A 144,179-nucleotide genomic window follows, 5' to 3' on the forward strand; every position below is an offset into this window, starting at 1 on the left:
AACATATACTGGGACAGGAGAAATTGTTGACGATCATCTGTACGGACAATCTACAACATTATGTGTTATGAACACTGGTATTCTATTATCTTCTGCTTTATTCTGTTCTATTCTACCTCATTCCATTCTGTTTTATTCTATTCTGTCATTTTTTACAATGATGATATTGATACAGGAAATTTACTTGATAACACTGCAATAGGTTTAACACGATTTGATAAACACTGTCCTAGAAACACCAGCACTTATGGACCAAAACACAGAAGAGTGCTATAACGTCCACTGAAGCGTTGTTTGTAAGAATAAATTTGAAAACATCTTAAATGTCCCTCAGGAGAGAATTGAATATGTAATATACTACTTATTCATATGATAGAATACTGTTCAGTTGTTTAAAATGAATGAATGATTGATAGATACATAGAGAGATAATAGATAGATAGCTGGATACATAGATTGATGGATAGATGTTGAAGACATAATGCCGAGTGAAAACATCACATTTTTTGATAAAATGCAGCATGATAGTATTTATCTTACTAAAAACACACAAGGTAATGCTACATGTTATTTATGGATATGAATATACACACATAGAAGATTTCATACCAAATTAATAAAAGTAGTTGCCCTCGGGGAGGAAGCGAGTAGAATGGAAATGAGTAGGGAAATAGATAGAACTTCAAGTTTTCTATATTCTTCCATTGTTTAAATTATTTAAAAATAATAAATTGTCAATATTTTAAAATTTGGGGATGTTCAGTAACTTCCTGTTCTTTTCAGTATTTTTAAGAACTTGATAAAAAAGATACAAAAGAAGTATTATAAAAATAGTAGAGATGCTTCTTTTTACAGATAATTATTTCCATTAAATATATTTTTACTCACTCTAGTGGGCCAGAAAATCTGGCTGGAGCACTGACCCTTGTCAAGAATTTAAGAACTTGGTCTGGTGGGTTTTTATCTAAAAAAGCCAGTTGCAGAAAGAACTAGGAAGACATTAGGTTTTGAGTTCTTAGAGAGGCAAGGGGTCAAAAGCCAGGAAGTCAATGTCAGCTATTAATCAGTGAATGAGTAAGGTGTCAGAAATGGGAGACAAAGCAATCACAGGCTTTGAAGTTGGGTAGGAAGTAGAGTAGGGTTCTGAGTCAGAGCACTGTCAGAAAGGACGGTATGCAGTTCAAGCCTCTCCCTCAGAACAGGGCTCAGCCGCACTATGAGCTTTGTGGCCTGGTTTAAAGACCCAGGGCTGGGGCAGGCAGAAACACCCAATCCAGTGTTGGGTCAAGTGATTTCTGTCAGAGCCTCTCAGAAATACTTTGTTCAGCGACCAACTTGCCATTCTTATGGGAATAATTAAGATGGGTGCTGAGGCATTCTCATATGTTCAGAGCTCTAAGAAAAAGTAGCAATGACATGATTTCCTGTCCAGATAAGACACAGGCCACTTGTTCTCAGAGACAGAATTGGCAATAGTGAGGCAGGGTAATTATATTAGCTCTTCAGCTGGCTCTTGTGGACTCTGAGACTCCACAGGTCTGCTTGTGGTTGCCTATGTTTTCCTGACATGTTTAGTCTTATTATTCCAAGGTAAGAGTGAGGTCATTTAGTGAGCAGAATCTGAGTGCAGGCTGGAGGCATGAAGGACGTTGTCCATTTTCTCTCTCTTTCTCTGAAGATTTCTGAGAAATATGTTGATCCCAAGAAGTGTGCCCAAGGGAACATGAATTACCGGTGAATTACCAATCAAGGTGAAGAGAGAGAAAATGTCAAGTAAATGTTATCTGTGTGTTGTTTACTAAGACTTTTCCCTGAGGGAAGAGGCTAAATCATTGGAATTGAGTGAGTGCTTTTGCAGGTCCGTAATTCCTCTCTGCTGACAACTGTCATTGTAACCTTGTATTTGACATTTTAAAAGCACAGTGTTGGAGAAACAGTGAAGGTTCTAGAATGACTAGTGCTGCCTGGCTTTCTTGACTGCCTCTACCTGAATTTATCATTAATGCACATTGCCTTCTTTTCTGCTATGAGCCAAGTTTTTCCCAATTTTCAATTTTCCCCTGTGATTTCTCACTAATGGTTTCTATTATTATTTTATTAAGACATGAAGCCTCAAGCATGTTTTGTGAAGCAAAGTTACCATGTCCTTAATTCTTGATATAATTTTGATGGTAGCAGGGAGAGAAAATTCCCTGTCAGCAGCATTCTCTTTCTTACGGCTTGGGAAAAATTAGTGGCTTAAATATCTGTGGGAAAAAGTGCTGTGATCTATTTGTGGGTTCATATATACAAGTTCTGGTTCATTAATATATTAATTTAGGTAAATATTTCTTCAAGATTTATTGAATACGTACCACAAATGAGAATTCCACTGTGGTGTGTGTAGATACTTGGTTTTTCATAAAAATAAACACATACATGAAAAAATTGCAGTATTTTTTACAAATCATGAAATCTGTGGAGGAAAAGTGTTTAATAACCCTAATGTGTGAGGCCTTTTATGGGATAGAATGTGCTTTCATAAAGAGCAGATGCCCAGGTTGACTGAAGCTTAGGAGAGAGATGTACGGTGTCTCCAGATCTGTGGCTTTGCCATGGAGGCTATCTTTATGAGTCTTTAAAAAATTCAACATAGGAAACTTCAGCTTCCAAGAAGATTAAGTAGATGTCCTTTCCCTTATTCTTCTCTCTCAGTACAACTAAAAACCTGGATATTATGTATAAAACAAAGATAAGGAGACTCTAGAAGGTGGTGAAAGGAAGGCTGACTGGCTAGGGACATGGGAACCCAAAGGACAACGTGGCGGTGAGATCTCTTGGATTTTTCTTTGTCTCCTATATCTTAGCTTAGCTGAAGAAGCTGGCACCCCGGAAACACCAAGGGCTGAAGACACAAAAAACCCTCACAAAAGCCTACTCTTAGCCAAAGGACCAGGAAAGGGACAGCTTAGCAAGACGGAAAACTCTTAGACAATAACCATTGTACTGCAGCCAAATACCACAGAACAAACTTTGTCCCCACCTTACCTGCACCAGCAAAGAGGAGCGGAGAACCTAGAATCCCACCCTCACCAGGCTGTAATGCTATTGCTAAAAAAATGACATGGGTCTTTCAAACTCCTTCTCAATACAACACTGCCAGGTAATAACGAACTCCCTCCCAAGCATGTTATGGAGATCATATCGGGAGCCTGGACTTTTTCCCCAACCTGGCAGTAAGATGAAGTGAGAAGTTTCTCTCCCTGCTGGGATGGTATCAGAAGAGACCTGGAGGAGAGTCAAGATTTTCACCAAGGCCCAGCAGTAACAAGGCATCAATGGAGGCCACAGGAGGGCACAGTAACAAGGCCCTCCCACCCCTCTGAGCCAGGGAGATATCAAGGGGGACCCAGAGGGCAGCGGGAACTCCCAATGCAGCCCAGCACATTTTACCAGTCAGTTTCCTGGTTTTGATTTTATATTATAATTATATAAGATGAATCCATTAAGGAAAAATGGGTGAAGAATATATAGGACTTCTCTGTACTGTTTCCCAACTTCTTGTGAATTTGTATTTACTTCAAAAGAAAAAGTTTTAAAAAAGAGGAATACATGTATCACGACTTTGAATTTTTCTCTCAAGTTGACTTCCAATAAATTTTTTCCCCTTTTAAATGAGAAATAAAGTTCTGACTGCATTATAAAACTTTGAGACACAAATATGTGCCTTCTTATATCTGTTTTCCTTTACTTCTTGAACCTGTATTAAATGACTAGTGTAAAATACACACACACGTGCACACAGCAACTAATTAGTGACCATGTCCTAGGAAAGGCTCTGCAAGATGATTGACTTTAGTGGCAAAGTTGGCCTTGTTGTTTACTTAAACCATATCTCCTTTCCTTCTGGATAACGTAGCTAGATCACTTTCTCAGCCTCTCTTGTAGTTACGTGTGGTTATGTGACCCAGGTCCTGGCAAATGGAATATTATTGAAAATGATTTGTGCTCCTTACAGACCCGGCCTTTGAAAATTTCCCCAGTGAACCTTTACTCTCCTTCTTGCAGCTGACTGGAGAGCACTCCATGTGTCCTAGAAGAGTCCTGAGCCTCAAGATGGAGGAGCCTGCATAGCCGAATGACTCTCTTTAGAGCATACTTCTTCCCCTGCAACCAATTGGACTTTTAAGTAAATGACTAATTCCAGTTCTAAAAGCCATTTAGACCTTAGGGTTTATCTGTTATTGCACTTTTAATGATATCAGAAATGAGGTGGTTGTGGTGTCTGGAATCTCCTTATCTGAGAACCAAAGAAGTGGAGATTCCAAATTATTTTTCAAACTGGGTGCCTGACAGCGCCTGAGAGTTCACAAGGAAGGGAAGGCAGGGGGTCAGGTTCTAGATTAATCTATGTTACTTTGTCTTCAAGATGAAATAATTGGACAAGGTAATTTCCAGGTTCCAATTCCAACAGTCGTGAACATATTAGTGTATATGGGATGCAGCAAACACTTGGCACTCTTGTACTTCCCCCTCCTTTACTCATGAGACACATTACTACAGAATGACATGAGTCTTTCCCTGAGTCCAGATGTAGTTTCAGACTCCTCAACACAAGGCTGCAGTTGGCTATTGCCCATTTATTTGTATTGACACAATCTCCTAATGGTTAGTGCTACTCCAGATATCGACCTGAAACCACCTGTTGGTTTTAGCACCTTTATGGGCAGCAGGCCATGTGGGGGGCAAATCTAGTCTCCTCTAGCACCTCTAGGACACATCCCCATACTGCACCTTCTTTGTCCATCTCTCACACCCGTACTCATTTGAAATGATAGTATTGTGAGAGAAGTTATATTTTTCAGGGAAACTTCAAGATTTTAACATACCAGTTTTGAGAATTCACGTCCTAGAGGCACCAAAGGAGGAAAACTCTTTAGCAAACATTAAAAATAGGTAAGTTTTTATTTTTATTTATACAAAGAGATATTTTATATTTTGTGTTTTAATGAGGACCTTATAGTCAGAAAAATAAATTTGTACATTGGTTCTTTGAAATCTGCCCTAGGCTGTTTTCTTTGTGTGGCTAACAGTACTGGTGTTTACAATGTCTATTTCTACCTTCTCTTTCTTACCAATGGAAATAAAATCTATTTGGGATGGTAAGGAATGAGTCAAACTAAAAATTCTTGCTATCTCAGTCTTGCTTGCATGCAGCTTGCAGGATAGTTATGAGACGCGGTCACCTCCAATGAGATGTAAAAGGGGTTACACTGTGATTTTCTGAGACAGATTGCTCTTCCTGATGCAGATGCTGTCCTTTCTTTCTCTTCTTCTTGCCTTGTATGCCGCCATGGTAGCTTCACCTGTAGCAGCCATTTAGAAATCGTGGTGAAAAGACCAAGAGAATCACAGAGACATATTTTCCCTAATGACTGAGATATTGAGCCAATACGAGCAGCCACTTACCTCCAGACTTTCATTTTATGAGAAAAACAAGCCCATATTTTTTTAAGGCAGTGTAGTCAGGTTTTTGTAGCTTGCAGCTAAATGATAGACTGGGTTTATCGTAAATATCCACAGAAGATTAAGTGTTTTTCAAAAGAAAGAAGGACATCTTACCTTAATAAGAATTTGGAAAAACTTTCACAAGGGAAATTTAAGAATATAATTATGGAACAGGAAAAAAATCTAAAATAATCCTAAATAGAAACTAGTAGACTGACTGAAAACGATGTAAATCACGTTATGCCTGTTTGTATATAACCCCTCCACCCTTCCAGAGAGATTCTAAAAATTTCGTCAGGCTTCACAAAGTTCTGGATCTCAAGAAAATTTAAGAACCACTATAGGAGTGTGTGGTATACACCACTGGAAATAACTGATAATTCATTCAATATTAAGTCCTATAAAATTAACATTCATTGAGTACTTACTACCTTAAGCACAGTGCTGAGTGATGCATGTACCCCTCTGTCATCTCACTTCCTCCTCACAACACTCCTGTGAGAAAAGAATATTTTTACCCTCATTTAATACATGAGGAAATTGAGATTTGAAGAGATTAAATAACCTGCCCTTTACCCACAAACATTGTCAATGTTGTCTTACTCGTTTTTGTCTCTTCAACATCTAGAATGGTATCTGACAAATAGCAGGTATTAAATAAATATTTTCAATGAATAATAAAGGCATACTACTTCTGTGTGTGTTATCCTGCTTATTGAGCACCTCCTATGCTACGGCTTTATTCTGAGGTCTGAGAACATAAAGTATTCATAAAAGATTTTCCTTGTCCTTAAGGAGATGACAATTTACGGAATAAAATTTCTCGTAAACAGGTAATTTCAACTCTATGAGTACTATTTTTTCTTTACTAAGATACTCAAGTATGAATTCAGAGTTGGTGGACTTTGAGCTATAGGCACAGAAAACAAAGCAAATAGTGACTGCAAAGGCCCTAGCCTATGAAAACACAGAGATGGATAAACAAGAATGTGAGCGGTTAATATATAAAATATGAGGAGGGTGGTGGCAGGAGATGAGTTAGGTTTAGAATCAGTTGTGAAGTATTACACAGCAAACTAAGTTTGGATTTTAGGATTTTGTTCTCTGGTTAATGAGGGATTCAGATGGATAGCTAAGCAGTGAAGTGAAAGCTCAGCTTAATTTTCAGCGAGATAATGCTGGAATTCGTGTGCAAGAAGGACTACATTCAGAAGAGACAGAAAACAGAAGGTTGCAGCACTTGTCTAGGCATAAAAGCTGAGGGCATTTGGCTTGGGACTCAGTTGGCTGAATAGGGAAAGGTCCTGAGGAGGGGCAGTATATGAAATTCCACGAAGAATATAAGGAAACAAAATAGGGTTTTGGGATGCAACGATTTGTGATAACTTTATATATAATTACAGTCAATTCTTGGTATTTGCAGATTCTGTATTTGCAAAGCTGCTTCCGTACTAAATTCATTGTAACCTCAAAGTTAAAACTTACAGCATTTTGGGGTCTTTTACAGACATGTGCTGAGCGGCAAAAAGTTTTAGTTGCCCAACTCACATGGTCCCAGCTGAGGTGCAGCAAAGTGATGCTCTGCCTTCTTGTTTCAACTCTCACAGTGCAAACAAGTTTCCTTTTCCCAGTCTATTTAGTGCCACATTTCTCACATTTTGTGCTTTTTGTTCTTTATTTTACTGTTTAAAATGATGGCTAAGCATAATGCTGCTGTCTGGTGCTCCTAAACACAAGAAGCCTGTGCCTAAGACGCGCCTCAGGGAAGACATGTGTGTTAGATAGACTTTGTTCAAATAGGAGTTTTAGTGCTTTTGGCCATGAATTCAGTGCTAACGAATCAATACTATTGACGAAAGTGTCTGTAAACAGGGACACACATAAAACAAGGTCATGTATTGATAGGTGGACAAAAATGTTGTGACCAGAGGCTCTCAGGAACCTAACCCTGTCTTCCCCTAGGAGCATTGATGCAGCATTTGCTAATTCGTTGTTCACAGCAATTTGATAGAACATAACTACTAAGAATAGTGAAAATAGTGAATAACACATGGAGTTTTTGATCTGGAAGAGATATTTGAAATGATCAACTTCAATGCCATTATTGCACAGAAGAAACTGAAGCTCGAAGATATAAATTGAAGTACCCAACACTGCATATTTATTTATCACTGAGATGGATAAGAGTTAGGACTCTTAATTTTTTCTTCAGTGGTTTTTCCACTTCACAAAAATATAAACCTTTAAACAGAGTACTCTCTGGATAGAATAGTTAAGTCAAAGTATTAGGTGATTAAATGCCCTCTTTTCAACTGGAAGGAGGGTCTATGATGGACATACATGGTGAATCACACATGTGATGCATAGTTTCTGCTCTGCTTCTCTGCCCTCATTAAGGCTAATCTTAAACTCATGTGACTCCAGTCTGAAACTAGATACACTGAGAACCCAAGAGCCTTTCAGAGATGCCTGGAATGATCGCTCATGCACATGCACCTGTACTGGGAGGAATACTTGCCTTCTCATACCAACCATCAGCTTTCTGAAAGGTCGTAATCTAGCACAGGGGTGAAGAAACCATATCTACAGGTCAGATTTGTCCCTCTGCTTGTAAATAAAGTTTTATTGGAACTTGCCCATATTTATTCATTAACGTATTGTCTATGACTACGTTCACGCTACAACTGCAGAGTTGAGTAATTGTGACAGAGATTATCTGGCCCTTTATATTTACTATCTTGCTCCTTATAGAAAATGTTTGCTGACCCCTGTCTAGCATATAGTATGAACTTTGATGCCATTTTTCCATGTAAATGGTCTGGGATGACAGTCTCTGAAAACATTTAATCAGTTGTCCTGCCCTTAACTTGTGGTTTAAGATATTACATTGAGGAGCCTTATCAAAGTGTCTAGATGACGTGGGAGGGTTAAGGTTATCTTTTGCTATTTGCTGTTATAAAAACTCTGAATCAATTTAGCAAAAGTGATCCATAACTCATTTTAGCACTCATTGAATTACATGTCAGTCACCTGAATTTCCGAACTCAAGGACTATAGTGGTAAGATTCTGAGTCAACAATGCATTGCCTGCTCTAGCCCATCCTCACCAGCTGTCAGCACTACCTGAACCAATTGTTATTGTGGCTGTCAAAGCTAACTGACTTTCGAAACGAGCAGCGGGACAGAAGTAACTTCCCAAGCATCTTTCCTGCTGCACAAGCATATGTAATAAATGCTTTTATTTAGCTTAGTGACATTTGCTACCCAAGTACTGACAAAACATCGTGTATAAACAAATGTTGATTGCAGAGATTTATCTCCTCATGATAATGAATGCTAAATGCATAGAGGTAATTATACAATAATCTCAAAACCATACACAGTGACTTTTGCTTAATGGAATTACTTAGGAAAGAGTGTTTTAATTTTATGATCTGACACTTCAGTGAAAAGAATGCTGTGGTAAACATCTTAGCAGAGCTTCTACAATATTTTTATTCGTGTTGAAATGGGCACTGTCTCTATGGAGGCTTCCTGAATTTTCAAAGATTTCTTTTCTAAATTAGCATATTATGGTTGAATTAACACATAATTTCAGTTTCTCGTTAGTCTCATAGAAATTTCTAATATAGAAGTTTTAATGCTTCAAATGGGTATTTTATGAGAAGTAAGAACTTTATAAAGTCTCTGTCTCAGAATTTGCTAGGTGTGGGTAGAGAGAAATAGAGCTTGGAAAATTAGAGAAAGTACTAATAGTTGTGAGTCCATTCTGGATATAGACCAGAGAATATTTTTTCACAGACTCTTTCTAAGGATTATAAGAATAATAGAGTAGAAATAAAAAGAAAATCATAACTATGGACGAGGAATGCAGAAAGATAGGATGCCTTGTGCTGAAATGCTCTATAGAGGAAAGAATGACAAGGGCATGGTCCAAGAATGAGGGTGAACATACACAAAAATCAAGTCAAAATGGATTCAAGACTTGAATGCAAGCCCTGAAACCATAAAACTCCTAGAAGAAAACATAGGAGGTAAGCTCCTTAACATTGATCTTGACAATGACTTTTTAGATTTGACACAAAAGCAAAGACAACAAAAGTAAAAATAAACAAGTGAGTCTACATCAAATTTAAATGCTTCTACACAGCAAAGGAAACCACTGACAAAATGAGAAGGCAACCTACAGAGTAGAAGAAAATATTTGCAGACCACATACCCGACAGGGGTTAATATCCTAAGTATGCAAGTAACTCATACAACAAAACAGCAAAAAAACACAAATTATCCAATTTAAAAATAGGCAAAGGGGGGCCAGCCTGGTGGCACAGCAGTTAAATTCACATGTTCCACTTCGGCAGCCTGGGGTTCACGAGTTTGGATCCCAGGTGTGGACATGGTAACACTTGGCAAACCATGCTATGGTAGGCGTCCCACATATAAAGTAGAGGAAGATGGACGTGGATGTTAGCTCAGGGCCAGTTTTCCTCAGCAAAAAGAGGAGGATTGGCAGCAGATATTAGCTAATCTTCCTCAAAATAAATAAATAAATAAAAATGAGCAAAGGATCTGAATAGACATTTGCTGCAAAGAAGGTATACAAATATCTAATGGGTACAGGAAAAGTGCTCAACAGCAGTAATTATCACGAAAATGCAAATCAAAACCACAATGAGCTATCACCTCACACCTATTAAGTCTTATCAAAAAGACAAAAGAGAACAAATGCTGATGAGGATGTGGAGAAAAGAGAACCCTTGTACACTGTTGTGTGAATGTAGACTGGTATAACTACCATGGAAAACAGTATGAAGCTTCTTGAAGAAATTAAAAATTGAGCTGCCACATGATCCAGCAATGCCATTTCTGGATAGATATATATGGGATATATATATATATATATGGGAAAGAAAATTATTATCTCAAAGAGAAATATGTATTCCCGTGTTCACTGCAGCATTATTCACAATAGCCAAGGTATGGAAACAACCTAATTAGCCATCAATCAATGAATGGAGAGAGAAAATGTGGTATATATATATATATATATATACACAATGGAATATTATTCAACCATAAAAAGAAGGAAATCCTGTCATCTGCTGCAACATGGATGAATCTGGAGAATATTACGCTAAGGGAAACAATCCAGACAAAGACAAATACCACATGGTAACACTTATACATGGAATCTAAAAAGAAAAAGTCAAACTCATAGAAACAGCAGAACAGTGGTTCTCAGGGGCTGGGGCATGGGGAAATAGGAAGAGGCTTTAAGGGGTACAAACTTTCAGCTATAAGATGAACAAGGTCTGAGAATCTAATGTATAACACGTTGACTATAGTTGATAACACTGTATTGTGTAACTGAAATTTGCTAAGAGAGTAGAATATAAATGTTCTCATCAAAAAAAATATCTGTGGTGATGAATGTGTTAATTAACTCAATGAGGAAATATTTTCACAACGTATGCGTATATCAAATCATCATGTTTATACTTTAAATAAAAATCTTACAGTTTTATTTGTCAATTAAACCTTAATCAAGCTGGAGAAAAAAGAACGAGCATGATGACATAGTATGGTTGTGCTGTATTTATGAGATAAATTGTAATGTGCAGAAACAATCTTATTATTATTATTCTTTTGGTGAGGAAGATTGGCCCTGAGCTAACATCTGTTACCAATCTTCCTCTTTTTGCTTGAGGAAGATTGTCACCGAGCTAACATCCGTGACAATCTACTTCTATTTTGTACATGGGATGCCACCACAGCATGACTTGCTGAGCAGTGTGTAGGTTTGTACTGGGGATCTGAACCCACGAACCCTGGGGTGCTGAAGCGGAGTATATGAACTTAACCACATACCATGGGACCGGCCCCAGAAATGATCATTCTTAAACATGACTTATATATTTAAGAAATATAAGAGAGTTTAAGAAAGGATATTGAAGACGTCTCAGCTTTGGGAACGGTGGGCTATTTGAGAAGAAACGCCAAATATAAAGATGGGGGTATCCAAATTATGAGCCTGTACATCTAGCTTCCACAATTTTATATTGGGTTTATTGAACTACAGTTCTAATTGTAGACCATCAACAGCAAAAATCACTATAAATTTGAAGGCGTGTGTAGTGGTGATCAAAAAGCACTCTCCACTCCAAAGCTACTCTTTGGTTTGTGGTCTCAGGTGACCTTAGCTGAGCCTAAACCTTTTCATCTATTCCTAGGCCAATTGTGAAACCAGTGGCGATCCTGACAGTGATCTGTGATTTGGGGGTCATTAGTATCAGGTATTTGACCATGCAAACCAACTAGCCTAGAGCACAAAGGCAAGAGAGCACTGATCTTCTGAGATCCATTGCTCAGTCCCTAACACCCTAACAGCGTGGACTTTACCGTCCCAAAGATATGAATATTACATCCAGCTTTGCCATTCGTTAGGTGTGTGACCTTGGACACTTGATTTAACTCTTTCCAAAATGCAACACTTTAATTATGTTAAAATGGAAATAATAATTCACAGGATTGGTATTTTGATTAAATGAAAAAAAAGACAAAACGTGTAAAGTACCTGGCATATGGTAAGCGTCAATAAGCAAGTTATTATGTAAACACATAGTTTTACCCATTGAATGGGATCATGGGCTATATTAAAGGCTAAGTATTTCATACTGTATGAGCAAATAATTGAGATAGGCAAAGAAGGGCAGGATGGCCAGAATCTACCAAAGTGCTGTTTGAAGCCAGAATCGAAAAAAACTTTATTTCTCAGATTCTAATATTAATTTGATCTTCTTCTGCCTTTAGCAGAGATGCATTTTTTACACACCATAGCATTTCATCAGATATAGTTTTTAAATCTGTGGGAAGACCTAAATGATGGCTTTGCAAAGTGCAGATTCACATGTTAATTATTATTTTGTGTTTTGCCAGGAAAGATTCACCCTGATCTAACATCTGTTGCCAATCTTCCTTTTTTTTTTTTTCTTCCCCAGAGGCCCAGTACATAGTTGTATATTCTGCTTCTTCTATGTGAGCTACTGCCACAGCATGGCTACTGACAGACAAGCGATGTGATTCTGCTCCTGGGAACTGAACCCAGGCCGCCAAAGTGGAGTGCACCAAACTTTCAACACTAGGCCTTCAGGGCTGGCTCTCAAATGTAATTCTTAAGTCTCTGCTCTAACTCTTTACAAAAAGAACCAGACAGCAGCGTCTGACATAGTGTTCTGCTCAAGTGAGCCCTAAAACCAGTGTTCATCACCCCTTAGATTAGTGCTACCTGATAGAGTAATAAATAAATTTTATGACTGTTCCATTTGAAAAAACAAAATCTGTAGATTAAAGTTCAGCTGGAAGATTGTGACTCCGTATCACAAGCATGATGTTTATGAAGTAGCTCCTTAGAAAAGCAAAGAAAAGAAAAAAGAAGATTTTACAGTCAAGCATAACCACCTGGCTTCCAGGGGATAAGTGGTATGTCTGGATCCCAAAGTGTTTTTTAGAAAATTCTCAAATCTATATCAAGTATATCTAAATCTATATCAAATCTTCACCAGTGCTTTGTGTACTTTATTCTTTCAGAGCTTCCTAATAATGCTGCCTTCCCTCTGGTGCCTTAAGAAGAATCTTCTCCAAATGTTCATGCTTGGGTGAAATAAAGATTTTGTGTATAAGTTTTTAAAAAAGAGAAATTTTAGGGGCCGACCCCGTGGCCGAGTGGTTAAGTTCGCGCGCTCCGCTGCAGGCGGCCCAGTGTTTCATTGGATCGAATCCTGGGCGCGGACATAGCACTGCTCATCAGACCACGCTGAGGCAGCATCCCACATGCCACAACCAGAAGGACCCACAACGAAGAACATACAACTATGTACCAGGGGGTTTTGGGGAGAAAAAGGAAAAAAATAAAATCTTTAAAAAAAAAAAAAAAAAGAGAAATTTTAGGTTTTGAGGAAGACGTCTTGTCAGCCCGTCTTCTATGGCAGAGAGTCAACTGCACCAGGCTTTTCAGAATTGACCTCTAAGAACCTTAGCTGCTCCTTAATATGCTCCATGAAAAAGAAGGTACCATCGTCAAATTTAAGTTAGAGATTATGTTAGAGGTTCCTACACAATCTCATGAAAATTTCAAGAAACTTCAAGATAAAAAAACTTTGTTTGCTATTGTTTAACCCAAAGTTTCCCCAAAATATATATGTAACATATCCTTTTTTCTCCTAGCTACAACTGCTCTGTGGAATGCACTCTGGGAAACATTAATATACCATCAATGACAAATGGTCACAGGAATACGAGAATGAATATTTAACTAATTACCTTATCATTTATGGAGTACCACCCTTAATTGATGATAATTTTCTATCTCCTTTTCATATCATTGAAATCCTTCTGTCCGTGCTGTGTGGTGCATTGTCTATTGAGGACCCAACAGAAAGGGTACAACTTGTGCTGATGCTCCTCATCATAACCCTTCTTATATATAAAGACAGAGATGAGTTCTCCCTTTAGGCTCTCTCTAGGCAATCGTCTGTAACTTTTCCATCCCCGAAAGATTTCCTTTTCATCTTATTTTTTCCTCCCGTGTTTTTCTGCCAATCCTTTTTAAGCAAGTTGTGAAGGACAGAACACGTTCTCTATTTTTTCAACATCTAGGCCTATCAAGGTTATTTTGCATATTGTTTTTAATTCTGTATTAGATGTCTGTTTTTAATTTCCAGACTATATCTTAGACTTTCAGCTATTGACTATTAGCATGTTTGACTAGATAATTGCTTTATCAAGTCCGCTTTGCATTTAGTTTCTTTTCTGGTTTAATTGCTTTTTTTAAATTGTCACCTTCTGCAAACTTAATGAAGGTATCCTTCATCTAAGACATTGATAAAATTTTCAAGCGTCTCAGATTCTGGACTCCTCTCTCCACCTCCACCCATGCTTCTAAAATATTTCCTCAAGATAACCCCACTTGCTCGCTAACCAATCTTTAGGGTCAAAGCAAATATTAAGATCCTTGAGCACAAGTTGTGAATGTTACTCCTCTTTGTACATTAGATCCATGCACAGTGTCTGTATATGGTAACTTTTCAATGAATGTCTGTGTAAGGAGAACATTGGACCATTCAAAAAACCCTATCAGAATAGTATTATCTGAACCATATCTTCTGAGCTTGCTAGTGAAAATATCATTTGGAAAATAAACAACTGTCTTATGAGATCCACAAATTGTATTTATTGCTTCTTCCTTATTTACAGAGTTTGTTTTATTATGAAAATAAGAAATTAAATTAGTCTATCGCATGCTTCTGTTTCCTAAGGTCATGTTATCTCCATGCTGAATGTGTTCTCAGCTAGATAACTGCTAGCTCACAGTTTTATAAAATTTATTTACTTTTTCATATTTTAACATTTCTGAAGTCAGGATGAATCTTACAAATGATGGCATCCTAGCATCGTGTCATAGTTTAATTGGAAGAAGTTTTTCTTTCTTAGTGAGGCATATAATAATGATGAATTAGATTCAATGAAGATTTGATGAAATGTGTATTTTAATACTCTCAGTATGTAGATGACAATGCTCTGTGACTGGGGATGGTGAGGTTCTTAGAGGAGAATTAGAATAATGTAATGTGTCAGTTCATGTTTATAAAGAGTTCCTATGTACATCGTGTCACTTGATTAATGTAATAGCAGTGGAGTTATTCTTAGCCTAAATTTATACCTGAAAAAAATAACACACTTAAGTGGCTTGCCCAAGGATATCGATTTACAAGGACAGGAACTCTGATTATTTTATTTACAGAGCATGATATAGTGCTTGGCATACAGTAGGAACTTAATACATATTTGCAGAATGAATGGAAGAATAAAGTTGTACTCAACCTTAAATTACTCTCATTTAAATACTTTTTCCTTCTTGTTATAACATTGGTCCCGCTCCCTCATCTCTCTTCAGTACTTCACTATCTTTCTTGGATGGTAAACTCATTAAGGAGTAAAACCAGGTAAAAACACATTAAAAAAAAAACATCATGACAATGGGGCCGTCCCATGACCGAGTGGTTAAGTTCACATGCTCTGCTTCGGTGGCCAGTTTCGGGTTTCACCAGTTCCCATCCTGGGCACGGACATGGCACCACTCCTCAGGCCATGCTGAGGTAGTGTCTCACATGCCACAACTAGAAGGGCCACAACTAAAATATGCAGCTATGTACTGGGGGGATTTGGGGAGCAAAAGCAGAAAAAAAAAAGAAGATTGGCAACAGCTGTTAGCTCAGGTGCCAATCTTTAAAAAACAAAATCATGACAATATATAGAACATTTAAAGCTGGAAAGGATTTTAAAGATCGTATATTCCTATCTTCTTCATCTTAAAAAAAAGAAAACTAAGGACTGGAGAGTTTAAATGATTTATTCAAGTTCATATGGCTGGTAAATGGCAGACCTTGGCCCTGAACCAGGTATTCTGGCACTTTGTGTTACACTACCACCATTTTCCTTATATGGTTGATCTGGTAGTTAAGGTCAGCTAATCTCTCATCTTCAGGATTAGTCTGGACTTCTAATACTGTGTCAAAATTGCTAGAACTGCCTACTTGAATTCTTTTTTTTTGGTGAGGAAAATTGTCCCTGAGATAACACCTGTTGCCAATCTTCCTCTTTTTACTTGAGGAAAAGTGGCCCTGAAATAACATCTGTGCTGCTCTTCCTCTATTTTGTATGTGGGACGGCTCCACAGCATGGTTTAGTGACTAGTGCAGGTCTGTGCTTGGGATCTGAACCTGTGAACCAGGGCCACCAAAGCAGAGCACTCTGAACTTAACCATTAGGGCCGGACTGCTCCCACTTGAATTCTTCACAGGGGCTTCAACCTCACATTTTGAAAAATAAAGCTTATTATGGCCTGCTCAACATTGTTCTGCCTCTTGTATTCTTATCTGAGCTAATGGTAGCCCCATTTTGTCAGCTAGTCTGGTGCAGACACTTAGGAATCAACCTAGATTTCTCTTTCCTTTTCACTCATATCAAAGTAACTGCTGAGTTGTGGTAATTTCACAACCTACCCACTTCTCACACCTGTCTCCTATCCCACCTACCACTGCCCTATTTCAGGCCATTGCCAGCTCTTTCCTAAAATATTGTAGTTACCCCTACTTGGTCCTCTCATCTTGGATTTTGTTCCCTGAAATGTATTATATAAATTGTAGTCTGAGTATAAAAATATATAAATATGAATCTGATCTTGATTCTCTTCCTTTTAAAAGCTTTACTGGTTTTTTATCTTTAGATTTAAATTCAAGTCCTTAGTATGACCTACAAGTTCTTGCAAAATCTGGCTTCTGCCTAACTCACCACTCTGTTTCCCAATTCAACACGTACGTTATGGTCATACCAGGCATTCAAGCCTAGTGATTAAGAGCTCAGGCCCTGATCTTCACAGATAGAACCAAATCCTGGCTCTAGTTTACTAAATGTTTAAGTTTATTTTAAATGACTTAATTTCCCTAAGCCTCAATTTCCTCTTGTGCAAAACAAGGCTAATATTAGTTTCTATGTTTTTGCATTGTTGTAAAGAACAAAGGAGATAATTCATATAAAGTGTTGATTGTGTACCTGACACATACATTGTAAGCACACAATAACTATTAGCTATTATTATATTTTGTAGTTCCATGCCTTTATTCATGTAGATTAGATTTTTAGGAATGTAATTTCCTTCTTTCATAGCTTAGATCATTTCTCCTCATCACTGAAGACTCAGTTCAGTCTTCACTCAACTTAAAAAACTTCCTTAATGTGCCTTTCCCAGCACGGTTCCCACACCCCTGCATGCATCTTTATCACAGCATTGTTCATGCTCTACTTGCTGACTTGTATGTCTTTCCAACTAGACTTACTTCCTTGAGGGTAGCAATTGTGACTTTTAACTGTGTCCCGAGAGTCTAGTATGGTGTCTGGCCCAGAGTAGGCACTTGATAAATATTTATTGAAGTGATCTAAAAACCATGAGGGTGGGATATCACTACTGTATGCCATCTCCTGACTTGTCTATAGTAGGCAGGTTGATAAATACCTGTTGAATGGATGAATTCGTGAATTTAAATATGAATGCTCCCTTTATCAGTTTTCTTCTTAGAGTCCCTAGGTGGGCCTGAAAATTAAACTGACAAAGACATTAACAGGAGAAAAGCATATAAATTTGTTTAATGTAAGTTTTACATGACACAGGAGCCTTCATAAGGAAGAAGCTGCTAAGCTTGAACATTTTTATACTAGGTTTGATGAAGAGTGGAAGGTCGTGGAAAAATGTGATAGGACAAAAGAACATGAGCTAAGAGTAGTAAACTGGGGGAAGCTTAGAAAGGCCTGTTGGTTCATGTTCCTCTCAGTGTCCTTCCATCTTTGTAGATAAAAGATGCTACTTTCCTCCAGAGTAAGGGGAAGGCATCTCTCACACGAGGGTCTCATGACCTGCTTCAGGGGAGAAGGGGGGAGATCAGACAGTCCTTCCTGCGCCTGTCATTTCTCAAATTCCTTCAGCTTAAAATATGCCATATGCCATGGTGCCATATTTTGGAGTAGGTTTTCTTAATCCCATCACATGACATCTCAAAAAAAAAAAAAAACTCACTCTGCTATCAATCTCTGACCATCAATACTCTTTACTTCATGCCAAGATTGTTGTACAAATGGTACCTGGGATCTTTGTTACTATTTTTATTTTAGGAAGTGACCAATACTTCTGTCTGTGGGTTTAAGGCAACAACCTGTGTCTAACCATAAAGATGTGGACTGCTGCATCAGGAACCTTTGGATGTGCCCATTAGACACTCCTTCTTACAGAACAGTTCCTCCTGTCATCGCAGTTGTGTTTCCTCCTAAATCTTTGTGTTTTCCTTGCAACCTCACCAAAAGAGTGTTCCACCTCTCAGATACTTTAGGGTTCATTGAACTGCTTCTGGGGCTCACCCAGATGTTGTTTTTGGTGTTACTCTGTGCATAGAAGTGGCTCCATCTGTCAGAATTTCTCCCGTGAAAACCTGCAAGTCAGATTATCTACATGAAAATATGTTAGAGTTACAACTGGGACATTCAATATCAAAGAGTAATTTCGTGCTGTAGCATGGCATTGTCTGTGATAGTGATCCAGGACAGATGACCTCCTCTGGTCCTTCAGGACTGTGTGTCAGCCTCTCTCTTGACCAAATCATTAGATCTCTTCACACCTGCCTGGTTTTTGCAGTCCATTTTTTTAATGACCATTTGTTTTTCTTCTTCATCTCTTTTTTGTTTCTCTGGCTCTATCTGACACTGTTTCTTTCCCTCTGCTTCTCACAGGGGATAATTGTCAGCAGGTTTTATATGCCATTGATGGTGTCCCAGGTGAAGTCTTACAGCTTGCATCCAGATTTAGATACTTTTATAAATGCAAGTATAGGAATTGGGACAAAAATTGTAAAATCACTAGAAACTTGGAAAGTCAGGTTATCTCAAAACATATGTTAAAATAGTAAACTTGCAAAATTAATTTCGTTTGCTCTGTAATTCTAAAGCATTTCTTTTTTACCTCCATTTGAGAACTTGCTAAGTTCTGCCTTGAATTATAGAAAACAACATGACAAACTACTGAGTATCAGGCATGGGGCCACACAGCTCAGCTCATGAATGTCACACGGAATTTTGCATTAATATTTGCAGATGATCGACTTTAGGGAATAACACCAGATGACGCATTCCATCTTTCCCAACATTCTGTCTTCTTTCAGCTACTCAAACACCAAGCTCTTCATTACCTAGTAGTATAGTATATACTACTATTGCCCTTGCCAAGAATGTTCTCTCCTCCATTCTCTGGTAATCATTCACTTTCTCGATCATTATCATCTCAGAGAAGATTTCCCTGACTGCTCTATCTAAACAAATTTCCCTTTATCATTTTCTATCACAACTCTGTTTCCTCTCTCCTTTACAAACTCCATTGTAACATGAAGTTATTTTATTTATTTGCCTGTGTTATTGGAGTTTCAGTCTGTCTCCTTAAACAGAGTATAAGCTTCATATATTCTACTGAGTATGGAATGGTGAAATAATAAGATATAGTGATATATAGATATTTGTCTCTGTCCTAGTTCCACCTAATATTTGGTGTTTGAACCTGATTCCTGACAAAGAGCTCCTAAAAAGTAATTTCCTGAGTGATAGGGGTATCTGACACAGGGTTCCTAAATCCTTTGGAATTTCCTGGGTGATAGGAGCATCTTTTGTTCTAAGAAAACAACTCTTGCTGGGCTCCTGGTTGGGGCTTGGTCACCAGCAAGGTCAAGCCATGATTAGAAACTTGGAACTTTTATCCCCACCCCTCATTCTCCAGAGAGGGGAGAAGGACTGAAAATTGAGTTAATAATAGATCATATGTGACAAAGCCTCCATAAAAATCCCAAAAGTACAGGACTGAGAGAACTTCTAGGTTGGTGAACACACTCATGTGGCAGGAGGGTGGCACACTCTAACTCCGCTGGGACAGAAGCTTCTGCACTCAGGACTCTTCTGGACCTTGCTCTATGTATCTCATCTGGCTATTCATTCGTATCTTTTATCAGGGCCTTTGTTATACAGTAAACTGGTAAATGTAAGTGCTTCACTGAGTTCTGTGAGCTGTTCTAGCAAATTATCAAACCAGAGAAGGGAGTTGTGGGTTTCCTGATTTATAGCTAATTAGTCAGAAGTACCAGAGGCAACCTGGGACTTGTGATTGGCATCTGAAATGGGGGTAGGTTTGTGAGAGTGGAGCCCTTTCACTTGAGGGATCTGTTACTAACTCCAGGTGGATAGCGTCAGAAGGGAATTGAATTGTAGGACACCTAGCTGATGTCAGAGAATTGTTTGGATGGGAATAAACCCCCTTACATTTGGTGGCCAGAAGTAATGATGAAAATAGTAGTAGTAGTAGTGTAAAGGAGAACAGTGCATTTTTCTCTTTACAGGATCCATATCTCTCTTGCTCTCCATTGTATTCCTAGTGCCTAGCCCATAGAATAAGCTCAATAAATAATACCTAATGTGTCATGCACTGTTCCAACTTCTTTACACGTGTTAACTCATTTACTCTTACAACAACCTTATCGGGGGAAGCTATTATTATCCTTATGTTGCAGTTAAGGAAACCAAGACACAGAAAAATAAGTAACTTGTCCAGAGTCACATGGCTAGTGTGTGGATGAGTTGGGATTCAAACCCAGGAAGACTGGCTCTGTAATCCATAGTTTTAATGAATACAATCACAAAGTTATATATAAGAAGTTAAATAATAAAAGAAAATATTCTAATGCAAAATCTGGTGATGCACTGGAGGAAGGGTGAAATGTCCTCAAATAACTTTGAAACACAGGTAACAATGTTGTCCCCTGAGTGTCCTCTGAAAGAAAAGAATGATTTCCAGGGCAGATAAACTATACTGTTGTAAGCATTAAGGTATTGTTAAAGTATTAGCATATCTAAAGAAAGAATGTGTCAATCATAACAAAGATTATTCTGCAATGGAAATAAACAACAGGAAAAGGAGAATTAAAGAGGTGTTACTAGGCTAAAAAACCCATCATCCTTCACCCTTCTCTCCTCAGTCTGAGAAGGAAGTGGGTGACTTGATCAATGCCTTGCAAGTGTCCTTTTTTATTGCGGTAAAATATGCATAGCATAAAGTCTACATTTTAACCAATTTTGAATGCCACTTTTAAAGGCTCAGATGAGATTTTGTGTAGCTAATGAGCAGCCATTAGGATGTATATGCCCCAGTCATATGCTTATTTCTTAATTTCTTGCTATATATAGATTACAGCAAGCATAATTTGAAAGATGCTGTGGGAGCAAGGGTTGGTTAGGGTGGTAGAAGAAAGAAAATAAGATTACTCTGCATTGCTCTGCACAGTAACCGTAAGAGTTAACTCCAATGTGGGCAGGGTGGTCTTGCAAATAACGGAAGAGTTAGCAAAATGTTTATCTTCCTTGAATGAATGAGCACTTTACTTTGGGAGGGGTCACATGTGTCCTATCTAACAGTAAACTTTTGCAAGAATCATAAGTCATTTTTGTGACCTTGCTGGTTGAGAGATCTTTAAAGTGAACGTCAAAAATGTGTTGTGTGTCTTAGAGTGTCATATCCTCACCTGACTGGCTTGCTTAATGTGTTTAAGGTAGAATAACAGACTTGAAGAAATACACTGCCATTGAGGGAGGTGGACAATGGATTCTGGACAAGAGCTGTGAGGTTTCCTATGCATCATCATGGGAGACCTGCACAGCTTTTGAAGAATAAGAGTGAACCCAAGGACAAGAAAGCAGAGTTAGGGGAAAATTGTTTGATACACCGCGCAATTTTAAATGATATAATTTTGCAACAATAAGTGAGAAACAAACCATAAAACTAAATGAGACCTGGCTCATCACCCCCTGCAAACCTCCAGGATCTTGAAGTACCACATTGAGAAGGAATTTTAGTTCTTGAACTCCAGTGTAGGGGAAAGCCCCTGGGAGGGACATTTAACTCGAAAGCCAAGGGAATGTCTTGAAGTGAATGGACTGAAAACAATCCGTAAATACTAGGGAGAGGTCTTTGAGGAGGAGGGGATAACTAGCAACTGGGGTTCTAGGCTTCCAAGCGTAGTTTAAGGAGAGGAGACATTTCCCAATATACCATCTGTCTGATTCCAGCGGAGGGTGGATCAGCTACCCCAGCCCGAGTTAATAAGCATTAAAACGGCAAACTGTCTCCTTTGTTTCAAGACCATGATATACAAGCAAACATCTGCTTATCAGTTTTCCATGTAACCTGCTTATGTGAAGAAAACATACTGCTAAAGAATTTTCATGCTTGGCCCACTTGGTAATTAAAATTCTCTATCAATTAATAAAATGGCATTTTGCTAGTAGCTTGGCTTGCTATATAACTGGACTATTAGGAGAGGCTATACTGGCCATAATCTCTATGTATCTCTTCTCTTTGGATATTGTAGTTCTCATTTTACACTAATTAACCATGATTTTATGTATTCATCCATATGATCTAATTAATAGGACTCATCTCCTGAAAGATGATTTCATTTCTAATATATTGAATAAATCTAGTTTCTGAGCCCAAGGGTGAGGGAAGACATGGGCTGTGGTTAATTTATCATTGCCCTTGCTTTGGTATCTTGGTAGCCAGTAAAACTGAGCTCCCCAGGTGAATTTCTTTCTGCATTACCATGAGTCGCCATTCCTATGAAACTTCTACCTCTTGTGTGTTAGAAATATGGTGTGCAGGTTTGTATGATGTATTTACACAAAGAGATTTCCTGAACTACAACAGCCTTTGAATACCTATTTTCTGACATTTACAAATAAAACCGTTGAGGAATATGCTGCTTCATAACTAAGCTCTTGTAATGTTTTCAGTGTCATGGACTAGCACTGAATGGGTTCAATGTGGTTTTCCCCATGGCCCACACTAAAGGCATCTTTATCACACAGGGTGTTCCAGATTTTGAACATAAGCAGAAAAACTTCCCTGATGTTAATTTTAAGCAGAGGAACTTTCTCACCACTGTCTCAAGCCAATCTTTTTGCTCTGCTCCTGCAAGCTATTGGAGTTGCCAGATGATGTGGCCCACGTACAAGACTTCCTGTTTTAAAACCTGTATTCTTGCCCCTGCTCTGCTCTAATGTCCATTTGAAATAGATCCAAAAATGTAGGACTCAGGGGCCTAGAGTCTCACTCAGCTTTAATCTCTTTAGTTATTTTTTGACTTTGGATAATTGATTCTTAAAACAGAATTTATAATTCACTATGAGGAATTTCTGTGGTGTATACTTTTCATGACTTTATATTTATAAATTCAGAGAAATAGTATATAAAAGAAAAATTGTGCCTATATTGTTTCAATACCTGCTGTTAAATTTGCTTTCGACATTTGTGGGACAGAATAATATAGCAATTTCACTGGAATCACTTATATATCTTCGTTACTGTTTATGCATCGATGCATTCAAGTTAACTGAAATTCCAATATCTCGTGGGCAGGCAGAACAGAGTCATTTAATCATTAGAGTATATCGTCAGTTCAGATTCCTTGAAAAATTAGTCTCTTTATTATTTTTTGCAAGAGATCCTTTATAGAACTTTTAAAAAATAAGTGGGAGACACAACTTGTGAAATTGCATTGCCCCATGGCTACATAGACATAAAACATTTTGTGCAAGTACGTAAATATCCATAAGTTAATGCTGTGAGGTCCTGGAGTGAGGTGGGAAAAGAGGCGTAAAAAAGGAATGCTATTAGTCTAACTATGAAGAGCTATTTTTTGGAAGGTATCTATTTACAGTTCATGGTACAAGGTCCTATTTTAAATGAAGAAAATCTTGAAATGAGGTCAAATAAAGTAATTTCTGGTACATTTTGATAAATGAGGTGTACATGAGGAGGTCACAGAAACATGTTAAAATAAGTTGGCTCCTATACAAGAGGGTCTAAGAACAGAAATGTCCCATCACATTTCTAGCTTGTGTTCCAGATATTTCTGTCCCTGCCTTATCTTTCTTATTAGTATTTTTGAGAGAAAATTGGCTCTACTTCATTTCTATATCTTCCATGGAGTCTTACACAGTGCCTTGCATAGATTTGGAATTGTTTTAGAATTGCCTTGCATTGATTTGGAATATATGGGTATATAAATGAAATTGTAAAGAACATAATTAATATGTTGGTGCCATCTTTAAGGCACAGCTAGAGACTAGACTCTGGGGATATTGTTACAGTGAGGTTACAGCTACTTTTCAAATAAAATACTTCTTGTTATTAGTAGTAATTAAAATGAGGGAATATTTTCATATTCAATATGTTACCACAATTGGAAAACCATAGATTGCTTTTTCATGTGATAAAAACTAATTCTGATGGCAGATAATGTATCGACCTGGATACTTGAATGAAATGATAAAAACTGCTCTTGATTAGGCTGTACTTCCAGACTGGATGGTGCTGCTGGCTGGACTGAGTGTTCAGGTGTGTCTGCAGGCAGGACTTTGCCGGTGGACAGGGCCTCAGGCTGTACTGTATGACCAGTCAGGGCCACAAGTGGTGCCCAAAGTTGAGCGGGGCTGCAGGTCATGCTATACGATCATGCAGGCCCCTGGCTGTTCTCTGCTGTTGGACAAGGTTGCTCTCTGGTCAGGAGGAGCCTCCAGCTGATCTGGCAATTGGGTGGGGCAAGAGACTCTGCTCTGTGGTTGGGCGGGGTGTCGGAGGTCCCTAGTCAGGTAGGGTTGCAGGCTATGCTCTGTGATTGGGCAGGGTCACTCGTTGCGCTCCCTTCCTGAGTGAGGCCACAAGTCATGTTCAGCAATTGACCAGGGCTACAGGCTGGGATCCACCGCCGGGTGAGGTTGTAGGCTGGACTCTGTGGCTGGGTTGGGCTGTAGGCTGGGCTCTGGAGCTCAGGGGTACTGTAGGCTGGGCTCTGAGCATGCCCAGGGTTACTGTTCAGGATCCCTGGTTAATGCGGGGCTGGAGGCTGTGCTCAGCAGTTGGGCAGGGCTGCTGGCTTGGCTCTCTGCCTGAACGGGGCTGTAGGATAGGTTCCATGACTGCCCAGGTTCTCTGGTCAAGTGGGACTGGAGGCTACATTCGGCAGTTGGACAAAGTTGTGAACTTGTTTCCTTTCCCAAGTGGGATTGGTAGAAAGGGCTCCATGGCCAGTACAGCCTGTTGACTGGGAATCCAAATCCAGCAGAACTGCCAGATAGCCAGATGGGGCCACCCTCCGCTGTGCAGATGGACAGATACTGGCTAGGATCTCTGTTTGGGCACTGCTGTAGCAGGAAAATGGTCCACTAAGATCTGAGCACTAGTTGTTGTAAGCCTCTATCCCCTTCTCCGTCCCTATCTGATCCCCAGTAGGTCGAGTTCCACAGATTCCCCCAGTGATCCCCCTGAGGCAAGATCCAAGTGGGCCTCTCAGGAAGCATCCCGCAACACTGGGGGAGCTGGATGTCCCCCTTGGGCTCTCTTTTCCTACTGGAGAAACCACAGACCCACAGGGCCCTTTTGCTATGGCGCTGTGCTGGCCTGAGGGAGGGGTGATGCGCTCAGAGTGTAGCTCCACCTCTTACCCTTCTAATGGGCTCCTTCTCAGTCTCTGTGATCTGGGGAGTGCTTCAACCTCACCCTTGGTTCTGGGGTTTTCACACCAGTGTCTTATCTACAGATATTTGCTTGTTGGCTCTTCTTGTGAGAGGAATGAAGTCAGCAACAAGCTATGTCCTCATCTTGATCAATAATATTTATCTTAAAAAGAGAAGCAGTATCTCCTGGGCTTTCTCTTATCTAATCTGCAGAAACCACATCTGCTCCTTCCACAAAATAATTCTGGCTGTGCCCAGACAGTGTTTATCAATGCTCGTGGACTAATCCTCTGAATTGTCTGTCATGTCCTCTTCTCTCATTTAACTGTGGAGCAGTCCTTTGCTTTACTCCTGATGGCAACTCAAAGAATAATGTTCCCTTTTGTTTCAGGTCATCTCCAGCTTCTGAGTGCCCAGATTGCTCTTCCGTCCCAGAAAGATCTTTAGTACCTCAAGTAAATAAATTCTTGGTGGCATTTCCCTGCTCCTTCTTTGGAAATGCCCAGGCACGTCTAAAGGTAATTACAGAAGTGTAATTATAGAACTTCGTCTTTTTTATAAAAATCTACTTTTTCTTAACAAAAATGTGTTAAATACCTGCTACACAGCTGAAATTATAATAGACCTTAGGGATACAAAAGGAAATATGATATGATCCCCACCTTAAAGGAATTCAGATTGTAGTGGGAGAGACAGGCATATTAACAACTTAAGATTTGTTTTATAAGTCCTAGTCTAGATGTATTCAAATTGTTTAGATGATGTATTATATGCTAGATATAAAAAGGTACTTAGCTTTCTCTCTCCAGTTCCCCATGGTAGCTGTTTCATTTCACTAATCTCTGTCACCTACCTCCTTACTGGCTCTTAGCAGATAACTTACTCCTTGAAGGTAAAATAGGAAACTCCAGTCAGGAAATCTCACAGTTTCTTCTTGTCTCTCCATCTCCTCACTCCCACTCCCTGCCCTGCCTTTGCACCTATCTTTAGTCTTCTTCACTTCTATTTTAGTGTAAGATGTACTCTTGCTTCAGGCAAGAACTTCTCTTCATGTCTCCTCCAGCCTTTGCTCCATCAAGTATTCCCTTTTTCTCTCCCAGTTTCAGCCTATCTCCATCTGTTAACTTTCTGCCATAGGCATTGCTTCATGGTGTCAGCTCCAAAAAAGACATCTCCCTTCACATAATTCCTTTCGCTGTCTACCACAGCTTCTAGAAAGTATGGGGACATTCAGGTCATACCACAACTAAATATTACTACACGACCGTCAAAATGGCTGCAATGATAAATGCGAACCATACTATGTATTGAATAGTATAGAGCAAAAGGGACTCTCAGATAGTGCTGGTGGTACATTCATTTTGGAAAAAAAGTTTAGCTTTCTAATACATTAAAGATAGAGATACTCTATGATGATGTAATTCCATTCCTGAGAATGAACACACACACAGAAATGTGTGGTTATATTCATGAAGAGACATGGAAAATGATGTTACGGAAGCACTATTTATAATAATCATAAAACTGAAAAAAATTAAAATTGCCACCAGTTTTAGAATAAACAAATTTTTATATACATATATCATGGAGTATTATATAGTGATGCAAATGAATGAACAGAATTATACCCACAGCAGGGGTAATTCTCACAAACATAATGGTGAGCAAGAAGGAAGACTCAAAAGAATACACGTGGCATAATTCCATTTATATAGTTAGGAAAACAAACAAAACTAAACTATTCTCTTTAGGTATGGATGATTTGGAGGTGAAACCACAAAGAAAAACAAAGAAGTGATTATCATAAAAATCAGGATAGTGGTTCCCTTTGGCACGTGGGTGAGAAAATTATTGGGACTGGGCATCAGGGGCCTAATTCTTAATAGCAACAAATTAAACGGCAGCTATAAAAATAATTTTCATGGGCTGGCTCTGTGATGTGGTGGTTAAGTTTGGGGTGCTCTGCTTCGGCAGCCCGGGTTCACAGGTTTGGATCCCGGGCATGGACCTACACCGCTTGTCAGCCATGTGGAGGCCACCCAGATATAAAGTGGAGGAAGATTGGTGTAGATGTTAGCTTAGGGCTAATCTTCCTCAGCAAAAAAATAATAATAATTTTCAAATAGTGAATAACAATTTCATAATAAACATAAGAATCTTGCTCATCTTAGCTATCATTGGAAGATCACAAGTTTAGTGGTTTTGCCTATCAGTAGCCACTCTTCTGAGCAGCAATCTTGGGACCTTCTAAGAGTACCAAGGATGGATCTCCAACCCATGCATGTCCAGGGCACCTAAAACTAAGCCAAGTTTTTTCTCCCCTGCTCCACAACCCAGAGTAAGTTTTACTTTTACTGATGAAAACTTTTCTTTGGCATTAGAGCAAAACCCACATAATATTCAGTTTTACTTATCTATTTAACACTTATGAAATGCTTTGATTTTCTTACTGTTTTACAAATATTAACTTATTGTAAGCTCATAACAATCTTTTGAGTCAGATATTACTGTTATTTCACTTTTTATTGATGAAGAAACTGAGGCAAAAAGAAGTTAAGAAACTTGCCCTATATTACATAGCTTGTATTGCTTAAGGCAGATTTCAAACCCAGATGTATCTAGTTCCAGAGTGGGAGCTGTTAAGTACTACATTATATTATGTCCCAATACTGTGTATAACTATTTGGATTAAAGAGATATCAAAGGTAAAAATACGCAAAGAAACAAACTTCAGGGGCCCAGAGATGGAGTACTGCTGTGAACAGACGACAACATTTCAAAATAGAAGGACTGATTTCCACACCCCCACTCCACTCCTCACTTCCCTCCCACACAATTTTACTTTTCCCCCAGATTTTCCCTGTCTCAGTAAATGGTACCCTATTGCATCCAATTGCTTAGGTAAAAAATTTGAGCCATTCTCTTTTTCTTTTTCCTTCATTTGCTTCATCCAATCCTTCACTGAGTTTTTTCTGCTTTACTTCCAAAATATATTCTAAAGAATCACACAGAAAACATACACTGGAATCTTTTATTCCAGGAGTCAGCAACATTTTCTGTAAATGGCCAGATTTTTGGCTTTGTGACCACATGATCTCTGTCACAATGACTCGAATCTGCTTTTGGGACACAAAAACCATGGATAATACATAAACAAATGGGCGTGGCAATGTTCTAATAAAACTTTATAAAAGCAGACAGTCGTTTGCTGATCCATATGTTATTTTAACAACTTTAAGTATCAAATTATGTACTCTATTAACTTACTTGCTACAGGATGCATTGTCCATAATTGGTGCTCAAAGCAAAATTTCTGAATAAATGGCTTAAATTATTGTATCACATTAATTCAATCAAACTACCTGTGGTTCAGGGAGAAGACAAACATTACTTCAGGTTAAATTGCTAACTATTGGGTTTCAAGATTTTTCCATGTTTTTTTCATTTTAATGAATATTTCCTAAGATTGAGTCTGAAAGCACAAAACTCTGATATTTCTTATTTGGGGTGATTAGAAACTGCTGTGCCCTCTCATCTCTACCATAAATTGTAGATGTTGTTATTTTCAAGATTGTGGATGATATAAAGGGAGAAAACCACTTTTTTGGGCTTATCTCTGTTTCATCTGGAAGCAAATGATTTCATTTTTCTCCAAAGGAAAATCGATTCTTGGTCAATCAGTGGTAGAAAGTTCTATTGTGTTCTGCCATAAACAAGTACTGATTTAATCATCATATTTGGATTATTATGTGACTGATTCATGCACTTATGTACGTGTGTGTGTGTGTTTGTGTGTGTGTGTGTGTGTATGTGTGTACATAGGTTGGAGTGGGGAGAGGTAGTGGTTGTTCATAATACAAGACCATGCTGGGTACCCAGTAGACATTTAATCAATCAATAGATTGATAACCTTAAAGGGAAAAAAATCCACTCCAATTCTCTCTTCTTTGAAATCTCTCATCACTTAACTTGTTCTGTACAATTTAACACTTTTATGGGCTCTCTGGTTTAAGTTCTGTGGTTGTTTTATGTGCAAAGTTTTATTTATTCAATATTTTTTCTAAAAGAGTTTTTAGTTATTGCCTTTAATTCCTTTAGTTTCCATATCCAAGCCGATTGCTGGCTTTGCCATTCCTTTGAAATTTCTCACTCACATGTACACACAAATGCAACAGTAGATAAGTCTCAAACTGCACTGGTGAAGAACGTAGTGAGAGATTAAGAAATGCTGGACGAAGATTCTGCAGCTCGGATGGCTGGTTTAGGCTTTTTGGGGTTGCTAATAGGGATAAGCAAAGAAGAAATGATTCAAGACTTAGTCCAGGGAAATTTGGGAGAGGAGACGAAGGGAATGAGTATTTAAGACTGTACGCCAACTGTCTCCTTCTCTCCCTCATGAGCTCTCTCGTCAATAAAATCGAAGTAGCTCTCTCTTTTCATGTGTATGGACTATTTCAGGACCCTGGGAGCTGTAACGAGCCTTGCTTTAACACTGACTTAAAGTAAGTAAGAAAGGACAAGACACAAGCTGGTACTGCTTACATCTGAGTTAGACAAATAGGGTCATCCAATAAAGTGGGCATAGCTTAAACCCCAGCATTATTAAAACATGCTTACCTAATTGATAAATTTTTTCTAGTAATGATATTCATGGTATTAGGATGTAAATTACAAAACCACGGACTAGAAAGAATATTTGTGAACAGAGAAATAAAGAAATTTGTGTAGGGGCTTGCCCGGTGGCGCAGTGGTTAAGTGCAAATGTTCTGCGTCGTTGGCCCAGGGTTCAGCGGTTTGGATCCTGGATGCGGACATGGAGCCGCTTGGCAAGCCATGCTGTGGTAGGCGTCCCACATATAAACTAGAGGAAGATGGGCACGGATCTTAGCTCAGGGCCAGTCTTCCTCAGCAAAAAGAGGAGAATTGGCAGCAGATGTTAGCTCAGGGCTAATCTTCCTCAAAAAGAAAGAAATTTGTTTAAAATCACAGTGAAGATCTATGGTGCAATGAGAACTTGCCCAGGTTGAAAACATCAACCTGGTTCCTATACTATCAAAAAAAATTGTGAATTTACATGCAGTAAAATTTAGCCTTTTGGTGTATAGTTACGCAAATTTTGAAAAGTGAATATAGTCATATAACTATCACCATAATCAAGGTATAGAATAGAATAGTGCCATCAATCCCCAAAATTCCCTCATCCTGTCCCTTTATAGGCAAGCCACCTCCCAGCCTCAAGCCCCTGGCAACCCCTGATCTGTTGTCTTTTAGTTTTGCTTCTCCCAAAATGTTATACATATATGGAATTGTACAATACATGCCCGTTGAGTCTGGCTTCTTTCCTTTAGCAAAACCTGTCTGAGATTCGTCCATATTGTTGCATGTATCAACAATTGATCGCATCCTCTTAATTGCTGAGTAGTGTTCTATGGATGGATGTCACATGATTTTTTTTTAATCCATTCATCAGTTGAAGGATTTTGGTTGCTTCTAGCTTCTGACAATTATAAAATGCCGTAAAGATGAATAAAGATGATGTAAACATTTGTATTCAGTTTTTGTGTGAACATAAATTGTCAGTTCTCTTGGGTAAGTACCTCAGCATGGAATTGCTGGGTCATGTGGTAGTTTAGAAGGAACTGCCAAACTGCTTTCTACAGTGGCTGTACTGTACTGTAGTCCCGTCAGCACTGGATGAGTGTTCTAATTGCTCAGCTTCCTCAGCAGCACTTGGTATTCTCCGTTGTTGATTTTCATTCTAGTATCTATGTAACGGAATTTCATTGTGGTTTTAATTTGCATTTCCCAAATGGTAATGACATTGATGATTTTCCTTAACTACTTGCCATCTGTATTAATTTTTATATATTTCTACATATTGTTGCTATAATAAATTACCACAAATTTAGTGGCCTATAAAACAACACAGATTTGTTATCTTATGGGTCTGGGGATCAGAAGTTTGAAATCCATTGCACTGGGATCAAATCAAGGTCTTGGCAGATCTGTGATCCTTCTGGAAATCTATGGGAAGATTAATTTTCTTGCCTTTACCAGCTTCTGTAGACTACTTACATCCCTTGACTTGTGACCCCTTCATCCATCATCAGAGCCAGCAATATAACATCTCTCTTCTAAGACCTCTGCTTCCATATTTATATCTTTGATCTCTGAATCTGATCCTTCCTCCTATAAGGATTATTGTGATCAGGTTAAACACACCTAGGTAATCCAAAATAATCTTCTCATCTCAAAATCTTTAATATAATCACATTGTCAAGGTCCTTTTTACCATAAGTAAGACAATGTATTCACAGGTTCTGGGGTTTAGGATGGAGACATCTTCGTGGGGAGGGGCATAGCACAGCTTTCCAAACCATCCATATACCTTCTTTGATGAAATTTCTTTTCAAATATTTTCATCACTTTTTATATTGGGTTGTTTGTTTTTATTGTTGAGTTTTGAGAATTCTTTATATATTCTAGATGCTAATACTTTGTCAGATATGCGATTTGCAAATATTTTCTCCCAGTCTGTGCCTTGTTTTTGCATTCTTATAACAGTGTCTTTCACAGAGCAAATAAATTTGTCTATTTCTTCTTTCAGTTCTATTAAAGTTTTTCCTTCACAATTTAACAGCTCAGTTTTCAAGTGCATATACATTTAGAATTTTATTTCTTGCTGAATAGACTTTTTTAAAATCACTAAGTAATATCCTTGGCAATTTTTCTTGTTTTGAAATCTAGTTTGGCCAATATTAATATAGCTCCTGCAGCTTTCTTTTGATTAGTATTTGCTTGGTAGATCTTTTTCCATTCCTGTAATATTTATATCACTACATTTAAAGCATGTTTCTTATAGACAACATATAGTTGGGTAGTGGGTTTTTTTCCTGTCCAATGTGACTATTATTTTGTTTAATTTGTGTTTTTAGATCATTACATTTAATGAAAGAGATTGATGTATTTATTGGATCAATAAATGATCCAATATGATTGGATTTGGGTCAATTATTTTTTTTTTCCTTCTGTTTGTTCCTATAATTTTGTTCCTCTGTCTCCCTTTTTCCCATCTTCTTTTAGATTATTTGAATATTTTAATACTCCTTTTCAATTTATGTATTGCCTTTTTGGCTATATCTGATTGTATTATTTTTCAGAGGTTATTCTAGAGATTAAAAAATATATGTCTTATTTTTCACCATCTACTTAGATTTTACCCCCTCAAAGAAACTATAAATGCCTTATAACCATACTCCTTTAATTTCTTTGTCTTATATTTTAATGTCATATGTGATATGTCCATGTTCTTGGAACTAACCACTAGACAACAGTATTATTTTTGCTTTCAATAGTGATTCGTATTTTAAAGAAATCAAAAGAGAAAAACAATTGCCTTACATTTGCCCACATCTTTACCGTTTCTGTTGCTCTCCCTTCATTCCTGAAGTTTCAAGTTTCCCTCTGTTGTTATTTCCCTCTTCCTGTAAAACTTCCTTTAGTATTTCATTCAGAATAATTCTCTAGCAACAAATTATCTTAATTTTCCTTCATTCAAAATATTTTCTGCCTTTATTGGTAAAATATATTAGAAGATAATTTTTTGAATATAGAATTCTAGGTTGACAGTTCTTTTCTTTTTATACTTTAAGGGTATTGTTCCACTGTCTTCTGGCCTCCATGGTTTCTGATGTGAAATCCACATATATTTGAATCATTGTTGCTATAATATAATGTATTGTTTTTCTGTTGTTACATTATATATATATATATAAAATCATTTATTTTCAGTAGTTAATTATCATGTATTTTGCTACAATTTTCTTTGAGTCTATCCTGTTTGGCATTTACTGACCTTTATTTATACCTTTCACCAAATCTGAGAAGTTTTCAGCCATTGTTTCTGCAAATATATATGTATATATACGTTTAATGCACCAATCTCTTTCTTCTTCATCATTGGAATTCCAGTGATATGAATATTAAACCTCTGATATTGTCCCACAGGTTCCCGAGGCTGTGTTCTTTTTATAAAAATATATTTTCTCATTGATTTTTATATTGGATTATTTCCATTATTCTATCTTCTAGTGCACTGATTCTTTTCTCTGACCTCTTCATTATTCTATTGATATCATTAGTGAATTTTTAAAGTTTCAGATATTACATTTCTCAGTTCTAAATTTTCTATTTGTTTCCTTTTTACAGTTTTTATTTCTCTATTGAGAACTTCTGTTTTTCAAATTTATTTCTAGAGTGTTTTTGTCTCAGAGAGTATGCTTAGAATAGCTGATTTAAAGTCTTATCTAGATCTCAGGTTTGGCATCTGTTAATTATCTTTTTTAATTGGTCACATATTCCTGGTTCTTTGTATACCAATTCATTTTGAATTATATCCTAAACATTTTGAACCTTACCTATTAAGTTCTGAACCCTGCCAAAATCCTCTGAAAAATGTGTTTTGTCTGTTTTAGCAGTCAATCGTTAAAGTTAGATTCAAACAGCAAGTTCTGTCCAACGTTCAACATTAGTTTACGGATCCCTTGCTACACGGCTTTAGGTCTGCTCTCTATGTGTGCCCCTCAGGTCGTAGTTTGGGAACTGACTGGTGGTTAACATCATTGTTTAGTTCTCATAGCCTTTGCTGTGCTTCTTTGTGTCGACTCCACGCACACACAGTTTGAGGATGAGTCTGGGACGTGTGTCAGTTCATTCGTAGAATTAAGAGGTCTTCTCTCCAGCTTCCTTCTTTGCAGAATCTACCCTCCACCTTCCAGCATATAGGGCATCTCTTTTCCCAATTTTACTGGTCAGAAAAGTAGGACCTTCCTGTAGTGTTAGCCTCCTGGTCTGTCACACAGCTCTATGTGACTGGCAGTCCTGAGAGAGAAAGGGCAAGAAAAGAGAGAGAAATAACAGATTTTATTCACACTCTTTATACATAGAGCCCATTTTCTGGGTTTCTCTTGACAAATATTTTCTTTTCCCTCTTTTGGGGTTTTAGATGCCCATCCCGATGCTGCCGCAGTGACGCTTGGTGACTGGGGCTGCCCATGGGCAGAACGTGGAGAGAAGAAAACAGAAACAAAATGTGTCTTCTCATACTCTTCAGCTCACAGTGGGGCCTTTTCTGGTCTTCTGGCCAGAAAGTAGGAGTTTCTCTCTGATATTTTGCTCTATGCAACTCCTGCGACTTTTCCAAATTGGAGCCTCATTCTGTTCAAGCTTATAGACAAAGGAGGGAAACAAGTTTGGAAATCATCGCCCTTATGAGTCCTTTTTCGTGTTCTGACTCCCCCCCTCCCCCCACTTCTCCTGCTAGTATTTAATTTTTAAGTTTCCTCAGGTAGGTAATTTTTTAACTCTGTCTGAGTTTTTAATTGTAATCACTTGGAAAAATAGGCCGTAGGGTGCTTAGTCCATCTTAGACAGCATTATTAAATCTTCTTGCTAATATTTTGATCCAGCTTTCCTCATTTTCTTCTTAGAGAGAGAGGTAACAGAGTGTGGTGGATACAAGTAAGTTCTAGGACCAGAAAGCCTTGCTTTGAATTATAGTTCCATTGCTTACTGTGTAAAATAGGACTTAGCATTATTTTAATTTGTAAAATGGGGACATAGTAGTCACTTCCTCATAGAGTTGCTTGAGGATTCAGTGAGTTAATATATACAAAGTCATTAGAACAGTAACTGACACTAGATCCATGATGTCGCACAATTCTAAAGGGTTCCATTTACTGTAGATGCTCACAGGGATTGGTGAGTTTGGAGTTGTGCAATGTGGTGGCAGCTCCTGAGACAGCTATTATTATTATTATTATTACTATTATTAATTATTATGTCTTCTCGATTCTTATGCTGTTTTACACGTCTAATTAAAAACTAAACCTATTCTTATTTATACTTTTAAACAATTGTCCTTTGAGATAGAAGTTGGAAGGACATGGTTGAAAAGATCATCTTCAATATGCCATCTACTCTTATCTTAAACAAAAAAATGCATAAACATTCTTTAGAGAGATTAATGCTTCTTACAGATTTACGCTCAACTGGCTCATCACCAGCAACGGAGGAGATGCTGATTCTCCTCTTGACCTGAGGCGTCCTGCCATGTTGGCAGAGAGGCATGGCATTCTTTGGAAAGACGCTTCTGCAGTGTGCTGCGTCTAGTCACCAATTCTTTTCTCTTCCTAATGTGACTTACCACCAATCATCCATAAGCTTGAGCTGAGTCTCTCAGGAGGATTTCCATGCAGTTTTCCCCTGGAGAATTTTATACCTAAAACATAATTACACATTGATCTGGTCACAAATCCTTATGTCAGTACTCATTTCCATCTCAGATTCTTTCAAAACTCAAGAGACTATTACAGAGTTATGAAATACAATGTTGATTTCTATTGGGAGTTTTTCTTAGATTCAAGAATGAAGGAATTTGAAATGCTTAATTCCTGAGTTATTTTAAATTTTTTGATCTTCAGAAAAAACTTATGTTCCCCTATGTATACCATGGTCGTTTGATGATTCCTTCTTTAATTCAAAATATAACATTGTGGGGCTGGCCTGGTGCCGAGTGGTTAAGTTCAAAGGCTCCACTTTAGCGGCCCGGGGTTTCACTAGTTCAAATCCTGGGCGCGGACATGGCAGTGCTCATCAAGCCATGCTGAGGCAGTGTCCCACATAGCACTACCAGAAGGACCAAGTGGAATATACAACTATGTACTGGGCGCTTTGGGGAGAAGAAGAAGAAGAAAAGAAAGAAGATTGGCAACAGATGGTAGCTCAGGTGCCAATCTTTAAAAAAAAAAAAAATAGCATTGTGGCTAAGAATGTTAAGTTTAAGAATCCTGGATTTGAATTCTGGCTCTGTCATTTCAAAAGCATGACTTTTCCTTTTTGTATGTCAGTTGCCTCATCTGTAAAATGGGGATGATAGCATTATTTTCCTCATAGAATAGTCATGTGAAGAAAATAACGTATTTGTAGGGCCCAGAGTAGCCTCTGATGTATAAATATGTGCTACTTTATTCTTACGATACAGATGAAAAAGCTGAGGTACAGAGAAGTTAACGAAACTGTTAATCTTGATGCTCTCTGGTCTCTCCCATCCTCCTCTTCAGCGATCTGAACTATAATGTTAATAAATTTTTTGCTTTCTTGTCTTAGTGATTGCACGTTGAGGGATGTGGTCTTTCAAGAAAATTAGGCATTGATCTTAGCAATTTTTGGTAGTGCAGAAAATGTAATAAAATACCACAATTTTAAGTACTAACTTACTATTGCCTCCTTTCCATGTGTCCTTAAAAAAACTACGAGACAAAGAAAAAACTAAAGGGGGGACCAAAACATGTAGGAAAGTACTGTTTGCAGCTACAACACCTTTTAAAATGCTATGCTTAGAAAATTGGACCTGAACTTCAGGAAGGCTTGTTTCATGAATTGTTCTTAAGTCACTAAAAACTTCTGAGATGTCTTTTGTTAGCAAAAAATGTAAAGTGCTGTTGTTAACAAAAGTTCTGTTTACTGAGATTTATTACTGTGATATTTGCAATTCTGGTTAGGATGCTTAGTTAGCCAGAGGATTCTGGGTAAAACAAATACTATAAGAAAGGAATTCACTGTTTCCTTGCTGGATCATGTTATTTAGGATCCTAGTTTCATCTCTTAAAGGCATCCTATAGATAGGTCTTATTTCTCCTTTCTTCTCTGGGGAGTCTTTGCTGGGAACCGTCGGGTGAATGAAAACCACTGGAAGAGCAGGACCACTTGAACTTCTGCACCTGAACTACTGCCCTTTCCCTCCCCCCAGGCCGGGGACTAACCAGACCTGAGTGAGGCCCCTAGAAGGAAATTGCTCTTTTACTTACCTTGAGATGTTTTTATGCTTATTACCATTTTCAAAGACATTCTTGAGATTCCTAGCCTTTACTACTCTTAATTTTAGTCATTTGTGTTAAGTAAAGCTGCCTGGTCTCTTACTGAGGCTGTATCGGAAAAAATAATTAAAAATCCATGCCATTTTTCAGATTGGCAAGACTTTTCCATTGTGATCAGGTGCTATTAACTTAATCAATTGAGTCATGTGGACTAGTAATTCTAGCCAACTAAATAGTATTATTTAGTATTTGGTGTGTGCCATGAACTCTGCTAAGTACTTTATGTCTTCATTTAATTCTCACAATGAAACTATGAGGTAGATATTATTATTATTATTATTCCCATTTACAGGTGAGGAAACAGCAGTAAGAGTGGCTGAGTAACTGAGGACACCCAGCTAATAAGCGCAGTGCTGGAGCTGAACTCTGATGTCTGCCTCTAAAGCCCATGCTTTTACTCACATGGCTCAATTCAGCTCTGCATCACCCCCACCCCTGCCTCGGTTTACCTTGTTAACTCTGGTGACATTATATGAGTCTCCATTTAGAGCATGTCTATCTGACGTAAGAACCTTGTGGTAGAGTTGGTATGTGAACATTGCTTTTTATTTTTTTCTCCGATGAAATTTTCCTATTTATATCTATAAATAACCTTGGAACAAACTCTTTCTGCATAAAACATTTCATGAATAATTGATATGATATGTAGGTAAATCCCAATGCTATCTGTGGGGTCAGAGTATTTTAGTTATTTTTGAGAGTCTGAAGAAGATTAAATTTTCAATGAAAATTCCTTGATCCAGGCACTTATGTCCCAGTCATTACATGGTCTTGGAGGCACATGCCTGTGTCTGACAATTGACCTAGCTTAGAGGTGCTATTATACTTTGCCTGATCTGAAGATTAAACAATTGGTACAACACACATGGATGTAATTCCAGTGGGTACCATTCAACATTCCCTTAAATTTGAAAGTCATGAGATTGTCAATGATCAGCTATGAGCTTGGCAGATTCTTCACTCTCTGGCATCCTCTGCAGGCAACATTCAAGGCTAATAGGACTGAGCCCAGAGAAGACAGAAGGCAGGTATTGATAGCCCAACAGGGCAGGTGTGTGTGTGTATGTGTATGTGTGTGTGTACATATAACTTATCATATTATTCAAGGACTTTGGAAACTATCTACTCACTTATATTCTAGAGGCCTTTTGAAAATCCAGTCAGTATTGTGGCTTATCAGGAACTCATTGTACCTAGCTTTATACCTGCTGAACAAAATAAAAGGGAAAGGAAAACGCTGGATGAGGCATTGAATTTCAGAAAGTATTTTTGAGCACAGGTTTTGCATGATATTGATTAATTGTCTTCTATTGTACCATTCTATGTCACAAAATACATAAAGTAACAGACACGGATACCATTCAGGGAAACGACTTTCTAAAGACATATTCATATTTGTTTGCTCTCTTATTCATTCACTCACTGCATTCTTCAACAATATGTTGAGCTCAAATTAGATAACAAGGTACTAGTTACTAGTGATAAAAAGTAAATAAGGTAAGATACCTGACTTTGAAGAGATTATGGTTTCATAAGAGACCAGACATGTAAGGAAACAATTGCAATGGGGGGGGGGGGGGGGTGTGTGGTGATTAGTTACAATGCCTGCCTGTGCAGGATGCATATGGCAGCATTTTTCCATGTCAGTATGAATATTTCATCAACATCATTTTCCATGGTGGCATAATATACTTTTAGGTAAGTATTCATTGTATACCTGACCATTTCTAAACTTTTGGAAAATTTATGTTTTTACCCTAATGTTTTACTATTATAAATGGTACTAGAGTGAATAATATAATATTTTTTCTGCATTTTCCCTTTGCATAGATAATTGGAATAGTTATTGCTCAGTCAATGGGTATCAAAATTTTAAGATTCATGATACATATTATAAATTGTCTTACATGTTATGAATTTATGCCCCTCTAGAAATATATGAATGTTCCCATTTCACTGAATCCTTGGCCAACATAATATGGTGTATTATATATACTATGCATTACATTATGATCTGGAAAAAATCCCTGTAAATTAGATAAATAAAAATGGCATTTCATATTATTTTCTATTTCTTGAGTTATTAGCATTTTCACATTTTTTTGTTATCCAGCTACATTTCCTTTTTGGTGAATTGCCTGTACATCCTTTTCTATAGTATCTGTTAAAATATTAGTAATTTCTTATTGATTGCATGAATTCTTTATGCATTAACAAAATTAACCTTTGACTTTCATATGTGCTTCAAATGTGTTATTTTCTATGAACCTCCACTAACAAAACCACACAAAGCGAAATATTTATTTCATCCCTAAAATGTGCCGAGAATACAAAGAAAGAATAAGGCGCCTACCAACACACTGTCTTGTTGGGGAAGGGCAGACTGCATCACTAACCACACTGAAATGTGAGAAAATTATGAATATATTGTTCTGAGGGAGCAAAAGAAGGATCACACTGCAATTTGTTGAAAATATGCTCTTGTACTTGACATTCCTTTGAATTTGGTCCAAACGCTTCACCATATCTGAATGGTGCTCATTGTGTAGGTAAGTGTGAGACTCTTGAGGTGGCGTCTTCATGTTTGAATAAGTCTCAATTTTTGTCTACCCAGCATGTGAACCCTCTTTTGTATTTGGAGAATCCCCTATCTTTAAGTTTGGGGTTGGGTGGGAAAGGAAGTAGACAATTCTCGTTCCATAACCTCCCCAACTTTATTTGCCGCAGGGCTGTGGCTTCTGACCCAGGCTGGGCCCCTCAGACTCCATCTCACAGGAGGTTGGGCAAGTGGACAAGCGCTTGTGGCATGGGAGCAGCCGTGGCCCCGTGGAGTCCTCAGAACCAGCAGCACTGTCCACTGAAGGCCATGTGGTAGCACAAGCTGTAGAAACCTAGAATCAATGGGAGCAGCAGGTTCTGTGGCATTATTTGGGCTATAGTGCAAGTGTCATGGCTTCTTCTTTTTTTGCCCTTTTTCTCATCCAGGTCTTCTTGGTGATTCTCTAAGGTGCCCAATAGCCGTTACATAAATTTCTCTCTGTTTTTTTTTTTTTTTTTTTGAGGAAGATTAGCCCTGAGCTAACTACTGCCAATACCCCTCTTTTTGCTGAGGAAGACTGGCCCTGAGCTCACATCTGTGCCCATCTTCCTCTACTTTATATGTGGGATGCCTACCACAGCATGTCCTGCCAAGCAGTGCCATGTCCGTACCCAGGATCTGAACTGGTGAACCCCACGCAGCCAAGAAGTGAAACGTGCGCACCTAATCGCTGCGCCACCCGACCGGCCCCTTCTTTTTTTTTTTTAGTTTGAATCATTGTGTTGAATTTTGTTGCTTACTGTGTTGCTTGCATCTTGACCAGTACAGTTATAGTTGCTAGCTAACCATAGATATAGAGCAGGTATGACTCAGAAAAACTTGCCAATTTAGAGGCTCACTAGCTGGCTCAGACCTGTTTTCCAGAAATGGTAAGTGAGGTCTAGAGAAAACCAGCTAGCGACCCAAAGCTCTCCTGAAGCTACTGGGTTGCAGAGCCAGGGCTGGAATCCTGTCTCCTAATGGCTGATATTCTCTTTGCACTTTTCCTCAGTCCTCGTACAATGATTTGTGTGTTTCTCTGTCTGGTCTCTGTGCTTGCCCAGGTCGCATCGATCAGCTCCTGTGCTTCTTAGGGCTAGATCCTTTGTCCTCTTCTAACTCCTGTTTTTTCCTCCACAGCACGGTTCTGCACGGGGTCAGAAACACAGAGGGCACCTGACTAAGCGTCTGTGGGCTTAAGTGAAGCCCAAGGGAGTATGTGAAGAATAGGCATAGTCAAAGTCAAGTCAGTTCAATTCAATTAGTCAAATATATCATAGGTTATACTAGATCACGAAGCTAAACAAGAGCATTCAAGGAGTCAGGAATATACATGTGTGTGTATACATATGTGTGTGTGTGTGTGTGTGTGTGTGTGTGTGTGTATACATATATTCTTGGCATTTCTCTCTCTTTCTTTGTATATATGTGGTCAGTCTATCTATCTACCTATCTACCATTTATCTATCTATATATTGTCTATCTATCCATAAGTCAGAGATAAGTAAGCCTTAATATAAAACATATGATAAATGAAACCATTTAACTTTTTTTCTCTGAATTAATACACTTCGTACTGGTTACTTTATTACAAGGTAGTGAGTTTGGCAAATTCCTTTATGTTCCCCTTTTAAAAAATCATTAAAAAATGATTTGTGATGCCTTTAAGAAAAAAATAAATTAGGTTTTTAATCATGCTATAGGATTGACATATTCAACATTTCTCTCTAAAAGTAACATTAGCTCAATCCGACTAACCATTTGGGTAATAACTCAAACTGAGAAAAAGAGTACTAAGGTTAATTATACACTTTTTCTAAGGCTCTGTAATTGCTTCATTCATTTTAATTTTGCATCCCTAGGTAAGCTTCTGGCACTTTGAATCCCATGGTCTCCAATGGTGTGGCAGGAATTGCTCATACTTCTTTGGCTTCTCTAGAGAAGCCAGCCCAGGATTCAAAACCAGTAGGCACACCAGGACACCAGGAGTACTTACCTGATTAATACCAAAGCATTCTTTGAGAGAATCCTTTCCGGGCATGGGTCCTTTTGTGGCTATGAAAATGCCTAGATCATTTTTATTACAGAGTTCACTATTCCTGTTATATGAAACCCCTAAATATGATTTGATGATTGGTTTGGGGTATATATGATAGGTTTAAGGTATATATTTCCTTATTCAGAGATTTAAATTTTAAATTTTTTTACCTTTCATAATTTTAATATATGGAGTATATTTATACAGAATTCTAATAATGTATGCCCTAGAATCTTCTTTACATTTATCCTGAGATTTACAATCTAAATATTTATTAGTCTAAGTTCTGGATCAGATGTGAATTCATTTGAATGAGCTAACTGAGTGTTGCTTCTTGATATGAAATTTCAGTATACAGAAGAAATACAAGACATAAATACTTATTAATGGTAATTAATGACCCCTAACTGCACAACCTTTAGAGGACTAATTACTGTCCTGTTTTGAGGTGTAACCACAATATTATCCTTTCATACTGAAATTGGTATGTTCTGCTCCAACATAGGTAGACATCGATTTGTGAACCTTCGACAGTCCTCCTGCTTCCTGGGTCATCACATTACAACTCAGTAGGCCAGCAGGCAGTGTGCAAATGAACCGACTTCAGCCTGCTTGTTTCCTGACCATGCATGTGGGGGTTCTTGTCCCCGTTCAGTTGATAAGTAGCAGCTAAAAGCCAAGGACAACAGCAGATTATCTCAATGGCTCTTTCACTCTTGTTTATTGTGTCAGAGAAAAGAGGTCTGTGTGTACAAATGAGCTGTGTTAAAAGAAAGGTGAAGAAGGGAGAAAGGCACCCAAAAGTATCAGTCCAAGAAAAGGTGACTGTATATAACCAGGAGACAGCGTGCAGCTATTAAAATGCCCAAACATATTGAACAATGGCAGTTTAATGAGATAAACACCTGGTTTCCAAAGATGGCCACCATGAAAAGAACAGTATGCACTTATCTGGTCGTATAAATTGAGCACAGAGTAGTCGTCCTGCGTATAAGTATTGGAGTCAGTCTACCTGGAATGGAATCCTTAGCTACATCATTTGCTTTCTGTGTGACCTTTGGGCAAGTTACTTAACCACTCTGTGTCGCAGCTTGCTCATTATGTGACTCTTTTAATTATTGTACCCAACTCATAGGCTGGTTTTAAAAATTAGAATCAGTCGAAAAATATCAATCCTCTGAAAAGAACCTGGTTCAAAAAATATTGGCTATTACTGTCTTTATTGCATATAATATAAAAATCATCTCTGAAAGTAACTGTATACATTCCTTAATATTCTTTTAAAATTGAAACTGAAGCCCAACTGAGATAGCATATCAAATGTTTACAGGCCAGAATGGCAACTTAACAGATGTTTGTTCTTTTCTTTCTGGATCAAAATCAATACAATTTGACTTTAGTTTGGCACAATAAATAACAAAGTTCTGCACCTTAAAAAAAGTAGTGTTATGTTTATTAAATAAAAATTCTTAATGCACATGCTCAATGTAAGAAAAATTGTAATAGAAATATAAAGATGTAGGAATTACCTAAAATTCTAATATTCAAAGAGAATAACTTCTGACATTTTGGAAAATAATATTTTTTCCAGATAGGGCTCTATCCAGCTATAAATACTTATATTTATATATAGACTACTGTAAAAATAGGGTCAGAAAATATATATTCTTCTGTATTTTATTTGTTCTGTAACTTGATTTTCTTTCCCCTCATGAATATATTGTGGTTATATTTCTGGTTCAATGGATACGAATATACGATATTATTTTCAATGACTGTATAGGATTGCATTTTAAATTTCTTACAGAATTTACTTAGTCAGCATAAAGTTGACATTTAGGTTATTCCCAACTTGTCACTATTAAAACAGTGCTACAACACTACTTGTATACGTAACACACGTGTACATATGTCTTTTTTGTGGTTGAGCTATTTTCCACATGTAAGTTCTGAACAGTGAGATTGCTGCATCACGGTGGACACACAGTTTATATTTTCATGCAGTTTCTTATTTTAATTGCTTATGTTCGTGGATAATTGGAGCAAACATCATATTTTCTGAAAACTTTTTTCTCTATGTCATGGAGAGGATTTAAAGGTGTTGGGGAGGGGTAAAGGACTGAGGCATCAGGGTCCTGTCCCACATTTACCGTTCATTGCCCCACGGAGGAGAAGCGAAGGTGCTGTCGTGCTAAGATAACTTCAGAGAGTATGTCTGTTCCACGGCAGTCAAAGGAATGATGTGCTCTCTCTACTAGAGGCTTCTACAAGGCACTATATAAAAAGAAAAAGAAGGCGACAACAAAGATAACCCAGAAAAATTTTTCAAAATGTTCCCAGATCTCCCTAAGTACCTTCAATCTTTTTCAAAGCCAACTTGAAAAAGCTCTCCAGAGAATTCCTTTTAGATTTTAATATTTTTATGAAGGTGCTTACTACATTCTAATTGATTTCATGAAACAATGTCAAAGATTATGAATAATACACAGTTTATCTCATATGCTAGAACTATATATGTATGTATTAAATAATAAAAGCTATTATTATTATTATTATTATTGGTGAGGAAGATTTGCTCTGAGCTAACATCTGTTGCCAATCTTCTTCTTTTTTCTTTTTGCTTGAGGAAGATTGACCCTAAGGTAACATCTGTGCCAATCTTCCTCTATTTTGTGTGTAGATCACTGCCACAGCATGGCTTGATGAGTCAGGTAGGTCTGTGGCCAGGATCTGAACCTGCAAACCTGGGCCGCCAAAGGGGAGCATGCTGGACTTAACCACTATGCCACAGGACCAGCCCCTAAAAGCTATTATTTATTGGGTTTTATGATATGGCAGCAGTGTACTTTAATTCTCTTAACAATCTTAAAACAAGTTTAAAGTTTTATTCTCATTTACAGATGAAAAATTTGAGGCTCCAGTGAGTTTGAGTGACTTGACCAAACTCAAAGTAAGTGACATAGCCAGTTTTTCATAGCATACAATACTTTCAATAAATTCCGTATAATAAGAGCACATTAAATTGTGTGATTGTATTTATTTGTCTATTTATTAAAGCTTTATATTATAGGAATAGCTGAATTGATTAAATGATATTTGTAATAATTTCTATTTGAAATTTTGCTATAGGGTTTTGATATGGAATGTAACCACTTCCATGCCACGTTTCAAGGCAAAAGCAGGTACAACTGAAATCATTAGAACTTATCCCTCGTTTTTCAGAAGTAGCCCACTGTATGTAAAAGGGTAAAAGGGCGTATAACTGCGCGTGCATGTGTCTAAGTGTGTGTGTTTTTGTGCATATACATGAATATGTATATGTTTGTATATACACACATGCACACACATAGACATAAATAAATGATGTCATTTAAGAAAATGACCTTATCTTACGTTTTTATTTGGCAGACTGTAACTAGTTTTCTAGCCTCTATGTTTGGTAAGGGTAGGAACACGAAATAGTTGCTTAATAAATATATTGAATTAAACTGTACTGCACCACCAATAAATGAGTTGTCTTCTGTTCCCTATTTAGCTAAAGTTTAACCTTCAGCTGTAACATATTGTCTTATTATTGCCCTTGTCCTGTCAAAAAACGTCTAATCTATAGTGTGTTGAAAATCCCAAATGAAGTATTTTGAGAAATAAATTTCTGTAAGCCATCTATAAGCAATTTAAAAACGAGTTTGATTACATGTACAAGCAAATATCAGACTAATATCTAAATTGTGATATTCATTTATTTCTTGTCATTGATGTTCCTATACTTACTGTGACATAGTCATATGAGAGGCAACATAGGGTTGTGTACAGTCATATGGGAGTCAATACAAGGCATCAAGTGTGCGTTCTGGAGCTAGACTGCCTGGGTTCAAATCCTAGTCCTGCAAAAGCGTTGTATGGGCAAATTACTTTCTCTCTGCGTGTCCCAAGTTATCTTTAAAAATGGTGATAACAATAGCAGCTATTTGATAGAGTTACCATAAGGATAAATGAGTTAATATAGTAATGTATTTAGAACAGTGCTTGGCCCAAAGGGCCAGTAAAACTTAATCTCTAAAAGACCTTCTTCCATTTTTCCTCCTTTCTACACCCTATAAACTTTCAAAATTTGATCTGTGAAACATTTCTCAGAGTTATATTTTTCCTTCTTCTGCACACTAGTAGAAATGTTTTTGAATCTTGTTGGTACAATTAAATCATTTTCTTTGTTTGATAGTTGCCGGGAGGCAATATAACACATAGCAAAGTCTAGGAGCATTAGAATAAGAAAGAGTTGGATTCAAAATCTGCTTGATCATTTATTTATTCTCTGACTTGGGAAAGTTACTAAGCACAGTGTCTAATAAGATGAAGATAATTAATTTAGACCTTTATTTGTACCTGTTCGGTGTCTAGGTATAGCAGCTAAAACATGATAGATGCTCACAGATAAAATTGTTTCCTTTAATAAATGTGAAATTCTTAATGGCAGGATCATGTCTTATTTATCCTGAGTTCAATTGGAGTTACCTCAGGACCACACATGTGTTCAATTTTCCTTAGTTATGTTATGATTTAATCACCCAGATTATCTGGCATCAGGCATTGCTGGATCCTGGGGCTTAAATGATATCACTGGTATACTGCCCTGCTTTGTCTTTGTCTGGATTGACTCTATTTTTGAAGCAGATACTCCTTTGTTTGTGGTAAAAGAATTGACAGTAAATTTAGGCTCCTATATTTTCCTGTCAACAATTACGATGTAAACAAAATGACTTTTTTTCGAGAATTCCAACAAATATGCAGACTTGAGTACCATTGGCTCTGGCTGCTTAAGTCTGTGCCTGTCCCTAGAGCTAGAAAGTTCTGAGCCACATTGAGGAAGTGGTTCCTCTCTAGGAAAATGATTATCCTCCAACCAGAAAAGCATGATAGGATGCTGACAGGGTCCTCTACACATGCTATTGGTCTCATCTGAGTGTCGACACCTACCATGTAATTAACCGCCTCTCCTACTAGTACTCCTATTCAATTCCATGTTTCATCTTAATGTCATCAGAGAAAATCTCCCCCATCCACCCCACCCCCACCCCCAGACACTGGCCTTTACTCTGAGAAGATCAGATTAGGTAGCTGAAGCTCTATTTGTGTTGTCAAGGGGCCATGGAAAGCAAGTCTAGAAGGACATTGGAGGAATGGCTGCCATAGCTGGAGTTGGTGTAAAGTTCAGAGGATATTCTGGGTGCGCCGCATTCACATAAGCTGAAAGAACGAAGAACAAGGTGGTTAAAAAGTGTTGAACGAAAAAGATCTTTATATTACATGCTGTTATAGTTAGTGGGTGATAGAAGATGGTTTATTCATTCAGCAAAAATTTGAGACCTGTCATCTGTTGGACCCTGTTCTTTTTTGTTGATGAGATGAACAACTAGTTCCAGTGTCACCTCTGTGTTCTACTAATTCTTGTTCTTTTCGTCAAAGCACTTTTGATAATATTTTGTTATACATTTCGTTGAATGTTTATTTAAGGCTGTCTCAAATAAATTCCATAAGGGCAAAAAGCATGTCTGCTTCTTCTTCAGTCTATGCCAAGCTTTCTCAACCTTGGCATTACTGACATTTTGGGCCAGATAATTCTTTGCTGTGTGAGCTTGTCCTGTGCACTGTAGGATGTTTAGTAGAATCCCTGGCCTTACTCACTAAATACCAAGTAGAACCCCACTCTCCTCACTGTCCCCAGTAGTCACAGGCAAAAATGTTTCCAGACATTGCCAAACGTCCCCTGAGAGGAAAAATTGCTCCTGGTCGAGAACCACTGGTCTATAGTCAGCACCCAGCACCAAGCATGGCACATAGTACGTAAAGACTATGATTTAATTAAAGAATGAGTCTCTTCTCCCAGCTCAAAACACTGTTGTATTAGGCATCTACGTCCTGCTCTTCAACCCCAACAAAGGCAGACATCCAGGGATGAAATACAAGAGTCATGATAGAATGAAACTTTCAGCAAGTTGTCTTTGGGGCATTTTATTGTATCTGTTGTTGATGTGTTTGCTTGTTTCTCTTTTTCTCATGATTGATTTTGTTGATCTTTAGACTATATTTAATATTTTACTCCCATCATGCTATGGTCTTGCTTGCATGCGTGGCATCTCAAGTTTTAATGTTCTCTAAAAGAGAATTCCAAACTTTCTTTGAGGATTGGACAGGGCAGGCTTTATTTCTGTAACTTAGCAAGAATTCATTATTGTGCTTTATTTTAGATGAGGCTAGTATGGACATACATATAGATGGGAAATAAAATAAACGTTGTTTTCGTGAACTGTAGCTCTTTTGCATTTTATATTTAGTGGGCAGCAGCAGTCGGCAGAGTTCTGGTGCTGGGCTGGTGCAAGGCTGGCTGCTTCAAAATCTTGGGATGCATTTTAAAAGCAAATTCTTGGATTCTGGTTTCAAAGTTTCCTATTCAGTGGTTCTAGGGTGAGACCTGGAAATTGGTGTTTGTAAAAAACCACCCAGGGGATTCAGGTGTATGTAGCCCCCTTTGGGAAATATTTCGCAGTAGAGGGATTCTTCATGTTAGTTCTCATCTGAGGTCTCTCACTAGGAGGTATTTTAATTCCTTCTGTGACCTTCAGCCAGTCAGTGGTCAAAATTGTGCTGTCAATTCATTGCCTGTGAGGAACAAAGTAAGGGCTGAAATGTATTTGTGGCCTGTTGAAAAATCTGTTTGTTTTTCCCTGTTTGCCGGTGTACTGAATGTTTAATTATGTTTTTATGACAATGACAGTCCACGCCCCTTGTTTCCTTTAATGGCTGCAGGAAGTCAATTGTGGTTCTTTGTGTCTTTAATTGGATCATGGACAGAACAATTACCTGCCTGCTGACTTAATTTCCCAGTGACCCCTTGGACTGCCTTCAGACCTGCTTCAGGCACCACGGTCACTAATGTTTGCAGGTGCAAACTGTTAGTGCGTGGAAGGACAAGCCTCTTTCACAATTTAACTTCCCATGGAGCCATTTTATGGAGACAAATATGAACTATGGAGACAAAAGTTTATCCTCATTTTTTCTAAGATCTCATCTGAATCACAGTCGTAAAGCTGTTTGTCTTCCCAGAATGTTAGTCCAGCTTTACTCAGATGCTGGCCTCTAAATCTGTACATGTGGCATTCTGAAGGAGAACATAGACTTGTACATTTGCCTGAGTATTGTAATTCCTAGTGGGTCTTTGGTCTATCCCAGTTCATCTGAAAGAGGCTGGCTGCTTCTTTGAGTACCGTGACTCACTTCTCACTACTTTTCTCATCAACTGTAATTTTATATTAGAACAACTTTTGTAAGTAATCTGCCTGTAGTGTTTATTTTTTCTTCTCCAGAAAAGCTTATGGAAGAAAGATGATCATATTCTCCATCCTCACCATGAACCTGCTTTTTCTCCTGCTCAGTCTGATGAAATGTAATATCCAGTTACTTTGAAGTCAACACACCTGGCAATGTCTATCTAGGAATGTTCTAGGAATAGCAGCTGATGTAACCACTCATTTCAGGCTCACATGTGGTGGTGTTAATACACCAGGGGACCTGTCTGCTTGAGGAAGGCTAACGAGTTCCCCCTGTTCGTGTTGCATGTGCAGTTTATGCTCAGGTCGTCACTTTGGATCATCTAGATCATTTTACAATAACCGTAATTGACTTTTTGGCTCAAGTGTCCCAAACCCTTTCTCCTCTAGATTTATCTAATACGTATTGTCTAACCCAGGAAATTCTGGCACTTACTAAATCTTGTTGCATGTTACATAAACGTTTGTATACTTTACCAATCCCACGTGATGGAATCATATAGTCTTCACACAGCAAGGTACCCTTAACAAATATTAATTCTACCACATTTGCGATATTAATATGGAAACTAACACCCAAGGAAGTTACTTAACCTGCCCCAGGTTACATTACCAGAGAGTGACAGACCCAGGGCTGTCATCTCCTGGTGCAGTCTTCTTTGGCTGATATTTAAAAACTAACCAACATTTATTCAGGGTAGGCTATGTGCCACCAGGGACTGTTTGTTCTGAAGCCCATGATTATGCTTCTTATCTTTCTCAAAGGTAGTGGAAGCTTTACTATAGATTTTGTGAAACTGGAGTTATGATCTCTGGAATACTGACTTACGGAGGTATGAATCTGCTCTGAGCTGCGCCCTGGGAATGCTGAAATTTATAAAAACATTTCCTGCACTTCAGACGTTTCATGTAGTGAAAGAGATATATAAGGGCCTATTTATAATTCATATGTATTGTTCAATATGACCAGTGGTAATAATAAACTGGTTTGAGAACACAGTTCATGAGAGAACATTAATTTAGCCTTCCCTAGGTTGGAGAACACTAAGAACAGGCTATGAAATGGAACCTTGAGGCCGTGTGGATGAATCGATGTGTCTTCCTGGTTGACTAGGTAGGCACTGTGGAGAACACAGTGTACTTCAGATACAGGGCACAGTACAAATAAAGCAATCAGAGGGGAGCTTAGGGCTTTCCTTGAAGACAGATTGAGTCTGAGGCTACCTTAGTTCTCCATAGCACTTAGCACAAGGCTAAAAACAAGCTCAGCACTTAATAGTGCTTATTAGATGAAGGAAATGCCGTTTCCTACTAAGTGTCCAAATTTAAAGAGGCAAGGAAGCCATTTTTCCTAATTGTCTTTTAAATAAAGACGAAGATCTACAATTAGGAGGGTAAAGGAGCACTTATTAGTAAATGAGTAAATCCATTGATTATAGGGAAGCAATTACTAACCCCGGATGCCAAGCCAAGAAAGCAAAAGGTCGTGCCAAATTAACAAATTTACTACCTAATAAAACTAAAAGAAGGTTAACTAAGTGCATTCAATAAAAGCCAGTAAACTACCACATAATTAGGCTCAACAGTTAACAAAAAAAAGCCAGTAGGCACTTTACCACAGCTAACGAAGAAACGGTTTATAAACTAAGACTTATGGGGCTCAAGTGTTTTAATGTGCCATATTAACAGAGCGGGTAGGCAAAAGGTGCTGGGTTCCAAATCCAGAAGAGGGTATATATGAAGAGAGAATGATGCAACTGGGAGATGGGGATGGAAATAAAGGAATAAAAGAAGGACGCTTTAAAGAATCTGCCAGGTCACAGGGCCGGCCCAGCAACTTAGTGGTTAAGTTCAGTGCGCTCCACTTTGGCAACCCGAGTTTGTGGGTTTGGATCCCAGGTGTGGACCTACATCACTCATCAAGCCATGCTGTGGTGGCATCCCACATACTAAATAGAGGAAGGTGGGCACAGATTTTAGCTCAGGGCCACTCTTCCTCAAGCAAAAACGGTAAGATTGGCAGCAGATGTTAGGTCAGGGCCAATCCTCCTCACAAAAAAAAACAAAAACAAAAACAAATTCTGCCAGAAACCATAAGCCCAGTCAGCAGCAACAGCTCCAGAGTGGTAGGAATTTCCTAACAGTTTTTCTATTGCCTCCTCAAGGAAGATGATGCTGCCTTTCAAGCTGAAGCATACAGCTTGGTGCATGGTGTTCTCTGAACAGATCAAGAGAATCAGAGTGGGGAATTTAAGAACTGCTGAGAACTTACCATTGCATAAATACGTAGGTGTTCTCCTAAGGATTCTGGGAATGACAGTTGTATAAAACAGACAAACTTTGTGATAGCAAACAAAGATTTGGGCATAAGAAAGAGTAAACCAATATTAATCTGAAGCTCCTAGGAGTTGGTTACTAAGGAACCAGTTCTTAGCTTTGCCTAGCTTTAACCATGACTCCAAAAAAAATTAAGTTGGTTATAAAAAAATGTTCCAGATTCCACTCACTTGACTATTTTGGTCAGCTATATAATTTCTTTCACAGTACAAACTACAGATTTGGTAGCTCAGAAGAAAGGGTTTGTAGGGTCTCTGCTAGATTATATTTAACACAACTGGTAAGAAGATCTTCGTGGATATCTACTCATAAACAAGATTGTTTTCTCAAGGGACTTTGGGGATTTTTTTTAAAGCTTATTTTTTCTGTTTCTTAACTCAATCCCCTATTGAGTCAGAGAGACTTAACTAGTAGGTTCCAGAGGGATCTCTCTCACTTGCTTAACAGAAGGCATCTTCTTACTTATAATCCAACAGAATGAAGGCGACACTTTAAAGCTGTACCACAATTATAGATTCCAGAGATAGTGATGTGTTGTGTTCAAACCATATAGGCATACCAAAAAAATCAAACATAAAAATCCACGTTTTTGTTTTTGTTTTTTTTGATGAATTTACTTTGGTAACTTTTCAGAATTATTTTAGAGCTAAGCTAAGTCACTTTCTTTTGGCTCCTCAGTCATTTTTGTGGCTAGACTATTGTCCCCTCATGCTACTGGGCCTGGTAGATTTCAATCTTCAGGCTGGATGTTTTAGCCCCTACATGGTCTTAAGAGAGAATGGTTTCAAAACAAGATTCCTGTGTTCAAATATAGAGGCTATTTTGGATTTCAGAACCAGATGGAGTATGTAAAAATGACTGTAAAAGATCTGGGGCTCACAGTTAAAAACAATCTGGACCTGAATTCTCATCATGTTGCCTCTGGTCAATGAAACTACATCAAGATGACTTGGCCATTCTTGATATTTCAACAAATAGAAACTTACATAAATGGCCTTTTGAACCAGAGAAGGAAATTCTTTCTGCGCTTTCTTACTGTGAGTCTGAATTACAATACTTGTTATGAATTTCTAATTTCTGTTAACATGGCTCTTGTGAGAAGATGGAAACGGACTGGAATTAAAAACAAAAGAAAACAGTGGAATGACTCTTGAACAGCTAGGACATGTCTTAGAATGTTTGCATTCTAACAGAAGAGTGTTAAGAACAAAACCATTAATACATGCGCATTTAACTAGAAATGTTTATTTTAAATCAAATAGGGTATCTACTTTAGCAGAAGAACGTTAAGTATGAAGGTATTATTATACAAACATTTAACGAGAAATAGAATAAGCTAACACTTGCCTTTAAAATTCATTGACAACAGAGTAATCTTCTTATACCTTGTAGTTTCAAGGTTTATGGGCTACGTAGTAGGAAAATCTGAAAAAGTGATTTTGACCACTGGAGGGCTCTGACTGTAGTCAGGAACACAACAGAAATCTGTTATTTGGCATAAAGACTTTTAATTTTAACTAAAGGTCTTCAGAATATAAAAATTTTGAGGTTTAATTAATCTACTCATTGAGAAATATTAATTAACTGCCCTCTGTGTATCATGCCCTGTGCTAGTGTAGATATGTACTTACAAATAGGAAGACAGGAAACATTCAAGTACTAAGTGAGGGCGTATGTTTGTAAAATACTCAGGTAGGTTGAAAAGTTCTTGCCAAATGTAAAGAATGATACTCCTAATCACCCAGAGAAGAACCGTTATATTGCTAATTTAAGTCACGCCACAATTATGCTTGAGCATTGGTTCTGAACCAATCAGAATGCCAGTTCCCTAGAGAACAATGGGGACCAAGACAGAAAAACTCCAAGCCTTCACAGAGACAGAGCCTGATGGTGAAGAGCAACAATTAAACCAACAAGTGAGATCATTTATGAGAGGGAGGTGATAGGGAAGCTCAATATTGTGTGAGAGGTCACAGCAGGGATGTCTACCTAGTCCAGGGATTGCCAGGGAAGACCTCCTGGTCCAGAAGGAGAAGATAACCTCCCAGATTAAGGAATTTGACATCAACTACTTTTACATCATGGTGTGTAGCCTGCTAGGCCCTCACGTTGATCTTTGTTGGTGTGCTATTGAATATGGCATAACAGAAAGAAATTAGCAGCTGCCTTGTCTCTTTAGAGTGAATCACAAATTTTCAGAGTTAATACTGGCAAGCAGAATCTGGCGTCAGTGAGGCAGGACCTGCATCAATCACAAGGTCTCTGAGGAAATGGTCGTCTGCAGTATGCTCCATGGACTGAGAAAGAGTGAAATAGATTGTGAAGTTATGCATCTTAGGTTTTATTTGCTGAGAGATGATAACCTAAGCATTCTATATTGATATGAAATAGAGAGATGGCTAACACCTAGCACTGAGTCCTCAACATGTAATGGTCAGCTGATGATGGGGAAGAGATTGATAATAATAGTAAAGAGGTGTATTATGAGGACAAACTACTGATATCTGTATGTACCTGTATCTTGTATGGATCCCAAAAGTAATGTGTAAGGCACTTCTTCAAGGGATTTTCAAGGAAGGGTTTATTAAGCAAATCTAAATCTTTATCTGCTCTGTCTCTATTCAGACTTGTTGCCTTTGCTACCGCTCCTAGAGAATTCTAATTTGGAAGGAAGGATAGTTGCTTGTTTTGGAAGTGTCTGGAATGTTGACATATCAAATGTAAACTCAAACTTGCAGTGGCTCTCAGGGTCCTTTAAACGAGGAGTCAAACCTGGCTCCTCATTTTGTGATGACATTGCCTCACTCTAAAGACGTAAAAAGAAACTAACATTTATTGCGCATATGCCAAATGCCAGCAATATTTACTTGTTACCAAATGTCTTCCTCAAAAATATCCTCTGAGGCAAGTTGTTGCCCTCATTTTCCACAGGACTTAATTGAGGCACAGAGAAGCTAAATCATAGGCCCAAGTTCATACGTTCATAGTGCCAACACATGAAGGCGTCTGGATGTGAAGGCAGGAAAACCTGAGTGCAAATTTCATTATTTTGCCTAAATTTGTAATGAAAGCTCATTTTATGTAGTCATTGTGAAGAGAATTGTCAGTAACGCTTGCATTACAAGGCATGGCATAGTTGATGATGTTTTATTTCACCTGGTTAAAAGTATTTATATGCCTACTGGATGCCATTGGTGCTCCTTTTTTCTATATTTGGTACGATTGCAGATTCCAGTTCATTCAAGTCCCTAGTGTGGTTTTTAAGCCGTTAAAGTAACTTAAATTATGAACCCTTCACATAAGTGAAATAAATCATCAGTTTTAATGGTATACTACTAGATGATGTTTATTATTGAAAATTCAAACATTTTGCTGCATTGCTTAATGTAATGCGTGGTTAGATACATATGAATACACTTACAAGGTTACATATATAGTTCAGTATTTTCTAATTATATTGTGATAGTTACTAGTTCTTTCTGTTCAGTGGCTAATGGGCTACCTTAAAAATAATCCTTTGGTTATAGACAAATAATTAATAGATATATTAATGTATGAATTACTCTTATTGTGCCAGTTATGATACCTATAATTTGATTATAAACCTACACCATTGGAAATATGTCCAAGCCCCATGATTACTGGTATTATCTAACTGGCTAGTTTTGACTGGATTTCCTAGGCAACAATGACTATCTCCCAAAGACATTAAGAGTATAATTTGAAAGGAGTGCGTGGGAAGTATTATATCCTCAGATATTCAGTTAAAAAAGAACAAGATTTCTGTATATCTTTTTAACTGCTGCTTTGAAGTTCGCTCTGTAATTTTTTTCTCCTTCTTTTGTATGATCGCATTTAAACATCTGATGATGAGAAAACTATGGAAAGAGGTAAATGGCATTTGATTAGTTGAGGCCAAATCTCCCTTTGACATTGTCCATTTCCCTCCCAGGTAAATTTGTTCCATAAAGATCAACCTTTGGAATTTGCGGCATAATTGGCAGTAGCTAGCCAAATGAAAACGACATTTATGTTTAGCTCAATAATATTCCTGAGATGAGCTGGTTATGCAAACAATAGTCCTAAAAAAAGAAAAACCGAAAGAATCCTTTTGAAAAATGTTTTTTTTAGAGTAAGCTATAAATACATGTTTTAAAAGGACACTATTTGCATGACTGAAAAACATGCCTTTGGCAGAGTATCCAAAGCTTGATTTCAGTTATAATAGCATCATGTTTATGACACTACGTCTAATGATAAAAACATGCATTTTGAACAGAAAGTTGATATATTGTTCCTCATCCCTGTGACTTTATTTTTATTTCAATTGAAATTGAACAAGCCTCTTTGTGTTTTGGTTTGAGAGAGCAAAAATAGTTTGGAATGGTTTTAAAAGCTTTTCTTCTCTCTCCATTCTGGGAAGGAAAGACTCATTTTCAAAACCTAAATTCCTCTAGCAATTAACACCATATAATAGCATATTTTATTTATTTATTTTTTCCTATGTGCTCTGTACTATGAGAAGATTATTCTTAAAAACCAGTAACTGTGTATCTGCAAAAGTAATTTAACTTTGAAACTATATAAAAGCATCTGGATTCTGGGGTTTATCTATTTTGAACAGAGTTGAGAAAGTACAATGGATTTAAAATTCTCTTGAATTAACTTTATGTGAGATCTGTCCTTCCAATTTTATTCAGAAACAGTTTAGGTTTCTTTAATGCAGATATTTGCTAAATCTCAGATGCTCTACATCAGAAAGGCTATCCTGATAGCTTTCCATGAGCTAGTAGGAGTCAGAAGACCAGATTCTGGCAGTCCTAGATTAGTTGGCCGTCCATACACTAACAACATTTGGTTACTTTTCTTTTCTTTTATTTGCTTCGTTTTAATTTTTCTCCAGATCTACCAACTTCAATCTCAGAAATGGATTAGAGAATGAAACTAGAAGAGGTGGAGAATAGGATAATTATTTTTCTTTTTTGTTTCTGCAACCCCCTGGAAGGCCCTGAGAATATAAAAGCCCAGGCATCAGGCAAACAGTCCCTTCATATTTGTTCTTGACTTCTTCCTTGTCTACGCAGCAGCTTAGAGAGGAAATGGATGCAGCCTTCCTCCGTATTCACCTCATTCTCTAACCAACTTTTATGAAACATATGCATTTTTCATCATCCTTCTCAAAGGGAAACTTTGCTAAATGTGTTTTGGATCTGAATAGTATCTAGAAGACTCAGTGGAAATTGGGTTGCTTATAAAATGGAAATAACGACAATAGTGATATAATAGCCGACATTTATTTTCTCTGTGTTTAGTATAATTTTTTTTCTCTTTTAATTCTTGCAGTAGCCTTAGATGGTAGGTATTGCTATTATTCAAAATTTAATAATGAAGAAGTAATGCTTTTAAAATTTGATAACTTGCTCACAGTTACCCAAACTATAAGAACTGGGATTTCAAACTCTGACAATCAGACTCAGTCATCGTTTTAAGCTCCGTCTAAATTCTGATGCCAGACATCAAATCCGAATCTACGGGGGCTGAATTCCCTCTTTCTTTTCTTCATTTGTTCAACAAATATTCAACTTATCTTCTATGAGATAGACAAGTTCCCTGACTTCATAAAAGAAAATTATGGTAGTAAAAGCAGTTAATAAAAATATGAACAAATAACATAAATAGGCAAACAAAAAGAGTTACTGCAATGTAATGGTAGTATAAACAGAATAAAGGGAGCAGGCTGATGTTATGTAAGGTGCTCGGGGGAGGCTTCTTTGAGAGGTGACATTTAAGTTGATACTTGAGTGATCAGAAGGAGCCAGGCATCAGAAAGACCAGGGAAAAATGTTATGGGCAGAGGGAGCAAAAAGTCCAGAAGCGCTGTGATGGGCATGAGCTTAGCATATGCTAGGAACTGTCAGAATGGTAGTATGAGTTGTGCATAGTGAATAAGGGGAAAAGTAATAGCAAACAAAGTTAGGAAGCCAGACAAAAGCTAGACTTTACTGGGCCTTATAACTAGGATTATCAGATAAAATGCAGGATGCTCAGTTAAATTTGAGTTTCAGATAAACACGTAGTGCCTTTTTTGTAAATCTCAAATACTGCATGGGACATACTTATACTAAAAGCAAAATTAATTTTTATCTGAAATCCAAATTTAACTGAGTGCCCTATATTATTATTTCCTAAATCTGGCAGCCCTAATTGTAATTCATGATAAACTAGGTAGACTTTCAACATAAGTGATATGGAAAGCCACAATTTTAAGAAAGAACTTTAAGAAAGAGAATATTATCTTATTTGCATTTTTTAAAGCTTCTGCTGGTCACTTGAAGAGAATAGACTAGAAGGAGGTAAAAGACTAAAAGGGGCCACTTGGGGTTATGGCAGTAGTTCAAGGGAAAGCTGATGGCAGCTTAGACAACAGTGATATAGGTAGTTAGGGGTTCAAAGTTTCTTTTGGTGTCAGAACCAACTGAACTTGCTGAAAGATTAGGTGCTGGGTTGAAGAAAAGGACTAAGCATCATCCCCAGGTTTCTATGGAGTGTGCTGCTACTTATTGAAATGTGAATCCAGGTTGGACAGGAGAGGTGAGTAGAAGGATCAAGCTTTTTTGAGGCATCTAATGAGATTTTCAAGTAGAGATGTCAGATAGACAGTACCTCACCCAAGAACATTTTTGCCTTAATGAGATAAATAGAAAGGATGACAAATAGAAGTGAATGACTTCCCTGTGCCAGGACTTACAGAGGGTCCTAGGGATACAGCAACGATTAGAACAAATTACTTTTGGAGAAGAACTCATGCTTTAGTGCAAAACAAATATGTAAATCAGGACAGTACCTGGTTAATTGCTATAAAAGAGGTAACTGCCAGATGCTGTGTGGATGTAGGAGGTGTGGAAGCAGAGAGGGGATCAATTTTGCTTAATAAAGAGTTATATTTGGGTTGGATCTTTAGGGAAAGTAAGGATTTGTACACAAAATTGGGTGGGAAAAGAATGTGGCAGAGGAAAGAAAAGAAAGGGAAAAAGAGGCATGGCTTGTAAGAACGACATAGAGAAGACTTGAGTAAGTGGAACTTAGTGATGCTGGGAAAGGACAGGATATCGGTCTAAAAAGGTGTGGGAGATATTAGGTGAAGCATGGTGTGATTGTATGTAAGCTAATTGGCCTATTCATTCAGAATTGTAAGTTTTGTTCAGATTAACTTTATACACTGATAAAATCTGCTGTTATAATAATAACAAGTGTATCTATACACTTTCTAATTCTTCCTTATGTAGTAAAAAAGATATATTTCATCTGAACTTTCCTTAATTTAGTATGCACTTCCTTCCCACTTCTAAGTGTGATATAAAGTCAGCCTATTTTACAGTTGATCCTATGGAGAAATATGGGGAGAGAATAATTAGGGTAGTGGAAGATGTGGTGTTTACTAGTTTGTGATACCATATAACTAATTACTAAGTTTTCTATACAGTGGCCCCAACCTTCTCTTTGGACTAAGGTGTGTATGGGGGGTAGAATACTGTTTCCACTTTTGGAAATTGGGCTGTCCTTCCTCTAGATATGTTTTCCTTACAAAAATACTGTGAGTCACAGGTTCTAAGAGGGTGTGATTGTACTTTTAACACTAACAGAGCAGGAAGAACTAAAGACACGAATTATGTTGCGAATGTCTCAAAGTTTTGAGTTTCCTTGTAGGCAATATTTCGTTTCTGTTTAAGAGGTCACGAAAGAGTTATGCTATGAAATTAAGTCACTTGTACATTTTGAGTGATCTTTAATAGTGATTAGGCATTATTTATTAAAATGCTACAATGCGTTGGATTTTAAAAATTAAACATTGAACTTCTAACAAATTAAATATAAATAATTAACCCAATATTGACAGAAATGGATTAAAGTGGGCAAAAGATGTTCCAAGATTTTTTTTTTTGACTAAAAGGGAATTGAGAAATTAAGCAAAATAGTACGCATGAATGCTTACCCGTGTGCCTTGGTGGACTTCCTGTTTAATCTGTCTTCCAGGGAGAATCCCTGGCTGCTGTTTGGTGTCTCTGTGCATACTGAATTCTCTGCTCACTCAGCAATCCGTTCCTGGGAGTACGGCTTTCACCTGTAATTGCCACATGACCTAGCTGTTCACCTGTTACTGTTGTACCCGAGTAACTCATGGTCTGAACACCTATTTCACTCTGGCCTGTCCTTAGGGCAGAGGAAAACTAATATGTAGTTCTCTCATGTATGGCTTGTGTGACGTTCCTTAGATAAGTTTGGGATCAAATCAGTATTCATTTCTTTCTTAGAAGTAATTCAGAACATTGTCTACCTCACCTTAAACCCATACCCCACTCAGCCTAAACTCAGTGGCCTTGGATGGCAGATGTAGTGAGTTTACTCAAATAGAGAATTACAACCCTAAAAGAAATAGTAAGAGATCATGCATTGCACCCCCGGCTCTGCTCAGGACCATGTGCAATCCATCCCAGATAGAGATCTATCTTAACTACTGAATAAGTTGAACAAATGTTTTCACCTTTTTTAATGTTTGTTTTTCCCTCTGGACAGTAAAGACTTGTGTCTAGGTTTCCTTTGCATCCAAGAAAGTTTCTCTCAGTCATGGTGACTTAAGGAGGAACCATAGCATTTACAGCCTTGTCTTATAACCCATTCTTGGCCCCATTGCTCAGCATGTTTCTTTTTAGCCATCCTTGCTTCTCTTCATGCCAATAAATGGAGAAATTAAGTGCAGATATGCTCCAAATGATAAAAGGAGAAATATTTTTGTCGTACAAACAACATGAGTTTGGGAGTCAGATAGACCTGGGTTCAAATCCTACCTTTGCCCCTTTCCATTTTTGAAAATCTGTTTAAGTTTCTTAATATCTCCTAGCTTTAGTTTCTCCATATATACAATGAATTTTGTAAAGCCTCCTTCCAGATAGTTGCAAGGATTAGAAATTGCGGCGGAGGAGATTATGGGATTATGGAATAGTTATCAAGTCTCTCAAACCTCCTTCCTACAAGGTATCTCTAAAACCCCCAAAATATAAGCAAGTGGAGGCATGGGGGAACCACTCACAGCAATGAAAACCAACCAGTTATGAGTAACTGTTCATGTAGTAACAGATGAAAGACAAGGAGATTCTGACAACACCAAAGTCCAGAGAACCCCCCAATTTCCTATAGATTCTCACTAGAATGTATATGGCCAATTTGAAAATAAAAGCCAAACCTGGGGGAAAAACGTGCTAACAAACTCATTGCTGGGAGGGAGAGTTTGATAGCACTGGAGCGGTCCAGGCCCTAGAAACAAGCCCAAGCAACTTTCCATGACAAAATTGCAAACTGAGGAGAAACTACCAGAACCTAAGTTGAACAGAACAGGGATAATCAGGGAGATGAAAAGAGGAAAACCAGGTAAAAGTGAGGTAGGGAGCAGCAGAGGGAGGTTTCAGAAAGAGCAAGGCAGTGTTTGTGAACATTTAATGAACATAGTAAGAGAGGGGACTCTAGAGCTGCGACACTCAGAGAGACATCAGGGCTCATAGGATCCAGTGAAGAGCACACGAAAACTCATCTCACAGAACGGTCAGAACCGGAAGAGGACTGCAGTGGTATCCCATATGTGAAGTTTTTATCAAAAAAGAGATCGTGACAGTGGGAATGAGAGAAAGGGGGAGAAAGAGAGAGAGAGAAGCAGAATAAATGCTGCCACAGGCAATGAAGACATTTTGGGAATCACGTCCACAAAACAGGCAGACTCTGTCAAACACTGTGACCTAATATTCTAAAACAAATTAAAAAGTAATAGAAACTGTACGCGAGCAGCATAAAAATAATAAACAGAACTACTCAAACATAGAGAGAGAATTTCAGAACTCAGGGAAGAATTAGAAGTAAAAGAAAAAGCCACTTGCGAGAGGAAGCCTAAACTAACAGAAGAGCAAATAAACACTTCAGAAAAAGGCCTTAAGAGAAATAAAAGAGGGAAAAGAGAAAATATATTAAAACCTACAAGAAAGTAAGAAAGAGGTGAAAAGGTTTCAAGAGAAAGTGATAGAGAGCACATAAGAGTTGCTGTATTCATGGTAGCCCTCCTGAAAGAGGAAAAGTGAGGCAATGCAACAGAATAAAAGCGAAATATTATAGTAGAGAATACTTTCTAGAAATAAAGATATAAAAGCATCTGTTAAAATGGCACGCCACACACCTGGGAGAAAATCCAATGGGGGCAGCTAATACCAAGACATAGTCTACTAAAACTATGACTTAAAAATATAATGGAAACTAAAAAGAAATTTCTTTGCATCCAGGGCAACACCAAAATCACTTAAAAAGAAAAGAAATTAAATTGTTATCAGACTTTTTAACAGCAATAGCTTATGCCAAAAGACAAATGTAGCCAAAGAAAGAAAATATGAGCTTAGAATTTTATATCCATACAAACTAAATTTAAAGGCTCCAGAAAATCTACTATGAATATTTAATATCTCAGGAAATTAATTATTACCATAACTTTTTCCCAAGGAATCTATTAAAGAGCAAATAAAACAGATAGAATCATGGAAAATTATGTGTATCTTATATGTATGTGAGTGTGTGCACCTTTTGAGTGGAAATATAAACCTCCTATGAAACATTATTGAAAAAAAGGAACCAAAATTGATAAAAAATGTAGCTAAAAGTACTAATATACAGAAAAAATCATGAGAAAGAGAAACACGTTGAATGACAGTATGGGATGCAGCAGCGAAATCCGGAGGGAAGGACATTCTAAAGGAGCGTTCTTTGTTTTCTTTAGCAAATAAAGTAAGAGGAGAGATGGAGCGAGAGAGAGAGAGAGAAAAAGAGAAAGAGAGATTGGTTGCGGGGTAACCTATAGATAAAAAAGACTTAGGGAACATCAAAGAACTGCAACATATAGATTTTATTTGTATCTTGAACCAACTGTAAAAATTACGAGACAATTATTTGAACACTGGCTTGATATTAGGTGACAATATAAATTTATTAATGTTTCAAAGTGTGATAATGGTATTATGTTTATGTTTAAAAAAATTTCTTATCTTTTTTAGATACATATAAAATATTTGTGGATAAATTTATATAGATGATGTCTGCTGCTATATTTGAATATCATATAATCATATCATAATCACATTAATACCACTCTCATCCAAAGACCATCATCTTTCAGTTGCACGAATACAATGGATTTCTCATGGGTCTCCCCACTTTTAATCTTTATTCCCTAAAGTTTATCCTCAACAAATCAGCTAGGTGATCTTTTAGACATATAATTCAGATATCAATCTTAGCAAACATTTGTGAAGCACACGCATAGTGTCAGGCGCTGTTCTATGTGGCTTACATATATTACTCATTCATTATTAACAGCAATCCTATAAGTTGGCCCCATTATCACCCCTACTTTATAGATAGGGAAATGGAGGCACATAGAAGGTTAATATGCAGCTCCAGAAGAGGAGCCAAAAGTGAAGCTCAAGCAGCTTGTTGTCCTTAACTGCGTACTCTGCTGTTTCAACCATTTGCTCAAACTCTTCCGTCACTTTCTTCAGCAACTATAATGAAATCCCCACTCCTTTCCATATGGTGGTTGTGTAGCTTGGGTTTCTTCCGCCAGCTTGCTACTGCCCAAGCTCTGTCCCAGGGCTTAGGGTTATATCAACAGAGGGGATGGAGCACCTTGTTCTAATTTTCCTGCCCTAGAGAGCATTTTTTTCTAATTTATCCTCTCTGAGGAGGTACGTTTTTCCAATTTGTACAGAGGTGCCAAATGTGCTAACACAGCCCTGACAAGGCCCTGCGAGGTCTGGCCCTGCCTCCCTCTTACCTCATTAGGTACCAATCTCTCCCTCACTCATCTTGTTCCAGTCATGGCCTCTGTCAGTTTCTGGAATTAACCAAGCTTTTTCCCACCAGAGGATCTTTGCTCTCTGCCAGAAATACTATCCCACGATCTTTTTAATGCTGGTTTCCTCTCATCCTACAGTCTCTGTTAAATTATAACTATTAAGACAGGACATTTCTTACCACCTTTTCTCTGACACAGCAGTCTGTTTATGTAAAATACAAATTAAATCAGATCATCCTCATGCTAAAGTCCATTTTGCTCTTATAATAATGTTGGGCTTTAAGGGTAAAAAAATTCCACCCATTACTTTCCCAACTAGGTTTACAACTAAGAAGTCCATATAGGAGACAGAAAGATGGAGATCCCAGTGTCACCCTTCATGATAACGATAATTAGAGAATGTTGTGTCTTAGTCGTGAGGCCACGGTTGCCCTGTAACTTTTGTTTCTTGAACTTTACTCATTCTCCAGAACTACAGGCTTCTCCCTGCCCAGGCAAAGCCACTCCCAGATGTTTTCCTGCATGTGTGAGCAGGTCAGCATGCTCCCTGCCTGTGGTCAAACAGACCTGAAAAAGAGAGCGACTGCAAAAGTCACAACCTGGCATGTCTGGTTCCTGTTCCCAAATCCGGCGAATCAGGTAAATGGCTCCTCCTCCTGCTGGTGGGAGCAGAGGATTCCAGAGATGGAATTGTTCTTGCATTACTTTTGTCTCCTGAGAAGCACGATGGCTATTCTCCCTTCTTTCTCTTCAACGGAAACCAGAGGAGTGAAACCTGTGGAAAAATCTGGGTTTTCCCTGAAACAAATGCAACCCAGTGTCCTTGCTCTGCTGGATTGGCTCACACTGGATTGTCAAATTTTCAGAAATTTTGTGAGCCAGCTTTGAAATTTTTGATAGCATGAAATCATCCACGGGGGGAATATTCACATGATGAAAATTAAAAGTTTATGAGTGCTACAAATCAGGTAAGCGGGTTGTTAAACATGTCCCAGCACACCCCACTGAGGCCCTGCACGTGCCAGCCACCTGCCCGCCTCTCTGACTTCTTCCGGTACCACTCTTGTCCTTCTTGGTGAGTTCCAGGAATATATTTTTCTGGTCCCCAAAATGCTAAACTGGTTTCTGCTGTAAGTACTTTGTATTTGTTTTTCATGTCTGGAACGATCTCCTCCTACACCTCTACAAGGCTTACTGCGTCTCATTCAGATCCCCAGTGAAACTCTACACTTTCAAAGAGGGCTGACCATCCAAAATAAAAGAAGTCTCCAGTCACCCTCTATCACGTTGCCCTGTTCCTGTTTCTTCACAGTACTTCACCATCTAAACTTTTCTCAACTACTCTTCTTCATAGGATGCAAATTCTGTGAGAGCAGGATCTTTATGTATCTTGCTCACTGCTGTATTTCTACTCCCTAGAACCATGGCTAGCCACAGTCAATTAAATATATTAAATAACCATGGTTCAATCCCAACTACAAGTTCCCGTGGGTGAAAAATGAAGCAGAGAGAGGTCCAACTCTTTTTTTTTCTGATGCCTTAAATGGTGCATTTCTTATTTTCAACAACTAGAATTCACACAGCGTGAATTCTTATTTATATTATTTACAGTATACTTCATACTTTATACTTGGAATTTTCCAAAGAAATTGTTGGTGCAGTTTTGGATATAAACTCTGGAATGTCTCTTGAAGTCTCAAGTAGGGACTTTCAAGGACCAAACATACCACTTTCCTTTCAAGTACCTTCCAGGGATTTTTCCTATTATATGAGACCTGAAAATTTATATTCTTTTTATACAATTTTTTATTCAACTCATGCTTTGCTTTCAGTAAGTTTTTGTCATTGTTGTTTTTCTAGAAGACTTTTGACTAAATATTGTATCCTGGAAAAGTCTGAAATAGGCTGGATAGTTGGAATGGAAAATCTCTTATTATCAAGCCTGGCATTTATTGTGAAAGTTGGTTTGTGTGTGTGTGTGTGTGTGTGTGTTTCTTTTATTTAACTTTTATTGCAATATAATTTACACATAACACTGTAGATTTAAGGTGTACATGTGTTGATTTGATGCATTTATATATTGCAATATGATTAGCATCTTAGTGTTAGCTGGCACCTCAATCACATGACATCTAGTCTCTTGGCAAGACCTAGTCCCCTTGCACCTTTGAAGTCTATAAAACAGCATTGCTGCCTATCATCACTGTGCTGTGCATTAGATGCCCAGGACTTATTTCTCTACTGGTTGCAAGTTTGTACCTTTAAACAACAAATTGGCTCTTTAGTTAACTAAGAGCTGATTTCAGATTCAGAATGAATGTTGAACTCCTGAGAATCATGCAGTTTTCTTAAAAACTGAGTGTGCTCAGTGGAACATTTTAACTTTACAGAAGGACACATTGCTCTTAAATAGGGACAAACTTAAGCAGCTATTAACTTTAGCAAGCTCATTTAAAAAAAAGCTTAAAAATATCTTTTACTTTAGAGAGTGTGAAATACAATACAAGTCGAAGTAAGAAGTCGGGGCAGAACAGGAGGCTTGAATGTCCTGTTCAGAGATCCAGGGCACAGCTCTCCTTCAAGCTGATGAGAGCAGGTCCACCCTTTTCTATGTTAGCAATGTCTCCACTGTAGCTACACATTTCATTGGCACTTGGGACATGAACCATCCTGTGAACTGATAGAGAGTCTTTCTTGGCCTGAGACATTTTTCCTCCTCTGTAGACTTAGGCTGTTAGACTGAGATGTTTCTCCATGATTCCATGACCGCTTCCTCCTACCCAGAAGAACATGACATCTATTTTACAGATGTTGGAAATGTGCTATGTATTTCAACTCAAGGTTGGAAAAGAGGAAATGTACATGTAAATTTTATCATGACGGATTTACATTAATGAGAAAGGAAAACCTTGTGAAGGTAAGATGTGTGATGGGATCATGGGACCCTTAATCTTGAAACTCTTTAATGGTTTAGGTGACACATAAATGGCCCTAGGCAAACTTGTGGTTTTGTTGACAGTTTTCTTTGCTGTCCCTCTAGGCTCCCTTCCATCCTAAGCAGGAACTGGCAGTAACATTCTCTTCTGGGGTGTTGGCCTCCATTCTCCCTAACCCTTCTCTCTCCCTCAGAGGAAGGGAACTTGATTGCCTTTGGTTCTCTGCTCCAAGCTACCTAGAGAATACATCCATTCAGGTGAGTTACACTTGTTATTAATGATAAAATGAAATCAATTAAATATTCCAAGCAGGCTTTTATTTTAAAAAGGAGCACAGGCATGACCGATTAACTCTGTGATATGAATTTCCACTCAGGAAATGTCCAAGCTACAAAATTGGCACTGAAGAGTCTTTATAATGCCGCTCACAGCCCATTAGCTTAGATAAGCACCTGAGGGGTGAAAGGAAAGGAAAATGATATATACTTAGAGCATGTAATGGGATGTTTTTAGAGTCCACTCTTGGTTAAGATTTCCTCTGAAAATGAAGTCCACTGGAAACAAGAGAGATAAAATGACTCGATGTCCCTATGTCTATTTTATAGAATCCTAATTAACAATATTCCACTTTCAATTCTATAATACCATGAAAAAACAGCAACATTAACGGCAACAACAACATCATCTTTCTTCAGTTATTGGCAGATTTGAAAAGATAGACAAGCTGTAACCTACCATCCAGTTGAACAATAATGGATACGAGGTGGGTAGGTGCAGGAAATCCTCTGTCATACAAACCTCATAATAATGGGACTAGCAAGAATTTAACAGTGTTTAGATAATGGCTTTAGGCACAATTTCTCCAAATTTCACGCTAAAATACATCCATGGACTCAGATAGATAAACTTAAAACTTAACTGTTACCTAGAGAAGCAACTCATTGTCAGAATCTGAAAGAAATGTGTACTTACTAAAAATTGTGATTTGTAAGCATTTGACGAGTCTACCTGCCTCCAAAGTATGTAATAAGACCTATGTTCTTTTCCTTTCGTCTGCCTCCTGGATTCTGAGTTAGGTAACAACTGAATTGATGGGCAGCAACTCTTTGAGGTAGACAGAGCACTGTTCTCTTCTTCCCAACAGAGGTATCTCTGTTTTACATTTATTGGCTGGATTGGGGGAGCACCAGCTGGAGGTCCCCATGGTTGTACATTTATCCTGAGAGGTGTGGTTCCCATGATTAAATTATCAATGGTTAGCGTCAGAATATGGTCCTGTTAGCCATGCATCTTAAGGATTTTATTTTTCCATGTATTTGTTATGTTCCGTGTGTGAGAGGAATGGGCTACTTTAGTGCCACAGACCCAAAGTCAATGAAAGCCCAGGAGACTTCAGGCATTTCTCCAATAACTATGCAAACCAACTTGCCAGACAGCTTATAGTTTGAATCAGACAGAAGAGACAGGAACTTTGAGCTATCATCCTTTGGAATAGATTATTGCCACCCAACCCCCAAAAGGAAGCAGTCTATGTGAAAACATTGAAAAACAAGGAGTTCTGAATGTTCAGAGGAAGAGGAGATCTTTGCAACTTATCTGAAGCAAGAAAAATTTTAGAAAAATGTTTAACATCCTCAATAGGATATCATAATTTATGTCTCCTTTGAAACATGTTCAGAAAATTAGAAAAAGGGAACTACTGAGATTAGAAACAGGAAAACGGGTAAGATAATGAAGTTTTACAAGGAAACTAAAAATGTAATAGCAGAAATAAAATTTTCAGTGGAGGTAATGAAGAAGAGAGTTACATTGGAAAACTAAATCAGTGATGTGGAAGATGAACTTGATAAACTTTCCCAGAATTCAGAGATTAAAAACAAAACAAAACAATAGTGAGAAGACATAAAACAAAGAGCACAGTCTAAGAATTATGTATTTCCCTAAGATCATCATCAAAATAATCAAAAATAAACAATTACCAGAGGTGTGGCTAAAGAAATCTTTCAGAATTAGAAAGAGGAGTGGATATGCAAATCTCTACTCACCCTTTCCAAAGTCAGTGTAAAGAAAATCCAGACTTGTAAAGATTCTTTAAATACACTTACAAAGAAAAAGAATGAAAGACTTACAAAAGACAAAACACTACCAAAAAGGAAGAAAAGGAAAAGATTGACTCAGATGTCTCCTTTGCAAAAGGAAATGTTAGAAGAAAGTGTCTACAGAATTTGGAGAGAAAGAAAAAAAGAGACCCAACGACTCTATACCAATCTAAAATAGTTTTCTTTTGTTAAGAAACAGAAAGACAGTCTCAGATTTTCAAAGTGTCAACTAATATACCACTCAGTCCTTTCCTCTGCTTAGTGTAGGCCCGTACTCCTAAAGTATGTGGATTGCATAACCTAGGGGTCTCCTTTCTGCCGTTATCAACTCTGCTTTCCTGACAGTAGGACATGTTTATTGTGGTTGGCCCTCACCACTCAATGCCATTGGAATGGCTTGTTGATAACATAAAACAACTGATGTGCTTATTCTGCGCCCTGCACTTGGAGACACTTCAGAGCACGCCCCACCGCCTTTATCAGGGACGCAGGATGTATCACTTGTAGACTGAGAATCCAAACATGGAGCTGGGGAGCCTGGGTTTCACTCTTAGCTCTGATCCCAAATGGAGGTGTCACGTTGGACAAGTTATGTAAACTCTCTGTCCCTTAGTTGTGCTGCTGCATAGAGGAGATAGTCATAAGCACGTGACATAGTAATGTCCTAAGATTAAATACACCAATATATGCAAAGCAAACCGTGCCTGGTATATGGAAAGCTTTGTGCAAGTGTTAGTTATTATTTCAACTGTTGTTAGCAATTGATCACGTGCTTCCGATAATAATTGACAAGAGTTATGTTTTTAACCCTCCATAAATGTGCTGAATGGAGCAACATAATGGAAATTTGATTCCAAGGAACTTGAGTAGAAATATTTAATTCTTTAAAACTATTTTTGAATGTTCTTCATTTTAAACTAGAAATAATGAATAAGTGAGGGACATATTGAATCTTTTGTTTATGCAAAATTTGGTCTCGAACCTATGATTTGTAGTTGTGTTAACTTTTCTTTAAAATCTGCATATTTAGCATAAGCTCAATTTTACAAAAATAACTAGTCATTTCTGAATATTAGCACAATTATTATATTTCTTACTCAATTTCTTCTTTTCTTTTCTTTCTTTCTTTCTTTGTTTTTGGCTGAGGAAGATTAGTCCTGAGGTAACATCTGTTTTCAATCTTCCTTTTTTTTTTCTTGAGGAAGATTAACCCTGAGTTAACATCTATGACAATCTTGCTCCACTTTATATGTGGGTTGCCACTACAAGCATGGCTGATGAGTGGTATAGGTTTGTGCCCAGGATCCAAACCCATGAATCTGGGCTGCTGAAGAGAGCACACCAAACTCAACCACTACACCATGGGGCCAGCCCCCTAATTTTTTATGTAAATATTTAACAACAACAAAATAATGTGTGCATTAAGAATAATGTAAAGAATAATGAAAAGAACACGTCTATACATACTATGACTGAATTTAAGCGATAGAATATTTTCAGTACAGTTGAAATTCCTTGTGTATTTATCCTCTTTATTTCTCTACTCCCACCCCCTGAAGAAGGCACTATTTTGAATTTATAATGCTCTTCCTTTTCTTTATTGTTTTATTCCACCTATTGAATATATTGATTAGTTTAAACATTTATGAAATTCATGTTAATGACATCATATTGCACAAAGTCTTCTACAACTTGCTGTTTTCATTCTATATTAATTTTTGTGTTATCCATACCCATGAGAATAGCTGAAGGGAATTTATTTTCGTTGCTAAATAGTCTTACATTATATAAATAGAATCCAATATTATTCATCTCTCTTGTTTCTAGTTGCTTTCAGTTATGTGCTAACACAAACAAATATACTAAGAACATTCCTGAAATGTTCCAGGGTGCAAATCTGCAAGTTTGCCTAGGGCGGTAGGTTTCACTGCTGACTCAGACCTAAACTCAGAGTTTCTGATTTATTTAGTCTGAGGATAGCCCAGAATCACTATATAATGCATCTCCAGGTATGGGCTAGGGGCTCCAATTTCTTAGGTTAGAATCCCAACTCATTTACTTACTAGCTATGGAAGTTTGCACAAATAGATACTTAATTTCTATGTGCTTCAGTTTCCTCACAGGAAAGATTGTGTGAAAACAACCCCTACCTCATTGGATTAACAGTTTATCTATGTATAAAATAGAGTCATGCTCAGCATTCAATAAATATTAGCTATTATTATAAATTCACTTGTGCTAAAAAATTACCCACCAATGTTTTTTTGAGGCATAATTTACATACAATAAAATAAATAGATGGATGATTATTGACAATTATATACTTGCATGTAGAACCATCATAATTTTAATACAGAAAGGATGGCCCCCAGAAACTTCCTTCATATTCTTTCCCAGTCATGCCTCCACAAATCTGGTACCACGGATCTAATTTCCATCATGATAGAATGGTTTGCCTGTTTTTGGACTTTCTATAAATGGAATTATACAATGTGTACATTTTTGTCTTTAGTTTTGTCTCAACCTGACGCTTTTGAGGTTTACCCGTATTATTGCTGTATAAGTAATATAGCATTTTATTTTTCTCAGTAGTGTTCTAATTTTTGATCTACCACATTTGTTTAGCGATTCTCTTGTTGATGGAAATGGACTGCCATGAACATTCATGTACAGATCTTTTGGTGGGCAGAGTTTCCATTTCTCTTATGTAAACAGCTAAGAATGGACCTTGATCTAGCTTTTGATTTCAACAATTAGGGGCTGGCCCTGTGGCCAAGTGGTTAGGTTTTCATGCTCCACTTTGGTGGCCCAGAGTTCACCAGTTCTGATCCTGGATGTGGACCTATACACCACTCATCAAGCTGTGCTGTGGCAGCATCTGATATAGAAGAGCTAGAATGACCTACAACTAGGATATACAATTATGTACCAGGGTTTGGGGCAGGGGGAAGAAGAAGATTGGCAACAGATGTTAGCTCAGGGCCAATCTTCCTCACCAAAAAAAAAAAAAAAATCATAATTTTAACAATTATATTTTCACTTCTACATCCATTTGCTACTTTCTCAAATAATTATGGGTAATTTTATATTATCTTGTTTGGCTGATAATTTTTAAATTAATTTTTTATGGAGGTAACATTGATTTATAAAGACAATTTTAATTTTCTTTTTTATTCCTGAAATTATATTGAAATATTCATTTTATATTTTGTATCCAGCATTTCAAATATTTATGCATTTCCAACATTAAAGTATATTACATATACTTTCAATATTTGAGCTTGAATTCTGCCTCTTTCTTTTTAGTTTTGGATCTTATTTGTGTTGACGTTTCCTGCTGACTTAGTTGTGATATTTGAAAATGGATTACACTTTTTGTGAAATTATTTGTATAAATCTAAATGAGGTCTATGTAGAGGATTTTTTATTTTCGTGAGAGGACTTGATTTTATTTCTGCCAAAGCAGAGACCGAGGACTATTTTAAATTAATTAAATTTGTATGATTGTGGTTCTTTAGATCTTTCAATTGGTATGATTTAGAGCCTTAAATGTCCTTGAATGCCAGTTTGTGAATTTGAAATCTTAATTTTCCCCCCACCTCAAACCCAAAGCTAGATTATGTAGATTTCTTTGCTATCTATTTTCATTGGGTGGATGGGGAGGTGGGGTAGAATTTTCTTTCCCTGGGGGGATAACCTTTCATAGATCCAAGCTTTGTGTATGGGTCTCTATTACAGCTTCCTACCTTATATGGATCAAAGTCCTTTTCTTTCTAATTTAACTTGACTATTTTATCCCAACTCTGAATTCCTGGCCTCCATTTTTACTGCTTTGTTACCACTCTACATACAAGGCCTAGATTCATTTTTGGACTCTAAGGGCTTCTTTTCTCCCAAAACAATGATTTACTTAAAAGAATATGTGTCAGATTTTATCCATAATTTTAAGTGTTTTGATAGAAAGAGAATACGGTTGTAAAATGTTTGGTAGGAGTAAAGTTTGTATTGATATTAAATGGAAAATATATTTTACATTAAAAAAATTCACACAAAAAGCATTGCTGGAGCATCAACCGTGTGTTAGATTCTACAGTAAGAGCAAATGGAATATTGAGATTATCCCAGTGAGACGAGCTAAGAATCTGAGTTAAGGACGTGGGCATGGTGAGGGGGGTTAGACTGGATGACTTGTAGGATGTAGAACCCACAGGACCTGGGAACTGAGTAGGTACTGATAGAGATGATGAGTGAGAGATATCTGTGGGTTTCTGACTTAGATAATGATGTTGCCAAGAAAATTTGGAAATTAGAATGGTTCGTTCCTATTAAATGCCATTGTGCTATGAACTGAATTGTCTCCCCCACATTCGTATGTTGAAGCTGTAACCCCCATTGTGAGGATACTTGGAGATCTGGCTTTTTGAGTTAATTAGGATTAGATGAGATCTTGAGGTAGGGCCCTTATGATGGGATTAGAGGCTTTGAAAGAAGACAAAGAGACGCAGATTACTCTCTCTCTCTTTGCTACTTGAGGACACAGGGAGAAGGAGGCCATCCGCAAGCCAGGAAGACAGTTCTCACTAGGAACTGAATTGGCTGGCACCTTGATCCTGTACTTCTCAGACCCCAGAACAGTGAGAAATAAATTTCTGTTGTTTAACCCACCTGGCATATGGTATTTTGTTATAGCAACCTGAGCAGACTAGAACACATTGTGTGTGTGAGTATGTGCTTTCTCCTACGTGATGTCCTTTTGTCTGCTGGCTTGCTTAAATCTACATTCTTACCCACCCCACAAGATGAATCTCAGAACATCTTTTTTCTGCAAACATCTTCCATGCTTCCAGACAAAATTGCCACACACCAGGTTCTTGCAGGATTTGCTGGGCAAGCTCTCAGGTTTCCTCCCTGCCCCTATGCCCTTCTCCTCTCCCACCACTCAATCCCTGTGAGGACCTGCTTGGGTTGGTCATATCCCAGACTCCTGATTGGGCCTTAGCTGGCGCTGTGTTGTCACATGCAGTTGGCTCCAGGGACAGAGTTGACCCAGGTTTGCTCCCGGTTATGTTTCTGGCATACTCCTCTCTGATATCTTTTCTTCCATGTACTAACGTGAGAGTGATAAGAATCCAGATCCGAGGGAGAAAAGAAACGTTTTGCATTTCTAGTCTGGGCGGCTTACCTCAATCTCGCTTAGATAATGAGTGCTATTCTGCTTTTTACTTCCTGCTTTCTTTTGTGTTTATCTCCCATAAGTCCCTCCTGAGGGCAAGGGTGATTGGTAGAGCAGAATATAGGCATTATAATAAAATCAGAACCTCACTGCAGTACCAGCAATCAGATTTATGGAACCCTTTATTATGTTTGATCTTTTACTGTTCTCTGATTATTTTATGTCTGTGAGTTGTTGCCTTACTGAGATTGTGAACTCCTGCGGGGAAGGGTTGTTCCATTCATTGTGTGGATTAGCCAACACCAAACACTTTGGTGCATCATGGTCCCTCAAGAAACCTTTTGGGCTAGTTTTTGTTGTGACGAATAATATTAATGGCAGCAGTGGTTCTATATGATGCCACTGCAACTTTCATATTCTAAAATATAAGTCCACGCATCAGATCATCAAATTAATGTCTTGTCTGGTTTTTTGGTTCGAACTTCAAACGTCACAGTGAAATGAATAAGTAAGTCTGTCATTCTAAAATAATATATGATACTAGATCTCAGGCATTCCCTTCTGCTAGAATAGAAATACATATTAAACTACTTTAGTATGTGGAATGTTCATTTTTCTTAGAAGGGAGTGAAAGTCACTTAATTGTGATTGATTTTTCTAAAGCATAACTTTGAATAGGTATACATCTTTTAAAAGAAAAAGACCAAGTTTCTCCATGCCTTACAGTATACAATTAAGATCTCTGTTTATCTTAGTTTGCCTTCCCCTAGAAGAAAGATTCCAGTGCAATTTATTTGGGAAGTTCAGGGAACGCTGTTAAGGGAAAAGCAAGTAGTCCCTAGAAGCAAGTGTGTTTTTTAAGTCAGCTACCAGGGTGGACAACTGGAGATTAGCTGCCTGGGGAAACTCTTCTCCCAGTCAAAGGGTGAGCGAGCTGAAGGACACAACTCCCATCAGCTCCTGGTTGAAGGCTGACCCCGAGAGGTGCTAGCTTCCTGGTATCTGCATCCTGTTACAAGTTAGGACAGAGTAGCCATCAGCAGTCTCAGAGAACGCCCCCAGGAACAGAGATACGTATGTTGGCAATTGGAAGTCATCAGGGTAGGCAGCAATCATAGTGTCTGAGGAGAGTGCTAAGCACTGACAGCATCTACACAGCGGCAAGGCCTTCCATCTTCTGGCTCCTCCCTGTCTCCCACTGTACAAGTCTTGTAATATATACGTGAAAGAATTTCTAGAAGACTACATTTTTAAAAAAAATGTTAAAACACTAATCACAATTCCTGGTGCATTTCGGATGGTGAAAAAAGTTGTTTTCTTTTCTTCCTTCTCAATTGCTATGCCTTTCACATTTTTTCCCCTAATCTGTTTACTGGAAATCATAACTCTTATGAGCTATCGATTATTTACTTAAAGAAATATATTGTGGGGACCAGCTCAGAGGCACAGCGGTTAAGTTCGCACGTTCCACTTCGGCGGCCTGGGGTTCCCTGGTTTGGATCCTGGGTGCGGACATGGCCCCACTTGGCAAGCCATGCTGTGGTAAGTGTCCCACGTATAAGGTAGAGGAAGACGGGCACGGATGTTAGCTCAGGGCCAGTCTTCCTCAGCAAAAAGAGGAGGATTGGCTGCAGTTAGCTCAGGGCTAATCGTCCTCAAAAAAAAAATAAAAAAAGAGAGAAAGAAGTATATTCTGTTTTGGATCTTGTCATTTTCTATAAGTTTTATCTCCACCAGTAAATTTCAAATTCCTTGAGATCAGGGTTTATATTTTTCATCTTTGTAATTTCCATAGCACCCGGCACATTGTCTTGCGTATAATTGCCTTTGCACTGTGATTAATAGATATTCATGGATAGACCTGTGAATGGATGATGTGCCTGATTTAAAGACTCTTGAATTTACATAATTTTCAGATAGCCAGGCATCTTGTTCAAATTCAAAACACAACAATAAGCGAACAGAAAACCTGACAGTAACAAAATTTAATTGAGGTGCACCCCGACTTCTACTCCAAATCAACTTTTGGATCTAGTTAAGTGTAGCCACAAATTTCCTCCTAAAAGCTGTAGTTTCTGCTTCTTTCCATGAAATATCTTCTAAATTTCCTGATTTGAAATGTGAAATTTTAAATCCCATGAGAATCAGAATTCACAAGGCAGATAATTTAGGGAGATTATCTGCAATGTGGCATTTTACCAGCAGCCCTGGGATAGGTCTGGAGCATATACTGACTATATACTGGTGCTGGGCAAAGTGGAAGAAGAAAGACCTACCACCTGGTGCTTCTGAGAGCCTTTGGCTTACTTGTGAAGATGAATACTAAGTGTGGGAGAATCAGGCACATCTGAGATTGACTGTGTGCCGAAGGACACATTATTTGACTTGGATTTTGTGACCACGTCCTAACTTCTCAATTTATTAAAACTTGTACCATAAACCTTTATTCAAGACTCAGATGACTTGTGCATAAAATGGGATAATAATGATTAACATAAACTACTTATGATCATGTATTTATTGAACCCCTTTTATATGTAACCTCATTTATATGTATATTTTATAACCCTGTTTATATACCCTTTTTATATATCCATCACATAATAAGCTTTTATTAAATGATAGCCTTTTAAAAATAATTATTTATTATAAGTTATCTGTGAAAAATGGGGTAAATATGGGCTGTGACACACTAATGGATGCTGCTCTGATGTGGATGTACGTTGATACTTATGAACCAGTCGTCTGGAAGCAGGAAATGGTAAGCTTCCTCTAATCAGCAGAAAGACGTACTTGCTGTGAATGACAGCTTACCATAGTCATCAATTTGATGAGGGCTCTGGAGACTAAAAAGAGTGAGAATCAGTGAGGTTTTGAGAACTAATAACAATAGTGACAATAATAATACACCATTGGCATTTTAAATGAGTTCTCCAACAGACCATATTCTCTCCCGATGCCTTTATTTTTCTAACCTGGATGAATAAAATCCCAAATCTTTCAGCTACCTCTATTTCTCCACGTATGCCTGTGGCTATTTCCTCACTTCATCTGGTTTCTGCCAATATTTGGAGTGCTATGTTTTCCTCTGAGGAAGATAAATAAAACTAAATCCATTAAGGTCTGCTCAGGAATCACCTTTCTTTATGGAGAGTCCATCTTTCTTTAAAATGAACAATCCGACTGTGCCTGGCTACACTTAAATCTTGGGCTTTGTCAAGAAGTAATGTTGCATAGATGTTTACCACATATAAACAGTTTATTCTTTCTCCTTAATAGATCATGGGGCATGGAATTTTAAGCCTGGAAGGGACGTTAATATTATTTATCTATTGTACTATCTTTTTGCATTGCTACATCTATACATATTTAAAGTTTTATGTACATATTAGCTCTACTTAATCTATATCTTAACTTGGTATTAACATGCTTTATAGCCATAGGTTTTCATTGCTATACCTCAATGAACCATAACAAACTTCAAAAAAAAATTATAAGCAAACTCCAAGCTGTAAAATAAGATAATACCTAGTGATGCTGAGATTGTACTGAAATAAGCCATAAATATACTGCTGATGAGAATCTAAATTGGGACAACTTTCTGGACATTAAGGTAGAAACTGTATCAAGCATTTTAATACAATGGGTTAGTATTGATTTGTTAATATTATTCCTGCCAAGTAATTTTAGGAGGATAGTCAGAGATCCATAGAAATACTAACATATAGGGAAGTTTATCATAGCAAAATATAGAATGAAGAAAGTTCATTAAAATCGTAAATGTCTAACAAGAGGAGAATGATGAAATAAATGTCTCAGCTATATAATGTAATAACGCAACAGTGAAAAAATTCATGATTTCAAAAAATATTTAATGACATGTGGGTAAAAATGAAAAAAAATCTTAAAGTTTATATCAGAGATATGATCCTGGTTTTGTTATGTGTGTGCGAGTGTGCATGTATTTGTCTATATAAACAAGATGTTAAAATGGGATATATTTGTCTCCATTTAGCTCAGTTAACAAAAGGACAATACCAAATAGTATGAGATGAATACTCTCATGTTCCAAGAAAGATGCCATTTCATCTATGTAGGACTTTGAAAAAGTCAATATTATGACTCTCAGCCCAATATCTTCTTCAGCATGTAAAATGATTGAGATTAAAGAGGCTGAGAGAGGAAATTTATTTGGAGAAAGTTGCTAGAGTATGGTGGTATTTTCCCTTCCCCCCTCAAACCCTGTGAGGTGAGGAAGTGCAACAGTGCCACCTCCTCACCTCAAGTGAACTGAGAGGAACTTTAGGAAACCCAGTCAACAATATCCTTCTAACTGCTCAAGCCAAAAAGACTTGGAGATTAAATTTGACTCTGCTTTCCTTGCATATCCTGCATACAATTCATGGGAAGATTTTGACATCAATGTACTCGAAACATATCCTGTATCTGATCATTTCTCACCTCCCCATTGCCTCCCTAAGACATATCACTATCATCTCTCCCCTACGTTATTGCGAAAGTCTCCTCTGATTTCTCTGACTCCACACTTTCCCATATGGTTTATAACAACACAAAAGCCTGTTCAGTCCTGTTAAAACATGTCAGAATATGTCACTATTTTGCTGAAATCCTCATGGCTTCCATCTCACTCAGAGCAGAAGCCAAAGTTTCCACAAAGACCTATGGAGCCCTAAATGTTCTCCTCTTCCCATCTTACCCCACCAATCTCATCCACTGCTCTTCCCTTGTTCGCTCTAAGTACTTTAGTCAATTTACTCTCTTACCTTCTTCTTCAAACACAGGAAGCGCACTCTCACTACAGGCCTGTCACTTACTGTTCCCTCTGCCTGAAGCCTCTTACCTCCTTTGTCTAATGTGGCTCCCTCCCTCCCCTCCTATCAGTGTTTGCTTAGATAGTCCCTTTACAGTGAGACTTTCCCTGACCACCATGTTTAAAATCGCAAGCTGTATACTCATCCTGGCTCTTCCGATCCCCCTTACCCTGTAGTAGTCTTTTTTCTCATATCATTAATCACATCCTGCATAATTCACTCTGCCAGGTGACCACATCTCCTGGTCTACCTGAGACCGAAATGGGTTTATGCCTATCATGACATAATTTTGAAGAGTATTCTCTGTCACTGTCATTGTTACTTCACTCTCAAAAATGTCCTGGTTTGATTAATCTATTTATAAAAACAAGTACTTTTATCTGTTTTGTTCATGATTCAAGAATAGTGGTTCCCAAATGGCAAATGCTCAGTAATGCATGTTCCTTGAAGAAGTGAACTGATCGATGAGCTCAATATTTGTCCCATGAAGTTTGGAGTAATATAAGGCACTGGTGTTTGACTCATACTTGTGTAACTCAGAGGCAGTAGGCTGTGGCTGGACCTCTCTGGCAGCAAAGAGAAGAGAGGTGGGGCCCGGGGAACCAGCACACTTCCACTGGGGACCTGGCGTGATTCCTCTGTCTCACAGACCAGAGGTAGACGACAAAAGGAGGAGCTGGCTGGGGGTTCAACCTCTGATTATTACCCTACATTAGACATTTAATTAATGGCCAAAGACAATTCTTGGTACTAGAAGTGTCCTGAGAAATTTTGAATATTTATGACTGGAAGGACTACAGAACTAGTCTGAGACTTCATCCAGGTCTAAGATAAGAACGAGCCTATTGAGGAGGTGTAAGCAGACAGTGAGGTAAAAGAAGAAAGGTGGCTTATGCTTGCACCCTTCTTTATAGCTGTTCATAAGTTAGTATTTAAATGTCTAAGCCAGGGAGTAGGACAGATCTGGATGTGAATGCCATTTCTTCACCTTAATAACTGTGGGACTTTGGTGAAGTTGCTTGTGCTTCCTATGTTTCAGATCACAAATGGGCCAAGACACTCATAAGGGGGTATTTTTCACATAAGAACTTTATTCAACAAGGTCTTTAAGAATCTGTCTATCTCTATCTATCTATCTATCTATCTATCTATCTATCTATCTATCTATCCATCCATCCATCCACACATCCATGCATCCATGGATGCATCTATCTATCAATCAATCAATCTATCTATCTATCTATCTGTATCTATCCATCTATCTAACCAGTTGACTTGGTTAAATAGGAAACTCTTGAGAAACACTATAAAATATTAAGTTCTCTTTTCAGGAAAAAAGTAGAGTAATTAAAAAAATATTTTGACCCAGGCCAGCCCAGTGGCATGGTGGTTAAGTTCACGTGCTACACTTCAGCAGCCCGAGGTTCACAAGTTTGGATCCCGGACATAAACCTAGCACCACTCATCAAGCCATGCTGTGGCAGTATCCCACACAAAAAATGGAGGAAGATTGGCACAGATATTAGCTCAGTGACAATCTTCCTCAAGCAAAAAGAGGAAGATCGGCAATGGATGTTAGCTCAAGGCCAATCTTCCTCACATACACACAAAACGTATATTTTGGCCAATTTTGGCATTCGTTTAGTATCTATTTAGTACTTCTATAGTTCACAAGACCCAAATCCTATCTTTAATGGCCTATATACTTGAGAAGTCAACAGAAACACATAATAAACTTTACAACTATTAGCTGGATACAAAATCAATTTGTCATTAAAGGGCTGATGAGGTGTAGAGGAGACTGGTGTCTTCTGCATCATGATTACAAAACCATCATCATTAACCTCCTTTTACAATCCAAACACAGGAAAGATGAATACTATTTCTTCAAAGAATTTTCTTAAATACGTGTTGTCAGATTCACAGACAGATTTTAAACTTAGTGATTCTATTTTCTGCTTCAAAGCTTGGAGTAAAAATAATTACCTTAATAACCAAAGCAAAAGAAAACCAAAGAATCCGCTTTTGCTTCTAATTATCTAAATTTTTCTGGTAAAGGTGATTTTATTAGGGTGGGATCATTGCTTAGGCCTTCTTTACTTGGTGTATGTATGCAGCCAAAAAAGTAAAAATAAATAAAAAGAGCATTTTCATCTCCAGAATATGTCTATTTTGAAGATGAAACATTTTTAGAAAAAGAAAGTGTCTTTTCAAGCTGACATTCCACTTTAGCTTCTAAGAATGGGCAACATCCTCCTGGCAGTTGTTATTTCTCCCTAAAATCTGATGAAAGTTGAAGGTTATTAATTTGTGTTAATTGCTGAAATGGATATTTGGTATCAATCATTAAAAAAAAAATTCTGGCTAATATTTCTGTAGGCGTGTTCTATGTTGTAGGCCTTGGGGACTTAGGTCACCCATTTGTTTTTCTTTTGAAGCGGATTTCAAATGCTTTTCCCAGGAAATTCTCATCTTTTCCTCAGGTACTTCCTCAGGCAACTTTTGGTCAAGCTTTTTCATTTTCCTCCCTTTACAGAAATTCATGAAATACAAAGCATCTGAAAAGCTGAAATAAAGCAATCTGATTAATTTTAGTTTACTCTCTTTTCTCAGACTTATTTTTCACTGGACATACTTTTCATGTAACACATAAACATCCACTAAAATTAGTATTCCAAGGATCACTTGGAGGAATGATGCTCTGAATACAGTGCACCTTTTTCTTTGTGAAACTTTCATAGAGTCACATCTTTGGCCCTCATGGTGTTGGTGCTCTGTAGACTTCTTTTTAATGGACCTTACTTAGACTTTAGGCAGTTAGCCTACATTGAGAGACATTATAAGAAAGAGAGTGAAAAAACTTCTTCAGGTTTAGAGGTTAAGTAACATGCTGCAAGCTCAGTGTATTAGTTTTCTATCACTGCATATAAAATACTACTACATACTTAGCAGCTGAAACACACACACATATGTTATCTCACAATTTATGCTGGTTAAAAGTTAGGGCATGGCTTAATAGATCCTCTGCTTCAGGGTCTCACTGGGCTAGAACCAAGAGGTCAACTGGTGCTGCAGTCTCATCAGAGGCTCAACTGAGGACAGATCCACTCCCAAGCTCATGTGGCTGTTGGCAGCATTCAATTCCTTGTGGGTTGGTGGACTGAGAGACTCAGTTTCTTGCTGACTGTCACATAGAGGCCACCCTCAGTTCCTTGCCACATACGCCTTCTGAACATGACCACTTGCTTCCTCAAAACTAGGAAGGAAGAGGTATTCTTCTACCAAGATTGGTTACAATCTTATGAAATCCTATCACAGAAGTGATATCCTATCACCTTTATTTTATTGTATTGACTAGAAGCAATACATAGTCCCCTCCTACACTAAAAAGGAGAGGATTTACACAAGGCATAGAGACCAGGAAGCGGATATCATGGGGACTCTCCACCAGTCACACAGCTAGTAAGTGGATTCTAGAGATGCAACACTGATTCATATCTGACTTCAGAAAGAAGTATCCTGTACCCCTATCAAAGCTTCTTTCTGATATTTGTCCTCTTCTGAAGTCCTCACTCTTTCAATAAGTTGAATAAAAGAATACATTCTAGAATAACAAGTGTTACTCTCCTGTATAACACAGTTGCACACTATTCATATTTTTGTTCAAAGGAACAGCTCTAAAGCTGAAACTTACCACTGACATGACATCTCCACTAATTTATAGGACCATATTTGTCAAGGTGTGTGTGAGAAGAATGTAAGATTTCTGACTCATTCTGCTTCTCTACCCTTGCATACTTTCCCCATCTTTCTCCTCTGTAATTTTAGACCAAGAGGGATCAAGATTGAAGTAAAGTGAGCATGTTAACCAGTATTTCTTTCTGAAATCCTGCTATTCTCTCTGTCTCAATGAAACCAGGCAAGTCAAGCCAGAAATTCAAGTTGCTAAGTGTTTCTCTTGAATGCTTTGGTCACACACTGGTGGTCACCTCCTTCTGTGAGTCATACCTCAGTCCAAGGCTTAAAGAACACAATTAGTACTGAGTTCTAAGAGCAACAATAAGCCATAGGCTGTATGCACCATGACATGTGGACCCGGGAAATGTAGATTTGCAAGTCCAGAATGCAGTCAACAGGAAATCTTTACTGTAATTTTGTAAAAGTTAAATTCCATAGGTAAATGAAATACATAGGAAAAGAAAACAGAAAAGGCTCTAGAAAAATTAAACGAGTTGAATAGTATTCAAGCACCATAGAAGTTTGGGAATGGGGAAGTCAATGTGTTTTCCAATAAATAAAATATAAGTCAATCTTGCAGAAAGCACTTTGAATGGCATTGCTTTTTGGCTAAGAAAGAATGTGTAACATTGTAAGCATTGTGCTTATTGAATTTTCAACTCCGTAAATTTCATAAAAAGTGGCTCTTCCCTTATCATCTCAAAGGAAAGAGAAATGGTTTATATTATAAATGCCATTCCCGCATTCAAACAAATTTCTAAAGAGAGAAAGAGCTGGGCTGTGGCAATTTTCTTCTGTGATACAGTGTTACTTTGCTTATTGTGAACTTTCAAAAATCTTTATACATTATGTCTTTTGAATTTCATCCACAAAAGGGAAAATGTTTACTTTGAATAGAAATTCCATTAACTATAATCTTTTCTCATTCTACCTTTCCAAATGCATCTGCTTCTATTTCATACTACCCACCCTACATTCCAGAATCATCGAAGCATCATCTATTTTGTGAACCCGTCTTGCCTCTTCTACAATACTAATCTCAGTGCTAGCACAGTGCGGGGCACATGGAAAGTATAAACATTTTATTGAATGCTTCAGGGCTCTTGTGTCTTTTGATTGCCTTGCCACATGGATCTTTTCTATCTATTTAAATCTTACTAGTTGTCAAGACTGGATTCAAACGCTGTGTTCTCCTTTAAGTTGACCTCTCATTTGGGATAAGTTGCTCTCTCTGCCATGCCCCACAGCATATATCTTGATTATAGCGAGCATTTAATTTCCATTTGTGTTAAGGGAGACTCCAACCAGAATTTAGGAAACTGTTCTGGAAATTATGATGAACTAGGAAGTGTTTGAAGTCAAATAGGGTTTGTTTAATATTTTAGTCTCTAGCGTTAGGCCTCATATCAGCTCTCTATAATTTTGTATTTCATTATCTATTTATCAGGGCAATAATTTGCACTCCCTTTCATCTTAAAACATCTTAAAACATGTACCTTCATTTTCCCCTATCAATATGTTGGAGTTTTTGTAAATTTGCTATTCATTTGATCTGCTTATGTTGGACATGGGAGAGGACCTAAGTTATATCCTAGGAGCAAAAAGAGAGAATTAAAGCTTTTCCATCTGCAAGCTGTGCCACGTTCATGAGCAGATGAACATAGAGTACTGAGAGTTCACATAAAAAATAAGATGACATCATAACTACCAAACTGGGGCAAGGTCCCTCTTTGCAATGCTCGCATGAGAAGCAATATAGTGGCACAGTCAGAAGTACGGATCTGGAGATAGACTGCCTGGGTCTGAAACCCAGGTCTATGAGCTATTAATTGGGTGTGGTGGTTTTGTCCTTTGTCAACTTAGATAAGTTGGAATGAAATTTCAAGTATTTCTTTTTTTGTATGTTTCTGGATTAGAGTTGGCCACAGGAGAAATTTGTGCCCCTCTCCAGATATGGTAGGCATCATGACATCACTGAAATCTCCTAGGAGTCTGTGACCTAAAATAATCTGTGATCAGTCAGAATCTCAAGGGACCAAAGCTATGAAAAGAATGTGCATGTTTCGGTAATAAATGCTGCTGAAAGACCTTTTATATAATCAAGTTTTTATACGTCTGTCTCCTCCACTATCTTATATGGTCCTTAAGGTCAGCATATTCTCTCAATTATTTTTCAGCCTGTATCACCTACACTGCTCAGGATAGTGCTTTGCACACAATAGGAGTTGCATTGGAAATTGGTGAATTAAAATAGAATAATATTGCTGTAATATTTTTAATGGTGCATCAAGTATAAGAATCTAAGTTTTCTATGAAAGGAGGAGGGAAGCTAATTTTTCTCTCACAACAGGACATCTAGGATAGGCACACCAGGGCAGAGATACTTTCTGTCTTCCTGCTTCTTCATTCTTGCTGCGCCGTTTTCTTCTTCATGATCATCATGCCGTTCTAAGATGGTTACTCTACCTCACTCTCTTATTCATGTTCCAGTAAACAGACTAACAAGGAGGAAGGTTAGAAAACCTTTCTTGGAAAACCACAAGAAAGCAAATTTCTGGTTTTATCTCATTGGCTTGAACTGTGACACTGTGGGGGAGGAAAAATAATTTTCCCTCTACTCCTCTAAGTTCTCGGCTGAGACTCCCCCTGTAACAAAAGACACAATCAGAGGAGAAAAACAGAAGTTTAAGAAAATATATGCCTCCTGTATACATAGGAGATACCCAGGGAAGCTGAGTAACTTCCCAAAATGGCCCAAGTCATCACCTTAAATAACATCTCCAGCTAAAGACAAAAGAAATTGTTGTGGAGGGTAGAGACAGCATGTCAGTTATGGGAGCCTACCAGGAAAAGCACCATAAGCACAGGAAAGATTTAAGATTTCAAGTTGTTTTGGAGATTTAAGTCATTGCCCTCTCCACTGATAACAGTTTCTAGAGATTTAGTCATCCTTCTCTTCCTAGTACAGACAGGGAGACACCCTTACAAATGGAGATTTCCCTTATAAATGGAAATGTCTCTTACAAAAAGATAACTTCTCCTCAGTTTTTAGGGCTTTTCCTATGCCTGCTATTTCTTAAAAAATAATGATCCTAAAATAATCCTTGTGCCAAAAAGCCATACTTTGGGGTGATGTATTCTGTTCCCCTTCAAGATGTAGCCATCCTTTGTTGCAAAAAAAGGCTAAGAAATGTAGATTTTTACCTGGATACATCACCATCTTGAACCAAATTGGATTCTATTAATAAGGCCGAAGGAGAAAGTGGATATTGGTAGGCAAATGACAAAGTCCTTTATGAGTAGGAAGAAGAGACTTGAGCCAAATTAAGCATAAAGTAGAGTAGTTTTGCTTTGGGCTCTTGGAAAGAAGCTAAAATTTTCTCTCTTTGAAGATCTCAGGTCATGCTCTGAGGATGGCTGTGCTGGAGGAAACTTGGTCCAGAGGGAAGCAAATTAGCAACAAATCTGTACCAATTGAGTGAAGCTCAAAGAACTAGAACTGTGGCTCTGCTAACTGAAAAAGAGTCGTGGAGACCACAATCATTGTTCAATAACTAATAAGTCTGATGAGGGAGACATTGAAAGAATTTGTAGCATTATCCTAGATGTTTGTTTAATTAATGAGGCAAAGATTGAGTTTCCTAAATTTGAGTGGTGTGAGTGTAGTGTTTATAGCATTCGGTGTAAGACTGGAATCATGTATTGATTTGATTAAGGACTAGTTGTCTAGTTTTAGTGTCACATTAGAAGTCAGTTCTCTTTCCCTTGAGGGGATGAGTTTTTACACAAGTTTGGATGTGATGGTTATTAAGCTTTTGCCTCTTTGCTCAAAACTCACCCTTCTATACTTTACTTTGTGATATTGGGACTCTGCACACCACATTTCTCCTTGGCCAGCTTGCTATCTATTAGGCTTCACTAATGAGAATGCCAAAAGGAGACTGGAAGAAAAGAGAAGAGAGAATGAACCTCTTTTTTGTTTGACTCCTATTCCTGTCCACTTAACTCCAACCACCATTTTCCACTCTGGCTGCAGCTATTGAATCCTGTAGCAGCAATGGGTTCCAACTTTCAGTTTTTTCCCCATACTCTCAGAATCCCCTTGATTAAACCACCTCACACATACCCACAGCAGTCGTGCACCCCCTCTTCAAAAGATTAAGTCCTCACTTGTGGGAAAGGATGCTCCCCAGAGCTTCTGAGTATCAGAGCCAGCTGTGATGTGTTCCCTCCTCAGAGATCTGAGTTCCAACTTAACAGAGACTTCTCTAAGTTTCTAAATGCTAGAAATCTCTACCTGCTGTTTCTCCAGTATTAGAGATGGTAGCAGCTTCCTCTAGTTATTATTTCTGTTACCTCAACGTCCTCTTTTTGTCTTTCAGCCTTTCAACACTTATTTAAACAATTCCTGATAATATTTTTGTTGTCATCAGAATAGCTGGTTTGGTCTGTTTTCCTCACTGGACGCTCACTGATACAATGAGTAAAAAGTAAGATAGGTTTTAGTGATACATGCTATCCTTAATAAACACAATGAGGAAGAAAGAGAATGACCTCTGGCCAAAGGGAAGAGTAAAGTCCTGTTGTTTCTCAACACGTCGGGCAGGCTGAGGTGCATACTAACAACAGAGCAAAGGGAGATGGATTCGTTCCAGTAGCTTGCTGATTCCCAAAGAGTTTGGGTACTTCCTCTTGAAGTCAGGAAAGGAACAATGGTTCCCAGAAGGGCTCAGAGGAATGATACAAGCAGCATTGGCTGGTGTGTGTACCCTGTTGCTTCAGACTGTCCCAACACGATGGCATTAGGTGCTTTCTATTAGTGGAGACAGCTGAGTGAATATAAGGGCTGGGCTATCCAGGCACGAATAGAAATTTCAAACCTATCACGCTTGTACATTTCAAACACAGCAATAGATTCTAAAATCAAATTGCTGCACTATGACTTCATTGCACCAGCCAGACTATAAGCTTTACTAACTTAGGGAACATTTTTGCATCCAAACAAAGTCGTACAAAATGGAGTCACCAAGTCCACAAATGAGTTTGTTCCAAGAATACTCTCCAAGACAGATGATATCTGGTTTATCTTTGCAAATTGCTAGAATCCTTGCCCCATTTAAGGTGATGCATTTGTGGTGTGTATTGAAAAGGGCATTTTTAAATGTTTAATATTGTAATAAAATAGAGTTCAATAACACCAAAAATAGGCAATGAAAATAAATTTTGTTCTCAGTAGAAGAAAAAGGTAAAGGTCTCTCAGAAAAACTTTGCTTGGATGTTTTATTGAGGTAGAACAGGTATGAAATTGAGTTGGAAGAGATACAGTAGTCTAATAAGAATTTTAAAAACTTGAAATTTATAAACTTGAAACACAGCCAAGGAACTTTAGGTTATGGGAAGACCACACACATTGATCTCTTCTTTCTTCTAAGAGGAAACTAAAATAATTATTTATATATATATATCATCTATATCTATATTTATATCAACTTATCTCTGTATCTCTCGATAAGAACATAGAGAGATAGGAAACAGAGTAAACAAAAGATATCCACATATTTTTGGAAGATATGAAACAAAAGGAGAATTAAAGGCAACAGGTGAAACTGGAACCCAAACTGTGCACAGTAGAATATGCAGATAAATAGAGGACATGATGAAGGGTGAGGATGAGGCACAAGATGAAAACAAACATGGGCACTGGATAAAAGTAACAACACTGAACAGCAGATAGCCCACACTACCAGCAGCCAGGGGTCTGCCCCCACTAGGCAAGAGCTAGGGAGCTCCACAGGGAGATTAGTTCCAAAGTGTGCTTCCGCCAATCTGTGCGTAAAACACAGGCAGTGAGGCACTGAATCTTCAGGGAAAACTGGGACTTACTTCTCGGGAGGAATTAAATAGTGCTGGGGAAAATATCTCTGCACACAGCTATTTGGACTTTCCTTAGAAACTGGTCTGCTTCTCTCCAGAACACCCTCAGGTCCACCATTTAAAACTCCTGCTATCATGAGTATCCCGAGAGAGACAGAAAAAAAACTATTGTGTGCGTAAAACAAGACAGAGAAGAACAAGCAAAGAAAAAAGAAATAGCTCCCGGAAATTAAAAATACAATTTTAGAGAATCAATAGAAAGATTGGAAGATGAAAACAAAGAAATCACTTAGAAAACAGAACCAAAGAACAGTGTGTTGGAGGAAATATCAGACAAAGGCAATAGACCCAGAAGATCCACCAAGAAAGTTTGATAATTTATTAATATGAGATTTACAAAAGAGAACGGAAGATAAAGACAACACATCTTTAAAATGCTGAGAGAAAACTCTCTTCAACTTAGTATCCCATACTTGAAAGAACCATCAGCCGGATGAATACAAGCATAAAATAATGTCATATTCATGTAAGGTCACAAAAAGTTTACTTTTCATGCACCTTATCTTAAAAATGCTCCAGCAAAACTAGTAAGTAAAGTAGGGCACAAAGAAAGGAAGTATGATGTCTGAGAAATAGTGAAACCATCTCAGGAAAGAGGGAAAGGGAAGTCTCTGGAAGACAGCTCACAGAAGGCCCAGGGAGCAGGTGGATACAAAGTGCTGGGAAAAAGTTTCCAAGAGGAAAAAGGGGACACAACAAACAACTTGATATGATAGTGCATTTGGTTACAAAAAGAGGTCAGGACAGAGGCTAACGGTATCTGATGGGGGATAGGACAAAATTAAAGTTATTTATATAGACATTTGTTATCATCGCATTTCTGTGAATAATGCTTTATAATAATCTTCATATAAACATTGATTATTGATGTCTCTAAAAACAGTCATTAACTATACCGGATTTATGGTACGTATAGGAATTAAATCCTCATATTTCATAAAAGGGGCTACTAATAATTTCTAAAATTCAGAAAAATCAAGAAATGAGTAAAATTACTTAGAAAAGGGATGATAAATACCATAAAAAGAGAACTAAGCAATTTTCATGGGTGAACTGAACTCCCACTTGAAGAGGGACGGGGTCATATTAGAGAATGGCTGTTTTTCACTGTCCTCTCAGGAGAAATTGATCGTATAAACATGAAAATGTATTATTTTGAAAGAATAAAAGTAATAAAGGTTAAAAAGATAACATCAATTACAACAACCACAATATTAGTATACTCAAAACTTAACCACAAAATATGTCAATTTTTAAAAATTTTTGCTGACACGTTACTTTAGATAAGTAAGTAAGTAAATGGCCCTCCTGGAAAATACATATTTGCGATTTTAATATGCATATTTATTGAAAAACAAATGGTCTTTTGGGGAAAACTCTATTTTCTGATCATCACCAGGAAAGTCATCTGAAAGGCTATCAGAGTATCTACAGAGTAAGCAACAGTTTCCAGAGGCTTCTCTACTGTAGAAATAAGGGAATTACAAAGTTTCAAAAGCACAACTAGCAGTAGAGATAATGTACCATTATTTCTATTGGACCAAATCTTTTCAATGGTTTGATGAGTAATATATATTTAAAAATATGTTTAGTGTTACATGTATGCTCATATTAGAGACAATCCTTCTTTTGCCTCAAACCTTTGAGAAAAGAGGAAGAAGAAAAAGGGGTAATTGACTTATTTAGCAGTGATTTATAAACTCTATTTTGTTTTCTGCAGTGAAATTTTTCTAGAGGTAAAATATTTTGCATAGTCTCGATATGCAAAATGATTCAGACCGCAGCCCTTCTAGGGCAAGCTCCAAGTTTGGTCACAGACGGAGCCGGCATCCCCTTGGATTATTCCTCCTCCATTGCACCCCTGCCCGACTTCAAGCAGCAAAGTATAAAATTGACTGACTTGGAGAATTCCTCCTAACTTTTGAACTTCCGCTCTAAAGAATTTGGAGTCACAAATCTATGTTAAAAAACATAGCATAGTATGGGCCGGCTTGGTGGTGCAGCGGTTAAGTGCGCATGTTCCGCTTCGGCGGCCCAAGGTTTGCCGGTTCGGATCCCAGGTGCAGACATGGCACTGCTCAGGAAGCCATGCTGTGGTAGGTGTCCCACATATAAGGTAGAGGAAGATGCGTATGGATGTTAGCTCTGGGCCAGTCTTCCTCAGCAAAAAGAGGAGGATTGGCAGCAGATGTTAGCTCAGGGCTAATCTTCTTCAAAATCTCTCTCTCTCTCTCTCTCTATATACATAGATAGATAGATAGCATAGTATATGACTAATCTACTAAATCTGCTAAATGACCAAAACCAAACCAAACCAAACCAAAAAACAGAGTACAAATTTCCCAAATAAAAATACTAACTCGTTTTTTTTCTTACATCAGACTATATATGCAAGTGTATGGGTCCAAAGTAATATAAGATTATTTTAAAGGTCACTTTTAATTGTATCTTTATGTATAAATATGAGATGAGATTTTTTTAAAGTTTTATTTATCTGTGATGGTTTTTCATGAAAAATCAAATCGAATTTCAATTAATATTTAGCATTAAGCTATACAAACAGTTTCAGTGTATATTTTTGGAATGTGTCAGGAATTTGAAAAACAGAGAACAATCTTATAAAAAAATAATGTTTTCTTCTCTCTTTCTTTTGAAGCAGATGGGACTGCAAGTCAAGCACGTGCCTCGACTGTTACTTTTCTGCAGGACTATAAGTGGCTTGGTATCTTGATCTTCGGTTTGTCTATCTTTGGAGAGGCTGCAATGATGTTTTCAAGGCAATTTTACTGCTTTCAGAAAAAACAGGTTGTTGAGGACAGGATGCCTTCCCCCTGGATTTAAAGTTCTAAACTCTTCCAATTAATCCTCAAGCTCAGGGCTCCTGGGCACGCTCCCCGTATGTCCAAAATGTTCTCTTATTTAACTCAAATGTATTGAATCTATCCAATAATCCATTTATCCCATTATTAATTCGAAAAATACTTACTGAGTACCTACTATGTGACAAGCACTCTGTGAGGTGCTGGATTATGAAGGACCTGAAGTGTTTGAATTTCATCTTGAAAGCTACAGACAGCTATTGCAGGGTTTTAGCCAGAGCAATGACATGATTAGATTATAGAACAAATTAAAAGACCATTGCAAGTATCTATACAAGCAATTATTAGAATGTAGCTATAATAATGAGAGTGTGAATAGAGTACTGACTCTAAAAATATTAAGCACATAGTATGTACAGAACTAGGTGACTGACGAAATGTGGCAATGACATGTGACAGAGGGAGAGGTCTAATATGACACCCAGGACACTAGCTTGGTTGATTGGATGGATGGTGTCATTCATTGAGCTGTGGAGTTGAAAAGGAAGAATATATTTTAAAGAAAAGATTTAGATTTTGCTTTGAGTATACTGGGGCTTATAAGTAGAAATGACCAGAAGCTAGTTGGATACACAAGGGTGGAACAGAGCAGAACCACTTCTGTAAAGGAAGCTGTCTAGATTCGTCAGCTGGAAATAATTTTTTATTCCTCACAATGCCCATAGTTGTTTCTCTGTATTGTCCTGTAGCACTTATCACCATCTACTATATATTTAAATTATTTACATATGTGTCCTGTCTCCCATATTAACCTGCAAGCTCCGTGAGGCAGGATCCATGACTGCTGCATCTTTTTATCCATAGAAATGGGTAGAAAATGACAGTCCTTCAAAATCCTGTGCTAAATGATGGGCAGCCTTAGCCATCTCACTGACGATCACCCGGAGGATTTTATGAGACTCACCCTCAGAGTTTAATTCCATTGTTATCAATGTTTGCTTCATTTCATTTTGGCCACAGGGATACTTTTATTAGATTGATGATTTGCATTGTAATCAGATTATCTGCTACCAGCATCACAGGCAGAATCAGTTGTCTGGTTAGCCAAATTTTATCAGATACATAGTTTTTCCATTGTTTCTGACATGAAATCATGCACAGAATCAGAAAGGAAAGGGTCTTCATTCAGTTAAAACATCCTGGCCATGGACAGTACCACATCAATATTGTCGACCTTTAAGAACAGCCCATTGAACCCTCTCTCATATAAACAATCCTTAATAAGGGAGATATGTGTATATTTGAACGGATATCTTGTCTACCTTTTGCTAACAGGGATAGCGTGTGTGTGTGTGTGTTTTTGAGGGGTAAGTTTGTTGATGGTGGTGCTCCAAGTCCAAAACAAAGTTAAAAAACTTTTTTGAAATTAGATACAGCTTCTCAGATGAATCTTAGCCAGCTACAGCCTGCCAAGGTTCAGGTTCAAGGTTCAGATGTGCCATTTCTTTTAAAAGGGTTGACTTGTGGTAGCTGATTGTTTGATATAGACCAATTTAATGGTATATTAAACTGTTTTTATCACTGATTATCTAAAAAGTTGCACATGCCACCCTGCAACCCTGACCATCAGCCTAGTACTCTCTTTCTGACCTTGGTGCCATGGAACATTCTGTGGGAAGGTTTTCTAGAACACACTTAGATCTCCACCTTGTTAATCTGGCTCATCCTCTAAGACCGAGATCAGGTGCCACTCTTCCAGTAACCCATTTACTTTCCTTCAGTCTGAGTCATGTACCCCACTTTTGAGTTCCCACAGCTACTACTGGCTATTTTTCTAATAACACTTGTTGGTTCCCTGGTCTTGGACATTAAATTGTAAGAGTCTCAAGAGCCGAGAATTGTTTATCGTGTTCTATCTCAAGCACCTGGAAGAGTGCCAGGCACGTCGTAGGTGGAACACTACCAAATAAATGAAAGAACATATACTTTCAGAAATTTAGAGTGCATTTTGGTCTGCCACTACTTTTCTTAGAAACTACTGTACCATGAGCTAGAACACCTTGTCCTTGGAGAGGCATTTGGTGTGGTTGAGAGGATGGGAAGACGGATATCCTCTGTGTGTTTGCTCCTACGCTCCTAAACTCATGGGAAGTGTGTGCTTTTTCTCTTTTCCCATCCACTAGCTATAGTTCATCTTACAAAGGAGCCTGATTATGACAGACTTAGCCTCTCCAGGAAGTAGGGAGTAAGAGGTTAAAGGGCTTTGGAGAAAATTCTTCAGACAGAGTTGAAGCTAAGGTAGAAATCAAGACAGTGTAATGGGTAAGCTGGGCCAGTCAAGGCAAACTATACCTAGACTATGGGAATCTCCTCTTGCACATCACATTATTTACATATCTTCCTATCTACATATCTTCTTCCTCAACTATTATAAAACTCAACTCTTACAAAAACTCCCAGGATAACACATAGTGCTGACTAAGAGTTGTAGTTCAATGAAGGACGAGAATGAACAAATTATTTAATAAAGAAATATTTTAGGCTAGGGAATTTGTTCTTTGTTGTTAAACTTTCCACTGTTTTATTGCTTAATTTCCTAGTAAACTTTATTGAAAAATTAATCTGTTTCTAGCTGGTCTTCGGGAGAAAGAGATTTGTTCACTCCTCACTCAGGAGAACCACAGCCATAAAAGCAGTGACCTCGGTTGGTGTAGTGCTGGGTAGCACCCAAATGGGTGACGTTGCAACTGCAACTAGGGAAGTGGGTGTATCTCAAGTGTGTCGCGCTGGTGGGAGCATAATTAGAGTTAAAGCAGATAAACGTGGAAAGTCAAGAGGGGAGAGTCGGGAGGGTTGTGCTTGCAGATTTCTTCTGATCTCTGGTTTTATCCATTGAAACTGTCACTCATTAATTTGTCTATACCAGAGGTCACAAATTCCTCAAAGATTGGGATGATTATTCAGGGGCCCACAGGTAAGATAAGGCCACCAGACTAGGTGTAAGGCTGTAGGAAGAGGTGGGGACTCAGGCAAACTAGACAGGACATGTGAATTCTTTGTAAAAGCGTCCAAACTCTTTTCTTCTGTAACTCTTTACATTAAACACAAAACAAACAGCTATAGATAAATTCAGCTCATAGGGTTCCAGTTCTTGATCTCAGGTAAACATTTCTGTACCTATTTCTATGTTTCATCTCTTAAGATAACACACTTAAGCTGACTTCTGAAGATAATATGCTTCATTAGTAATGCAGCTATAACCACAGCATTTCCAATGCCTCCATAGAAATTGCTGCCCATGGACTGCCCTTTTCTGTTTGTAGCTCCATTGCCAAGGATAACCAGCAGCAGGCATCTGGAGCAGCTCAGATCCCACATCTGAGATCATCGTGGTGCTGTCTTTGAAACTTCTCCTCTGATCAATCCTGTGCCAACCTATTCTAGAAATCATTTCTTGGAGGGTTGATACTGCTAGATGGCCAGACAAACACTAACATCCTAGAATCCTCATTGAGGACCAACCTAGCCTCTACTGAAGGCATCTACTACATTTACTTACAGTGCCTAGATCCCAGCATCTGTTAATAGGTTGCGTGCATAAAAAAGATTATTCCATATTCTTTTAAACTATTTAATAAATTGCTTTTGTGCCTTTTAAAAGCAGCAAATAAATGAATATGCTCTAGTGCATAGTAGGCACTCAAATAAAACTCTTAGTATGTGATAAAGTTATTATTTCCTGTAACCAAAACGAAAGAGGCCAGCTCTTCTTGCGGGTTATATAGGTTATTTATGATTTTATGATAATTTTTCAGGGGCAAATCATGTCACTTAGAGCTTCCTACCTCCATCACTTAGCCTGTCAATTATGTGCCACTCAATCATTACTAAGAGTAGCTGAACCCACACTGCTGGAATATTAGCTGTGGATACACACTAAATTACAGCATACTGGAAAAACAAATTATGAATAACATTTCATCAATCCATAATGAATTCTACTGACATTCCCATAAAGCACTCAATTTTCGGGTACCAATGGACAAGTGCTTTGTATTTAGTAGACGCTCAATTAATAGCTACTGATGGATTGACATATTTTTCATTAAAATGAATATATTTCTCTTTTTCCCTTTCTCAAGCTTGTTTTAATGCAAGAAGTTGAAAGTGCCTTGGATGGAGGATATTTTAAGTAATGCAGATCCATTAAGCTCAGTATTTACTGACCACATTTGTCTTATTTATGGTAACAGATGGAAAGTCTAACGGATTTGTTGGAATGCAGTTTAAGTTTGAAGTTAAACCTGAGCTGTGCTTCATCGTGTATACACTCTTTTAACCCTTAAAGTTTCCCTGGAGTGTGCAGTAGCGTTCTCTGAGTCACAGTTGGCTCCTGCTCCCCTGCAGGATATTTCGTTTGCCTATTTAGGCTATGCTTCCTCCTCCCGCTCTGTTTCATTTCTTCCCAGGTACAGAGTTGTCACTATAGTCAAGTGTGTTCCAATCCCCTCTCTCACTATTGGGTCTGCCTCATCAGACACGATTACGAATTATACTCCTTTCAAATTGGAAATTGCCTTTGTGCCCCAGGTTTTTATTTCTCCAATGTGTTTTTTCAGCCTGCAAAGAAATTTCTAGCGTGTCACTGAAGGGGACATCTGGCAAGGGTGTCACTTCTTACTGAAATGATAATTTGTGAGATAAACTTAAGCAGAGCAAAAGTCTTTTCTTGCTCTGGTTTTTCCAGCTGGAAAAAAAAAAATAGACTACTGTCATTGGACTTTTAGAATTCTTAAAATTATTGTGACACGTGGCTTCAAGAAGTTGTAAGGTAGGATAAAGTTCGGGCAAAGTCCAGGGCTTGGGCTAGTGGAGGGGTGAGATGCACGTACAACATAAGGAAGGTGAGCCTGAGGTGAGGACGCACAGATTTACCAGAAAAATGTGTTGTCATTTCAATGTTAGCGTCTACCTTCCCATCCTTAGATATTGCTAGGGAGTATTTCAAGGGTCATTCAGATCGGAAAGGCAAGTGCAAGAAATCTTGCCTTTTTTTCCTGTCTGCTTTTTCATCTGGTAGAAAGTCTATTATCCGGGCAGCTTCTATCAACTCCTCACTAGAGAGCGGAATTTCCTTCATTTCAGGCAGTCGTCTTCTCACTACGGGCTGACTTGGAGAGGAAATACCTTTAGTTTGAATTACTGGAGTCCTCTTCTGCCAGAGAAGAAGCAAAGCTGCAAGACCTTGTACAAGGTCTTCAAACTGTGAGAGTGCATTTGTAGGTTTGGAAAGAGTAGGAATCTACGTTCAAGTTTTGGTTTTTATCGTTCACTAGTTCTGGGATGCTGGACAGAAAACTAATCCTGTCTGAGCTTTCATTCAACATCTGTATAATGAGGGAGTTATTGTAAATGACCGCCAAGGGCATGTCCTTCGTGGATATTTTGCCGTTTTGTGTGTTCTCTCTGACCTGGCTCTGCTTGGTCTCTCTTCCGTGGCACATGTTCTTAAGGTCAAACTCGTTCATTTACTTAATCATTCAAATCAATATTTGAGCACTCATTATATGCAAGGCATTGTGCTGTTATATCTTTAAGAAAACATATAAAGGACTCTGCAGCAGAGCGGGATACAAATAAACCAGATGCCAATGAGAGATGATTCACATAACAGAGCTTAGTGGAAACAGAGGGGAAAGAATTCCCAAGCTTGACTGTAACAGGGTTTTGATTAATAACCGACGGGATCATCTGTCCTCTTTGAACTTCTAAGAGTGGACACAGGACTTGAAATCACATTCAAGTCTCCAAAATATCTGTATAGGGACATCATTAGAAATGGCTTGGTTCACATTTTGGAAATCATCCAACTCAGAGCAGATTAAAGCTGTTAATGAGTATTATCATATCTTGTCATCTTTACGCTCAGGTCATGATTGGGGGCAGAGTGACCATAATCTCTAGGAATCCCTGCTCTGCATGTTATCTTAACGCCAGGGAGAACCAAGGCTCTGCTCTGTTGTAATGCACTATAACTTTCCTGTTGTTAATTTACTTGCTGCAGTTCAGTTTACTTCCCCAGAGACCTTTCAATAAAGTCTTCTTAAAAGTATCAGGGACACTTGCTCTTTAGTTCTGCTCCAATCCCTTTTTCAATTACTTCTTCCTTTCTCTCCTCATCCATCATCATTTCCTCTTTAGATGAGAACTTAAGTGTTTTTATTTTTTAGGAAACAGGCAGTGTTTTTCCTGATTCTGTGAGAGACAAGGCCCTTCTAGTTACTTGTTCACAGTAGGTCCATGAAACCATACCGTGAACATGAATTTCCACATTGATGGATTTGTTGATGTTCTGGGTCGGCGACGTCTGCCACATTTAAAATGTTTACACATACCCACCCATCTCCATATGGTTGATGGGCTTCTCTGGATGGCTGACGAGCTCTGTTCTAGTGTAGTAATTAACTCCTATTACTAAATCACGGATTATTGATTCCAAAGCTTAACATCATTTATTTTTTCTGTATCTTTCTATTCTCATTAGGAGAAAAGACGATTATTGGCAATTAATGTGGGCTACATATCAGTATATATTAGAACCATTGTGACTGCCCTAATGTCTGCTCATGACCAGACTGCAGTTTCGTCTTACGTATTACAAAGTAAGAATATTTCAAACTGCAGGCACAATGGTTTCATTGTAGTAAACATAACATATTCTACATGCCCACAAAGTAAATGTTCCCATGGTCTCCATCTCAGAACAGTGAGATATGGTGGTTCTGATGCTATACTAACCTGTCTGAAGTTTCTCTTGCGTGTTAAGTGACACTCAAGAGATTTAAAGAAAGGATGTTTCATTAATGCAGTTTGGAGCACAGGACATACATGAATTTAACACGTGAGACAAAGTATGGTGGAGCTGATTTACACTGATAAAACATGAATCAGGACCAGGGGTTGGATATGTCATCATCCAGGTGAATCTTTTTTTTTGTCTGAATAAAAAGAATTATAGATTGCAACTTTAACATAAGAAGGGTTGAAATACTTCATTGTGGGTTGCAATTTAAATAATGTGCAGCTTTAGACACTTCATTCATTCATTCATTCAACATTTATTCTGTAACTAGTGTATGCAAAACTCTCTGCTAGGAAATGATGTTGAAAAGCGAACTGTCCCTTCATGGGATTTATAGTTTAATAGGGTTAATAGTTAATGTAATATATGCAGTTCATATAATATAATAGTTAATAGTTTAATTGCTATGGATGCCGTGATAAAATTATGTATGGGGCAAAGAGATGGCTTAAAGAGGAAGTTGGGCAAATTTACCTGCGAGACAGACAGAGGAGTCATGAGAAGCTTCAGGGAGGAACCAATAGGCTTGCTGAGTCTTAGCTTAGTAGATCATGAAGTAGACACGGCATAACCTCTATAGGATGAAAATTAATCTTTCTTCTTGCTGGAGAAGTTTCGCCATGAGCTAACATCTGTTGCCAATCTTCCTCTCTCCCAATCTCTCTCTTCTTTTTTCCTACTCCCCAAAGCCCCAGTATATAGCTGTATATTCTACTTATAAGTCCTTCTAGTTCTTCCACATGAGCTGCCACTGCAGCATGGCTACTGACAGAAGAGTGGTGTCGTTCTGCACACGTGAACCGAACCCTGGCTGCTGAAACAGAGTGTGCCGAACTTTTAACCACTAGGCCATCAGGGTTGCCTTGATGAAAATTAATCTTGATTAAATCCAAAATACAACAAACTACCCTGGAAGCACCAAATGTGTGGTACTGGACAAGAGTTCTTTTTAAATTAAACAAGTATACTTTATATTTATTCATTTTCTCTTGTGTCAAATTGTCATGCAAAATTTTTTAAATATTATTTCTTAAATTGTCATACAGCAAGATAGGGTTTTTGGTGTACAAGTTAGCAAATTTTAACATGTATAGATCAGTGTAACCTCCAGCATAGTGACTTTACAGAACAATTCCATCATGCTCCAAAAACCGCCTTGCAGAGACGTAAGCTGTTCTAAAGTTTTTCTCCTTACCTCCTAACACCCTAACAACAACTGCTCTGCTCTCCATCACTATAGCCTTCTATTTTCAAAAATGTCATCTAAATTGAATCACTAAGTGTGCAAACTTTTGAGACTAACTTCTCTATTCAGTACAATGCATTCGAGATTCATTCAAGTTCTTGTACATATAGATAGTTTGTTCCTTTTTCATTGCTAAGTAGAATTCTTCTGCATGGATGCACCAGTTTTCTTATCCACTCACCTGTTGAAAGACACTTGGGTTGTTTTCAGTTTTTGGAGATGATGACTAGAACTGATATAAATACCCATGCACAGGTTTTCAAGTCAACGTAAATTTTCATTTCTTTAAGGTAAGAGTTTAAAGAGTGGGGTTGACGAGTCATACGATTAGTGTATGTTAAATATTTTAAGACTGATAAAGGCCTTCCAGAGTGGCTGTACCGTTTGGAATTCCTGTGGCAATGTATGAGTGTTCCAGTTGCTTCACACCCTTGCCAACACTTGGGGATCTCAGTTTTTGTTTTTTAAATTTTGCCTATTTAAACAGGACAGGTGATGGTATCTCATCATGGTTTTACTTGGCATCTTATTTTGATGAAGTTCAATTTGTCAATTGTTTATTCCTTTATCTAGGATTGTGCTTTTAGTGTCATGTCCACAAATACTTTATTTTACCTTCATTCCTGAAAGATATTTTTACTGGACATAGAATACTGAGTTGACAGCTTTTTCTTTCAACATTTAAGAATTGTTGTGTCATTTCCTTTTGGCCTCCATAGCTTCTCATGAGAAGACTGTGATAATTCAAGATTTTTTTTCCTGAACAGAAAATGCTTCCTTTTCTCCTGGCTGCTTTCAAATTATTTTTATTGCCTTTAGTTTTCAACAGTTTGATACATCTGGGTATGCACTGTTTGAGTTTTATCCTGTTTGATGTTTACTGAGCTTTTTGAATCTGTTGATTTATGTCTTTTATCATATTTTTAGCCATTGTTTCTTCAAATATCTTTTCAACACCACGTTCTTTCTCCTCTCACTCTAGGACTCTCTTTATAAAAATATTAGACCTTTTTCTGTTATCCCACAGGTCTCTGAGGCTCTATTCACTTATTTTTATTTTTTTCTCCATGTTTTTTAGATTGGATAATTTCTATTGATCTATCTTCAAGTTCACTGACTCCTTTCTCTTGATCTCCATTAAATGGTTTCAAAATTGCAATTATTTTATTTTTAGTTCTAAAATTTCTGTTTGGTTCTTCTTTATTTCTTCTTCTTCTTTTGAAGCTTTTATTTTTTTCTGCTCATTGCAATAATGCTTATGATTGCCTGTTGGAGTAATCTTACAGCAGCTGCTCTAAAGTCTTTCTCAGATATTTCCGAGATCTGCATCACCTTGTGTTGATGTCTATTGATTGTTTTTTTCCCCTGAGAGTTGAGGTTTTTTGTGTAATGAGTAACTTTGAATTGTATCCTGGATATTTTTAATCTTATGTTATGAGTGTATACATCTTATTTAAGTCCTATGGAAAATTTATTTTTGTTTTAGCAATCAATCTCCTTAGTTAGGTTCAAACTGTAAGTTCTAGCCCAACTTCTGTCACTGTGGTTCCATTGTGTTCAGTTTTCAAAGTCTTTATAGTACTATATGAATTTGGATCCCACCTGGAGGGTGATCTGTCTGTTACTTCAGTTCTCAAATTGTTTGATATTTTTATTACTATCAGTTCCACACAGTGCAGTTCAGAAGTGAGCTCAGAAGTTCATAAATTATTCTGTGGTATTGCTTTCCCAAGCTCCTCTCTCTTGCAATCTCTCTGGAAGTTTCTGGTTCCCTGGGGCTCCTCTTTTGGGTTACATGGCCAGAAAGCTGGGGCTTTAGTTACTCCTCTCTCCTGTGCCCTTTCACAAATAGCCCACCTCTAGAACAAAGCAGAGATAGGATAGAGGGAGAAGAAAATCAACAGAGGAGTAGCTCACCTTCCTGGGACCACAGCCCCGCTGATGGCTTTGAAGGTTCACCTTTTTCCAGAGTTTTGGCTCCTCTGGGTTTCCATTATAACTCCTACTGCCGCCTCTGAAGTATTATTTGGGGGCTGGAGTGCAGGAAAATGGAGAAAAAAGGGAAAATACAAAAAGGGGGTTCCTGCAGTCTATCTAAACATTAGGTATTCCTTTTCCTGCTTCTTAAGTCAGACCAAGAGGAGTCTCCTAGAGCTCTGTCTGGCTGCACCCTGTGTGCACTTCCCGGTGTCAGGCTGCACTGCCTCTAGGTCTAGGCCACTTGAAGGATATGCTGGTAAAAAAATAGTAATCTCATCACTAGTTTGGTGGTACTTTGGATTCTGGTCTTCATACACAAGCTGCCTGCTGTTACTTACTTTCTAGAGTCCTCTAAGCCTGGATCCATACATTATATCCAGGTTTTATAGCTGCATTCAGTGGCAGAGACGGAGTGAAGTGTGCTTACTGCATTTTACTCAAGATTGAAAACTCATATGCTACTTTTCAATATCTGTTGTCATTTACCAAGTCTATACTTCTCCTTCGGGGAACTGTGGAGAACTTTTGAGGTCTACTGGGCACATTTACGTAGAATCAATGGTGCCGCCTGTGAGGAGAAGACTCTTTCAAAGAGCACTGAGTGAGGCCTGATCTCAGCAAGTTGGAAGTTTCCTGTTGATACTTTAGAAGTTATAAAATTCATTTTTCATTGTCTTAAATCGTTTCTGAACGGCACAAATAAGCAACGCTCCAAAATTGAATAAATACTTGTTTGACTTAGTAATGTTACTGTATTTACAATTTTAGTTGCAAATTGTAAGTTATTTTTCTCTCTCTTTTTTAATTTTAGGAAATATATATATATTTAATAAATGTTGGACACATTTTATGTTTATCTTTTTTTAGCTATTTTAAAACACTGGGTCTACAAATGAGAGAAAATATTTAGGGCTAAAATTTGAATAAACATACATCCTTAAAAATGTATATTAGAAAAAAAATGAAGCACAAAATGTATGGACTTCACAGATGGATCAGAGTACATGTGTGGAAATCAGTCAAGAATCTCTGTTTGATCAATATACTCATTACTTTTAAGTCGTTAGTCATTAAAGGCTAGTTAAAATTGAAATTTTGACTAGACAAAGCTGAAGGAGAAGACTCAAGAATAAGTATTGCATATCTTTGAAATAGGATATCAAACACTTTATTTTTCAAAATCTGAAGAACTGTAAAATATTTTCCTGTCGGAAAGGCTACCTCTGTTCAACTTGAATATTCTACTTCCGTTTGATATTATATTCACTGTTCTGAAGAAGAGTATTTTCCTAAGTTATGCCATAATCTTTTCACAGAGAGATACAACTGATCTCTTTTAAAAATCTGAGCTAAATTGTGTGACCAAATTGCTGATAGCAGCTTCTAATCTAGACGGCACATCTGCTGACCCAGAGAAAAAATGACTGGGTGGATTGGCATCTCTTTCTTCTATATTAGGTAAGGGGAATTTATAATAGTGTGTGTGATAGAAGCAAAAATTAGCGTTCTGGCTGATAGAACCATCATTTTAATGCTTTGCCTGAAAAGACTGATCTGGAAGCAATTTAGAGGGTTTGATTTACAACCAACTTTTTGAAAAGAATAACACATGTTCTCAAGACGTCTCAAACAGGCAATGAATAGGGAGCTGTCCAGCCACTTGAGTTTTCTTTAATCTTACAGTTTAATCAAAGATTCTCTCACAAAACTTCACCTGTGGGAGAGAAGGGACACTCCTTAAAGGCCCTTAGGTCAGAAATCAGCGTGTGGTTTTACTGCGATCACCACATGTGCCTCATGTTTGTAAGGCATGTTTCACTTTATGTGCCAGGTTGAACTTAATTGTTTCAGAACTGCAGACTCCCCCAGAGAGGGAAAATCAGAAACTGTGCACAAAATATTATCAGGGGCCACAGCATATCCTGGTATGTCTGACAATGAAATGAAAAGCATTTCTCCAGTGATCCTGGGATATCCAGCAACCAAAGAGACTCTGGCATATTGGGTCTCTGCGTGTTGAGACTGAAGTGGCAGAGGTAAGATTTAATAGACTGAACCCTCAGACAGAGGGAGCACAGATCAAGTCACACTATATATCTCCCGACACACAGACAATCAAACAGGAGAAGGAAGACCTTCAAGGAGTTCAGTGTTTTTTAAATCTGTAATTTGAATTACAGCTTCATGAACTTTGCTAAATCCTCATCTAATACTTATACATCTAATATTTTCCCTAAAAACATTTCCCTTTTTAAATTATTGTTAAATTAATAATTCCCATTACACTATTCTCATTAATTAAAGACCCATATTTTTTCTAGAAAGAGATGATAACCATATGGAAAAATACAGGGAAATATAAAGAAGACAAAACAATATTATTAAACTATATTACTATATTCTTAAATAGTACTATTAAAGTACAGATGGAAGTAAAGATGAATAAATAAATACAAATACTAATAAATTCAACTATTTATAAAATATCATTCTAAATAGAAAAGAGAGGCAGGGCTGGCCCAGTGGCATAGTGGTTAAGTTTGCGTACTCTGCTTCGGTGGCTTGGGGTTTGTGGGTTTGGATCCTGGGCACAGAACTAGCACTGCTCGTCAATTGCACTGTGGCAGCATCTCACAGAAAATAGAGGAAGATTGGCACAGATGTTAGCTCAGTGACAACCTTCCTCAAGCAAAAAGCGGAAGTTTGGCAACAGATGATAGCTCAGGGCCAATCTTCCTCATGAAAAAAAAAAAAGAGAGCGAGAGAGAGAAAGGAATTCTGCTTCTGGAAAGAGAGAGCAGACTTCTTTTCTCTATTCCTTCTGCTAAGTACAGCTGAAAATTTTGGACATTATACACAAAACAAAGAAGAGTGCAAGGGGTGAAGAGAAGAAGGCAGACCAAGCAGGGATCTTGGGACCCAGGGAATGACATGTAATGAGTTCCCTGGTCTTTCTTTTTGCCTCATATATCCCAGACTTGGAGCTGAACAAGCCAGGAATCTGAAAACACCAACAGGTACAAATTAAAAAAACCCCTAGAAAACCCTGATCTTTTTAGTCGAAGGATCAAAAAAGAGGCAACCTAGCAAGACAGTAAACATTTAGATGACAACTGCTCTGCTCTAGCCAAATACCACAGAAAAACTATAGCCTCGCGCTTGCTTACATCAGCAAAGGCAGTGGGGAACCTAGACTTCTACTCTCTTGAGGTTACTAGATGTTACTCAACCTTACCAGATGTTATCAGAGAAGACCAAATAAAGAGACAGGGCTTTCATCCCTACCAGCCTGTAACAAGCCCCCTTTTCCCCATGGAGTCAGTGCAGTTCACCCTACCTTCAGTAATAAGGCATCTCTCCTCCTCCTTGCTGAGGTCATGTAAGAGAAGGCCCAGTGGGAGTCGGAATTTTCAACATTGCTCAGAGATAATGAGGCCACTCCCAGTGCAATGTTAGTAGAGACCACGAGTGGAACCACACTCCCACCCAAACTAGAAGTAACAAGGGCCCACCCACTACCTGGAAGTGTCAATGAAAATTGATTGGGAATCCTGCATTTCTACCTCCATCTGGCGGTGACAAGATGGCCTTCACCCTTCTCTTAACTGAGTAGTACCAGAGAAAACCAGTTAAAACAACAGATTTCAATAAGATTTAGAGTTTCCTAACATAAACATAAAAATGTTTAGATTTCAATCAAAAATATAAAGAACAGGAGATCTCAAACTCAATGATTAAAGATAACAGATGTCAACACTGAAATGACAAAGAAATTAGAATTATCTGGCAAATAACTTTAGTCATCCATGATAAAAATGCTTCAATGAGCAATTATGAACAAGCTTGAAACAAATGAAAGACTGAAAAACTTTAGGAAAAAAATTAAAAATCTCAGCAAAGAAATAAAAGATATGAAGAAGAACAAGTGGAAATTTTAGAATCAAAAAATACAATAACCAAATTGAAAAGCTCAGTGGATGGGCTCACAGCATAACGGAGGAGGCAGAGGAAAGAATCAGTGAACTGGAAGATACGCTAATCTGAACAGACAGAAAAGAGAAGAAGAAATATGAACAATTTGGGGACCTGTGGGATTCTAATACGAAACCTAATATCCATGACATCAGAATCCCAGAAGGAAAGAAGAAATAGGTTAGGATTAAAAAAGAAAATTGCTGAAAACCTCCCAAATTTAGCAAGACATGTAAACCTACAGATTCAAGAAGCTGGGAAAAACAAACCAGACAGAGAAAGACCAATACTGTATGCCGTCACTTATATGTGGCATCTAACAAAGTCAAACACAGAGAACCAGAGAGTAGAATGGTGGTTGTCAGCAGTTAGGTGGTGGGAGAAATGGGGATATGTCAGTCAAAGGGTACAAACTTTCAGTTATTAGAGGAATAAGTTCTGGAACTCTAATTACAGCATCGTGATTATAGTTAGTAATACTGCATTGTATACTTGGAAGTTGCTAAGAGAGTAGAACTTAAAATTCTCATCACACACAAAAAAGTGGTAACTATATGAGGTGATGGATGTGTTAATTACCTTGATTTTGGTAATCATTTCACAGTGTATGTGTATATTAAGTCATCGTGTTCTCTCCCCTAAAAAATAACAAAATTTAAGAGAAACTGAGTGAATCCCAAACAATATAAACCCAAAGATATTCATGCCAAGATGCTTTATAATTAAACTTGTAAGAACTGAAAATGGAGAAAAAAATCTTGAGACCAGCCAGAGAAAAATAACATCTTACTTATAAGGGAAAACAGAGCCACAGTGGATTTCTTATCAGAAACTGGAGGCCAGAGGAAGTGGCAGAATACTTTTCAAGTGCTAAAAGAAAGGAACTGTCAACCCAATTCTTGTACACAGTGAAAATATCCTTCAGAAGTGAAAGGGAAATCAAGACATTTTCAGATGAAGAAAAAGTAAGAGAACTTGTTGCTAGCAGTCCTACAGAAAAAGAAAAAGGAAGTTCTCTAAACAGAAAGGAAATGAAAGACGTATGAACTTTGGAGCATGGTGATAGAAGAAAGAATACATACGCAAAAATATGGGTAAATACAATAAGTTTTTCTTCTCCTCTTGAGTCCTCTAAATGTTGCTTGACAGTTGAAGCAAAAGTTATTATATAGTCTGATGTAGTTCTAGATGTATACAGACAAAATATTTAATAAAATTATAATATAAATTGAGGAGAGTAAAGGGTTTTAAAGAGAAGCAAAGTTTCTATATGTCGCTTAAACTGATAAAATGATGACAACAGTAGACCAGCTGTGTATATATAATGTAATACCTAGAGCAGTCACTCAAAACACTACTGATAAATCAAAATCAAATTGTAAGAAATATTTAGGTTTCTCAGAGGAAAAGAGGAAATAGAAAACAAAGAAACGAAAAACAGAAGAACAAATAGAAAGCAAAAAATTAAATGCCAGATTTAAGGCCAAATATAACAATAATTAAATTAAATTTAAATTTTCAAAATTAATTGTAAGAGAGAGATTGGAAAGGTGGATTGAAAAACATGACACAACTGGATGCTGTCTGTAAGAAACTCTCTTCAAATATAAAGATAGGGTAGATTTAAAATAAAAGGATACATAAAAATATATCATGCACATTTTAATCAAAGGAAAGCAGGAAAAGCTATATTAATATCAGATAAAATAGACTGTAGAGTGAAGAAAAATCAGAGGCAGAGTGGGACATTCTATAATGATAAATGGGTCAATCTACCAAAAAGAGATAGCAATCCTATGTATATAACAAGTAACAAAGCTGAAATATAAATAAAACAAAAACTGATAGACCTGAAAGGAAAAATAGACAAACCAACAACTATAGTTGGAACCTGCAAAACTCCTCTCTCAAGGATTGACAGGACAACTAGATATATAATCATCAAGGATAGAGAAGAACTCAGTAACATCAACTAACAGGATTTAATAAACATTTAGAAAACACTCCACCCAAGCACAACACAATACACATCTTTTCAAGTGCATGTGGATTATATATCAAGATAGATAATATCCCGGAATATAAAACAAATCTCAATGAATTTCAAACAATTACAATTATAGGTAGTGGGTAAAATGATAAATTTTATGTTATTTATATTCATACAATTAAAAAATACACCTAGAAAACTAGTGATAAAATATTATCGGCTTAGGCTGAAAAAAGAGTATTCATACAATACATACAGTACTTAGAAGTCAGAAAGGTTGCCCTTTGGAAGTAGTAAATGGAAAAGAGTAAGAGAATAGCTTAGGAAAGGCTGATTTCTTGATGTGGGATACTACAGTGTTTTCAGTTTATGGGAATCCACTGAACTGCGCAAATAGGATATGTGTACTTTCTCTATGTTTATTATACTTCAAAAATAAATAGAAACTAAATACCTAAAAATTTCTCTAAAATATGGTCTTTGACTCCAATAGGATCTAAGAAGTCAATAACAAAGAAATAACAGGTAAATCTCCAAACATTTGGAAACTAAGTATCACACTTCCAAATTATCTATGAGTCAAAAAGAAAGTACCAAGGAAAATAAAAAAGAATAAACTGAACAGAATAAAAGTGAAAATACAATGTATCAAAATTTGTGGGAAACAGCTAAAGCAGTCCTGAGAGGGAAATTTATGGCACTAAACACATATCCTGGAAAAAAAGAAAATCTAAAACCAATAATCTTTGCTCCCATTTTGGTAACCTAGAAAAAGAAAAAATTACCCATAGCAAGCAAAAGGAAGGAAGTAATAAAGAGTAGAGAACAATGAAATTAAAAACAAGAACAATAGAAAAAAAGTAATAAAACAAAGAGCTGGTCCTTTGAAAATACCAACAAAATCAACAAACCTGTCCAAAGATTTACAAAGGAAAAAAGAGAGAAGACACAAATTACCAATATCAGGAATGAAATTGGGATGTCACTACAGACAGTGCAGACATCAAAAGGACAACAAGTGAATACTATGAAAAACTACAAAAAAAAGTTTGACAATTTATAGAAAATGGTCCAATTCCTCAATAAATGCAAACTAACAGAATGCCATCAATAGATAATTGAATTACCTTATAACTATTAAGGAAATTGAATTTATAATTATAATACTCCCAACAAAGAAACCTCCAGGCCTAGATGGTTTCCCTGGAGAAGTTTACCAAACGTTTAAGAAAGAATGAAAAGCAATTCTACACATTTTTTTTCCAGAAAAAAGAAGCAGTATCACTTCCTGATTGATTTTATGAAACTACTATTATCCTGATATGAAAACCAAAGACAGTATAAAATAAGAAAACTACAGACCAATATTACTCATGAATATAAAAGCAAAACTCTTTAACAAAACATTATCAAATGAAATTTAGCAATACATAAAATGAATTATGCAAAATGGCCAAGCTGAGTTTATTCCACTGATACAAAGCTGGTTCAATTTTCAATTCTCCATTTTAACAGGTTGAAAAAAAACTAATCAATAATCATACCAATCAATGCACAAAAAGTATTTAACAAAATTCACCACCCACTTATGACAAGAACTCTTAGAAAAATAGGAATAGAGTGGTACTATTCTCAACTTGATAAAGAATGTCTTCAAAAAGTCTATCTAACATTGTGCTTAGTGGTGAAAAACTGAATGTGCTTCCCCTGAGATTGGGAATAAGACAGGATGTTTACTTTTATCATTCTTATTCAGCATAGCACTGGAAGTTCTAGCCACTGTAATAATAAAGATAGAAAATACAAGGAATGTTGATAGAAAAATAAAAAATAAAATTGTCCCTATTTGTAGATGACATAACTGTCTATGTAAAAAATCCCAAAGATTCTACAACAACAACAACAACAAAAACCTCTCCTAAAACTAATGAGTGGGTTCGGCAAGGTTTCAGGATACAAGATAAACACACAAAAATCAATTGTATGTCTATATACTTAAAATGAACATGTGGACACCAACTTAAAAAATGCAACATCATGTAAAATTGCTTAAAAAAAAGAAATACTTATGTGCAAATAAACAAAATGTTTTCAAGACTTGTGTGTACAGGATACAATGCCGATGAAAGAAATTAGATAAGATGGAAGTAGAGAGACATTCTGTGATCATGAATTGGAAGACTGAACATAATAAAGACATCGAGATGCCTATTCTCCCCAAATTAATAGGAAGGTTTAACACAATTCCTATCTCTGCAAGATGTTTTTAATAGATAAACACAAAATTCACCTAAGTTTATGTGGAAAGGCAAAGGAACTAAAATTAAAACAAACTTGAAAAAGAATAAAGTAGCAGGAATCACTAGGAAATCAGTCTACTTAATTTCAATATTTATTATAGAGCTGCAATAATTAAGACTGTGTGGTCTTGGTGGGGGATATAGGCATAGATCAACGGAACAGAAGAGAAAGCTCACACAAATATACACAATGGATTGTTGACAAAGGTGCAAAAGCGATTTAATAGAGGAAAGGCAAGCTTTTCAACAAATGGTACTGGAGCCGTTGGAAATGCACAGGGAGAATAAATGAACTTCAGTCTAATTCTCACATGTCATACAAAAATTAACTCAAAATAGATCATGGGCTTAAATGTAAAATACAAAAGTAGAAGGCCTTAAAAAAAAAAGAAAGAAAATGTAGGGGATCTAGGGATAGGCAAAGAGTGCTTAATCTTGACACCAACGCACAATCTGTGAAAGGCAAAACTGATAAATTAGAGTAAACAAGCTAAAGAGTGAGATAAAATATTTTCAAATCACGTATTCAAGGAGGAATTCATACCTAGAACATATAAAGTATTTTAAAATTCAACAATAAAAAACCAAGGTATCCGTTTAGAAAAAGGGCAAGACGTAAAACAACATTTCGTCAAAGAGGATATACAATGGCAACTAAGCACATAGAAATGTGTTCAACATCATTAGCCATTAGGAAAATGCAAATTATAACCACAATGAGCTATCACAACACGCCTGTTAAAGTGGCTGAAATAAGAAATAGTAGTCTAACTCTAGACTGATCATTTTCTTTGGATCCAACATCTGGTTCTACTCTCTTCTGGATTTTCCTTTGATGGTGCGTGGAGTTCTTTGATATCCTGTCCTTCAACATCTGTATCCCTCTAGATATTCTTGCCCAGTGGGAAGTATTCACTATCTTCTAGCTATAATGAGAGATAGAAAGCCAGTAGGCATCACAATTTGGTGTTGAATGGGATGTGTAAAACGGCATTGATCTGTTCTGCAGGGGATGGACTATCTTAGCCTGTGTGCACATGTGGTACTCAGTAAGAGGATGTCTTCTCAAATCACCAGGACCTAGCCCTCTTTAAGGTTAGAAAGGTAGGCAAAGAATGATGAGGAAGATACAAAGCGATCCAGTTCTACAAATGCGAGAGAAATGGCAATTGTGAAGAATAATATTTTTCCCTTTATAACGGGATTTTATGGGCCAAGAGGAGAGTTAATCTCCTGAAAATGATTTTTCTCTAGGGATCCACCAGTTTGGGTTCCTAAATGAAGGTGTAAATAATCTTGGGTGAGTGTTGGACCTCTGGGAGCTCCTGATAATGGCATGAAAGCATGTGGCAGGACTTGCATCCTTGGGATGGTGACAGTAATTCCAAGCTCTCGGTTTAGCTAATGTTCTCCTAGGCAAGGAAATAAATTTGCCAGCAGACACTGGGGAAATTAAAACATGGGCATGGTACTTCGCCTTTCTTTACCTAGTATGAATTATATTCTTTTGCTGCAGCTGCCATTACTGCCACCATCCCTGCCCCTGCCTCTGCCGGAGATCAGGGAGCTTAAGCATTGCCATTGGTGCAGCTTGTTTTTCCAGAGAGATCTCAAACCAGGAGAACAGAGGAAAAGAAAATATCAGAGAACCAGCCTTTGTAGGCAGGATGAGCCCTTACACATGGATTGAGACTGTAATATGAGTGGAATTCATCTGGAAAGAAACGTACTGATTTCTACATCTTGTTTCTCCCCTCCTCCACCCCCTTAATTTTTACTTCTGGAGCGTTGATGTCTGCCTTCTGTTGGCAGCTTTCCTCGGCCTCAGCTCTGGCTCTGTTCAGCCATGACTGCTAATGATGTATGCACAGGAGAAGTAAAGAAACTGAGAAAGAAAGAGAGAGAGATGGAGGTGCAGAGCTGCATCTGGTCCTTCCCCTCAGCACAGCTGTGTGAACACTTACCTGTGCTAGCTGAGTCCAGCTGTCAGGCAGGTGGCTTAGTTTACATTATCATCTGAATATAGTATTATCTGATTCTTGTCCAAAATCGTTTCAGATAAACCTGAGTCCTATTTCATTTGCCTATAGTTTTGACCCTTCAAATATAACTACTCCCAACTTTCTGTTCGTATAGTGCTTTAGTTAACTTGATCCTCACAACAATTGGGTAAGGCAAATAGGGTAGTCCTTATTTCCATTTTTCACAATAGGAAATTGAGATGACTTTAACTGGTGCTATTTTACTCAATGCCCAATGCTTCTTCTATTTCTCTATGCTGCTTTCTGTTGCTAGTTGTCTACATGGCTCCTTTGCTTTGAGGGCTGATAAAATAAAATCCTTTTATTTTAATTTTTTTAATGTTTGCTATTTTATTTTTATTTTCATTTTCATTTTTTATGCTTTTTTGGTGAGGAAGATTGGCCCTGAGCTAGCATCTGTTGCCAATCTTCCTCTGTTTTTTTTTTCTCTCCAAAGCCCCAGTACATAGTTGTGTATCCTAGTTGTAAGTCATTCTAGTTCTTCTATGTGGGATGCCGCCACAGCATGGCTTGATGAGCGGTATGTAGGTCCGTGCCCTGGATCCTAACCAGTGAACCCTAGGCTGCCAAAGTTGAGCACGTGAACTTAATCACTTAGCCACAGGGCTGGCTCCTTCGCCTGAATTCTCATAGCCCTAAGATGTAGGTATTATTGGCCCTGATGTGCTTTTGTAGAGGCTAAAATGAACCAGAGATATCTCTTTAAACTCACTTATTCCAAAACAATTTTCCTTCTGGTGTGGGGCCCACAATTTGATTTTCTTGTCTATCTTTCTCAGTAGGAGAAATTGTGAGCATGGGAGAAAGAAGGAGCATCAATAATAAATCTGATAAAATTGAGGTGACAAAGGGCTGACCTCATGCTACAACTCTGTGGAGCACAGTGTTGCAAGCTTTGGAAACATCGTGACTTACTAACGCTCCTGTAAAGTAGTCCTTCATATGACTGTGAGCTCTGTGCTGGCTATGTGTCTGGAGCCAGATGAAACTTCTATTCGGGTCGTGGTAGAGCCTCCCGGGAGAAGGGGTAAGTACTTTGGCCTGGGTTTATATCCTGGCTCCATCAATTATTCATTGTGTAACTTGCGTGACACTTGAATATTTGTGCAAATTCAAATACATCTGCACAAAGTGGGACTCATCTGCAAAATGGAGCTCGTAATGATGCTTATCTTAGGATTAAGAGGATTAAAGGAGATAGTACAACTCAGTCACTTAGGACAATAACCAGATACTCATTAAGCATTAGCTATATTCTTACCAATCTTTGCTTTCTTCTGGCTGCTTGGGAAATAATTATTTCTTTGAATTTATTTTCTAAGCTTTTAGTAGTATCTATGGAATTTAGGAGGGCTAATTTTCATGCTTTTCTAAAAATAATTAAATAATATTACAGACCAATGGGTGGATGGATAAAGCAGTAGAAACCCAAAGTTACAATCAGGATTTTGCATAGCAAAGAGTGGATTTGAAGTCCATCAAGATTAGCTTGTCACTTATTAGCTATGTGTTCTTGGCTATTTAAATAACTTCTTTGAGCCTCAGTTTTGTAAAATGGAGATAATCTCATTTCACCTCCTCCCTGGTTATCATGGTGCTCAGAGATCATAATCAAGAAACATCTTTGTGAGGATCACATTGCAGTGAAAAGGTTGTTTATTGTAGTTTCTATTTAGATAAAATTGAAGAGAAAGATAGTCGCTTGGGGATGGAGTCTGCTTTCAAGTCTGAAAAATGAGCCACGTTCCTGACTATGTAAGTTCCTGTCTAAAGATTCTACTTCCTAGACTATGTGAGTCCATGGTCTCTCTAACAGCTTACTGGAAGACATTGATTTCTTTTCTTTTCCTCCCCAAAGCCCCAGTACATAGTTGTATATTCTAGTTCTAAGTCCTTCTAGTTCTTCTGTGTGAGCTGCTGCCACAGCATGGCTACTGACAGATGAGTGATGTGGATCCACTCCCAGGAGCTGAACCCAGGCCACCAAAGTGGAGCACACCAAACTTGAACCACTAGGTGATCAGGGCTGGCTCAAGACATCCATTTCTTGAGTCTAAATGGAGGCAGAGGTATAATTAAGACCAGGCCATCTGTCTTAATGCTTGTGAACTAGAAGATAGACAGCATACTTATTCAGAATGCTGTTTCCTGTTTTGCCTGGCTCTTGTGATGTCTACAACCAGTGATTGAAAAAGGCTAGCAGTCTGTAATTGTAGTGTTTTCTCCTTTACTTCCTTCTTCCCTCCTCCAACCCCTCCCTCCTTCCTTCCTCTCTTGCTTGCTTTCTCTTAATGGGTAGTATGGAATAGAATGGAGGATGTTTATTTGATTTTGAGATTTTCCAGACAATTATCTGTTTTAATATTGCCATATGAAAATTCAGTCAGTCCATTAACAATTTCTTACTGGGTATCTACTATGTTAAGCACTGAGAAGGATAAAATGAAAGCATAAGATATTTCTTAATTTTGAGAATTTAATGCAACTAGCAATAGAGAATATTCTCATATTGTTTACAGAACAATTTTCACACATTACAGATAGTTTTTAACAAACATTATTTCATTATAATTATGACATTACCTTATTAATAATGCTATTACTGCCATAATGAGGCTCAGAGAATCAGGGACCACAGATATTTAATAACTAATGGCAAAAGTAAGGAGTGCAATAAAAGTGTAAGCACTGGGTATTATGAGAAGGTGTAACAGGGAAGATTGTAGTCTATCTTGGGAAGATGAGGCTGGCATGGTCACAGGAAGGCTCGAGAAGGAACTGAAGTCAAGATGATTTGTAATTAAGCAAATGGGGTCAAGTTGCAGTGGGGAAACATCCAGACAGAAGAAAGTCCTTGTTCAACAACCAGGAGGTGAGAGTGCATTTCATGTGTTTAGAGAACAGAAAGAAGTCCAATATAGCTAGCGTGGGCATAACAAAGGGGAGACAGCAAAACTTTAAGTGAATGAAGTCGTCATGGACCAGATCATGAAAAGCATTGCAAATTGTGCAAAGTGTTTTAGATTTTTTCCCTAATGGTAACAGGAAATCATTGAGAGCTTTTGAGCAAAAGAGTGACATAATTTTAAAATATCATGCTGGCTAAAAGGTACAATATATGCTAGTATAATATTTGAGGGCCAGCTGAGCAGAAATCTATTTATTTTGGGTAGAATCTGGTCATTAGACTGGGGACATGGAGAAAGCTAACACTAAGAATTGTTAATATTTCCAACTGGATAATAGAGGAGAAGGAATTCTAAGTAGACGAAACAGCATGTGCAAATGTATGAGAAGAAAGGGCAGCAGTTCAGTGCTGCTGTCAAGGAATAGGGCTCAGTGTGAGAAGGGATTTCTAATAGATGCCTCTGTTTCTGGGCTTGGCACATGACGATTCCAAGATCATCTGAATTGTAAGATCAACATCTTAATTCACCTCTTGCATTTGTCAGCAGTAGAGTAGCAGTGTGATGTCTTGATCTTGAAGATGGGAGCTACCAGTAACTTTGCTGCAGGAAGCTAAGGAAAACAGGTTTGTGGAATGGGGCAAAATAATAAAATTTTGAGACACCATAGGAGATAAGGAGAGTTTTAATATCAGACTCAAGAAGCCATGGCCATGAAGAAAAGATTGATCAATTAGACTACATTAAAATTCAGAATTTATGCCCATCAAAAGATGTCATTAATGAGTGCAAAGGAAAGTCACACAATGGGAAAAGATATTTATAACACGTAAACTGAGAAAAGGCCCACGTTCAGAATACATAAAGAACACTCACAAATCAATAAGGAGAAGAGCCAACCCAATACAAAATGAGCAAGGGACTGCCATCTTTTGTTAAATTAATTCATGTCATTTCTCTATAATGTTCTGTTGTGTGAATTCTCCATAGTTTATCTATTCTAATATTGATAGATTTTTAGGTAATTTCCAGCATTTGGCTAATAATATCCCTATTAACATTCTTGTATACATTTCTTTTGGCATAGGTAAACACATTTCTATAGAGTATATACCTAGTAGTGGAACGTCAAAAAAGAAAGTTCCACTGAACATATGAAAAGTTACAAACTTTATTTGCAGTGAGGGAAACAAAAATTAAATCATAATGAGGAGCCAGCCTGGTGGTTTAGTGGTGAATTTCGCACACTCCACTTTGGGAGCCTGGTCTTTGCCAGTTCAGATCCTGGGTGTTGACCTTCACACCACTCATCATGCCATACTCTGGTGGCATCCCACATACAAAAAATAGAAGATTGGCACAGGTATTAGTTTAGAGCGAATCTTCCTCAAGCAAAAAAAAAAGGGAAGATTGACAACAGATATTAGCTCAGGGCAAATCTTCCTCACCAAAAAAAAAAAAAAATTACATCAGAATGAGCTCTCACTCTATACTAAAATGAAAAAGACTCACAATACCATGTAAGAGAAAAGATGTGATGCAAGATAACTGTCACATTCTATTTGTGGGAGTTTAAATGAGTAGAATGATTTTGTGAAAGAGTTTTGCATTATCTACTAAAGTTGAGATTACACATGCCTTTTGCTCCCGGGTGGGGGAGTGATTTGAAGAGGCACAAATGGAGTACTAGAAACATTCTGTTTCTTGACAGTAGTTCCTGTTTACAAAGATATTCATTCTGTCTCAATTCACTGACTTATATCTTTATGTTTTGTGCACACTTCTGAATATGTGTCATACTTAAATAATTTAAAAATATAACGATACTTTGTCTTCCAAAAGCATTCTTTACAGTATGCCATTTATTTGAGTTGCTAGATTACATTTAAGTTCTAATTTACAGACAGATGAGCTGGCAAACTGGATCAGAGTTTCCACAGCTGAGGTTTCCTCCATACCAGGATTTCCCTTTGGAAGAACTAATGAAGGAATGCAAAATACTAACAAGGTTTTGAAAATCCTGATAGAAGTTATATATCAATCCTTTTGATGCTACACAAACTAACCTCAAAACGTTTAATTTATTTCTCCCTGTGTAGCACGATGTTAGTCAGTTTACATATACTGTATTTATTATTTATTTCAGATATCTTTAATAAAAATCTGAAAATTATTATATTCATTGCTTGGTAGGTAGAATTTTTTCAGAAGTGACTTTCATAGATGCAAATATTGAAAGGAGTTCTTAATAGCGAAAAGACTATAAATTTGGGGACTGGATGGTCTCTCTAATGCTAAAAACTCCACTATTACTTATTATGAGAGAGACGGTGGGAAATGAGGCAGAGAAATGTATAGCAACGGTATAGAGTAGTAATAGAAAAACTTTGTTTTCAAGAGACCAGTTACAAAGTGAAGCCAAAAGAAAATCATCTAATTTACAATCGATTTTTCCATGAATATACTTGTTAGGAAACTAAATGCACATCAATTCATTTAGCAAATTCTCTTCTTAAAACAGTAATATCTACACCTTTTCTGAAATTAAGAAGAGTTCTAAAACCTTTAATGAAAGTTGTACACATTTCATTAAAGCTGTTGCTTAACTTGCGCAAAAAATTCCTCCAGGTTAGCACAATGAAACACAAAAGAGCATGCTCAGTAAAAGACAACGCAGAAACAAAGTAACCAAAAGTGAAGAGTTAGACAAAACACTTCTCTTTGTTTTACTCACCTCTTCAATGGCTTCCCTCGAGTCATCTTGGCTGGTGGCACTGCCTCTCTAGATTAATATTCATACTCTACGAGTGTCTTCCTAGTCTTGCCTTTGTGTGAATGACAGGTGAGTTTGAAAAAGAGAAAGAAACAGTGAGAACAAGCGCAAGAGAGCACAAAAGTGAAGAAAAGACTCGGATTTATTTATTACTGAAAATAGCACATTTTAAACAATTCATCTCTGAACCATCTGAAAATTTCACCAAGTGGATATCAAATAGAAGCTGATATGCTCTCTGCCCTACTTTTAGAACAATGGTCAACACTTAAGTTTACTCATGATTAAATAACAACATGTATTCATGTGTTGTATCTCTGTGTGTGTTTGTGTGTTTGTAAAAGGTCAATTTATTAGATGGTAAACTCCCAAAGGCTGGGAATCATATCTTTCTCACTCACTGTTTAATCTCCCACAACTCTGGTGACAGCGATTTGCCCATCGTAATTGAGTCTAGTCCAGGGGAATACTGAATTCCAGTTGTTTGTTTCAGGGAAGGATAATTAATAGTTTAAGCATGATTCTGATTATACACTATTTTGAACGGCTTTGTGCTTCAGTTATATATGCCAGACAAAAAGAAAAAAAATAAAATAAATAAAAAGGTTAAGTTACATGGTTGAGTTTGTGCCAAATGAAACTCAAATAAACTTGCAGAAATCCAAACATTTTAATTTGCTGTTAGCCACCAGCAGATTTAATCAATGCGTGCAATCTTAATGAAAATAAGGGTACCTGCTCAACGGATGGAAACAGAGATGTTAATGGTTCTAATTTGCCTGGAATATTAGAGTCGGCACTCACAATTTAAATGCATACATAATGCATAGTATTCATATCTGTCTTCATAACATTTATTTCAATCTTAATCAGATTGAATTGCAAGTTCTTGTTATCTAAAACTGAGTTCAAAACCCTCAAACGTATGATAAACAGTATTTATCAGAGAGCCGTTTCAGAGCACTTTTTACATGTGACACACTGTACTGGGTACTGGGGCTTTAACATAAATCCATAAGAAATAATTCCTGCCTTGAATAGCCTCACAGGGTGGTTTGGAATACGGACCAAACAACAACGACATGAAAATTACAATATCCTGTGACTAATAGAGTGAGAAATTCTCATTAAACCTCCAGCTTCTTTCGTATGTGTTCTTAACATTATCATGTAATTTTCAAAACATAAAGACTGTTTTTAGCCTACATTGTTGCTAATGTTTGTTGATGCTCAAAAAATGGTGAAGGATATTGAAACTCAATCTTCTGTTAAGATCAGTTTGCAACATGAGACAAGTTGGTTTGAAGTCAGAGAGATAAATAGCATTTTTGAAGGAATCCTCAGTGAGCTATAAAGGAAAAGGAATTAAAGTTCAGAGAACACGGCCAGTGAGCAAATGGTGTGTTTTATTCCCAGATAAAAAATGCTGTAATTACACAGTCATGCTTCATATAGCTCCACATATACATGCCTGCATGCATTTCCTGTTCTCTGAATGGAACACCTATAATCTAATCATGCAAATAATGTACTTATTTCATAGTTTCCTTGATTCATAGACATTGCAAATGTTTCAGTTCGTTAGAAAAGACAATGTACCTCATTTGCAAAAGTGTACTTACGGTAGTTTTCTTTTCACTTGATAGCCATAGAACCCAGCATTATAAAATCGTTAATTTTTTTTTCATTTCCTATTCAGTTTACTATTTAGTTGATCATTTAATTCATCTGAATAATAAAGTGATAACCTAGAGTTCTAGAGTTACATCCAGGGGCTGGCCTGGTGTCTCAGCGGTTGAGTTCACACGCTTCGATTTGGTGGCCTGAGGTTTGCCACTTCGGATCCCAGGCACCAACCTATGCACCCCTTATCAAGCCACACTGTGGCATGCATCCTACATACAAAGCAGAGGAATATGGGCATGGATGTTAGCTCAGGGCTAATCTCCCTAAAAAAAAAAAAAAATAGAGTTACATCTAGAAGAGCATGTCCCCTTCTCTACTCACATGAACAAATATAAGTAAAACAAAAAAAATCTACCTCCTGTCCAGATGAGGAGGAAGGAGGGCCCTCCTAGCCCAAGCAGAGTTCAAGTTTTGATGTTATTGTTCTGTGGAAGTGCAATGCATGGAGAAGGTGTTTGCCGTGGTCCTGGTGGTGAGATCTGCCACCTTGTCCACTCAAGAGAAATACAGAAGTTTTATTAGAGTTTCTAGCATAACAGCAGCATAAACCAAAGTGCATGTCTTAGAACTTCAAAATATCCCAGGGACCACCGAAAAAAATTTTTTAATGTAGTCGTAATTCTTTTGGGGAACAGTCAGCAATTATGGACTGTCCCTCTTCCCAAGGCACATATAACCCATCAATCTTTCTAAAGGATATTCCTAAGAGCCAATTACTTTGTAAAAAATAAAATGTAGAGGTCATGCCTACATTTCAACAACTGCAGTATAAGGAAGCTGCCCCATCTTGATTATTAATGAAGGCGCAACAGGCATCATCCATCTAGGGGACTAATCCCCTACACCCATAACTGTTAGACTTTGCTGCTTTCTTTCCATTTCTTTGGATTTCCTCAGAGGACATCCCTTGGAACCGATTCAAAGCTGGCATCCAGCTACTATCAATTGAATTGCGTTTATTGAAGACTCATTTCACACATTTGCAAAATGAAGACTATGAGAAAATGATAAAGGATTTGGGATAAATTAGCCTACTAAACAGAAGACCTGCTCTTAAAATATTTTCATATTGTTTTTCCTATTTATATATCAATATGTAACATATTAAGAAATTTTGGGTAACTATTGACCAAGGAAAGAAATTACCATTAAAAGGAGGCATTTGTTTGGCGATCTCTTGCTCCAAGAAATGGAAACATTCCCAGGACCTCTATCAACTTACCCTGCTAAAATATTATCTTTCATATGTACCTGATGATCATCTATCTGAATACACTGAGCCCAAATGAAGAGATATTTTCTACATGTATTGACCTCCAATTTGTAACAGTCTCATTCTAATTATTTATAGTTCATATTTAGAAGGCCTGCTCCACATCCCCACTGCATCTTGAATGATGCCTTCACAGAGCAGTAGACAAGAAGCATTTCTTGAATAATACCTCACTTCTTCTGAAAATGAAAGCAAAAACCTTGATCTCCAGGGTACCAGGCCTTCAACCAGATGAAAAGTGGTTGATTACTACCAATCATATTTTGTCTAAATTGTTCCTAGGATGCTCATCATTGACTGTTATATAGATCTGCTTCTCAGAAAGATTTGTGATCCTTGATCATTCAGAAAACAATTTCACTTTGAATATTCTCCGGTAGTTCCTTTGTTTTCTTCCATATTAACAAGAGTTCAAAGATAATGGTGAGGACCTGCCTTCGATGGATTTGGAGCCAGAACTGCCAGTGGTTGCAGCAAAGGCAGTTCTGTGAGGGTTTATACTGGCTTTCTTTCATAGGTTGCATGAAACGTGGAGTTTGTTATGAACGTGTTATTTGAGCTGAATGTTATGTGAGCTCAAACCCTCTATGAGCTTTGCCTGTCCTAAGGGTCCCAATAAAAATAAGATGCTGCAAATCATTAAAAGCTTTCTGAAGAATATGTTTTCAAATCTTATCTCGACACATATCAATCAAAACCAGAATATTTTTGTAGTTAGGATTCTAACCTCCTCTTTTGCAACTGTAAAGTTTGGCTTACTAGAACCATTGCTCGTATAGACACGTGAGGGAAGACCTAGAATCTTACTTTTTGGGAAGATCTCAGAAATAAAATCTAGGATACTGAAATCTCAGTTTGGGCTGAGGCATGATTTGGCTTTTGAATATTGCAGTGTTAGATAGATTCTCCTTGTCTAGGCAAGAAAAACACGTTTTCACAGCTAAACTTGGAATTGTGGTGGAGGGTGAGTTTTCTTTGTCTTTCCTTCTTCCCCATAAAATGGCAGGTCTGTCTCTCTTTCTGTTGGAGATTCACGGTTTCATCAATCTCAAAAGAGCCCTGATCTCTGCAGCAAACACTATGTCAAATCCTGCCACATCCTTTGTCTTGTTTGTGGCAGGGGCATGGTAATATGAACTATGCCTTATGGCCTCATTGCATATCTCTGCTCAGCTCCTAATGATGCTGAACAATATATTGAGTAGCCTCTATCAAGAGAGTAACCAAAGACCATCCCCTTCACCCTAAGTAGCAGATGGGATTAATGGGTCTATTAGATCTTAGAATTTGGGGTCTTGGTTCAGTAGCTAAAATGAAATAATTTGCCCTATAGACCCAGTTCCAGCAAAGACTTTAGCAGAGTACCTTGTAATAAATTGAGCCTCAACCTGCGGTTTCCATACCATGCCAAGCTTTCTTACCCAATTACCTGGGTTAAGGGACTATTTATAAGCATTGCTGCCTAATCTGTCAAATTCGAGGGTAAAAGATCTCATGCTATTGGCCACCTGGACCACTTACCCTCTGAAGCCAGCAGAGGGTCCAAACCAGTCAGCTAGGCAGTTTTACTTGTGCTGCATATATATGATAAGCTATAGTCCAAAAGAATTGCTGATACAGTAGGTTTATGGAATACAATGGAATAGTGGCTGCATAACAACCTGAGGAGTGTGATAGAAACATCGATGATCTAAGGAGCAGTAGACTAGGGTTCTATCCCCAAATAAGCTTTTCAAGAAGAAGCATGGCTAATAAAAAGTAGCTAAGATTTACAACATACTAGGATGCTAAGAACTTCTAGTACATTATTCCAATTAATTCTTACAACAGGCCATTAAGGTGTATGCTGTCACTATCCTCATTTTATAAATGAAAAATATGAACTTTGGTGAAGTCAAATATCTCGCCTAAAGTCATATGCTTTGCAAATAGCAAAGCTTGCTAAGACTTTAGTCTTGATCTCTTTGACTCTGATATCCTCCTACCTGTAATTGCTAGACTTTGGTATTTTTGTTCTCTTTCTTTGGATTGTCTCACAGTGCATCACCCAGAGTCAGTTCAAGACGGCATTCAATTACAATCAATTGGATTGCATTTATCGAAGACTCATTTCAAACAATTGTAACATAAAGCCTAAGGGAAAATGATAAAGGATCTGGAATGATTTCATTCACTGAAGAAAAGTGTGCTCTTAAAATATTCTCCTGTTTGTTTGGTTCTTTTTATACGCTCATAATTTCTCATTCACTTCAAAGAAATGTAACATATTAAGACATTTTACTAAGTTCTTCTTTCTAAGATGACTTTATGATAATGGTCTTCAAATAGACATAGCTTTAATGCCCAGCTATTCTGCATTTCCAGTGCTGACAGAACAAAGGGAAATAGACTAAATGCCATGAGACATTTAGATTACATTTAAGAACCAAGATCTCCTGAAAGTGAGAATGTGGAAAAAGTAGATTTGTAGACTGGTAGAGAGTGATGAGGCAGTTGGTCTTTAAGCACAGGAGTGATCCTTATAAGCTCCATGCAGTCAAGCAAAGTGTAGGCACGGGCAACAGGACATTACACATTCCTGTTTGCCTTGTGTTTCTTGGCTCCTATTGCCTTCATGTACATCAGATGAGAAAGAAAGTAACTGCATAATTCACTAATATTTGTTGCATGCCTATTTTGCATCAAACACATGTTCAGCAAAAGTTAAGCCATGGTGAGCAGGGTAGACTCAGTTCCTGCCCTCATAGAACTTAACAATATAGTGGAACATTCAGATGGAAATAATTCTTCCCCATAAAATTTTGAGATAATGGAAGGAAAAATTCTATTTGAAAAAGACTAAATTATTTAATAGATGATTAAGTCTTCATCATATTTTTTAGTTACAGCCAGAATAAATTAAGCTCTTCTTGACTAGCCAATGATATCTTTCTCCTCCCATAAAGAAGCTTCTGTGTCAGTTCAAAGAAAGTTCAACCACATATTGTGGTAGCAAAAGTCATATCATTAGTGTTTGTTTGGAAATCTCTCCAGTTCTGACTTTATAAATGTAAAATGCTATTATACTGGCAAGAGTAGAAAGGGTTTAGCCCATGTCAAGGTAAACTTACCCGCTGACATATTTTTGCAAGGCAAAGACTTATTGCATAAGAGCACACTATTTCAAAAGGTTGCCCTCTGTATAATGCAATCAATATTGTTTAATTAAAGGATGATACTATTGATTCTAATTAACCGAAATTGCTTACCTCATTAGTTTGCAGTTCATATATGTTCCCAGGGACAGGATGATTTAGTGATTGTAATCCTACTTTCAGTGTACAGGATAGAGATGCTTATTAAAGAAACGCTAGCTCTCGCTCTCTGGTTTCGAGTTGCCTGTGCGCTTGTGACAAATGAACAATTTTGTGTATATACATAATTTTAAAATAATAAATTATGTAAGCATTCATCCTAAATGTGCAAACAAGGGATTTTGGAAAATTGAATTATTAAATGCTGGAATCATTTGATTACTAAAATTTGGTACCACCATCAATGCTAGACTCTAATATATTTTTGAATGGATATTTTTCATTCTAAATGATCTGTCAAATGCCCTGTTTATGTTTCTGTAGCCTGCTATTTGTTAAGCACAGACTATTAGATGTATATTGGATCTAATTTGTCTGTTGCCGGGACTATATATAGGGACATGTTTAGGTAATAAAACACAAGTGTCTTGTTTTTAATCAGTCAGATATAAGCTGATAGTGATAGTTAAGTGCTGGGAAAAAAGACAATACAACATTTCTATAGGTCATTTGCGGGTTCTGTACAAGAGGCCTTCCTGAGATGGTAGAAATGTGGAAATGAGGGAGACAGGAAGTATTAGCATGCACTGAACATCTACTTTCTACCAGAAATGGTACTTAGCACTTTGTGATCATGATCTCATTTAAATCTCACAAGATTCAGGATTAGGAGGTGCAATTAGCTCCATTTTGAGTACATAAAAGAAAAGCTTAAGGTATGGAGCTTAAGTAACTTGCCCCAAATTGTATGGATATTAAATTGTGATTTTTAACTATATCTTGTTGACTCTGGACAACTGCTTTCCTTTTTCTTTTAGGACACTGGCATTCAAAACAAGCTTAAAAGAAAAAGGCTCAGCCTTTCAAATCTGGCCAACAACAAGAAAAGCAAATAGCACTAGAAATATCCTTGTATATGGAAATACACTTAAGCTATTTTATCTAAAATAAGGAACTAGACAGGAATGCCTAGTATTACCATTAACATTATTAAGGACTAGTATGCTAGGCACTTTTAAAAATGTTTTACATATTTTAATTCATTTATTCCTCATATAGACTTTATAAAGTGGATATTATCATTATCACCATTTTAAGGAAGAAAAAACTGAGACAAAGTAAAGTGGTCTATTTTTACTGATATATTTTATACTTAGAAAATCAAGAGATTCTAGTTCAAAGTTATTTGAATTAATAAAGAAATTTCCAATGTGACTGGGCACAAGAAGAATATATAAAAAATAAAGCTGTTTTTCATTTAAGTAAAAACGAAGAAAAAAGACATGAAAAAAATCCATTCACAATAATAACAAGGACTATACAAATTTAAGAATAAATGAAATGAGAAAGATACAGGAAGGGAATTAAATAATTTTATTGAAAAACAGTAAAACAATGGTTTATGTTTTTGAATGGGAATATTTTAAATGTCAATTCTCTCAAAAATTAATATACGAACATAGTTATCTGCCAAGTAGTACATAGCAGATTCTTTGAGGGAGATGCATTATCTTTGAACTAGATAAAATGATTTTAAAATTCATGTCAAAGAATAAATGCTCCAGAACAACCAAGGAAATTATAAAAGGCAGAAAGGAGAAATGGGAGGTGATTTGCTTGCCTAGTACAGGAAAATTCTATAAATGCATCATAGTCAAATTAATCATATTTATTAGCGTGAGAATCAGCAAAGCAACAACAGTAACAACAACAAAAAAATACAAAATAATGTAACAAAATGGAGACTCCAGGAATAAATCTGATATATTTGAGTATTTTGTGTATGATTGAGTTGTTATTTCAACTCAATGGGAAAATGATGGCTTGTTTAAGAAACAATTGTCCATTGGAAAAATAAAATCATATCCCTATTTCACTCCATGTACAAACCTAACTTCTAAGTAAATTATACATTTCCTTCTACTACAGCCATATACATAATGACTACGTTAGAAGAAAATCTGAGACCACATGCACCACCTAATAATGGAAGTGACTTTCTTAACCAAATAAGACGTTCAAAATCTATAATAAAGAAAAATCATATTTGATAGTATAAAATAAAAATTTGTATGGCAAAAGATATCATAAATAAAATCAATAGGCAATTGAAAGAATTTGGAAAACATATTTGCAACATAGATGGCACATAAAGCTCTAACAAATTAATAAGATGAGTAATACTTCAAGAATATAAACTAAGATTTTAATTGATATCAAAGGAAAGTAAAATTACGTGGAGAGTAAAGTTACATATATAATTATATATTATAGGTAAGTTTACTATTCACACACATGAGAATTCAGGGCCGTACAAATTAGTGCAAAAAAGCTAAAGGACAACTAAAAATAATATACTGCTAATGTATATGCACTTCTTCAAAATATGCGACTTTCTATTTTCAAGAGAGGGTTTGAAACAGAATCCTGATCCCAAGTCAGTGCAAATACTAAAACACAATATTATTTTCATTGTTCCCTGTCTCAATATTGATGAAAGTAGTCTCACACTACATAAATATGAACAGCCATGTTGGACTGAATTTTAGTAGTTCATTGTCTTGTTCAATTAGTAGAAAGAAAAAAAATCTGTTTGAAGGTGTTGATACCAAGCCAAAAAATAGTATTTAAGAAGTTCAGAGTAGATGTGGCTGTCAATTTAACAGCTTCTATGATGAGCTGGTGCAATGGGCTATAATGATTATTGTGTGGAAAAAGTTGAAATATTGACAGAAACAGAGCATAAAAAATGATTGAAATTGACATTGTACGGAGAAAGTATAGTGATTCTTAAATATATTTTCAAGATTAGCTTGAGATAATATTGGAATGAAGGCACTGCATTTGAATTTACTTACTTATTCAATCAGAGAACTAAAGGGAACACAGGAGGATTACTAACTCCGAGTGTCCCAATGACCATATTTGTCTGCATCCCAGATCCTCTGCAGAAGGAGGACTCGGAAACAGGAGTTAATATAGTTACCAGATAGGATGAGGAGATGATGTGAACAGTAATAATCTAGTTATTGCCTTCCTTGCATGGTTTGTGAATATGACCTTATGTACTTGGGCTTCTGGGAAGACATAATTAGGCAAACAATTGGTTTGCATGGTGCTAGAGCCATCTTAATTCATCTTCAAATGTATTTCTTTCTTTTACATGTACAAGAAGTTAGGAAAGTTTGGCATCATTTATGAATTTGCCAAATGCCTGATTCTTGAATGCTGAAAATATATGAAACTGACTATTAAACATAGAATGAAGTTGGTCTGGAAGACAGATAATTAAGATGACTTGAGGAAAATTTGCAGATTTATGAACAGTCATTATAAGGAGTGTGGTTACCAGCTGTTCTACATGTCCAGAGAGGTTAGAACAAGAAGTCCCTAACTGCGAGGGTAATTAGACACAGGAACAAGCTGCTGAAGGAATGACTGTGGAATTTCCGTTTGGGGAGAGATTTCTAGAATAGGATGGTTATCTCTTGTGGGGTTGCTTGGAAACAAGAGGATGATCTATATGACCTCTTTGAGATCTTTTTTAGTCTAATGATCCCATACTGAATTGACGTCTATGAAGTACAACTTCGGAGACCCACTGCTTCAGTAAATGTTTTCAGTGATGGAAATGCTGATTGAAGTAAAGACATTATTATAAAAATAATGGTGAAGAAATGTTTAGAAAAGCATTTGGGGCAGGTTAACAAATGCAATTTGGTACTGTTGTTTCAAATGAGGCTGAGATTCCAGGCTGCATAAATAGGAGAATTGTCTGTAGAAACTGGGAGACAATCCTCTATACTTAGCAGCCATCAGGCTTTTATTGTATTGTTATGACATTTGAGGGTCTCACGACTTCAGCTAAATGTGGGAAGCTTGGAGCAGTTCCAGCAGAATGTAAAAACAGTGATAAGAGTGTTAGCAAAGAGCTCCTTTAAACCTGAAAAGAATAGGGGCGATGCGATTTGAAATGGGGAGATGACTTTATTTGCTTCATTTTCTCTTTGTTAGGCATCTTCCTTGCTACTTGCGTTTTGTTTTTGTTTTTGTTTTTGTTTTTTTACCAAGTTGTATGGAATTTGAAATTTAGGAGGTTTCTATGGGTCCATATTTTAGACAATGAATACTCAGAACTGTAAGTAACTTAAGATTGATTAAATTACGTTATTTGCCTAATTATTCATTTTTCTACCCCATGTTCAATCCTGTCCATGCCTTTTTTCTTTTCGTCTTTCTTCCTAAGCAATCACATCTTCTAATAGGGCTTTGAATACCACTCATAATCTTCCTCCCCAACGTGATGGGCAGAATTCTAAGATGCCCTTCAATATTCCTGCCTCTGGCGTGCGTGTCCTGCATGATCCCCTCCCCTTCAGGGTGAGAGAAGCACGTGAATACTATGGGATATCAGTCCTGTAATCACCTTACCTTGCATGATAGAAGGGATTTTAGCTGATATAATTAAGTTCCCTTATCAGCTGAGTTAATCAAAAGGAGATTATTCTAGGTGAGTCTGACGTAATAGAATGTTAAAAGCTGTGAGAGATTCAGAGCAGCAGCAGACACCCTCTTGCTGATTTTGAAGGAGTAAACTGCTCTAGGAGATAAGAGCATCCTTCAGCTGACAGCTGGCAAGAAAACGGAGACCTGGGTCATATGGCCGCAAGAAAATGAATTCTGCCAACAACCTGAGAGAACATGTAAGAAGATTCTTTCTGGTCAAGCCTCAAGATAAGGATGCAGCTGGCATGCACTTTAATTTCAACCTTGTGAGATCCTGAGCAGAGGACCCAGCTATAATAGGCCAGACTCCTGACCCACAGAAACTATGAGATAACATATTTGTGTTGTGTTAAGGTGCTAAATTGTGCTAATTTGTTACACAGCAATAGAAAATTAATACACCAAGCATTCTCCACCTTGTGTTCTTTCTAACTTGATAAAGTACATCTATCCACGTGAGCCCCTGGGTCAGCTCCTAATTCCCTTCATTCTGCCATCTAATGGGTCAGTGAGAACTGTTGTTTTTAAATCGTAAACATCTCTAAAGCAACTGCCCACAATCTTCAGGTCAGACTCCTTTACCTCTCTTGAAATACTATGATCATACGGTATTTGACTTTCTCCCTCTGACTTATTTCACTCAGCATAATACCCTCAAGGTCCATCCATGTTGTCACAAATGGCTGGATTTCATCATTTCTTATGGCTGAGTAGTACTCCATTGTGTATATATACCATATCGCCTTTATCCATTTGTCCCTTGATGGGCACCTAGGTTGCTTCCAGGTCTTGGCTACTGTGTACAATGCTGCAGTGAACATAGGGGTGCAGGTATCTTTATGCCTTTGCATTTTCAAGTTCTTTGGATAAATACCCAGCAGTGGGATAGCTGGATTATATGGTAGATCTATTCTTAATTTTCTGAGGATATTCAAATACCATATGATCTCACTCATAAGCAGAAGATAAAGACAAAACAAACAAACACATAGCAACAGAGAATGGATTGGTGGTTACCATGGGGGATGGGGGGTGACAAAAGGGGTGATTAGGCTCACATGTGAGGGGATGGACTATAATTAGTTTTTGGGTGGTGAATATGATACAATCTACACAGAATTCGAAATAAATTATGATGTACATCCAAAAGCTATAAAATGTTACAACCCAATGTTACCGTAATTAAAAAATAAATAAATAAATAAAATTGAAGAAGAAAAAAAAAAGGAAATAGTATGATCATCTCTTAATTGGTCTCCCTACCTCCAGTCTTGCATCCCTTCAACACTTGGTCCTCTCATCTGGGCTGTGGGAGTGAACATTCTGAAATAAAGATCTGTTCACAGCATGTTGTTGCATAATATCTTTTATGAGCTTCAGAGTTCAAACTCTTTACTATAACATAAAGCCTTTTAGAACTTGGTCCTGGACTATCTTTCTGATCACAGCTACTCCAAACATTTTCATGACATCCTCTTCTACCTTCAGTTTTTGAACAAGTAAGTAATTCTGGTACTATATTTTTCTTCTCACTCATCCCACAGCCTGGAATTCTCATTGCTTGGCTCACTCTACTTTTTGAATAGACAAGTAAAATATTACCACTTTTGGAAATGCTTCTTTGATTCTCAGACTTACTTATATGTCCTTTTCTGTGCTTGCTGCATAGTCTTTCTCATGATGTAGTTGGGGGTCTCTGTGTCGATCTTTTTCATTTGATTGAGAAATCCTTGAAGTCTGAAAGCTCAGATCATCTCATAATCCTGTCATCTTACACAGAGTCTGACATCTGTAAGAAGCCAATACAAGCTTACTTTGTAAGTTGGAGATGAGATTCCTTAATAATGAAAAAATTCAAAATTCTTTGGCTTAAATAAGATAAGGGTTTTTATTCTTTTCATGTAAATATCCAGAAGAGGACAATACTTGAAGAAAGTCAGACACTTCCATTATGAGAGCATAGATCTAAGACCTGTCAACATCCTTGAGGACAATAAATAGAAAATTGGAGATTACCTTTATACCACACACAAATCATTTATATCTGTATAAGATAAAAATTATCTGCAACTTACCAGTCTTCTAGAAGTTAATATCTTATGCTATAGAATCTGGGCCTTAATAAATAGTAAATAGTAAGTCAAGTAAAGTTACTTTTTTCTATGATGTGGATTTGGAGACCATTCCAATATGACACTGAAAGGACACATCTTAATGTTTTTGCCCTATCTACAACTTTTGGATAAATTTTTTTTTTTGAGGAAGATTAGCCCTGAGCTAACGTCCACCACCAATCCTCCTCTTTTTGCTGAGAAAGATTGGCCCTGAGCTAACATCTGTGCCCATCTTCTACTTTATATGTGGGATGCCTGCCACAGTATGGCTTGACAAGTGGTGTGTAGGTCCGCACATGGGATCCGAACCGATGAACCCCGGACCACCAAAGCAAAATGTGCGAACTTGATCACTGTGCCACCAGGCTGGCCCAGGATAATTTTTTTTAATGGCATAACCATTCTGTCCTATAATTGTTTTCATTTATGCTTTGAGAAAAAAGAGAAAATTTATGTTTTAAGAATGGAAGAAAGGGACTGGCCTGGTAGCATAGTGGTTAAGTTCATGTGCTCTGCCTCAGTGGCCTATGGTTTGCAGGATCCTGGGCATGGACCTAGCACTGCTCGACAAGCCATACTGTGGCAGTGCCCCACATAAAATAGAGGAAGATTGGCCACAGACGTTAGCTCGGGGCCAATCTTCCTCACAAAATAAAGAAGTAGAAGAAAGGAAGAAAAATATTGAGTTACTTTTTTACTTCTGGGTAGAAGCTCTCCAATCTCTCTTCTTTGATGGTCTGTATCTTTTTCTAAAAAAAGACAGATTTAACACTGTGGGTCTTGACTTCTGGCCACTTGATTTCCTCTTGCCTGCATTAGGATATTCATATCCTCTATGATAGCATAATTTTGACCCCCTTCCCAATTTGAGGTGACTTTACAAAGCCTCCTTTCTTTAATTCAACACTAGTACATATGCTACATTTTCCCATTCACATTCATGATTTTCCCTGACATGGAGGTAAGGATAAATTTAAAGGATAGGACTCATGGGTAGAGCTAGACAACAGCTGAGCCACACAAATTAAAGGACAAGTGGGTAAATTCTATAAATCAAAAAAGAACTAAGGTATATTGATGGGTTAGATTTATCCTTCCGTTTATTCCCTGGGACCTGCAGCCAATATCCATGAATCTCTCAGAAATCCTTCCCATCCCCTCTTTTCCTACATCTACATTTATTCCATTTTTTTAATTTTTTCCCCATGTTAGAAATATATTGTTTGATTCTAAAAATAGTGAATTACATCTACAATTTAGGTCAATAATAGAAGTTTCAATTAACAATATTTTGCCACCAAGAAAATTACATATTTTGTCCTCTGTATATAAAAGCTCTTGGATTTAAAATCAGTTCCTCTTAAGGGGTAAGACTGTTCAGAGATCTAATACAAACAAGCGAAATGATAAATTGTTCTGTTGTTGTAATATTAAGTTACAGAAAACAATTTTGAGTCTTTGTGAAAACTTCTCTTTTTCTGGACAATCTTTCATTCTAACTACATCTAGTCTGACCTTTCTGATATAGTTTCTAATCAAGATATAAAATATGCTCATGACTCTGAAGATAATAATTTTATGAAAAGTACTTCTCAAAGCAAATCTGAGAACTTAAATTCCCATTTCTGTTCTGCTCTTAACAATGTATTGGTCTTCTTTTCCGAGTGTCAGGTAAGCAGAAATGGACCAATTTTATCATCTGTAAATTGAGGGATATTAGAGTGTATAAGCATTTTCTCAACTTTAGTCAGTGAATTTTTAAGACTAAAAATAATGTCTATTGTTACATAAATTAGAAAAAATTGAGTAAACAAAATGAGTAATTTACGTGCAGCAATTCCTAAGGTCCCTCGTTTCATAAGAAAACCCTCCCTGGAAAATGCCACTTAATTACTCGATCGTAGTCTAATAGGAAGAGAGCATAGTTAGGAGTCAGGTAACCACTTACAGGCTGTATGGTCACGACTCAATCACTTAATCTTTCTGTGCTTCTCTACAATGGTGACCATACTTTTCCCTTAGGTCTGGTGTGGTGATTAAATGAGATGACCCTTGTGAATTGTCTAGCATATACCAGCCAGTTCTCTTCCCTTCTTGTAGCTTTTTCTCACCCTCAATTTCTCAAACTTTCTGTCCCAGGAATTTCTTATTCTTCCTTTTTGGTTTTAATATAAATCTTAGTCACTTATTCGTTGTCTCAGATGAAAATGCTCTTATTTTCTGCTCAGCATTGTGGTATTTGCATACCAACTGACTATTCTCTTCAGAAAAGTTGATAGAACAAGGTCTCTTCTTCAGGATTCTCAACTATAGGATTCATCATTCTGATGAAGGAGTGGATATAAATAATGAACAACTCTTGGTTATCACTGTAGGGCACACTATAATTATTACATGCATATATCTACATAAATTGACTGACTTTAAATTTCACTGGATTGATGCTTTTTGGCTTGGATATAGAATCTGAATCTCATTCTGCCATCATCTATATACCATCCTGGAAGAGATAGACATATGTGGAGATCAAGACCAGAAAAAAAAACCACACTATTTATAATGAAGATTTTTCCCCAAAACTAATATGAGTTACATTGAACTAGATTAGAGATGTGCTTAGACTTCTATTCCCATGAGTCTACACCTACTTCTGGTTCCTATGGCAGCTAAAGTCAAATCCTTTGAAATACATGCTGAGAGAGAGAGAGACAATGTTTCTAGCATCTATTGAGAAGTCGTCTCTAACTCACCCTTGCCAGCTCTTCTAAGGCAGGCAGAGTTTGCCCAAAGTCATCTCACTGCCAACCTTGAATGAGAAAGGAATGCAGCGAGTCTCCCTATGTGGACTAAAAGCCTTAGTACAGTCACAATGCAAAGTCTATGGGGGTACCTTGCACTTTGGTGTACATCACGTACACCACATAAATAATGCCCCAATATGGTGGCATTTTCACATTCAAGTAAGTGAATGTGTCAGGTATGTGAGGAGAGTGGGTTCTGGACAGGACTTGGCCTTTCTAAAAGGAACAGCTGCCCCTCAGAGCCTGCAATTTGTGCAACATGGGAATGCACAACCAATGTGGCCAAATCTTATGATTTTCAAAATATATTCGGAGTCCAGATTTTTATGCAAAATCTCTTGATAGAGAATTATTTGTAACTTCTTCAAACAAAACACTAAGCTGGTCCATCAAAATATGTCTCTAGATAATACATACCCAAAAAGCAAAGAGAAGATATGAACTTCTGCCCAAGAGACAATGTTAGGATTTTACAAAATATCTTCACTTTAACACAATAAATGATCTGCAGCTTAAGTTTGCTTCAGTATATTCTGTGCGTGCGCCTTTGAATTCCATATAAAAATAGTCCAACATAACTCCAAAATCACTGGACTCAACTGATTAAGATTTTGGTTATCTAAGTCAAGATAAGATACACTCTTTTAAAAATATATTAACTGTACCCATTCTCCAAGAATTTTAAAAATATTTGAAATGTTGTTGTCACTGTTGATTTTTAAATTCAGGAGCATTCTTTAAAGACCATGAAGATCCTCTGTGTTAGATATATTGAGGGAAGGAGCAGTAGAGAAGGTTTATTCTGTTCCCTGTTGCTCCAATTTATTTTTATTATGAATTTTAACTGTTGAGCTCTAAAATACAAGGATTTAAAAGAATGGCACCTGAATGAAAAAGAGAACATGTGGCTTAAACATACGATCAATGAAAACACATGGCTGTTGGAGGTAGCCATATACCAAAAAGTCAGCAAGGAAATCAGCTAGCTCAGGGAATATATGTTATAAGAGAGCAGCCACTATGACGAGCAGTAGGAGGGATTCTGAAATAAAGGTGAGAGCTGGTAAAAATGTCTCACTGACAGAGGCATTGGCAAGTGACACCAAATAAGCAACTCGGAGAAGAAAATGCAAGAATCTATCACGATTTAATTAGGAAGATGAACAGCTTGTATTTTACTATTTTCTCTTTATCAAAAGTATTTTTATGGAAGAAATGAGTGGTTTCCCTTTGTGGTGAATGACTTTTAAGTAATTAGTGAAAGAGTTGTAGTCTGTCTTGAGTAGCACTAGCAGAGCACGCCTAAAATATAATTGATTTGTGAGTCAGTCTCTGGTTTGTAGATTCCAAACTCACCTACTGAGAGAAGGCAAAGGGCCAAGCTCTTCATAGCTCCTTGGACTATGATTTCATGCTTCTACATTAGCTTCGGTGATTCATGGAGACCTCAGTAATTGAGTATAATAAGCAATTAAATGTTGTTCAATTTTTAGCTGAAATTAAAACCAGAGGAAAAAACTAATTAAACAGAACTTTGATTTTGCCAATTCATTAATCAGTCTGAAAAGAACTAAATAGCACTGTTCAGGGAACTAAATTCACTGAAGGTGAATGATAGTTAAGGAATTCACAATAACAAATCTTACTACTCATTTTATTCTCAACATCATTCCTTTCTTGTTTCTATTTTCTTGATTCTCTTTTCCTTAAATCATTAAAGACATATTCAGGGAGGATGTCAGGCAGACACATTTGTCACTTAGCAGGATACATTGTTTGGTTGGCAAGTATTTTAACTGATCTCCTGGTATTGAGTAAAGTTGATGTCTATTTATAATAATAACCAGTTAGTTCTGAAGTCTATTTTATGGGATAAGAAGAATGTGTGTGGCTTAATGCTAAACTCTCAATAGAACCAGAGAATGTGGATCCCTAGGTAAAGGAGTTGATGTGGTCACTTATATCACTGTGCCAACAATTTCCCCAGTGTGCAATGGACCTTATGCTCCTGTGCATTTTCCTACTTATTTCTTTAGCTTTAAATGCTTCTTTCATTATAGCCCTGCCTTCTCTGCCCATTTTCAGGTCTGGTGAAATTTGTTCAACTTGTCAATTTTGAAAATTATGTGTCTGATAAAAGCAAAAAGAGGGAGAATGCCAATAAGATCTAAGGCTATCTAGTCCTGAAGAAAAAAAGATAAATAGAATGATTAGAAGTTCAAAGGAGCGATTAAAGTTAACTGTGAAAGTTACCTAGGAATTAACAGCAGGGCCCAGATAGGGAGGCACATGGTTAGTTCATGTGCGTTGGTCAGTCATAGTGGAAACATTAATTTGTGTGTTGCAAATTCTAACTTCTTGCTCAAATATACACATACACAAGTGGATATAATAGTTGAACGTATGTGAATAGAATCAGCATTTTATTTTCTCAAGAGGTGATTATAAAATTGATTGCGGCATCTAATTGGGTAAGGAAGGAAGTGTAGATCCTACCATCTAGGTGAATGATAGCATCAGAGTGAGTGTAGCGCTAAAGAAAGTAACTGGAGAGGAACTGTGGGAAAAAGAGCTTCTGGTTGTTTGTATAACTATTGACGTGACTATGTGGCTGAAATGGAGTGCAAGAAAAATATTTGGAGCGAAGATGGTCAACAAAATAAGAGGCTAGGGAAGAGAAGAACAAATATCATATTTTGAGCTTCCAAGTATCCTGGTTCTGGTCGCCTAGAAATATTTTAAGAGATTTTCAAGGTCAATTTGGCTGTGTAATTTTTCTTCTCAGGGTGAGATGCTACTTTTTAGATCCTACTTAACCCTCCCATTCTAATCAACTCTAATTTTCAATAGCTTCCCTTAGTCTACGATTTCTGATGTAATGTTTTTTTCTCTTTTATTTCCTATAATTGATGCTTTTTGTGTTTTACTTTTTAATTTTAACTATTTCATTGTGTTGTAAAGTAAATTTAATTTGAAACCATGATACATTTTTTGAAGTAGGCAAAGGACACAGAAATAGTCGCCAATAAATGAACAAACATTCTGGAAAATACTCAACTGACAATCATTTGCAGACTGGTAATAAGGGTTGCTAGATTTTGGTGGTAAGGTTTTTGAGTTAACAAAAAGATTGTGGTTATCAGAGTCCTGTGAAAAATCTATGACCGACTGGAAATTTACCCTGCTGTGCTGTTTTATGCCAATTAACCATGTTTTACGTGCTTTCTCTTTGTCCGTTGGCAATATTTTAAGGATGCCATCCTCAGAAAAGTCACTGAGATCACATTTATCCGTCACTTGAGTCCCCAGCAGAATTCTGAAAATGACAGTTATATATTGCCTACTAACACTGCTCCTAGCCTCCCATATATTCTGTTCTATCTGCTGTTATGTTCCACGTATTTATTTTCCCTGTCTTCTAGAATTATCTTCCCCAGGTTCAGGGCATCCAACCTTGTCTTCTGTCGAGACTTTATTGTTTGACTTACTCCTTTATCTAATTTTAATGAATTAAAAAGCCTCTGCTTTAGAGCCAGATTGTTTTCCTAACCTCTTCACACTTTCACCTTTGCGGGGGGTTCTGAAAGGATCCCACTCTATTATGCATTTTGGCTACATTTTTTATTTATATTTTATTTTATCCTTAGTTCTTAGAAAATCTCATTCTTAGTCCTTGACTATCTCATCCCCCCTTGTCTTGAAACTGGTCAACTGATGACCATTATAATTATTGGAGAAAGACTCATTAAATCTCCTCCACAGCTTCTGTCAATTGCTTACTTTGCCTGTTCTCTAGGATTTAAGCAGTTTGACAAACTTGTGCTCAGTGCTAAGTGACATGGATGAGGTGAGACACATATCCTTATTGCAGCTCTTACAATTTCCTGCTTATTTGTCTGTCTTCTCTCATTAGAAAATATAAGTTGCATGAGGACAGTTATAATTAGACTTCATTTTTGCTTCCTTTTGCCATGAGAATTACCTGGCACATAGTAGGTGCCCAGGAAATATTTATCAAATAAATCAATGAAGGAATATTTCCATGGAGATAAAGGTGACTAATATTTGACCCTATCCTTAATAAATTTACAGTCTAGTAAAGTAGATATTTACAGTCATAGATAATATCAATCTAATTTAGTAATTATGATATTAGATAATTTAAAACAAAGTGTTCTTGGAAGGCAGAGATTTTTGTTTTCTGGGAAAGTCCGATTTTTGTTATCTAGGAAGATTCCTAAGGAAGGGTTGCATCATTTATTCATTTCTTCATTCATTTAGCAAATACGACTAAGCTCCTTCTGTGTTTTGAGTACACTGGGTGCTGAGAGTATAATAGTGAAAATCATATCAAAGACCTTGTTCTTGAAGAGTTTTCATTCTTCTCAAAATGAAACTGTAAATAAATAATAAATGAGGAAATATTTGCCTAGAGAGCCAAGAATACTCAATGCCAAAAAGATAATCTCTTCAAGAAATAGTGCTGGGAAAGCTGGATATTCACATGTAAAAGAATGAAACTACATCCCTTTGTTACACCACTCACAAAAATTAACTCAAAATGAATTAAAGACTTAAATATAAGGTCTGAAACCATAAAACTCCTAGAAGAAAATAGGAAAAAAATTCCTTGACATGGGTCTTTACAATGATTTTTTGGATACGATACCTAAAGCAGAAGCAATAAAATAAAAATTAAACAAGTGGGACTATATCAAACTAAAAATTTTCTGCACAGCAAAAGAAACACTCAACAAAATGAAAAGGCAATCTACCTAACAGAAAAGAAAATTGCAAATCATATATCTCATAAGAGGTTAATATCCAAAATGTATAAAGAACTCAAACAACTCAGTAGCAAAAAAAGGAAAATGATCCAATTTAAAAATGGACAAAGGATTTGAATAGACATTTTCCCAAAGAAAACAGACAAATAGCCAACAGGCACATGAAAAGTTTACTAATTACTAATCATTAGGAAAATGCAAATCAAAACTAAATGAGACATTATCTTATGACTGTTAGAATGGTTATCATCAAAAAAACAAGCAATGACAAGTGTTGGCCAGGATGTGAGGAAAAGGGTACCCTTATGCTGTGCTGGTGGGATTGTAAATTATTGCAGCCACTATGGAAAACACTACGGAGGATCCTCAAAAACTTAAAAATAGAACTACCGTATGATCCAGCAATTCCATTTACTGTGTATATATCTAAAGGAAACAAGTCCATTATGTTGAAGAGATATCTGCATCCCTAGGTTCATTGCAGCATTATTTACAATAGCTGAGGCGTGGAAACAATCTAAGTGTCTATTGATAAATGAATGGATAAAAAATATGTATAATGGAATACAACTTAGCCATAAAAAAAGAATATCCTGCCATTTGTGACGACGTGAATGGAACTTGAGGGCATTCTGCTAAGTGAAATAAGTCAGACAGGGAAAGACAAATACTGTATGATCTCACTTACATATGGAATCTAAAAAAACAAAACAAAAAATCCAAACCAAACTTATAGAAAAAGACATCAGACATGTGGTTACCAGAGGTGGGGGATGGAGGGTGGGGGAAATGGGTGAAGGTGGTCAAAGGTTGCAAACTTCTAGCTGTAAGATAAATAAGTACTGAGGCTATAATGTACAACATGATGACTATAGTTAACACTGCTGTATGGTGTATTTGACAGTTGCTAAGAGAGTAAATCCTAAAAGTTCTCATCACAAGGAAAAATCATTTTTTTTCCTCTTTTCATTTTTTTTGTATATGTGTGAGGTGATGGATGTTGACTAAAATTACTGTGATAATGATTTCTCCATATATTTAAGTCACTATGCTGTACAATGCTGTATGTCAATTGTATCTTAATAAAACTGAAAGAAAAACAAATAGAGGAAATAAATAGTAAATAAGCAAATGAATGAATGAAAATTTCACATAAATAAATATTACTGAAAACAAAAATCTAGAGTTGTCTATGATTCTTCTTTTTTCCTTTTTCCTCAGTTTAAATCCATCAGCAAGTCACGTTGTTGCTATTTTCCAAATAGATCCTGAATTTAAGTTTTTCTACACTTTCATAATGACCATCCTAATCAAAGATACCCTCAATCTCGTCCTATCTATCTCCTGGTTATTTACTTTTGCAATTTCCTCTTCCTGGACTTTGCTTTCCCCAGATCACTGTGTGGGTGACAACTTCTTAGCAATGAGGTCTCAGCTCTAATGTCTTTCTTCACAGGTGCTTTCCTAGTCAGAGGTACCACCTTCAGAGGTGATTTTCCCAGAGTGAAAAAACACTCTACCCTAGCACTCACTAACACATTACAGTGTTTGGCTTAGTGGTTTTCATTATCACCTTGCCTAGATTAGTAAAATAACTTCCAAAGTGCATCACACCCACTTCTCTCCATCTCCATGGCTACCATGCTGGCCCCAGCTGGCATCTTCTCTCAGCTGCCAGGCCACGGTAAATTCTCCACAAAAGAGCCACAGTGAGCATTTAAAATATCAAAGTGGATCACTTGAATCCAGTTACAGTCAAGGTGCTGAATCCACATCAACTCTAGAAGAACAGAGAGAGAAAATGGAAAACAACCGTTGGTTTTTTTAAAAAAAGAAAACCCAACATCCAGATTTCTGAGGAGAGATGGTGTTGTGAACTGGCGTGTGTCTGTGGTGCGGAGAGGTGGTGGGGGTACAGGCAATGCCTTTGTCCTGGAGCAGGGAGGAGTCCAGCTAGGCTAGGGGAGGGGAAAAGTTGGAATTCTGCTTTTGCTTCGTTCCACCACCTCCCCCCTCGCCATTTTCCCTCATAACAAGCAATGTCTGCCTCCACACCTGCTGACTCAGGCCTCTTGTCCCAGTGTCCCCAAGAGGAAAATCAGGGTAGCTCAGAATGCTGTGCTTGTGAGGAACTGAGAAAAACTGCTGGCAAATAATTGATCTGGGCAATTTCTCCTCTAACTCTCCCTTTCCAAATTCTTAAACCTGGAGCATTACAATTTAAATAGCACCTCTTTCTAATGACATTTCTTCCTAGAAGGCAAAGAGTGAAGGTTTGATCTAAATAAATGTTTTATGAAGTGAGGAAGAATTGATTGTGGTTTTCTGGTCTCTGCATCTGTACACCCAGAAGCTCACTGATGACCCCTACTCCTATCCCCTAAGCTCATTATATTAACATAGGTATTGATTTAGATTTTTTAAGACAACACTTTATGTGAGAATATAATGGAATAATCTCTCCATCCACACAAATTATTGAATGTAAGGAAACTAGATCTTAGAATATGAGGGCATAATAAAATATTTTAGGCAGATGAGATCTCTGGAGTTTTGTGGGACAAAGACCTGGACTGAAAATATTTTGGAATGAAGTTTTTAAAGAAGAGGAAGAAACAATTCAGGATATATGCAAAAGCATATGGAGTAAAAGTGATCAAATACCTGAATAAAATTTATCATTATCTTAAAAGATATATAGAACAAAAGGAAAAGAAAAAAATGTTAATAGTGTTACAGAATTAAGTGTATACATAATATAAATATATATCAATATATTCTTTGAATATCGAGTACATAAATAAATTTAACAAATAGTATTCCATACTTCTACAGGGAAACACATAAACTTTTATCAAGAGATTTTAAAAGATAGCTAAATAAATGAAGAAATATACCATGTTCATTGAAAGGAAGACTGAAAGATGTTATAAAGATGTCAGCTTTTCCCAAAAAGATGTCAGCTTTTCCCAAGTTGATTTATAGATTGAGTCTAGTAAAAATCTCAATTGGGTTTTTCATAGAACTTGACAAGATGATGTTAAAATTTATATGGAGAGTAAAGGTCAAGACAACTAGAACACTTCTGAAGACAGGCAGAGGGAAAGAAAAAGTGACTGAAGGAACAGAAAGTCTAGAATCAGACTCACTTGTCATGCAATTTTGTATAAGAGAGAAATGGCACGGAAGATCACTGTAGGAAGGAAGTATTGTTCAATAAATTAAACTAGAAAAAATGATTATTGGTATGGAAAAAAGATAAAATTGGATCTCAGCCATTGAGTTATTACGAATAAAGACAAACTTGAGATGTTCAAAGGACACATTGGAACACATTGGAATTACAACTCAAAAGTGAAGAATCACATTTGCTGTGACTCAGCAGTTCCGCTCTTAGGGTATTCTCAAGAGGAACTCTCGTACATGTTTCACGGAGATATGAATACAAGGATGTTTGTCGCAGAAGCGTGCACAACAGTAAAACTCTGTACACAATCAAATAATCCTCAAAAGGAGAATAAATCTCATAATCACACAACAGAAAATTGTATAGCTATCAGAACAAACGATTTACATTGACGTGGATGACTTTTAACCACCTAATATTACAATAAGATGCAACTTCCTAAATACTTCATAGATCATAAAATAATTTCTGCAAAGGTAAAAACAACAAATATAAATTGTGTACATATATTTTAGGAAGAAACAGATGGAAAACTAAGAAACTATAAAAATAGCAAAGTGAGGCGTCAAAACCACTCAATTCAGGGTAGTGGGTGCCTCAATGGTTGTTGTTGAGAGTGTGGGAGAATTGGTGATGAATTCTATGGTTGTATCATAGTGTTAACTCTTCTTTTAGATAATGGTTGATGGTTACTTATAATAGTAGTATAAATAAGTAATAACTAACTGAATGAAAGTGGGCCATGGAGGAAACCATGACAAGATTACCTTATGAACCCAAAATATGATTAATTCAAATCAATGTCCTTGAGGTCCAATTATTTTTTAAAAGATCAGATGATATCATTCATCTCCTTTAAATTTTCTGGACTTTCAAATTTTCTGGAGGTATGAAAAAAGGAAACAGTTTGTAATAGTGTGGCCAACACTTTTGGTGCTTTGCGTTGTATTCGCTCTGCTTATCTCTGAGTTCAGCTTCAGGTTTGGTGGACAATCTCATATCTGATGCCACAACCCTCTTTGTATTTCTGCTTTTCTTTCTCAGGGCTTGCTTTTAGTTTCTGTAAATTGATACTTTAGCATCTACAAAATGGCCACTAGCTGTTTTCAAGGCAAACCCTTGACATCTGGAGACTTTAGATAACCCCAAACCACACGTGCTAACAGTACTAGTAAATCTGAACTTTGTGGAGCACCATTTTTAAACATAGCCAGTCAATCCTAAGCCCACTTCGCCTGCCTTGCCCATTCTTTCCTGTGGAAAGCACAGTAAAGGTGCTTGCCCACAGTTACACATTCTCCCCCTGCCTCATGACTGAACTGATGCTTCTCCTGAATAGCGGCATCCTGTGCTCTTTCTCCCCAAGGAGCTGTGAGTAACGAAACTGAAAACTCTTTCTAGTTTCTCTCTTTTTTTTTTTTGAGGAAGATTAGCCTTGAGCTAACATCTGCTGCCAATCCTCCTCTTTTTGCTGAGGAAGACTGGCCCTGAGCTCACATCTGTGCTCATCTTCCTCTACTTTATATGTGGGATGCCCACCACAGCATGGCTTGCCAAGCAGTGCCATGTCCACACCCGGGATCCAAACCAGGGAACCCAGGCCACTGAAGTGGAATGTGCGCACTTAACCGCTGCACCACTGGCCCGGCCTGGTTTCTCTCTCTTGATCTGAGTCTGGCCTCATCATAACTTACCCAAGATAATATGGTTAAAACACATTTAAATATAATTTGAGATATATCTGAATTCTTTGATGTCCTTCTTGTATAACTCTTTCCTCATTGACTAAAGATAGGGATATGGAGCACATCATTTAACACACCCATAGTGAGTATATATTCACGGTAGGAAGCAGAGGAGTGTTTGAAGATGAAAGGATGAAAAAGGCAAGGCCCACGCCCTGTAAGAGCTTATACATTGTTTACTGACAGCCTCCATCCAACTGTCTAGAAAGAATTGCAATTAGGTTTTCCTGCCAAAAAGTTAGATGTCATGTGAGCTGGACGTGTCCCTCGTGTGTCCATGTAACCACATCATTTTTGCATCCCTTTTCTTTCTCTTCACCAAGTTAGCCTACTCTGCAGGCTTCTGTTTTGATTTCTCTGCCTTACCTTAACTTTTCTGCTAGGGTGGCTAAGTTAATCCTGGAACGTTCTTTTGATTGACTGGGACCATGATCTTCACTTATCCCTTTGCAAGCTTTTCTACTTGGAAACTGGAACCTCTTCTTTCTAGACAAGAACCATTTATTGGTGGCCAACTTTCAATTTCTATGGAGTCTATCCACTTCTGTCCAACTCTACTGCTGCTATCCTGGTTCAAACTGCAGTCCTCTCTCATCTGGATCAATGCAATGGCCTCTTTGTTGAACTTCCTACTTCAAATCTTGTCCCCCTCAAATCAGTCAGTTTTTACAATATAGCCCGAATAATGAGCACAATTCTAGCAATACATTCATCATTCCCTCACTTACAACATTTCAGTGACTTTGCACTACAGTTAGAATAATGTTCGAAATTCTTATCATGGCCTATGAGGTTAAAAGTTCTGCACCCAATTTCAATGTGATTTGGGGTGGTTTCCCATACCAATAATATGTAATTCTCTTGATACCAGTGGGGTGTCTACAATTCAACTCAATTCTGACACTATCTACATAGAGATAGCATCAGATTCCACAGGTTAAGGGTTCAGTTCTGTAAGACTGCTACACCCCACCCCCACCTTCAGATGCCAAACTTTACTTCTGTACCTCTGACCAACTGGCTAGAAATCAGAGGTTCCCACAATCCACTCCTTGGGTTTCATTAATTTGCTAGAGCATCTCGCAGAACTCAGGAAACCCGTCTACTCATTAGATTACTGGCTTATTACAAAAAGATATAACTCAGGAACAGTCAGATGGAAGAGATGCATAGGGCAAGGTACGTGGGAAGGGGCCTGGAGCTTCCATGCTTCTCCAGGCATGTGACTTTCCTCAAATCTCTGTGTGTTCACCAACCTGCCAGCTCTTCGAACCCTGACTTTTGGGTGTTTATGAAGGCTTCATCACATAGGCATGGTTGATTAAATCATTGAACATTGGGAATTGATCCAACCTCCAGCCCCTCTGGCCTCCCCAGAAGTCAGGGGGTGGGAAGAAAAGTTCTAATCCTCTAATCACAAGTTTGTCTCCTCTGGCAAGCAGCCCACAT

Source organism: Equus przewalskii, chromosome 6 (assembly GCF_037783145.1).
Source record: "Equus przewalskii isolate Varuska chromosome 6, EquPr2, whole genome shotgun sequence".
Taxonomy (NCBI): domain Eukaryota; kingdom Metazoa; phylum Chordata; class Mammalia; order Perissodactyla; family Equidae; genus Equus; species Equus przewalskii.